This window comes from Erythrolamprus reginae, chromosome 1, assembly GCF_031021105.1.
Source record: "Erythrolamprus reginae isolate rEryReg1 chromosome 1, rEryReg1.hap1, whole genome shotgun sequence".
Classification (NCBI taxonomy): Eukaryota; Metazoa; Chordata; class Lepidosauria; order Squamata; family Dipsadidae; genus Erythrolamprus; species Erythrolamprus reginae.
The window spans coordinates 203,757,648-203,901,826 of NC_091950.1; the positions used below are offsets into that span (position 1 = coordinate 203,757,648).

At 39.9% G+C, this 144,179-nt stretch overlaps 1 protein-coding gene across 2 annotated transcripts; it reads left to right on the top strand.

The window, feature by feature from the left end:
• The first annotated feature begins 31,879 nt into the window (after positions 1-31,879).
• KLF7 (KLF transcription factor 7) lies at positions 31,880-116,218 on the top strand. Of its 2 annotated transcripts, none has more exons than XM_070731972.1 (5): positions 31,880-32,055; positions 32,460-32,670; positions 71,842-72,451; positions 101,604-101,727; positions 115,380-115,530. In XM_070731972.1, exons 2-5 carry the CDS (start codon positions 32,569-32,571, stop codon positions 115,429-115,431), a joined length of 888 nt encoding a protein of 295 aa, XP_070588073.1. In that variant the 5' UTR covers positions 31,880-32,055; positions 32,460-32,568; the 3' UTR covers positions 115,432-115,530. The 2 variants fall into 2 exon arrangements, with proteins under 2 accessions (XP_070588073.1, XP_070588072.1); XM_070731971.1 differs by having other exon boundaries at positions 31,900-32,059; positions 115,380-116,218.
• Positions 116,219-144,179: the final 27,961 nt, after the last annotated feature.

The following is a 144,179-nucleotide window of genomic DNA, read 5'->3' on the forward strand; positions in this document are numbered from 1 at the left end:
GGTAAGCATAGCCCCAGGAATATTCCAGAGCATTATGGAACGCCTATTGTCAGGGGTAAATGGGGCCATTCCATACTTTGATGACATCTTAATTGCAGGGGAGAACCAGGAACAAGTAAACAAAAGAATAAGGGAAGTACTTAAGAGGTTACAGAACAAAGGTTTAAGAATCAAGCCTGATAAATGTGTCTGGGGAACCAACAGTATAGAATTCCTAGGATATAAAATAGATAAGGAAGGAATCCACCCCACAACAGAGAAGTTGAGAGCAATTAGAGAAGCCCCAGAGCCACGAGATAAGAATGAGTTGCAGGCATTTTTGGGCCTCCTTAATTTTTATTCCGTTTTTTTAAAGCAGAAGGCAACAGTAGCAGAGCCTCTCCATCGTTTACTCCAGAAGGAAGCCCGCTGGACATGGGGGAAAACTGAACGTGAAGCTTTTTCTCAAATAAAAACTTTATTAACTTCTAAAAGTGTAGTAGTCCAATATAGTGCTTCACTACCCATTAGGCTCACGTGCGACGCTTCGCCGTACGGCATAGGAGGAGTCCTAGCTCACGTCCTACCTAATAAGACAGAGGCCCCAATAGCATTTTTTTCAAGAACCATGACCAGCACAGAAAGGAATTATAGCCAGTTAGACAAGGAGGCTCTAGCATTAGTGGCAGGGGTAAAGAAGTTTCACAATTACATTTTTGGAAGAAGCTTTGAGCTAGTCACTGACCACAAACCTCTACTAGGCCTGCTAGCCCCCAACAAGCCCACTCCACCTTTTATGTCTCCAAGACTAATCAGATGGGCCCTTTTCCTCTCAGGGTATCAGTATGAGCTCACCCACAAGGGGGGGAAGGAAATCAATCATGCAGACGGTCTCAGCAGATGCCCCATAACAGACTTAGTGGAAGACCCTGTTCCTTCCACAGATGTGCTAATGATAGAACTCGAGGAAAACCCACTAACCACAGCAAAAGAGGTAGCTGCACACACGCAGCAAGATCAAATCCTTAAACAAGTGGTGAACTGTGTTCTAAAGGGATGGCAAAATGATGTTGTGAAACCTGAATTGTGTGATTTTAAAAACAAGAGACTTGAGTTATCGTATGTAAAAGGTTGTTTGCTGTGGGGGGATAGAGTGATCATCCCCAAAAGCCTAAGGGGAAAGGTACTCAAAATGCTACATGTGGGTCATCCTGGGATTGTCAGGATGAAGAGCCTAGCAAGGGGGCATTTATGGTGGCCAGGGCTGGATGCTGATATTGAAAGCTGGGTTTCAAAGTGTGATCCGTGCCAAGAGTCACGGCCCAGTCCCCCCAAAACAACTCCGGCTGAGTGGGAACAGCCTGCTGGTCCTTGGTCTAGAATCCACATTGATTTTGCTGGCCCAGTGGGGTCTCAGTATTTTTTAATAGTGGTTGATGCCTTCTCCAAATGGTTGGAAATAATAGCAATGAACAACATAACCACAAGTGCCACTATCAAGGTATTGAGCAGACTGTTTGCATCCCATGGTTGCCCAGATCTCTTAGTGTCTGACAATGGGCCACAGCTAACAGCCAGGCAATTCGAATTGTTCCTAGATGGCCTAGGGGTCAGGCATGCCCTCATCTCGCCTTATTCGCCCTGGGCTAACGGATTGGCAGAACGTTACGTACGGGTGGCAAAGGAGGCATTGCGCAGGTCAGGCCCTGGGGATGTGCAACAGAACTTGGACCAATTCTTACTCACCCAACACATCACCCCTAACTCGCACACACATGTAAGCCCTGCAGAGTTATTGATGGGAAGGAAGTTGAGGTCACCACTAGACAGGTTAAACCCAAGGTTCTGTGTTAATAATAACCAAATGTGTACCAAACCTGAAAGAGAAATGTTTTTGGGACAAAATGTATATGTAAAAAGTTTTGATGGAAATGTAAACTGGATGAAGGGAATCATTGTTAAGCAAAATGCACCTAAGACCTATGTTGTTAAACTAGAGGATGGTCGTTTGTGGAAACGACACATAGACCACATTCGGAAGCGAACAGAAAATCAATTGCCACAAACCGCTGACATGGACTCTCCCCCTTCAACAGACTTTAGTACATTGCCCGAAATAAGAGACACGCAAAGAGACTTATCGGGCCAGGGGGAACCATCCAGCGACGCCGAACCATCCTCGTCCTCCGAAGCTTTCGTTGGGCCCGCCAGGCCAAGTCCGCCACACCGGGAGAACAGCGGCGAGCCATCCTCCACAGTCGGTGGCGAAGGAGAAATTGAACTGCGCAGGTCAGCGCGAGCTACTCAGAGGCCCCACCGATTGGACGACTTTGTCACATGGCTTTCTTGATGGATGTGTCCAACTATGAGGGGAGGGGTGTTGTATCCTGTAATGGCTACCTTGTAACTCTGTAAATAGTTTGTTCCTCTTTCAGCGCTGTCTGAGCCCAAGCAGGAAGTCGCTCCTGATTGGCTCAGACGCGGCCGGCTCTAGCTTTGGCGGGAACCGCAAATGTATAAAAGGAGCGGTTTCTCCAGGCAGAGTCAGTCGGTACTCGCTGAATTGTCACTTTACCTTGCTGAGCTGTCACTTGTTCTCTGAGCTGAATAAAAGTACCGATTGCTCAAAACCCTGTCTCTGGGTCTACTTCAAAACCTATAAATAATTCTTGGTTTGACATAGTAAAGCTTTCTATGAGACTAATAAGAGGCAATGCCAATGCATTGTTATCAAGCAGGTTACATAGCTCCATATACTATATAGGTCATCATAGCAAGATACAATTTCAAAAGGTTTCTCATACTAAAGCAACTTATTGAAAATATTCATATTGAAGTATGCAGAAATGGAACAAGGTTTACCAATTTCTGGATATAATTTTACTAATTTATAATCCCTGGGGTACATAATGACTTATGTGTTCCCCCTATTGTGCTGTTTTTATGCAAAATACTCATTATCTTCACAAGAGTGAGCTGTTAAATAATGTTGCAGTATGTTTGAGAGGGGTTTTTAAAAATTGATTCATTACAAAACAATATGTCTTCTTGGATAAGCTCTTTCTGGGGGACTTTTTTCATAATAATTAGAAACATTTACCAGAAAATCATATGGATCTGAAGCAGGGGTGGGTTCTGGATTCTTCTACTGCCAGTTCACTCAGAGACATGCTGCACAGGCGTGCATATACAGGAGCAAAAAACAAGATGGCGCTGCCTATGGAGGCGCCAAAAGAACCAGCTCAGAGGCATGGCAGGCCTGGGTCGCTGTCAGTTCCAGTGACCTAGGCCACCAAGTTACTAACAATTCTATAGAACTGATCTGAACCGGTAGAAACCCATCTCTGATCTGAAGAAAACAAATAAAAATCTTGCTTCATGCTAGAGATACTAAATATCATGCATAATCAATGCCATAAACATTTCTTATTTTACTTCTCTGGGGAACTAAAAGTAATGCCTCCTTCAACAGTTGTTGCTTTCAGGGTTGGCTACAACTTGCTTCTGGAGGCATACTTCTGTGGATTGATGTCCATTGTGAAGCAAAGAAAAACAGATTGAGGATATGATGACTTCTGTAGCCCACAGAAGTTCAGGGAACAAATTCACATCTTCTTTAACGGAGTGTTGGAATAAATCTAGCTATCAATAACCCGACAATTTGAGCTTTATTTGACTGGCACATATAGCTTAATGGGAGTCTTCAACTCTTGGGCTGTGGTCCACTACTAGGTGGTGACCTATAGGAACTGGCCGGTGTGAGTGGTGGGTTGGCATGCATGTGCATGCAGAACTCAACTTGTATGGGTGGCAGAGCAGCGTGTATGTGCGCAGCTCAGCTCACGTGAGTGGGCATGGGCAGCTCAACTTATGTAAGTCGAGCTTCACAGGTGCATGTACAAAATGATATGCTGCTTATGCAAGTTGAGCTGTGCTTGCATGCAAACGTGCCAGCCAACCACTTGCACACCTCGGTTCCCCTCTCACCCACCCCCAGACAGACTGCAGAGCCATAAATTTGGGGACCACCACTGCCTTACAATAATAACTAGATAAAGACTAGATAACATTCAACAAGACATTTGTGGGGGGTGGAGAGTCAGACCTTGCCCTCTTGTGTTTACATAATGAAAAAATACATTACTACAGTCTAATATATTAATGGAAAATACATTACTACACTGCAATTCCCTGCTTGATTGCTTCTCCCAACTGGTTGCTTTCCAACATCGGGCGATTTTGGGCATGTCCTTCTCTCTCAAACCAATGAACTTCATAGGTTTCATGGGCAAGAATTGGAGGAGAGAATTTGAGTTCCTGGAGGAAATGTAGTAATGCAAAGAGACAAACAAGCAATTAGAAGAAGTGCATCTAATCATTATGAGATTTTGCAAAGTATTAAGTACGACTGATTTCAGAAATTGTGCCATTTGTTTTGGTTTTCACTCTTTCCCACATAACAACAACAACAACAACAACAAAGCCCACATTACTTTGATTTGCTTTTGTTGGTGGCATTTCCAGGCTTTTTATATTATCTAGGAATTCAACAGATGTGCAAGAGAGAGACTGAGTGGGCATATTAGCACACTAACAAATGGAGCCATAGATTCAGAGTGGATTAATGCGCTACTCAAATTACAGCTGTCTCAAAAGGAAAAAGACGTATAAACGGGCAACATTAACTGAATATTAAGAGAACTTGTAAATAATGTAGCACATTTAAGTGGTTTCCCATACATGATCTCAGCAGGGAAAATGAATTTTGTAGGGCTAAGGGGCAAGATAGTACTTATTTTCTAATGAGGCATATTTTATTTATTTCTTCTTTCAATTATTTTTTACAGTTTTAAAGTAGTATTTTAAAGTCATTTCGATCTCCGTTCTGCTGTGAAGAAAAAACTAGCAAGAGGGAGCATATGACTGCAAAGGCAAAAATCCATAATGGTTTTCTGTATAAATTCAACACACATAATAAGTATAGATACACATTTACACATCAGCACTGACAAAGCAATCTCCAGGCTATGGCTTTACACTGAATATTACCTTTGACCCATAAGATCATCACAGCCACAAGATAGTAACCAGACCAGGAATATAGAAGAAGCAAGGTGGGGATGGGATGATATCATCACCTTTGACCGAAAGCACTCCACACAGAGAAATTGTGTAGGAAATGGGCAAATCTCCATTCCTTCCATAATATGCTACATATGCAAATATGTCTGGAATTAACCTTTTATGTTTAGAGTAAAACAGGGCTGATAGCACATACCCAAAGAGGGGGTTCCCAAGTGCTCCCTTCTGATTTGAGATCAAACATTTCAGTGCATGGGAGCTTAATCCCAAGAAGAGGGGGGGGGGCAAGGAGAGAGATTTCCCTGAACAAAACCAAAAGGAGTTTCCTCAGCTCCATCTTTTCTGTTTAAAAATGCCTTGTCATGGGTTGTATGGGAGAGACTGACAGGAATGGACAGAGAGCAACCATTAACAGATATAGCTTCAAAAGAGAGAGGAGAAAATGAAGTGGAGGGAGGGATTTTGAAAGAATAGAATAGAATAGAATTATTTATTGCCAAGTGATTGGACACACAAGGAATTTGTCTTTGGTGCATATGTTCTCAGTGTACATAAAGGAAAAGATGCATTCAATAAGAACATACAGCACTTAAATGATTGCCATAGGGTACAAATAAGCAATCAGAAAACAATATTAATATAAACTCTAAGGATACAAGCAACGAGTTACAGTCATACAATCATAAGTGGGAGGAGATGGGGGATAGGAACAATGAGAAGACTAATAGTGGTAGTAATGCAGCCTTAATGAATAGTTTGACAGTGGTGAGGGAATTATTTGTTTAGCACAGTGATGGCATTTTGTATCTAGTTGTCTTGGTGTGCAATGCTCTATAGCATCATTTTGAGGGTAGGAGTTGAAACAATTTACTGTATATCCAGGATGTGAGAGGTCTGTAAAGCCCTCTTTTTGACTCATGCAGTATACAGGTCCTCAATGGAAGGCACGTTGTGTCTGTCTTGTTGGGTTGCAGAACCGAACCAGACAGTTATAGAGGTGCAGATGACAGACTCAATAATTCCTCTGTAGAATTGTATCAGCAGCTCCTCGGGCAGTTTGAGCTTCCTGAGTTGGCACACGAAGACCTCAAAGGCTCGAGGAAGTGGAGAACAGCCCAGGTCTGAAGTGCAGAGTAAGACTTCAGATCAATGGAAAGGTAATGAAGTTGTCTGGAGTATGGTGATAAAGGAGAGGATGCCGAATTGAGACTCAGTGGCCTCCAGGGAAAAGATTAAGTTGCCTCTGAGATAGATTTTATTTATTTATTTATTAAATTTGTATCCCGCCCCTCTCCGTAGACTCGGGGCAGCTCACAGCAATAGTACAACACAATGTAAAATACAAATCTAATATTTAAAAACTAAAAAACCCATAATTTAAAAAACATACACACAACATACTATGCTAGAAAGGGGGTTGCTCATCTTTAAAATAAAATAAGCCTTTACTTTGTTAATTAGTTTTGCCTTATTATCATTGCAACAACACAAAGTTTGACTACTGCATGAGTGGCCGCTGGACTTGAGTCCCGAAGGAGATGGTACACAGAGAAATTATCTAGTCTTGCTAGAGATCTCTCTAGTACATGGAGAAGGTATGCTGATCTGATGTCCCTGTAGAACTTGCAGTACAAGAAGACATGTGAGATCTCTCCCCCCCCCCCACCCCATGACAACACTGTAACAAGTTAGTGAAAACTTGGGGAAGCTTTGACATTTGAGGATTTGGAAATATATAGTATTCCTATACCCTGTTTCTCCGTAAATAAGTCACTCCTGAAAGTAAGACATAGGAGAGGATTCATAGAATTGCCTAATATAAGGCAATCCCCGAAAGTAAGATGTAGGAGACATTTCATTTCGCAGCATTCTCGAACAGAACATATATAACATATATTTGAAGAAAGTATAACTGTTGTACATGAAAATAATGGTACGGTATTAGTAAGAAATTCTTGATAGGATTCACAGTTTGTGAATAGTTTGTCATAGTTTGTGATGACAACTACTGTACAGTATATAATAAATGTTCATTTTTTTTGTTCAGCAATAAATGTGAATTTTTCATTGAAAAAAAAAAAGACATCCTCTGAAAATAAGACGTAGCACATCTTTGGGAGCAAAAATTAATAAATAAGACACTGTATCATTTTGGGGGGAACACATTGGTTCAATCAGCTTTGCCCTATTCCACAAGAAGCCGACCCTTTTTGAATTTAAGCCCACCATTAAACCAAGATTATGCAGGTCCCAGATTGCCTTCTAATATCCCCAGCAGCAGCATGCAAGCCAGACTCCTTGTTGTTGCTCATTTCTTTTTGTTTATTATACCATCACATTTCACAAGGACTCATTTCTGTTAAAATAAAATAAAAAACCAAAACCAAAGTGATCATAGTAGAAAACAGAATAATACATACATACATACATACATACATACATACATACATACATACGTACATACATACATACAAGTAGGTCTTGGTGTATTCAGGCCTTTTCAAATGTAAGATTGATAGAATCTTGGCAACGTTTTGACGAGCTCCCATTCACCATCTTCAGGCTGGTGTTTTAAGCTTCGTACTAGGGCGAACAAAGTGTGGTCAGAGCAGCTGTCTTTGTATAAATATTGGTGGAGATGTACATCGCAGAATGCAAGACCTAAATACGCTAAGACCTACATACCTATACCCATGAAAATCTACAAAAACTGCGTATAAACATATAAATGTATGCTCCCTCCCATATTTGGGTATATCAGGGTGACTTGACAGAAAAAAAACATATAACTCTTCTCTGGTACAAACTGAGACAGAAGGAGAATCCTGTGGCCTAGAGGTTAAAGCTACTGCCTTACAGGAAGACTGCTCAGGTTCAAATCCCGGGAAGGGTATGGCTAGCTAATGAGAGCAAAATAGCAATAGCAATAGCATTTAGACTTATATACTGCTTCACAGTGCTTTACAGCACTCTCTAAGCGGCTTACAGAAAGTCAGCCTATTGCCCCCAACAATCTGGGTCCTCATTTTACCATCCCCGGGAGGATGGAAGGCTGAGTCAACCTTGTATAGCTTGAAATAGATCTTATACTAGTAGTCTTCCTTCATTTTCACTACCAGCAAAAATATGTTTTACACACACACACACACACACACACACACACACACACACACTCTTTTAAAACTGCTCAAGGTGATCCTGAAGGTCAGGAGTAATTTTCTTACTCTTTCTTCCTTATTTATCTCAAGCAAAATATCCTGCTTAGGAAGGGAAGGGCAGGTTGAGAGGATTCAGTATCCTCAGATTTTGAATTCAAATTTCCTATTCAACCATTGTGTGATTGGTTTTATTTGAGTGTGTGCTATTAACCCAACCTTTGGGCTTTTTCAACAAATACGATGAAAATGAGTATGGCTTTCTGTGATGTCTGAATCAAGTCATTATTTATTTTGAATTTTCCAGGTGAGCACTCAAACACTTTTTAAGAGGGTTTTTCCTACAATTATTTACAAATGTTCTATTTCCTTTTTAAAAGCATTACTGTCTCCAATTATTAATTCCTAATTAGCAGCATGCAGGGGGGGAAAAGCAGTTTTTGTCCCCTGGGAGCATTCAATTATATTATCACTATTCCAAAATTGCTTTCCTGTGTTTATTTAGGGAAAATATTTGCAATTTCCAAAGCCCTACTTCGGCAATCTCAGATTCAGTATGGAAAGGGATCTCTGGCATTCAAGTGTTCAAATATCTGTTTGGGGCTATTTTTAAAGGGCAGCACCTACATTATTCCTTCAAATCAATACCTAACAGCTGCTATGGGGATGGCTGTTGCTATGGGTTACGAAAAGGCACATGGCAACAACGGCCTTTAACGTCATATCCTCCCTTGAGATAGCAAATCTCTAGAGAACTTACCTTTTCCCTCTCCCCTGCCCCAATTATTCACGCGGATTTTGCCTGCTACCCTTCAGAATCACAAGTAGATGTTGCTGAGTTCTGGCACTATATGAAGAATGCCACCTTGCTCCTTGGCATGAAAAGCAGCACAATGATCATAAGCACTTTCTTAGTGGAGCATTTTAATGTGGATATTATGAGGGGTAGCCAGGGATACAGAATGCCCTGCTCTTGCTTCCTATTTCAAAAGATAAACTCCAGATTCTTTAGAAATTGTCTCATATGAATTTGTCAGATGGATTCTGCCTTTCTTGAGGAATTCAGAGCAATAAATATATTGATTATCTGATCAGATCTGACCTCCACAACAGCCCTGCAAAGTAGATGTGTCTACAGGAAGAAAACTGGTGAAGCAGAAGATGAATATCTGCTCCAGATTTCATCAATACATCTTTGATGCCATAATGGAACTGGATATGATGCAGCATGAATTGTGTGTGATATATGGTGGCTGTGAGTCATGTCAGTTGTCCTATTGAAATGGTAAGCGATGGGACAGCTGTTTCTGAGCAGGAGCCGGGAAAGAGAAGGCAAATAATTCCCGAAGCTCCACTGGGAACAAAAGTGCCTGAGCTGTGAGTTTTTATTGAAAAAATAAAGACAAAAACAGATGAGAAAATATATATTGGAAAGTGTATATTTAATGTGCCAGCCATCACCATCAAACGTTTAATTTATCCCATAGTAATAATACATCGGTAAATTCCTTTCACCAAGAGTCCTATGAATTCTCTTCTGCTTCCTCCAAGACTTTATTTATTGATACGATCAATAATTTAGAGAAATTCTATTTTAAAAAGCTGACAAGCAGAATTTTGCCCAGAGGTTTTCCCATTAGGAATCTCATGTTGTTTTGAAACACCTCCCAACCCTATCCACAAATGCATACAGATATGAATGAATATTAAAGTATCTAAATAGGATGTCTTTTAAAGGAGTAAATATTTTAGGTGGCAATCATATTGATCTACCTGCGAGTAAACCCCACTAATCTTAATGCAGCTTACTTCTGACTAGACATGTAGAGCTGCATTGTTAACTAGAATACTGCAGTGGTTATTCTTGAGGCAATGAATGACTGCAAGGCAATCTTGAATCATGAATCTTAATGTCAAAATCATTGAACTACCATTCTAGGCTGGTTCAAGTGTTTCACTCCGTAAACACATTCTCTTTGAAGACCATTCACATCCCACATCAGCCAGTTTCAACCAACAATGCCAGTGTAGACCAATGATCTTTGTCCACCAAGCTACATCCAAAAACAAGCAAGCTGCCTTTCACATTTACAATTCCTTTCCTCCTGGCATTTCCTATATATATTCATTGCTTTGCTTTTGGCTATAGAAAACAAATGTGTAAACAATATGGCAGCTGCACATAAAAAAGGTGCATTTAGAAAAAGTGGGATGCTTTCTGAGATGACTCCTGGCCTTTATTGTGTAATTTATTAAAAACGTGTCGGGTGAAATATATGTGTCTCAGGCATACTTGCTCTTTATGCTTAGTGGAGGATAAAGGCAGGATTCAGTAGACCCCTAAGGGAGTGGAACATGGAGTAAAATAGCAACATGCTATAATGAAGCAAATTAATCATTTTATTCTATTTGATTTAGACTTTTTTGTCGTTCCCCCCTCCCATCAATAATACAGCATCCTGCCTTCAGACAGAAGGTTCTCTTTCCAAAGGCAGCCAATGCAACAAAGTGCAATCTCTCCTGACAAGTCAAAACACAAAGAAATGAATGAATACCTATGGAAAGCTATGCAAACTGTTCCATAAGTGAAAGCAATATGTCAATCAGACATAATCTCAAATCCCTTTTCCTCCTTTTGTACTAAAATTGTCAAGCCTTAATGTATATATATGTATTCGTAGATTTTCACGGGTACAGGTATGACGGTCTTGGTATATTCGGGTTTCTTCCCGTGTAGGATTTAGAAATTTCTGGCGATGTTGCGACGAGGTCCCACTCGTCATCTTCAGGCTGGTGCTTCTGTCCAGCCTGAAGATGACAAGTGGGACCTCGTCGAAACGTCGCCAGAAATTTCTAAATCCTACACGGGAAGAAACCCGAATATACCAAGACCGTGTGTGTATGTGTGTGTGTGTGTGTATATATGTCACTTTTTTTTTTTGCTGAATTTGAAAATTAAGGGAGACTAGGATAGATCTATTTTGGCCTTATTTTGGCCTCATCAGCTAGCCATACCCACTGGGACTTGAACCTGCAACCTTTGCCTTGTAAGGCAGAGAATTATCCTCTAGGCTACAGTATCCAATCCCTTCAGCTCACACACTGTACATATATATATATATATATATATATATATATATAATGTCACATGTTTAAGCTGAATTTGAAAATTAAGGGAGACTAGGATAGATCTATTTCGGCCTTATTTTGGCCTCATCAGCTAGCCATACCCACTGGGACTTGAACCTGCAACCTTTGCCTTGTAAGGCAGAGAATTATCCTCTAGGCTACAGTATCCAATCCCTTCAGCTCTGTACCAGGGAAGGGTTACATTTTGTGTCGAATCACCCTGGTATATTGAAGGAACATCACAGCTCCTTTTTTGCCTCTCGGCCCAACCCAGGGCCATTTCCAAGGCAGTTAATTTTATTGATAGCCGACAATTCTATCTGTATGTGTATGTATATATATATGGCCCTGGGTTGGGCCGAGAGGCAAAAAAGGAGCTGTGATGTTCCTTCAATATACCAGGGTGATTCGACACAAAATGTAACCCTTCCCTGGTACAGAGCTGAAGGGATTGGATACTGTAGCCTAGAGGATAATTCTCTGCCTTACAAGGAAAAGGTTGCAGGTTCAAGTCCCAGTGGGTATGGCTAGCTGATGAGGCCAAAATAAGGCCGAAATAGATCTATCCTAGTCTCCCTTAATTTTCAAATTCAGCTTAAACATGTGACATATATATATATGTGTGTGTGTGTGTGTGTGTGTGTGTGTGTATGTGTGTGTATATATATATGTGTGTGTGTATATATATATATATATAATTTTATATATACAGTATATATATATATATATATATATATATATATATATATATATAATTTTGTATTGTATATTATTATTATTATTTGGTATCAAACACCAACATTGGTAGTCATGTATATGACTACCAATGTTGGTGTTTGATACCAAATAATAATAATAATATACAATATCAAATAATAAATGAAGATTCATCTAAAACTTCCTTGGAATATGGCTCTTAATAATAATTAATAAAAATTTATTAGATTTGTATGCCACCCCTCTCCGAGGACTTGGGGTGGCTTACAACAATAATAACAATACAATACAAATGCAAATCAAATGTTAAGGGAAAAAAACCAAGTTAAAACCCCACTATCATTACAAACAATCAAACTACACAATCACACCACACTCAAGTCCTACTACAGTGATCCCTCGATTTTCACGATCACGATCTTCGCGAAACGCTACACCACGATTTTTCAGAAAATATTAATTAAAAAATACTCCACGTTTTTTTTGCTATACCACGGTTTTTCCCACCCGATGACGTCATACGTCATCACCAAGAGTCACTTCTCTGTCTCTTTCTCTTTCTTTCCTGTCATTCTCTGCTTCAATCATTTTCTCATTTCTCTTTTTTTCTCCCCTTTTTTCTATCATTTCTCTCTCTCTTCCTTCCACTCTTCTCTCTCTCTCTTTCTTCCTCTCTCTCACTGTCTTCCTTCCTTTCTCATCTTTCTTTCTCTCTCTCTTTCTCTATCTTGCTTCTTCCTCTCTCACACTCTCTTCCTCCCCCTCTCATATCTTTCTTTCCTTCTCTCTCTTTCTCTATCTCTCCCCCTCTTGCTCTCGAGCGGCAAACGGCGGCCAGGCAGGCGGGTGAACAGGCGAGTGGCAAACGACGGACAGGCGAGCGGCAAACGGCGGACAGGCGAGCGGCAAACGGTGGCCGGGCGGGCGGGTGAACGGACGAACGAGCGGCGAGTGGGCGAAAGGACGAGCGGCGAACGGACGAACGAGCGGTGGGCGGGCGAAAGGACGAGCGGCGAACGGACGAACGAGCAGTGGGCGGGCGAAAGGACGAGCGGTGGGCGGCGGGCGGGCGGGCGAACGGACAAGCGGCGAGATGTTTACTGTATTTTATTTATTTAGATAGATGTTTATCTAATACAGTATTAGTTGCACTTATCTAATATTAGTCGCTCCCCGGCTCCACCATCTGCGCATGCGCGGCCATTGAAAAAAGGGTGCGTATGCACAGATGGTGTTTTTACTTTCGCACCACTATATCGCGAAAAATCGATTATCGCGAGAGGTCTTGGAACATAACCCTCGCCATACTCGAGGGATCACTGTAGTCAGAGGGGGGGCATTAATCCTCCCATACCTGGTGACATAAATGGGTCTTCAACATCTTGTGGAAGGCGAGGAGGGTGGAGGCAGTTTGAATCTCCGGGGGGAGTTGATTCCAGAGGGCCTGGGCTGCCACAGAGAAAGCTCTTCCTCTAGGTCCCGCCAGACGACATTGTTTAGTTGACAAGACCTGGAGAAGGCCAACTCTGCTGGGATTCGTGCGGCAGAAGGCAGTCCCATAGGTATTCTGGTCCGATGCCATGTAGGGCTTTATAGGTCATTACCAACACTTTGAATTGTGACCGGAAACTAATCGGCAACCAGTGCAGGCTTACTTGGGATATGCTCTGTTGTTTCCTGAGTAGCTGGTTCCAGCATGTGAAATGAAGAGGGAGAAAAGTAAAATCTTAGGGCATTCCAGTGCAGAATGCCTCAGGGTGTGACTCTCTCATCCCTTTTAACATTTACACCAAGCTGCTGAGAGAATATATTCGGAGGTTTGGAGCATGGTATCATGCTCCAAAGCTAACAATACTCAACTATGCATCTATGCTCCAGATCATCTCTTGGAAGACAAGGTACAATTCTTATCCTATGATTTGGTTAAGTGTCTGTTTGGAGAGGATCCAGCTGAAGCTTAACCCTAGAAGATGGAGACATTGCTGATACAGAAGCCAATTACATCTTGGACAGCTATGTTTTGTGTTCCCTAGGAAAGAGCCAGTATGCAATTTGAGAGTTATCCCAGATTCCCAGGTACTGCTGAAATAGCAGGTGAAAGCCATAATTGGAGGGTCATTGCCCAATTACGGCTGGTGTGATTATAGCGGTTCCTAGAACAGAAAACTCTGGTAACAGTAATTCATGGCCTCATAATTTCACATTTGAAGTGCTACAATGTGCTGTGTGTAACATTGCCTTTGTAGCACACCTTGAAACTGTAGCTATTACAGAATGCTCTTGAGCTGCATTGGCTACCATTTTGTTTACAGGCATAGTTCAAGGTGCTGATTAGCACTTTTAAGTCTATAGTTTGGAGCCTGATTACTGCAAGACCACTTACTCCAAATAGAATCATCCCATTCAAGACATACCTGCAAAAATTACTTCCTAGGAACCCTTACCCTTCATGAGGTATGTTGAAAGAGGATTTAGATATGAGTATTTTCTTCAGAAACTCCATTCTTGTAGACAATTCTGCCACCAGTTGTAAGATCATTTAGGAAGCTGGTTAAAAATGTGTCTGTGCTTGAAATAAATGAGAGAGGACACCACTAATATGGATTATTATTGGTTATAGTGATTTTAGATTTTTTTGGATGTTATTTTACTGATATTTCTAGTAGTACATTTATTGTATTATGATGTTGCAATATGCCACTTAGAATTGAATGGTTGAACTTTCATGAAAGCACTTGATAAAAATAAACATGTCTTAATATTATAGATGGGTGACTGTGATTGAAACTGAGTTGAAGATGGTTCCTTAGGACAAATCTGTTTTCTGTTAGATTTCCTGGCACACTAAGCTACTGAGTTATATCAAACTACACAAGAGTTCAGAAAAATAAACATTACTGAGACTCATCAAAACAACTCAAAACATGCTATTGTTAAGATGGTCACAAAGAAAGCACTCCAGAATAATTGTGGGTTGTTTGCCTGTCCCTTCTTTCATACCTGACATTAAGAGCAATGGGTGACTACATCCCATGGAGTCTCATTTCATAATATATCACATACATTTTGTCTGTAAAATTTGTGTAGCTTGCTTTTTTCCATCATGTGTATAGTGGGCCTTCCTGTTACATGTTGTTTTGTATTATCACCTTGATCAACAAACTAAACTGTTTTAAAACCCCTTCATTCTGTTTTGAATAGTTTAAGCATATGCTTAAACAATTATCTGAATTAAATGATAGTGCTTCAATGATGTAAAACAGGATTGGCTTTCACAGCCTCTTTGCACGCTTCCACTCAATAACTCTGCTGCTCAAAAACAACTATGGACCTTTGTGATCCCAGATGTTAGCTGAGACTATTTATTCAACATCAAATGCCCAAATTGCTGAACGAAAGTGTTCTATCTGCAGTACTGATGCTCTGCAGGACTTGTGTGAAGGGACGGAGGATTCAGTTCTCTACTGGAAACAGCCCTGGCTCTTGTGATTCCATTTTTTTTAGCTTCAGACACCCTATCAGGCACTCCAGGAAGAATGCTGGCTTAAATTAGCAATGGGGAAGGTGACGAGTGCCATGCAATATGCTAGCCTGGGTAGCCTTAAAGGTTCTTTTCTCTCCCTTCTGAATGGAGAGAGGGAGTGTTTAAGGAACATTGGTTATTCCAACTGGGTGAAAATGATGATAGAATAGAGAATAGAATTCTTAATTGGCCAAGTATTATTGGACACAAAAGGAATTTGTCTTTGGTGCAAATGCTCTCAATGTATATAAAAGAAAAGATACATTTGTCAAGACTCATGAGGTAAAACACTGAATGATTGTCATAAGGTACAAATAATGATGATACTGAAAAGGACATTATAATTAAATGATTTCATTCATTCATTCATTCATTCATTCATTCATTCATTCATTCATTCATTCATTCATTCCCTAGTAGTATTTGTGAAGAAAGGAAGAATGGCAAAAACAGCATTATCATGATGTAACCGCACTCTTTTTGTACATGTGTCATGATATTGTATTCACGTGTGAAAAGGGTCTAGCTTGCACTGTGACACTGCACTTTTCATTTGGCAAAAGTAGGAAGATCCTTATGTATCACTTAACCTTTATTTATTTTAATTTATTTATTTTATTTATTTTGTCAAGAACGTATTGGTAGTATTCAAAGATATAACAATGTTTATATACATGATACTAGTGTGAGAGAGACATCAGGACAGGGGACGGAAGGCACTCCGGTGCACTTATGCACGCCCCTTACTGATCTCTTAGGAATCGGGAGAGGTCAGGAGTGGATAGTCTAAGGGTAAAGTTTTGGGGGTTAGGTGATGATACTACAGAGTCAGGTAGTGAGTTCCATGCATTAACTACTCAGTTACTCATATTTCCTGCAGTCAAGGGTTGCTGTGGTCTGGGTTCTCCTGGCCCTCTTTGTCTGGCTGCCAGTCTATCTTGGTCCCTTTCTGATGCATCTCCACTTGCCAGGCTCACCTGATGGGGTGGTGGTCAGCAGTCAGGTCATGTGAGGGTATGGTATTCAGTTGGCTGGTTAGAGCTTCTTCTTCCTTCTCTCTCTTCACTCTCTTTTTAAACTGCCTGTTGGGCTCTTCTTCCACAGCCTCTGCTCCTTTGTTGTTTCCTCTGCTTGCCTCCTTTCACTCAAACTCTTCTCTTCCTCAGGCTTGCATCACATACGTCTCTGCTATCATATCCTTTACAGTATTTCTTTCAGTTTTGTCCCACAGAAACCTCTGCTACCCTATTCCCTTATTTCCCTCAAGCTTTCTCCATAGAAACCTCTGCTAACCTATCCCCTTATCTCCCTCAGTTTGTCTGAGTAGTCCTATTACCTAATCACTACCAAGAATGCTCCCACCAATGCGCACAGAGGAAGCCACTTCCATATAAACAGAGAGCAAAACTTCTGCCTTTCTAGCATTAATGATGTTACCAAACTGGGTAATGAAACATCTGCAAACAAACAAGGAAGCTCAGAGAACACCAAGGATACCATAGTCCAACCCGAACTACAAATTATTATGTGACATCTTCACAACTCTGAATGGGATTTTTTAATTTGAGACAAATCATGGCTCAGTCAGCAGTAGCTTCCTTCTAGTACAGAGATGTCAAACTCACATTGCCACGTCACCATCACTTGATGCATCAGGACTGTTCCCCCCTTTGCTAAAATGAGACTGGCATGGCCAGTGCATGATGCAAATCTGTCAAACAAAGGATAATAAGCATAGTTACAGTTTCACTTAATGACCACTTTGCTTAATGACTGAGTGGGTCGCTAAAGGAGGACTACTGTTTCTAATATTACACATTAATATTTTACTATTTACTAATTCATTTTTTCCCTGAAAAATATTAGCTTTCAGCTACAGCGCAAAATGTAAAATTTAGGTGATTTGTAAAATTTTATGGCAATTTAAATGCAAAATGTCACATCTATTGCATTTCCCTATATGATTTCATTGCAAATCACCATGCAGTTTTCTAAATTGTTCTGTTGCAAATCAAATGGGTTTTATGTTCCAAGCAGCATTTAATAATGCACTCTGTGAATGCTCTAAAGTTAACATTTTGTATTCAGAGTGATTAATGGTACCATATTGTATATCAATTACTATAAGATAGGTCTTGGTAATAAACTGTGGCAATAATATTCACATTAAGCCAATAAAAGGCATCTGCAATCTGTAACATATAAGAGCTACTATCACAACACAATGTGATGGCATGCAATGAATCATCAAGATGGTTACAGGAAAAATTCAGCATCAAGTGGAAAATTTTGGTCTTCATTACGAAATCAATATTTTTTTCACTTCACTAATTATATTCATGCATAGCAAAGGGATTATATATTGTAGTCTACTTTAGATATATAGATAAAAGAAACTATTCTCTATTCTGAAATCAACCAGTTTTTTCATATTAATTTTTAAAATCAGTTAATGTATTTGAATCCAGAATTTTCTAGCTTTTTACATACAGGGTGCGTTCCAAAATTAATGCAATTATTTTTTACACATTTTTTCCAGCAACTCTGATTGGATCTGATTGGATCTCTTCTATGGGTTCCTTTCAGGGCTGCCTTAATCCGAGAGAACAAAAAGAAGTCTGCTGGGGTGACGTCAGGATTATAGGGGCAGTGTTGGTACCTGGTGTTTGGTCAGGAACTCGCGGACTCGTAGCGCATTGTGGCAAGGTGCATTTTTCATCTATAGAAGAGATCCAATCAGTCGTGATGAAGACCTTGCGAGAGGTCCCCGAAGACACCTTCCAGGGCACGTACCGGTTATGGCAGAGTCGCTGGAAAAATGTGTAGAGGCCCAAGAACAGTACTTTGAAGAATTTTAAGTGTTTGTGCAAAACTGTTCAATAAATTACTTTAAAAAATAATAATTGCATTACTTTTGGAACACACCTTGTATCCACCAAACACAACAAAATATCCCTTCTTGTTTACTTTTCCCACAAAAATTGAAATGCCATTGTAAGATTCTAGATAATTTCACTGGTGACATATATCAGTGGTACATACTTTTATAAAAATATCTTTTGAAGATTACAGCATATTGAAATGTAAATGGTAATACTTTCAGCCATTTAATTTTCTCTGTTCCAACCGTATAACCAAAACATTTAGTACACTTTATCATATATTATTTCCCTTATTCTTCTGTTTCAAATTTCCATTAAAGTTTATACATTTTAACAATTACACATTTATCATTTGTATCAAAGGTGGGTTGCTACCGGTGCGATAGGCAAATGTGTACCGGTAGCGGCCACCAGAATGTGCAATTTGCGTGTGACCACTCCCGTGCCAGTCCTTCGGGAACTGCCATTTTTTTAAAAAAAAAATAATCAAATTTTATTGCTTCCTGCTCATGCACAGAAGCACAATCTCTCAAGGAGATGCTCATGTGTGTTAGATTTTGGCAATTTTTTGCTTCCGTGCCGAAATCTTACATGCCTGGTGATGGGCAGCCCTTCCCTGCTCCAAACTACTCAAAATTTCCACTCCCAGTTCTCAAGAACTGGTCAGAACCTGCTGAATCCCACCTCTGGTACCAGGGCTTTCTAACTGCCTCACTTCTCAGATTCTGGAAACTTTAGAATCTTATTGTTTTAACAAAAAAAGCTGTTGGAATTATGATTACAGGGAAGTAACTGATCTCCTCTCTGAAAATACCCACTGATTAGAAATAAGAGGTCTATTTACAGGCTGAGTAGTTCAGTATGTCTTCATATCTACAATTGTTTCTTAAATATTACATGGCTTTTCCTTTCTACAATATTTTCAATGGTATCCTACACATAAATCTGACTGACATTAGTCCTTGTTTCAGATTGCTGCCTTTATTAGTTTTTGTTTATTTTTGAAAACTCCCAGGCATGACTTTTGTGTATAGAACTGTAATGTAAAAAATGTAGCTTTTACCCCACAGAATTCTGTAATAGCATGTCTGTGGAACCCGTAGGCGAGGAAGCAAAGGAATGTATAAAATGTGGTCTTTCATTCCTCTAATTATTTGCATTTCTCCTAAGGAAAGTGTGTAGAGCAACAGCTGATGGAAAAAAGAACTCTATAAAAATAGTCTTGGTTACCTAGCAAAATGATGAGACAGAATTAGAGCATCTTATGATGCATTGTGCTAGTGTGGATATTGGCAATGGATACTGAATTTTGTCTCCAGAGTTGATCCAGAATGATAGATAAAAATTTCCAGAGTACAACAGACAAGCTAATAAATTAAAACTAAATAACATAAGGTGAAATATGTGGCTAATTGTCTTATAACATGAAAATTAATCTATCAAATTTTATTTACACAAGTTTATTTATAGCCATCATTGTTGGGGAAGATTTTGCAGTAGTTATTCAGATTTCTGCAGATTTATCTGCTAATAAGAACACATTTTCTTCTGTAGAACAGTTAAGAGCAATTTGTTAAATGAAGCTACTTCCATTTAAAATAATGTTGAATAAAGATGTATTTCTTTAATTTATGTCTCATTTCCATAAAAATAGTGTTCATAATGGCTAAAATTAAATACAGATAAAATCACTATTATAACTCCAAATCCACATTGACAATAAGAAAAAAAAACATAGTTAAGTATGCTTTTGAGTTTCCATTACATTTAAAACATCAAAGCCCATCAAATAAAAACACATAATTAGGAAATAAATAACTGCATGCACCAGAATAATACATGCTTCAGCAACAAGTCATTCTTAAAGTCAAAGGCCTGCCTGAGTAGAAATAATTTGCCTGCTAATGAAAGAACTCAAGAGGTGGCAGGAAATTCCAGAATCTCAGATCGGCCACTGAAAAGACTTGTTTTGTGTTTCTGTCTCTCCCAAGGACCCAAAAACCCAGGCAACCCCATAAGGCTTTGTTGCCTTTTGCTATGGCTAACAAAAGCAGAACAAATAATGTAAAGTAGCAGACAATTTAATTTATACATGCATAATGTATGCAGATTGTAGAGCCTGTGCAGAATTTGGATTACTTGCTGGTGCATCGAGTTTGATTATTTGATATTGTAGGATACAGAGTTTACATATTAAAAACTCCATAAGGAGGGTAAGGGAGACATTTGTCCCAAGAGTCAAAATTTTAAGTTCCCCCTTTTAAAACTAATCTTCTTTATTATTGCACACCTTCTGAGCTTCACACAGGTTCCCCCATGAGAAGTTGAGAGGCAGGGACCCCTGCATTCTGCTGTACTGAAGAAGACTAAAGAAGGGAGAATTTATTCAATGGCTGATGACAGGGCAGTTTCCCACATAATAAGAAAACACGGCATTGCTTCTGCAATAAGAAGCTTGCAAAAGGAGGTCCTTGAAATGGTTAGCAGCAAAGGCTAGGCTGATTTCTAGGCAGCAAAGAGCCAGATTGAGCCTTTTCTTGTCATTACAGGCTGCCTCTTTGGGGGGCTGGGTGGGGGGGGAGAGATCTAGGATGGGAAACTTCCTGCCTCCGTTGTTTTAAGAGCATTTTCTTTGCTTTAATTTCAGAATCAGCGCTTCAACAACTGATCACGAAGAAAGAAAAGAAGGGGGGAAATGCTGAAGGATATGGAGACAGATTGGTAGCAGTCTCTCACAGACTCCAGCAATAAGGCAATTGTAATGACAATAAAGAAGCAGACATCAATGCTGGGTGAAATGGTCCTTTAACTTTCATTTAAACACAGTAGCATGGGGTCAAAAAGAGTTTCTAAAACATGGGAGGTGGTGAGTTGAAAACAAGAAAGACAATTCCTTGTTCTGTGCATTTGGACATCCCCATCACCCAAGTCCCTTGGGCATCATATACACACTTGAGACTTGCATCTCAATCTTCCTGCACCACATGATTTTAAGGTTAGAAAGAGATGCTGTCTTTGAGTAACCTCCATAAATGTCCTGTCTTTCTCTAAAATGCTCTATTGTGGTTTTTTTTTTAAAAGCAGGACATTGTTGCCAAGGTGAGCCAGCAGATATCCTCTATGCTAGAATCACTAACAAGCCCAGGTATCCAACTGCATTGCATATTGCCTGCATAAGAAGTGAGAAAAATGCTTAACACACATCTTTTTGCCCAGAAAAGAATCCAGAGAATTAACGGCAGGAATTCTGAAATAGAAAAGGAATTCCAAGATGGTCACCAAGGTGAGACCATTGGCAAGGCAACTTGGTGAATGTTACATTTCCTCTGCCCCTTTCTGAAGCCCTTGTCAATATCAGTTCACTATCACCTCAACAGTTGATCAGGGGTCCCTATCATTCTAGCTGCAGTGGTTGTAGTCCACAAGGAAGAATAAACAATTTCTTCCAACTACTTCCTAAGGTGGCCACTGTCACTGCTTTAAGATATCAGTCAGCTGGCAAGGGATTCATAAACAATTATAGATAAGCAACCAAAGCTGTAGAAATGAAACAAAGGTGCAAAGGTGGCATAGAAATCAAATCAATGAATGAATGAATGAATAAATAAATAAATGTATTATTATTATTATTATTATTATTATTATTATTATTATTATTATTATTATTATTGAAATAACTTGGAACACGGTAGCTAAACTTCAAATCTTTATTTCAGAAGGAGCCTAACTATACGCTGATACAATTACACCCGTACGCGAGTTAGAGCAGAGCGCGTAACACCGGTGGCTCTCTCCTTTTATACTTTCCAGCCCGGCAACAGAAGATGCTTGACAGCGCTACAATTTTGGCGCCAAGCCGCGGCAGCCAATGAAGATCAGGTAAACAACTATTAATACATACAGCTTATTCTGCTTGACAACTCCATAGTTTAAGCTTTTCCCAAGTAACAGAATCTTCTGGACATAACAATTATTATTATTATTACTCACAACAGAGTAAAGGACATATGGCAGCAAGATAGCTACAGCAGGGTTAGTTACCTGCTATCAAAGACAGGCATATTTCGACCTAGTGCGGGATTACAAGCTTGGTGGGAGAGCCTCTACCTCTTTTCTTTCCTAGAACACATGGCTAAAGAAAGCTGTTTGTTCCTTGTTCCATGTTCGGTGCTAGGCAATTGTGAAGGCAGTCACCCTCTCAGCTTTAGGAAGAAGTCAATGGTAAGCCTTGCAGTTGGCAAGAAAATTACAGGGGCTCATTCAGGCCCGGAGTCAAGACTAACTCAAAGGTCGGGTGAGGGAGAGAGAAAGAGAGAGAGATTTTCATAACTTCATCATGTACTTGCATACCGAGATCCCAGAGCAACATGGGAACTGATCTTGGGAGAGTCAAAATCTGAGCAACACGGCCAGATGTCATTGCATTCCTATCCAATGATTGTTCCTGGGCTGTGCTCATAAAGAGATGGGGAAAAGAGATAATAAAATACCCAAGGAATCGAAATATAACGGGGCACAATTTCAGCAAAGATTGGAAGTCATAATAACTGGCCCAAGCCTGAATGATAAAAAAGAAAATAGCTCTTTTGTGTTATGTCAGTTCCAGTCATTCATCTTACTTAAGACTTTTGGAATATTCTCAAGCAGAACAAAGAAGCGAACTGTAACTTTTTAGTTAGCAGACCCTCCCTTGCTTATTAGCCCCTTTCAGAATGACGAACTTCTCACCCGGTAGATTGGTGCAAAGAGAGAAATGTTTACAGTGATGCAAACATGCATGAAAAGAAAAATACCCTAGAGATAAGCTTTCAATTAAAAACCAGGAAGTTAAAAATAGAGTCCAGTAAGGATTTTCTTGCCCTAGAAAATGAGGTCCTTTTCCCCTCCCCCATTTTTTACAACCCAGGTAATGAGATGGCAGAGCTTATTACTGTTTTTTCCCCTTCGTCTGCCTGTTAAGCTTTGTAGTGCATTTGCAGATATTACAAAGGGCTTTAGGAGTGTATTTTAAAGTACCTGACATAAAAGTGTGCTGTATTTCACAAAAATGTCAGTGTTAAGAGAAATAAAATACAGTGATACTTCTTCTTACGAACTTAATTGGTTCTGGGACAAGGTTTGTAAGGTGAAAAGTTTGTAAGATGAAACAATGCTTTCCATAGGAATCAATGGAAAAGTGACTAATGCGTGCAAGCCCAAAACTCACCCCTTTTGCCAGCCGAAGCACCCGTTTTTGTGCTGCTGGGATTCCCCTGAGGCTCCCCTCCATGGGAAACCCCACTTCCAGACTTCCGTGTTTTTGTGATGCTGTTATTTTGCTGAAGCTCCCCTCACTGGGAAACCCCCCCCTCTGGACTTCCGTTGCCAGCAAAGCGCCTGTTTTTGTGCTGCTGGGATTCCCCTGCAGCATCGCAAAAACACGGAAGTCTGGAGGTGGGGTTTCCCATGGAGGGGAGCCTCAGGGGAATCCCAGCAGCACAAAAATGGGTGCTGTGCTGGCAACAGAAGTCCGGAGGTGGGGCATCCCAGTGGCGGCGGCTTGGGTTTGTAAGGCGAAAATAGTTTGGAAGAAGAGGCAAAAAAATCTTAAACCCCGGGTTTGTATCTCAAAAAGTTTGTATGACGAGGGGTTTGTAAGATGAGGTATCACTGTACTTCACTTCAATAAGAATGTCATTTAGGGAAGAGAGGGAAGTTTGACAAGTAAGTGAAAAGTCGAAGAGGAAGCAATCAAAATATGCAAGGAAATTGGACTTTAAGAGCCTTTAAAAAAAAAAAAAAAGAGGGATTCCAGGAAAGGGTATTCTGTCTTTATTGCATAGTGTTTATTGAGATTTTAGTTTTCTACTCAAATACAAAGAGCTACACTAGTAAGTGCATAGAATACTCTCCTTGAATAAGGAAACAAATTAAAGGCAATTATTTATAAAGTCTGGCTCTCCGATTATTTTCTTGTAACAAAACAGGGGATAGTCTTAGCTAGGGGCTAGCAAAATTATTCTGCTGAATTTAAGCAGTATTTTTGTTTAATTACTTTTGTCATTTGTTTTGTCTTCAGACACCCTGTCAAGTTCTCTTCTTGTGAATTTCATACCAAATCTAGGGATATGAAATAAATGTATTTCTTAAGCATCATTAGGAAAATGCATGCTGTTTTATCCTGAACCTCTTTATTCTGCCACACTGACATTAAACGGTCACTCTGTTTGAACTAGAACACAGTTTGACTGTTCCAAAATTTCAAGAGAAGTTTCTTTTGAATACGCAAAGCCTCTGAAAACACACAACCACAATCTGAGCTGATTCAAGAGCTTTCATACAAAATTTCAGCACTATATGTTATTTTGATTTATAAAACTATCTAAATCATCCTTTGCCAACATAGCCCCTTTTAAATTGCTTGGTGTTAATGGAAATGGAAACCTAATCCGTATGGAGAGACTTAGGTTGGCAAAGCTTCACAGAAGGATGTTTTTCCTGCACTACTGGTAGTCCTTGACTTACAACAGTTCATTTAATGAATGTTCAAAGTTACAATGGCACTGACCTATGACCTTTTTCACCCTTATGACCTTTGCAACACCACCATGGTCAGATGATCATGAATTCAGATGCTTGAGAATTGACTCCTATTTTTTAAAGTTGCACTGTGCCGGGGTCATGCGATCAAATCCCCTTTTACGACTTTTTGGCCATAGTCTATGGACAAGCCAGATTCATTTAATGACCATTTGACTAATTTAACAACGACAGTGATTTATTTAACAACTATGACAAGAAACATTGTATAACAGGGTAAAACTCGTGTTAACAAATGTCTTGCTTAAGCAATATAAATTTTGGGCTCAGCTGTGGTTATAAGGTATGGTCTACCGGTTATTTCTTGGCTCTTTCTGGAGAATGCCAAAAACAATGCCAAAAAAATTGATTTAGAAGGGTGGCTAGGTCCATACCTCAAAACCCAAAATGGCTTATTTGAAATGTTTTATTAGCTTCAATTTTCAAATTCAAAGTAGTGAGCTATCAATTATTGAATCAGTTTTTGTCCTTAACCTTAATTCTGTACCCCTTACTTCCTTTAAAAATCTGATCAGATGCTAACCTATATTCTAGTCCTTTTTTTTTAAAGGCAAGGGGTGTCAAACTCAAGGCCCACAGGTCACATCAGGCCCGCAGGGTACTTAGATCTGGAGAGGCCTGGAAAGAGCAAAGGACTGGTCCTTGGTGCCTCTGGTAGTAAAAAGCAGAGCCTGGGGGACAGCGCAGCCCTCACACCCCATTTTCATCCTGGACAGTCTCTGGCAGCACTCCCCCCTCCCCCACCCGTGTCCTGTTTTGCCTGGCAGAGGGTGATCAGCACTAAAAACAAAAGGAGAATTGAGCATGCAAGAAGGGGCATGAAAGGGAAAAAGGAGAGATAAAAAGAAAAAGAAAAAAGAAGAAAAGATGGGAAGAGAACAAGGAAGGAAAAATAAGGAAAGAGGGAAAGAAAGAAGAAATTGGAAGGAAGAAGGAAGGAGAAAGAAGGGAGGGAGGGAAGGAAGGGGGAGAAGGAAGGAAGGAAGCAAGGGAGATTGTAATGAGAGGGAGGGAGGGTCTTGGGGAAGTCCTGCCTTAGCACTTGGACACAACAGGTGTCCCCCCCCAAAGCCAGTCCTGTGTCACGTCCACCATGGCCACGTCCACCTTAGCCATGCCCACCCCCAGCTCTCCGAGGTCAAACACAATGTGGACCTCAATGAAATTGAGTTTGACACCCTTGCTTTAAGGCATAAAAGATGGCAAAATACCAGACAAATCATAAGGTGGCACATTTAATGTTAAGAAAATTGCCACTTCAGGAGATGAAATTGTTGGATTTTCTTTTCATGATCAGATGCTTAACCCGGTTGAAGACTTCACAATATTCTGAAAACATTTTGGTTAAGTAGTTTTGCTTTCTCCTTGAATTACATGCCAGTGTTTACTTTATTATTATACTCTATTTGCTTTGTTAAATATTACTTCATCCAAAACATGTGCTTAATAAACAGTGTGCAGCATTGGAGAATGTTTTCTGTTTGCCCCCTTTATTTAGCATTCAGTTACATATAGTTTACAATGTATACAAGGGGCAGTATATACAAGATGCAGTAGCTTAAAAAACCCCATTCCAATAGTTAAGATACAGCATGGAGACTGTAATTCAGTGGGTAAGTAGCTTCCATGTTTTCCAACATATTCTTAATCTGGGCAGTTGTTGGTAGTTATTGTTGCTAATACAGGCCCTAGTTGTAGGCAGTAATTAACGACTTTTGCTACAACTCTTGATCTCTCCTGGATAATGTCAGCATTTCAAATAACATCCGAGAAATAAATCAGAGTCCAGACTTTGGCTTTCTTCCAAGTTCCAATTTATTGACAGAGTCATGTTGGTTATGAATATAGTCCCCAGACCATGATGACCCATGGATTCATAATCAGACTGAATTACAGTAATGCATTGTATGGATGAGAAACTGTTCTTTGTGAACTGCCACCAAGTATGGTAGCTATGTGCCATGGACATAAATCAAATGGATATATTAGCTGCCCTCCCTTTTGGGAAGGTGGTGCCTTCAAGTGTCATGGCAACTACATGGTCAAAAATATACTCACATTGGGGAATTTTCTGTGAACACTTTGCTTGCCAGTATTGTTAGCTGCCCATTGTAACTTACCAACATTTTATCATTATTTTTAAGTGATTGCTTTTATTCTATTTTGTCATCTTATTATAAACCATGTTGATATTTGCAGTTAAAAATTATAAATGATACAGAGATACAAGTTTTGACAGGAGAGTAACTACTCCAGCTCCTTAACAGCACTAATGCCAGTACATCATAATCATATAATTCTGGATGACTAAACGATAACCAAGATATATAAAAAACAGTAACTCTTTGCTAGTAAAAATTGTCTATTGGGTGGAATTATAATCTTGGAAAAGTTTTGGGGATGCATGTCACACACCTTAACACACTCACTCCCACACCAAAACCTTCCTTTCTTTACCTGGTTGGTAGTTACTTTCATGAATGGAAGCAAATATACTGGTCCTAGGATAATGTTGCAGAATCCAATCCGAATCAGGCCCTGGGATCACTGGTTTAATCTTCTGAGCTTTTGGACTCATGCTGGACCCCATCCTTATAGAACGTTTACCAGAATGTGTGCATTGGGCTATTCTAGGCATCATAATTTATGTGGTGCCTGGTTGTGTGTGGCTTCTTATAGGTTGATTGGCATGTTGATGGCTGGCTATTAAGTCATTGGCTGTTGTTTCCTTGTGCTGCCAAGTCCTTGGCTCCTAAGTACCTGACACCCTGATGATAAATCAGCACTCCTATTGGCAGTCAAGGAGCATGTTTCCCAGGCTTCAATAATTTCTCTGGCTATCTTTGTACTTGCTCGGCCAATGACCTTAGTTACTTAGTTGGTAGTTACAATTGCTTCTGGAATCAGACCCTCTTCAAATAGTCACTTATGACTTAGTCATCTTTATTGGACTATTGCAAGGTACAGGGGGAGATGTTTTGATAACCATATTTATTCCAGAATTCAGTAGCATAAGAAGTTATGGGTGCTTCCCAATTTGTTTGGATAACACCACCATATTGAGAGTTATGGTTTGCAAGTTACCTGCAGCTGACCTGGAACAATTCGAGATGGTGATAATCTTTAAAGCCTCCCATGGTTCAGAACCACAATTATCTTCTTCTTGATATCATTTTCTCTTGATATCATTTTCATGTTCAATAACATCCAGTTAGGGTGGACTCATTCTATGTCCTTTTGCTCAGGATTTCTCATCTTCAGAGATCCTGGAGACAAGCTTCCTCAGTCATTTCCTCCCTGAACATCCATATTGATTCCTCCCTCTGGCTATTTTAGAAGAACTTCAGAACTGAAATGGTATGAACTGTTTCTCTAGTAGTGGAAGTTTTCCTTTGCTTGGTGATGGTTGTTGACTATTCCTTGCACTGTTTATTGGCATACATTGTTATTTATTCAATGTGCATTATGTTTTTAGCTGCATTTGTTATGTTTTGAATATATATCAGTTCAGATCAGGTTCAACTAGAATAGCATATATATTTACAGACCCCTCACATCCTAGGCACAAACTGTTTTAACTCCTACCCTCCAAACGACGATATGGAGCACCACACACCAGGACAATTAAATCTGTCCATTGATCTGAAGTCCTACTCTGCTCTTCAGACGTGGGCTATTCTCCACTTCCTGGAGCCTTTGAGGTCTTCATGGGCCAACTCAGGAAGCTCAAACTGCCCAAGAGGTTGCTAATATAGTTCTACAGAGGAATTTTTAACTCTGTCATCTGCACCTTTATAGTTGTGGTTCAGTTCTGCAACTCAACTCAACTCAACAAGACAGAGACTTCAGAGGATAATCAGAACTGCAGAAAAAGCAATTACTGCCAACCCGCCTTCCATTGAGGACCTTTTTGCAAGAGTCAAAAAGAGGGCCATGAAAATATTTACAGATCTCTCACATCCTGGACATAAAGTGTTTCAACTCCTACCCTCAAAACGATGCTATAGAGCACCACACATCAGAATAACTAGACACAAGAACATTTTTCCCCAAATGCCATCATTTTGCCAAACAAATAATTCCCTCAAAACTGTCAAACTAAGTCTGCACTACTATTAATCTTCTCCTCATTCCTATCACCCATCTCCTCCCACTAATGACTCTGTGACTGTAACTTTATTGCTTCTATCCTTATAATTAATATTGAATGATTCCTAATATGATTTGATTACTTATTTGTACCTGGACTATCATTAAGTGCTGTACCTTATGATTCTCGACAAACCTTTCTTTCATGTACACTTATAGAAAGTATATGCACCAAGGCAAATTCATTGTGTGTCCAATCACACTTAGGCCATAAAAACTTCTATTCTAATTCTAATTCTATTCTAATTCTATTTTAATCTAATTTATGCTAATCTAATTTTATGCTAATCTAACCCTACGCTAATCTAATCCTACCCTATCGGTGAAAGGCTCCTAGGGAGACAGTCAGGTATGCAGAACCGGTAGAAAAAATTTAGTCAGGTATGTAGAACCGATAGAAAAATTTTGATTTCCCCCCTTTTTTTCCCTTCTGGGCTCTGGGTGTTTTTCCTATCACAGTAAATGAGGTTGAATGTGTATAATTTTAGAAGAGCTGTGCATGTGTGTGTGTGTGTGTACATACACAGTTTAAATAATACATAATGTATATTTTTGTGTGCCTGTGCGTATTATGTATGTACACAAAGGACATATATACATATCGTATATTTTGGATGTTCAGTAATAGTAAATTGATAGGGAAATTGTATCTCTTTAAGGCAAGGAGAGGCAGGCACCCTAACTCAAACCCTTGTAATGAGTGACATCAAGTTGGCCACCTTTTAAAAACCAAACCCTTGTAATGAGTGATGGCAAGTTGGCCACCTCACATGACCTTTATGCTACCCCACCTGGTCACATGGCTGGCAAATCACACCCACAAAATTAGCCACACCCACAGTGTGGTAGAATTTTTTTTTGCAGCCCTTCACTGTATCCTATCCTATTTAAATCCAGTAAAATATCCAACAGTACATCTACAGCAACTTCTATTGTGTGATATGCCAGCATCACCTCTATGTTGTAGCCAGGAGGAATGAATCCTTTGCTCCCCTCCAGTGGTTATTAGGTTGATCAGTTGATCACCATTTTGATAAATATACCCCAAATTTTATGGAGAACTGCTTTTTGAAACAGATAATGGCAGGAATACGATCTCTTGAAAGTGTGTTCACCCCTCGCTCTAACTTATGGTTACTGAACCATGACTTACTGAATTAATCAAATTGCCTGAGTTTGCATAACACACTGAACCATAAACTAACCACACGGGCTGAGCTTGCACAATTCACTGAACCACGAAACTAGACAGCTTCTTTCAGGTGAATGTATGTAAAGCCAGCGGCAGCATTACAGAGACAGTTGACCAGGCACTTGGCAACCTTTGAGTAAAAGTTTTTACTGTTGTTTTTCAAATTGGATAGGAGATTGTGTGCACAAAACGGCGTAGCATTGTAAAGTATGGAGAAGTAATTACATGGTACTTAAGTCTCTCTGTTATTCATTGGGCTTCCCTCACTTCCCGTCCCGCCCCCTTCCAGAAAAACTTTAGGAAAGTCGATGTCATCCAGGCTAACCATTTATGGGAAAACTGTTAAGATATTTATGTAAAATGAAAGACACAAAGAGGCCAGTTTTTTTAAAAAACGGTAGCAAATGGATTCAGGCGCTATATTGTAACATTTTCAAACCCCTTGATCGGGGATTTACGTTCCCACGGTTTTTGCTTTCCTTTTCGCTCCTCTCCCCTCCATCTCCGGGCTGTCCAATACTCGAAGCGCCTATTCTTAACTTGAAACCTTCGCTACACTTTTAGCGTTTCCCGTTATCCTCTTTCTTGGGAGCCGAGCCGACTCTGCAAGAGAGAGCGCGGAGCGGAGTCCGCCTACGCTCCCCTTCCTACGAGGCAGCGCGTCCCAACTCCCGAGCCGCGCTCCTCGGGGCGCTACAAGGTCAACCGCGCGCGGCAGGGGGATGCGGCTCCATCCCGGGTAGACTGGACTTAGAAGGAAAGTCCGGCGGAGTTCAGGGAATCTTGACCCCACGTAACGGGAAGGACGGCGCACTTCCCGCTTAGATTGCAAGTTTGTAGCCAGCAAGGGCGCCAAGCCGCGGGGGATGCTTAACTTCTTTCCCGGACTCGCTAAGTGTTCCTCCCTCTACTTCCCTCCCCCGATTGCTGCGTGAGCTCCGGCTGCCTTTTACAGCTGTACGGATCCAAAGGAGGACCCGCATTAAACAGTGAAATAAGTGAGCCCCGACCATCTAAGGAAATGGTGCTCATCATCATCATCCTCACTGTCCATCCCTAAGTCCGCAGCCCTTGTTTGCCGGCCAGAGGTCTCCTTGCTTTTATCCCCCTACTCCAGCTTGCGGCCGTTTATTCTCCTTGTCATGCAAAAGACAGGCTGGCTGCCCTGCGAAGCCATCCCTTGGAAATTTGCATGAGCCCGAACTCGGCTACCGCGCCACCTAGCCCTCTCCGACAGCCTGGGCGCGCAGCAGCGAGCCCTGCCCGCTTATATAGTTCTCTAAAAATAGCTCCCCTTACACTGCCTTATAAGGCGGCAGTCGGACGAAAGCCTCCGCCAATCCCTCCGGCCCTTCCGTGGTCTGGCCCCGCCCCTCTCCCTCCAGGAAGGCCGCGATTGGGCCTCAGTGACTTCATGAGCGGCCCTTACTTCCCTCCCCCTATTTACCTTACATGGTCACGCGCTGCCTTAATGGACGGTTTCCTCTGAAGAGCCCACGACTGCGCGGAAAAGGGACGCGGGAGGGGGAGAGTGGAGGGGGGGAGAGAGAGCGGGAGCGCGCCCGGGAAGCGCGCGCGCGCCCAGGAGAAAAATGCAACCCCCCACAATAAAGAGCAAAGATTGCATTCAGCAGCGAGCAGCAATGCAGAAATAGATGGCAGTCTCGTGTCAGTGAGTTTGCATTCTCACTCCCCCCCCCCCCCGCACTTCTCTGGTCCAAGCGCTGGAGTCAGCAACAGAGCCCTTGAAGGCAATTGCTTTTTACTACAAGTGGAGAAGTTCCTCCCTCTCGGTTGCCCGGCTGACGGCTCGCCTTGTACATGTTTGGGTGCATTTCCCCCCTTTCTTACTGGGTTGTTGATGGGGGGGTCTTTTCCTTTTTTTTTCTTCCTTCCTTCCTCCACTCTTGTTCCTGCCTTGATATTTTTCCCCCTCCCCTATCTTTGAAAGTGTGACTACAAATATTCTCTGGTCTCTCTCTCTCTCCGAAACAAAAGCAAAACGAGAGAAAAAGGACGTCTGGATTGATTACGCCTAAGACTTTTTCTCCCCCTCCTTTTTTAATGAACAGAACTAAAACCCCGTCACGAAATTTCAAACACAAATCTAAAAGGAAAAGGTTGTGGTTCGGTTTTTTGCTCAGCGGCGGCAGCGGCAGCGGCAGCAGCAGCAGCAACAACATGGATGTGTTGGCTAGTTATAGTATATTCCAGGAACTGCAGCTTGTCCACGACACCGGGTACTTCTCAGCTTTGCCATCCTTGGAGGAGAACTGGCAGCAGGTGAACCATTTACCTTACTCCTGTAAATCTCTTAAATGCGGGCGTTGGTGAATTCAAAGCCTCTCTTTTTGCTTTTCTTTCTCATTTTCTCATCTTGGTTACTCTCCCCTTCTTTTAAAATAAGCTACACTGTTACAGTTTCATTAACAAAGCGATGTAGTTGAAAGCTGCTTGCATTAAATCCGAGAGCAAAAAGAAGAAAAAGAAATAAGGGAACGTCCTGAGGTCTGGCGGAAGTTATTTGGAGGTCTTTTAGCATTATATTTCGAGTTCATTTTTAAAAAAGAAATAAAGTATTTCCCTCCCCCCCTTTTTTTCCTTTGTGAATAAGGAGCAATCACTTTTAACTGGTGCTGACAACTGACAACTGATAGAAATGGAATGATGTGTTCTCCCTCTTTTACAAAGTAATTGATGCATAAGTATAAGCCAGCTTTTAACCAAAAGTAGTCTGTAGGAACATGTTGTGTTAACAATAATCTGGGCTTCTGCTTATTTTTATTTATTTATTTTTAAAACTTGCGCGGGCGATACTGGTTTAAGAACAATGCCATCCAAGCTTATTTCTGCACATTCAACAGAGAGAACTCGGACACTGGAAGAGTTAAGAAATATTACCAAAAACGGAAATTGGGTAATGAGGTTAGAACTGTGCTGGTAGACAATACTGTCAGGAGAAGTGGGAATCTAGAGAGAAATCAGAGAGTTTAACAAACCTTTGATTAGCCCAACTATTGAGATGAGGAAAGGGAATGCTTAGCTGTCTAACTATCAGCTGGCAAAATGAAATGTAGCTGGAGAGACAGCCCTTCCAAGAGACTCCTCGTTAGGGGCAAGATGACATCTAAGGTGATAGTATGAGTTTTATGGCTGGGCTTGATTAATGATTTCTTGGTATTCTGAAAACTCCTGCCGTCAGAGAGAGAGTGTGTGAGGGATCAGAGGAAACCTGGCCTGTGAAGTTAACAAGACAAGGGACATGCGCCATGTGGTAGTCATGCAACTTCTATGTCCATGACTGATACAGCAAGTCATTATCTTGCTCACCCCATATTTTATTCTCCTGTGGTCTAAACTTCATTAACTCGGTTCTGGAAAGGGAGCATTGAAGTGCCTGGGATCTTACTGCTCTGGAATGGCTGAACATTAAAATTTAATGTATAGCCCCAGGTTTCTTTTCGAATGTATGCTTTAAAAAAAAACATGGTGGAAGCACTTCAAGTCCTCTTGGTTGTGAAAGGCAGAAGCCTCATGCACAATGGTGGAAGAGTCACATCTGGTTTTCTTTATGGTTCCCCTTTCGGCAGCTGATCCAGTTGAAGTGGCAAATAATTCTTGCCTTAACAATTCTTCCAGTTGCTTCCCAGCAGTGGCCTTGCTGTTGCATCAGTTGCATATTAATAACAATCTAGACCCTTCCAGGCAAGATAATCTGTTGGCACATCCCGCATGCCTAACATAGATTTTGTCTGTGGAGATTATTCTACTATAGAAAAAGGAAACTGCTTGCATTGTTTTTTTCAATATAAAAGCATTCTGCCTGCAAATCAAAGTGGGCACGGTTTTTTAAATACCAATTTAAGCTTTGGGGAGCATTTTGGGGGGAGGGGATTAAATCTTGGTTACCATGTGAACAAGTTACATTCAAGAAACTTGACATTTATGTAGTCAATGTGTAGAGCACTCTGTTCACATGTCCCTGTATTAAAAAAAAGTCCCTAAGATAATCAGTTTTACCTTCCTATTGTGTGTGTTGGAGGAGGAGCTGACTAGTAGCATCCTGCTCTTAAAGCTGCCTGATGAGGTGGCTGAGACTTAAATTGTTTTAATGGATATACTTTCTTGTATCTTTTTAGGCCACTTTATGTTTCTTAAGGTTGCTGCTTTAAGGTGGCTTATAAATCTTAAAAGCAAATGAATAAAAATTATCCCCAATATAGTGAATGTATATATGTCTCCTCATAAGAAATTCCAATTGCATCCCAATCCCATAGAGCCTTGTTCCAAGTATAAGGGTATAAACCTCAGTCAAGCTCTGCTTAAATGGGACAAGGAAGACAGTGAATGGAAAGTGTCTTGAAACAATGAGCATGAATTCACTTACATTAAATTGATTTTTCAAAGGATATATTTTGATTTTTCACTCTATTCCAATTCTAGACATTGTGATTTCTTGAAATACACTTATGATTACAAAGATGATTAAGTTTCAGTTATAATTTGTTGAAGCACTATTATAGAGTCAGTATTTGCTTCTAAAAATGGGTTTGCTAGCTTTGGGAAGCAGCAGAAAATAGCCCTAGGAATGTTAGACCCCCACTCATTTTTTTAAAAAAAATATGTGTTCAGTCCTATTGAAATGCCATCTAGCAAAATATTAGTAAAACATCTGGGAGACATTGCAAATGAAAGAAGAGCAAGAAGGCTCGATTTGCTTCTCCTTCCCCTTTGTCCGATCACAGCAACATTTGAGAAATCTGCTCCAGTGTCTGAGTAAGTAGCATTGGCAATGGATTCCAGATACATTTTGTTCAAAGCACAATTCTTTCTCTTTTCCCCATCCCCCATTCTGTCTGCTTCTCCTCTGAATTCCTAAACAAGGCAAAGATACAGCTCTGTTGAACAGACTACTTACATTGATGACTTCAGCAATTTGGAACTTCTCACTCAGATGAAATCCTTAAGATGGAATAGTATAATATCCTAAGGACGATCTACCAGGAAAACCACATTTACATGGATGTTACAAAATAACTGATATTACTCATATGCCAACATGCCTTTAGATTTCCAAGGAACCGCATTATGAAAGCACTAATGGCATACGCTTCAACCAAGTTGGGCATTTTAGTTACAGGATAAAGTTACTTAAACATCTCCACTGAATTCAGTGGGATTTCATGGTCCTTCACTTCCATTGGTACTATGTGAAACTAGGTTTTATTGCTTTCAATGGAAGACTTTTTGATGTTTCTGCATGTATTTTGGTGTGAGTGACAGCTGCAGAAAACTATTATAGTAACATGGTGTTGCTTTAGTAGCCTTCCTTCCTGCCTTTATCTTGGTCTATGGTTTTGTGACTGATGAATTCAGAACAGGAAAAGTTGCATGTAGTTGGCAAGTGTCATAAACGAAAAACCTACTGTACTGAGTGTAGCAGTAACTCATCCCAGTTGCTATTCACTTGCTGCCATTCATTGTCCTCGTTGTCCTCCTTCCCTGGTGCTGTAGGAAGAGGAAGTTGTTGAATTAGCTGCATGGAAAATTACAAAGAAGTTCCTACAGAGGTCAGAGTTTTTGGAGAAAAGACCATGTTGCTCTTAGGTCAAAGAAATATGGCAAGTACCGTTGCAGCATGTCTGCATCCTTTGGTATCAGTGTTAATAGGCATATGGCTAGAAATGCTCGATTAGAAAATTAAAGGGTCCTAGAAATGAAACGACATGGCCATTGTAGTGCAGCATTCTTAGCATTAAAATGAGCAAGGTGACTCTCGATATATGTGCCATTTTAAACTGCTTTGGTGATAGCCAAAGTGTCTGTTATTCCCCACCTTCCCATGCTTGAAATCTCATGGATACTCCTTGCCTTACAACCATTCATTTAGTGACTGTTTGAAATTACAGCGGCCCTGAAAAAGGTGACTTACGACCGTGACTGCATCTCCATTCAGAAGACTGGCATGTATTTATGACAGTTGCAGTGTCCCTGGGTCATGGGATCACCTTTTGTGACCCTCTCACAAGCTAAGTCAATGGGAAAGCCCGATTCACTTAACAGCTGGGTTACTGACTTGTCAACTGCAGTGGTTCATTAACAACTGTGGCAAGAAAGGTCATAAAATGGGGCAAAACTCAACAACTGCCTTGCTTAGCAATGGACATTTTGGGATTGTGGTTACATGTTGAGGACTACCTGTACCATCTAGACAAATCTCCCCATAGACATACATTTGATAGCCCAAGACAAATAATTCTGCCTCCATATATCACATATCCTGGGCTGCTGGAAAAGAGCTCTTCATACAGTTTTTCACAGTGTTATGTTATAGTACTGTGCAGAATTTCAGTATAGTTTTACAACAGGGACATAAGTGAGGCAGGGAAGGGAGTTATCACTGGTTGGAATATTCCACCCAGATGTTATTTGGATGGAGAGACTATTAGGATTTAAAATGAACCTGTATGGAAAAATAGTTAATAGACTGGAGAGGCTTTGGTTGGGGGTTTTTTTTGGGGGGGGCAACTGTTTGTTACATTACTTACTTTAGGCTTACCACACAGCTTGGCTATGTCCTTCATGACTAGAAAAATTAAGATCCAGACTAAGAATATACTTAAGCAAAAGCCGGAAATGACTAGAAATGATGACTGGAATCTGAAGTTATTGCTTGCAATGGCTTGAGACCTAGAAGAAATAAGTTATATCTTGTCCGTTTACATATATTTACCATCTGGACTCAGGGCAGATCTTATGAACCCCATATGGTAGTTTAGCTTAGAATGCTATTTATTGAACCTATATGTTTAGAGTTGAGCATATATAGTTATGCTGTCTGTCTCCTTTCACATATATTTTCCAGTCAAAATGCTGTCCCCTTCTCATGGATACTGGGTATTGTGAAACAGAAATTAATTTCCTTTGTACACATTGCTTACACTCTTGTCTGTGGATCTTGGAGAGGCTCTTGGAGATGACTTTGACCACCATGGTGTGTTTTGGTAAATGCTCACCAAGAGCTGTTAGAAGAAAACTTCACAAGTCATATAGGAAAGTATCTTGTTGAGAGGCAAACAATAATGCAGGAAGTATTCAGTACAATCATCCCAGATAGGGACAGTCAATTCTGATCTTTTTAAACTGGTGATCTCAGGCATTGGTTCTGACCTTCAGGCCTCTTGCTTGCAAAGCACGTGTTCTGGTAGCAAACAGCATCCATAATTGACTTCTCCTTGTCACCTGGATGTGTAAAAACAGAATAAGTTAAATAAAATTAGACAATACATTCAGATTTGCCTTTGCTTACTACACACACTTCCTTAACAGCTGCTGAATTTAGCACAGGGTTTAGGTAACCCTTAAAATATAATTAAGGGCTTTAACATTTTTGAATAAGTTGTCCTGAGTTAGTGAGATACATGCAGTTTTTCATGGTTTGAGATCTCATTGGGTGTTATAGTTGCCTATAGTGTTTCTTATAGTCACCTAATTGTTTATATTGTATGTTTTGTGTAATTTGCCCTGCATGAATATAATAAAGAAGATGCACAGCTAGTTATGCATCTCTGTAATATGTACACATAGCTAAACCCAGAAAAATTGAATATACTTTCTACGTTATGGGGAGAAACAGATATATCTAAAAATTCCTGTCGTATGTATGAAAAAACCTGTTGGATTTTGATCTGGCAAATAATCTAGCACACACTGATTTTTCTTTTTCTTTTCCAATTATGGAGCCCATGTTGTAACAAAGATTCTGATTAGCATTAAAGTATGAGCATAACTGCAGTTGCCTTTTTAAAGAATAACATATTTTTCTATGACAAAAATAACATATTTTTGTCATTTCTGGAAAGAAGAATGTGTTTTTGCTCATATTTAGATTCCCACCCTCCACTGGTAGACATTCTTAATTCTTCCATTTACTGAAAACATATTGAAAGCAATAATATGCAATTTTTTCTTATACTATGATATGTCTCTGTGATTCCCAAATAATTTGTTAAAAAAATTTATATTCAATTTTTATTGTTTATAAGCCCACCTTGCTGAATGAGTAGGCAGCTATATAACACATACAATTTAGGTAAGTAAATAAATAAACAAACAAACATAAATAAATACATACATACATACATACATACATACATACATACATACACACACACGTACATACATAAATAAGTGGGAAAACCTTTGGCCTGACCAGTATTTGTGAATGCAAATTAAATCCAACAGCTTGGCTGTTGTGTTATCTTGAATTAGGGTTGGATTGAACTATTGGGGGTGATGATAAAAATAAGACCACGTGAGAAGCCTGTATGTGGCAAAAAGAAAAGGAAGATCTAAATGAAGAAAAATTCTAGTGCACAATGTGTTTCTGTTAGAATGATGATGTAGAGAAAAGAGGGACATCTGTTGTATACTTCAGTTGCCAATCTTTTGTGATCACATTCTTTGTGATAATTGCATGCATGGACTCCCTTTGCTTGGCTGGCCCTGGGAAAAGCAGTCCCTACTTTCAACCATATTCCTTTCAGTGATAACTACTGTTTGCTCAGTTCATCGCATATATGAACTTAATTTTCATAAAATTTGGTCTTGTTCTCACATGTAGCTCAAAAGAAAATCTACCTAGAGCCTTGTTCTAGTTGTCTAAAAAGCTATATTTAGTTAAGTGTTGTTGAGTTAGGCCCAATCCCAGCCTATATATGGACAAATGTATGCTTCTAGTGCTGCCAAATTGACTTTGGAGCAATTCATAATGAATATCAAATCATCCAAGATACTGTTTGCTCACAGTTTCCTTTCCCAGAATATACTCCACTTACTTGCCTTCAAGAGTTTGATAGAAAGTAGAAGCAAATTTTGTTGTGGAGTCTCATGGAATTGCCCAGTAAGAACAAGGATTAAGGTCCTGGTTAATTTTAGTTTACCTAGTCTGACCTGTTTTCCTTAGTAAAGACCATGATATGTTTTATTTAAACTGCAACTGTCCCTTTCATTTGCTTTTAAGATTTATAAGCCGGGGATTTCAGGATGCATTCTGATTAGATATTGGACTTAATTTAGTTGTGTGGGTTTTTTTTGCCAATTATATGCAATTATTCTCCTGAGGCAGATATCTGGCCCTGTGTATTTCTTCAGTAGACAAAATGAAAACTCTAGAAGCAAAGCTCTGTCTTTTTGAAGGGCAACTCTTGAGCCTGGATTCTTCCTTATTTAAGTTGGGCTTATAAATCTCATGTGTGGTGGTAGTGTATGTGGTCACATTTCCTCAAAGGGGAGTTTACTGATGACTGCTTGGACACACATGCAATTCTTAATTTAGACTAAAATCTTAAGATTCTCTAGAAATCTATCCAAATAATAATGAAGTCTTCCCCTGTAGTTTTTCTTAAGATTAACCCAAGTTACCTGTTACAGCTTCTTCTGAAAAATATAGTACTATAAAGGCTTTGCAGGATTGGAGATGTAGATGCCTGCTCAGATTGTCACATTGGGATAAATTTGTTCTGCCAGGCTTTCTGATATGGAGCATTGATTTTGGAGGCATTCTTTATGTCTCAGATATACTATGAAAAAGATGATGGTGCCTATAAAGCATTCTGAAATCTTGGTGCTGCAGAAATATTACTGTGATACAACTAATCCAGCAATACACTGTTAACCTTTACCCAGACTTACTTTGGCTAATGGGGCTGTTTTGCTGGTCTGTCAGAAATGTTCTACTGCAATTGAGAAGGAATAAATCACACGGTAGGACATTGCTTTCTCTTTGCAATCGCCCATTGTTCTAGAATAATGGGATACTTGGCTCCTCCATAAATGAAACTCATCTCTTAGAATGTTGCTATTTCATCTTAGTTCCAGTCACAGCAAAACACATTTCTAAGTGCTCATTGTACATCATGCCTTGGTAGTAGATAGCTTCCAGGAAGAATCAACTTCCAGGAACTGCCATTTGTTAAAACAGTGAGAAAGAATGACTAACTAAATAAAAAAAGCTTTCTTTCATAACAGCACAAATGGTACAAAGTAGAAGTAACCCACTAAATCTTTAAATTACAGATACAGTGGTGCCTCTACTTAAGAACGCCTCTACTTAAGAATTTTTCTAGATAAGAAATGGGTGTTCAAGATTTTTTTGCCTCTACTTAAGAACCATTTTCTACTTAAGAATCCGAGCCGGGAAACTTTTCCTAGAAAATTTGAGAGCAGCACGAAGGCCCGGCCAGTTTCCTGCCATTCTCCCTTTAATCCCAGCCATCTGGGCTGCCAGAGGAGCCTTTTAATGATGCTTCAGGAGGCTTTGGCAGTTTAGAGTGAACAAAGCATTTTCCTTTCTCTGGGGGCTTGGAGAGGGAATAAACCTCTGCCAGTGCCCAAAGAAAAGAAACACTCCCTTCGCTTTGGGCAGCCAAGGAGTCACCACAGCGAAGGAAAGGCACCGGCTATAAAGTGAGTGAGCGAGAGGAGAGGGGAGCCCTTCAGCATGTGAAGGAAGAGGCAGCAGATAGCAGCCGCAGCCAGTGTATGGGAGGCAGCCTCCTGCCCGGGTGTATTGGAGGCGCATGCTCCTCCTTGCCGCCTCAGAGTCCGTCTTTTTTTTTAAGCCTTAAAGTTTTGGATTTTTTTGATTCCCCTCACCTCACCTTCTTCCTTCGGCAGCAACTCTTCTCCTCCTCCTCCCACCCAAATTCCGAGCTTTTATTTCTTTCCTAATGGGTTTGCACGCATTATTTGCTTTTACATTGATTCCTATGGGAAAAATTGCTTCTACTTAAGAATATTTCTACTTAAGAACCTGGTTACGGAATGAATTAAGTTCTTAAGTACTTTAATGCACTGTACTTTAGTGCAGTATATTTTTCAGCACTTCAGACATCTTTGCCATGTACAGTACAAGTAGGACTTATTTGCTGAAATTTTGGCTACTGCTGGGAAATCCAAAGGGGTGTGTGTCTCCACGCAAGCTTCCTCAAAGTAAGGGGGAAGGAAGGATCGCTCTGCTTCTGGTCTTTCAGTTTTGTGTATATTCAGCCAGAAATATCTTTCATATGACTTTTAAATAGGCATTTAAAATGATTTATGCGCACATACTCTTTTTTTCCTTCCCGTGTAATATTTATATGCATTTTTGAGCCAGAGTCTGGAGATATTTGAAATTTATAGAAACTGTTTCAATGAGCAGAGTGAGGGGTTGGATTCTTTTTACATTTTTATCCCTGCCTTGCCTTGAACCATGAACTATTTCCCCACTTCCCCAAAAGACAGCTGTTTTTAATGAAAAATGAAATCTGCTAATGCTCAGAGCAAATCTTGTCAGAAGTTCTACCAGAATTGTAAACCAGCAAAATATGTATTATTTTCTCAGATATATAGAGCTGAGAAATTAGTAACTACAGTGGTACCTCTACTTAAGAATTTAATTCATTCTGTGACCAGGTTCTTAAGTAGAAATTTTGTAAGTAGACACATTTTTTTCCATAGGAATCAATGTAAAAGCAAATAATGCATGCAAAACCATTAGGAAAGAAACAAAAGCTCAGAATTTGGGTGGGAAGAGGAGGAGGAAGAAGAGGAGGAGGACAGTAGCTGTTGAAGGAAGAAGGTGAGGTAAGGAGAATAAAAAAAAATCCAAAACATTAAGGCTTAAAAAAAAGAGAGAGACTCTGACGTGGCAAGGAGGAGCACGCGCCTCCCATACACATGGTGTGAGGCTGCCTCCCATACACTGCGCCAGAGAGAGAAACCCAGGGGGAATGGCAGGAAACTGGCCGGGCCTTCATGCCGCTCTCAAATTTCCTGGGAAATTTTTCTGGGCTCAGGTTCTTAAGTAGAAAATGGTTCTTAAGAAGAGGCAAAAAAAGTCTTGAACACCCAGTTCTTATCTAGAAAAGTTCTTAAGTAGAGGTATCACTGTAAATAATTGCTATATTTCATTTTTAGCTATGCTGCTTTAAAAAATTAAAATATTTTGATGAAACCTATTAAATATAACAATATCCTACATCATGCATTGGGTTGTTTTTTTTAGTTTGCAGCATCCTGAGATCACATGATCACCATTTGCAACCTTTCCAGCCTGCTTCCAACAAGTAAAGTCAATGAGGGAAGCTGGGTTCATTTAATAACTACATGATTCACTTAACTCTAGTGATTTGCTTAATAACCATGTCAAAAAAGATTGTAAAATTGGATGTGGCTTACTTAACAACTGCTTCGCTTAACCACATGATAGTCAATAGTTAACAACAATAGCAAATATAATGTAAATCATGTCAGAATAAAGAATACATTAAGATGGTCTAATTTAAGACATTATCTGATAAACAAAGCTTAGTTATGAAAGAAAACCCAACATTTGGACGTGGTGGAAGAATGTATGCAGTGTTATAACCCATAAATAGTTTTCAAGTTGAATTAAATTCTCTATCAAACTTGTTTTTCAAACCTGAGGATATTTTTGAGACTGATGCACACTCTAAAACCTAATTTGCTATTCCTTCATAGAAGGAATTATACTTGATTTCCAGTTTAAAACCACCACCACCACCACCCAATGGCTTTCTCCTAGCATTCAGTCCTCAGTTATTCTGACATTATGAAAATGTGCTTCTTTACCTCGGGCTCCAAAAGGACTGTTGAGAATTTGACAAGTGTAAGGATTATGGCACATTTGTACACCTTCACTTTTGCTCTTCAGATCATCACTTAAAATATAGAACATCTCTTTGTTCCTATTATTATAGAACACGGTTATATTCCCCTTCCAACCTTTCTCTGCTTACATTCCTGAAATTGAGGGACAGCTCCTGCCCAGCATTGGTAATCACTGCTAAAAGCTTTTACCTGAAACAGGAGGAAATTTCAGATGTACACATGCCATCTTTCTGACTCACTCCCCTTGTGTCTCACCCTAATGATTGCATGGTTAATAACAACTTCCTTATGGATTAAGACCAAATAACAATATATTTCAACAACAAAAAATCCATTAACAAAAATAAAGTATCTCAAAATGAAACAAAATAAAGACAAAACAAACAAAATGAAAAACTAGATAAACTAGGAAAGTAGCTTCTGATTAATGTTATCTGTAGCATGGGGAAAATAAGCATTTCAGATGTTTGCTTTATAATCATTTAAAAATCTAAACTCTTAGCCTCCTAACGACAATTGTGCTTGGCTACCTTGGATAGTTGGATGTTTCAGAAAACCATCAGCCAGAATTGAGTTGACTTCTCATTGAACCAGCCAGAACAATTTGACACTGGGGGACTATTAAGTCTGTGTGCCAAGCTGTATAAAAGAATGACAGTGCAATAAAATATGGGCAACAGACCCCATATTCCCTAGTTGGCAAGATCATAGTCAAATTTAGATTGAATATTCCAGCTCCCTTTTGGTGACACAAGAGTCAGGGAGTAAAACTTGGCTAAAGCTTTTTGGTGTGATACTGTCAGAACATTTGTTAGGTAATTTGCTGGAATAAAAGGCTTCTATACTGGCAGAGAGGGATAATAGTACCACCCTCACTATGAAGATGGATCAAAGGCATGATGCTTCAATTTCTGATGGGTTCCCCCAGGCCCTAGTGAAATCAGATACTGAAGTGAGAGGCCATGTTGTCTTATGTTCAATGTCCTTTTTTCAAACTGCATAAAAACCATTTGGGAGATTCACAGCAGCCAAAGATTCCTCTGTGAAAATCAGTTTAGTCTAGAGTTTAGGATGGTCAAACCCATATAAAACCTCTATAGGAGCTAGGCCTGATTCCAAATGTAGCAAAGATTTGAGTACATTCTGGGACGTAAAGAGACTTGTTAATATTTTTGATTAAATTTCTTCAGAGATCTTTATAGAGGTGAATCCAGGAGCCATATGGCAGAAAGCTAATGACTGCTCAAAAAATGCAGAAGTGCATTAACAGCCCTATGGTGCCGACTTTGTTCTCTCAAAAACGTAGAGGATTGAAAAGGATATTCATAAATACAAAACCTTGGTTTGTTCAGTGCTGCTGTTTGTTTTCCAACCGTGAATCCAGCTGGCAAATCTTTTACTGAAGACCGCTACTGGTTCACTTGCTTTGTTGTGAATGCAAATGCGTACAGAAATGAATCTAACTTAGAAGCCAAATGTAGCATAAAGGGGAGGCTATAAAGTTGTTAATGCCACTGGGCCAGCAATAAAATGTAAGATAAACTGTAATGCCATATACAGGCAGCTTCAATCAAAAAACTGCTATAGCAGATGATGTGGGGCAGGAGCAGTTGTGTCACAGTGGAAAGCAGGACCTTGTGCCTAGTCCCTTATCTTCTTCAGCACTGACTGCAGTGCAAGCTGTTGTGAGTGGCCTGTGTCATAGCAACACCCCCTTTCTTGAGCCTGTTTCCTTTGTATTTATGCTATTGGAAATCATTGCAAGAGATAAAATGTTCTGCTTTCTTGTTTCCTCTTTATCATCAAATAAAGGAAGTCCTGCAGCTGTGATTTCTTTTTGTTTGTTTGTTTTTGAACTGCCTGTCAAATCCCCAATAGAATATTTCCTGACTGTATGAGACTTCCTTACTTATTGTCCCACTGAAGATGGACATAGCCCTAACTCTGAAGATGGTAGAAGCTATGGTCTTACACATGGGAGGATTCTATGTTGGTGACGGCTGATTTCCATTTGGTAGCACTATATTATTCAGTGAAGATTTGTGTTGAAGATATGTTACTTCTAAAATGAAAACAAGGAGAGCACAAATACTTTGCCTTCTCAGTAGTGTTTCCACTTTTCATTTTAAAACCATGGTGATTAAATAACTGGAGAAAATCAGTCTCATCCTAGGGCTGTTTATCTGCATTTAAAACTCAGTTCAAGGTTTAACCCTTGCTTGGATAAAACTCCATGAAAAAGAATCCAGTTGGCAAATCTTTTACTGAAGGCCACTACATGAAATAGATAACGCCTTAAGATGAGACCATGCTGGAAATGGATAATGGAAGACTATCTTTTCAGACGCTTAGAAAATGAGAACACTACATACTGATATCTTCCCATTAAGTGTTCAGGTAACATAAGTAGCCATCTTTTAATTGTTATTCATAGGTTCATGAGAAGATGCTAGTGAGAATTGTTGAATTAGGTGTGATACAGAGAAGGTGGCATCACACCTCTTCTTCATAAGCTTGAAGAATCAGAGAATGGCTGATTTAGCCCGGTCATTAACACAAATGAAATCTACCCACTCTCTCACCCCACCCCCCACTAAGTGCCTTTTCTGTGGATATGCTTTAGGGAGCAAAACCTCCCCAGCACAACCCTTTGACCCAATCCGAGTAATTTTGTTCCCCCTCATCCAGTTTGCATTACATCCTGATGTTGCTATATTTCTATTGATATGTATTAAAAATGGGACATGATTTTTAGATTAAAATGTCTTATTTAAGTTCGCTTTATTTGATTGGAACACATGAGATTTTTGTAAGATTCTCCAGTTATCCTGAAAACATACTTGTCTCAGATTCAGTCTTACTTACGAAATAAGAATGGAAAGAAACAAAGTTTTGCAAATTAGGAATATATTTTAAAGCAATTAGGTATTGTCACCTTCCTGATGTATTGAACTATTTTCTTTGTTTTATATAACACAGATTTTAAGTAGATTAAAACACACCCACGCACACACCTGGAGAACAGTGTCTTACACATAGGACTATGTTCACCATGATTTATAGTCTTGTAATGATATCTAAAGTAAAGATATATTGAATGTTGAATGCCTTTATATAAATATAAATAAAACTTTTATTTTGTATATATATAATTTTTTTACAGAAAGGACTGCAAGGCTTAAAAGATTGGATTTTAAGTATCAATCATTCACAGTTTACTAGTTGTTCTAATGCACATACTTTATGAGTACAGTTTTGTTTATGATTCTAAATCTCACTTGTGTAATCGTCAAGAAAGATTTAATGTTCAGTATAGTGAATACAATGGTAAATATAGTGGTGTAGGGCCACTTTATTGTGAATTGTTGTCTCAGTGGGGTTTCCCTGGCTTTATAATCACAATAAAAGTATGATGCTTGCTATGCAGCAGCACAGCGGCTAGGGACAATTCTCTCTATATATACTGTATGTGGTGCAATCCATAAGCATTAGACTCAGTAGCAGATTAGAGTCACCAATTTCAGTAATACGGAAATTGGACCCCTGGAACATCTGGCAGCCTTAATGATAGAGCCATTTCTCCTGCCTTGCCTTTCTCATTATATTTGAAATCTGTTTTGTAGATAGTTGGCTCAGCCATGTTTTCCATGTGCACTTGTTCATCAAGACTACTTATGTCAAGATGGTTTGTGCTTGAGCTGTGATTGTATGGTGACATTCAAGCAGAGTCTATCTTGAAATATTTTAATCAAAGAATTACTTGGAAATAATATTTTGAAATCTGTGTTTATTGTCATGCACTGTTATAATTACTCTGGAAAAGAAAAAGCTGCCATGCTAAGGGCAAGAAGGAAAGAAAGAGAGCAGAGAAACATTGGATGCATTAAAAAGCATCCTCCAAATAATGTTTTATCTTTTATATATAGCTGATAGAAAAGTGGTACTGTCTAATGGAAACCTGGAGGAGTGCCACCTAGAACAAATTTTGCACGTTACGGAGCAGATCAATCTGGCAGTGAAAATCTGATGTAAATTCCTTTTGGGGGGGGGGGAATGCTGCATTTAAAAATAAAATAACTGCAAACACTGGGTGCATACACTCCCCTAAAATTATAATTTGTTTCAAGACAATAATCAAATGATTTTTCCAGGGCTGGGACAAAGTGGCTGAAACTATTTTTGACTATTTCTAAAATGTACCTGTGACTGGTGCTGAAAAAATGAAAATGTGAAATTTCCTAAGATGGAGCTGCCATGAGACACTGAAAGGAAAACTCTCTGAAATATGCAGGTAGTAGCTACTTGTAAATGTAGTATGGTTGGATTATTCATATAGCCAGAGTTAATGGGTGAGGGCTTAATAGTTCAACCAGCTGTGCTAGCTAGTGGCTACTTTCAAAACATTTTGGCTTGCTTTGGATATAGCTACTGTAGTTGTCATATTCTAAAAAGAGAGAGTAGAATGTGGGACAGAAACAATGGGCCTGAATAAAATACTGCAGGTCACATGGCTGATGGCTTGCAATTTTCATCCCGCATAGGTAGTTAGTGGCTATTTAAAGATCTATGGACCCGTTTCAGATCCTAGATTCAAACCTACAGTAAATCCACTTGAGTAAAATGGGACAGATAATATTAGCTATTATTTGAAACTTTTGTATTGTGCTCTTCAACTGGAAAGGCTCTCAAAGAATATCTATATAAATCCTGTATTCTAATTTTACAGTTTAAAAAGAGAAAAGCAGGAAAAAGGATTGGCATGGAAAGGGAAAATAAGCAAACTTGGTCACCAATTCTTAAATTTCTAAATATGTCTAGGGTTAGGTTATTAGCCTACAAGATGCCCTGGTAATAGTTTTAATCTGAGATCAAAATGGTGACTTATTCACAATAAGCATGTATCTCTGAATATAGGGAGTACAAATGTTCCACTTACCAGAGGCAGCATTGTGACTTCTGCATTTGATTATCTGCAGTGCTGGTTGTTACATTCTCTGCCAAAGTTACAGGCAATCTTGATATTGGGATGTGGGTGGGGGGTTGTTTTTTTAGGCCATACTATACCAGGCAAAATTGTTGTTCATAAGCAAAATATTGGAATTCCTAGTGACATAGTATAACTGGATTTCAGGTCAGTAGCTGCAATTGAACGTGTTCTGAAGGAAGTTGGATTATGGATTTTTTGTCTGCAGCTCAGGTCATATTTTAGCATGGTTGGGGCTCTGCATCTCAGGTGGTGACATGTAAGGGCAGACACACAAGACTCAGACAGCACAGCACAATTCATATTGGGAGTTTGGTCAGGTTGAGTGCAGTCCACAATGGGTGAGTGTTCAGTTTGGTTTCCCATTTTATTGCTTTGTTTGCTTTAATGTGCTGTGTTATTTTAAACTAATCATTCGGTTTCTCTCTCTCTCTCTCTCTTTCTTTCTCCCTCTGCCTCTTGTATGTTGCCCACATATTTTAAATTAAATGGCTGTATAAATATGTGCACGCAGGTATAAATAGTACAAACTGGCATTTTGAACACCTGTGAGCAGTGATTCCACTGTTGCTGGTATGGCATGTGGCTTTTTAATAGCTATTGTGCTGCTTAGATAAAGGGAAAATACTTTTGTGAGTCATTTGCAATTGACGCAGTGAACCCTTCTTAAGAAGGTGCATTTACCGACATTTAGTCCCATGTGCTTCAAAAGCCATCAGTAAATTATCTAGATTGATTTGTCTTGAATACATTTGAGGATGCTCTTGATACTTACTTTCTTTGAATTACACAGTCCTGTGAAAAAGCTGACAGCCCTAAAGATGTGTCTTTAAGGTGCCTTACTGTGTACATTGATAACTAAAAAACCTGAAAAGATAAGAATTTTGGGCTCCTAATTGCAAACTTTGTGAACAATGTAATCTTGGAAAGCTTCTAGCTATGTCAGATACAGAAATCACGTTTTAACCTTCAAAATGACATTGTAGAATGTTTTTATTTCACCAACATCCTTGATCTGCAAGATCATTTGCTGAGAATGTTGCTGGTTGAACTGCATTATCTTTTGAATGCATTTGGATTGTAAATCTGAAAACTGACTTTTCCAGAGATTTTAAAGCACCATCATCTTCAGATCATTGGGGTATCAGAGGCTAATATAATTATAAAACCATTATTTCCTATCCATTAGGTTTTTAGTCTTCCTAAATATTGGTGTTCTGCCTTTATGAAAGATACGCTGAATGACTCCCGTGCTACATAGGTCAGTGTTTGCCCAGAAGAGCTTAATGAAGTGAGCTTTAGAGGGCTGATATACGCACTTTTTACAGTGAAGCACAGTCAAGTTGAAAGCACTTCTGTCCCAGAAGCTAAATCATTTTAAATATGATTATTCACAACATGATAGCACTAACTTTGGCATAACGTGCCATAAATGAATTTTGCTTTTGTAGAATGTGTAAACTGGGTCAACTAATCAAAGAATAACTAATGTACAATTGATACATAACAACAATCTTCCTCTTACAAGGAAAGGACTTCTGGCAAAAGTAGTCTTATTTAAGTAACACATGTTGAAATTTCATGGCCATTACTGTAGTATATTGTTTTGCATTAAAGGTTAGAATTTGTTTTTGAATTTGAATTGTTGTATTTCTGAATTATGATTTTTTTTTAAATTGAAAAATGTCTTTGACTAAGTACCACACATTAACATTTTTACATTATTTGTCAGGAGATTTAAATACATCTGGCTTCTTGATTTTAAGGAATGCTCCCATCCACCAATGTGGACAACTCTTTAAATTATATGATGCATTCTGAAAGTAAATGATGGGGAAGAAACTCAAGCTAAAAAATCTATATTGTCTGCATTAGTTAATATTTGTAAGGCTGTTGGCTTAAAATTAAGGATATGCAGTTTTCATACTTACTCTTCCTTTGTTGCTTCTTTGTTTACTTTTCTTTGTTCTGAATTTCACTGTATAGGGGTTTCTGCTTATGTTAACAAGCATGCATACTAATGATTAGATGTGCTATAATTAATAATATAATAGGCAATGATATTTGGGAAACAAATTGCTGTGACAACAATCTAGGAGAACTCTGTTATAAAAATTGGTTTGTATCTTTCTTCCCTCTTTCCGTATCTGCTAAATTAAAAAATGACAGGCAAATATCTATTTAATGTCATCCAGATTCATTTGCAAAATATTGCTATTTAATTTATAAAGAAACCAGGTTGCAAATAAATGAAAAAGACTGTGTAAGGTAGATTGCCACTGTGTTACAAAAATACCAGGTTACAGTATAGCATACTTAAAAGTTGGGAACTATGTCCAAGATTTTGTTTATGTATTCTATTCATGTTGATTCATCATGCAAAGTGTTCTTTACCTGTTTTAATAACCAAGCTGTAATGAAAAACAGTAATAGGCTTAGAGTCCCACTTCAAATTTCATGACTGGTATTTGAATGGAAGTCTTTCTGGTCTTCACATAGCAAGATGTAGGTCTTAAAGACTTTGCTTGATCTGGTCATAGTGGGGAGCTAAGGAAAACAAACCTGAAGATATGACCTAGACAGCAAAGTAGAAAAATATTCTAGAACCAGACAGGGGCATATAACTGTTTTAAATGTATTCAGATTATTTATGATTTGTTTTTCTCTGCTGTGAGCCGCCCCGAGTCCTCGGAGAGGGGCGGCATACAAATCTAAATAATAAATAAATAAATAAATAAATAAATAAATAAATAAATAAATAAACTTCCAGATTACTGTGAAGAAAATGACACAGTCATGCCTATGTGATCTCTAGAACTTAAGCTGGAGTCTATGGGGATGTTTCTCTGGCTTTAATCCAGTAACTATTTTGAGACATTTTGAATAAGAGTCATAAGTGACTCTTATTCACTGACTCTTATTCACTTGGGTGGTCTTGGTTAAATTTGTGGATTTATGTTATAAAACCTAACCTGAGGAATATGGTTTACATGAATGCATGGGTTTTGTTGGGCTGTCATAATTTGGACCAATATTTTAATATGATCAGGAAATGAACTGCAATGAGATCTCTAGGCATTGTAACAAGGTAACTATAAAATGCTTTACAGTTTCTCTAGAAATAGCTGTTTTCCTAACCTCAGCAATTTCTATTGATCGTTCCTGGATGATTGCCAACCTGTCAAGATCTTTACTCTGCAATGAAGTGCACAATTCTGATTATAGTATTGCAGACAAGGACAAGTAAACAGCAAAAACATTTTTATACTGTTATTTTATGACTGTAATTAAATTATGATAGCTAAGAATGTACAGAGTATATCATTGTACAGTCTGGGCTTGCCCGGTAACAATAGAATTCATGCCTTTCTTTCTCTTTTAGAATATTTTTATATATTTTCATTCATTTGCAGAATTTTTGTATTATAATGGTAAAAATTAATTTGAACAATAATAGAAATAGATAAAGAAGAAATTTCCAACCTTCACCACAACTACTATAAACACATTTAGGAGATCTCTACCTCCTGTAAGATTACAAACAAAAATCTCTTCCCTTATCTACAGACAACTACATAAAGCAGCAACCTTTCAGTCAAGACATCAACAAAAAGTCCATAAAGATTTGTCAGATTTCTAACAACAAAATGTATCTTCTTCTAATCTTAATCATCTAAACCAACTTTATATTCCTTTCTTTTACTTCTAGTGGTCTTAATATTTCATTTATTCAGATATTGTCACAGTATTTGATTGGTTTCCAATTCTTGGTCTTTGGTCTATTCATGAAGAGTAGCATCTGAAACACTTATGAACTAGTTTACTCACTGTTTCCTTGGTCTTTACCATTACTTTCCATTTTGCTTTCTCAGAGCTGCCTTTAATTCACCATGCTTGCCATGGAAGTCCAGAATTCTGCATCTAAAGTTGTATATATAACTCAAAAGGATGGCTGGCTGAGTTTAGTGGGGCATGCTCCTAGATGAATAAGTACAGGATTGTGCCTAAATCCTAGAGGGGGAGCAAAACCTTTGTTTACATTTTATTTATCTTTTTTTTTATCCCCTCACCCAAGGAGAGATGAATAGAGAGGTGTTCTATTCCATAGAGTATGCAAATGCAAATAAAAGATCAGGGATGAGTATGGTGGATAATCTAGAACTGTCTTATCTAATGGTTCAGTGAATATTTAAAGGGTGCAGTACATCTCTCAAAAGTGCAGGGAGATAATTTTTGACATTGGAATTTATTCTAGATTCCCTTTGTTTTAATTATTGGTTGGTTTTAGACATGGTAAGCTCCAGATTTCTGCTTTGCAATTTTCACAAATAGTGTATTTCACATTAAATTATACTCTCAGTTTCTGTGTAAACAGATTAGGATTTGCATCAATGAGCCAAAAATAGAAACTTTATTTGTTAGCTATTAAAGGCAATGAAAAGAACATGATGATCTTAGTTTTCCATGCTGAAGTGTAAAAGTAGGAACTATCAGTGATCTGGCATTGTTTGGGCCAAGACATTATTGGGACCTAGTCTCCTTAAATATAGCTCATATAAATTATTTATTTACATTGTTTGGTGTTTTAAATTGCATATCCATATGAATTACTAGTTAGTGATGAAGATACTGTCAATGTCTAGCCCACTCATGCAAATTTAACTGTGAGACAAACAGTACTGCAGAATAGATAAATTGAGCAAGTGCAGAATGTACAAGAAAAGCATAGGGCTCTGCTCATGATAATGATAATGATAATGATATCCGTTCACTGTTACACATTGATTCTCATTTAATATCTAGCTGGAACAGTTTGAGAGCCCAAAGGGATTGTAAAGAACTGTAAAATCAGCTAACGGCTAATAATCAGAAAAGGATATCCAAGCATAATGTGAAATACAATTGTGAATAATTGTTTTTATAAATTTAACGGCATCATTTTCTGTTAAATTTCCACCTGCTGAGATGCCTAGCCCACCAGAAAAGGAAAGAGAGGTCTTCACTTTTAGCAGTTTTGAAATCTATCATATTTTTGGAGTATAAGACGCACCTAGATTTTAGAGATGAAAAACAAGGGAAAGGAGAGGGGTGGCATACAAATCTAATAAATAATAATAATAATAATAATAATAATAATAATAATAATAATTCTGAACTAAGTGGTATAGTAATATATTATTTAATAAAATATCAGTGTAGCAGAATACTTTTTACAAACATGTATACTTTTTACAATTATGTACATGTTTTACAAACTTCGAATCCCTAACCCAGGAGTCTTCAAACTTAACAGCTTTAAGACTAGTGGACTTCAACTCCCAGAATTCCTCCTCCAGTCATGCTAGCTCAGGAATGGGAGTTGAAGTCCACAAGTCTTAAACTTGGCAAATTTCAATACCCTTACTCTCCTAATCACTAACCCAGGGGTCTTCAAACTTGACAGTTTTAAGACTAATTCCTCCTCCAGTCATGCTAGATGGGGTAATTGGAAGGCAAAAACAGCCCAGTTTTGCGAAAAATGGGCCATTTTTTGCCAGTTATTTTCCACAAAAGGTCTGGGAAGCCTGCAGCGAATCCTGGATGCTGGGGGATGGCAATAATGCCCCCATTTTTGGAAAAAACAGGCCTTTTTTCACAAAAGTTGAGGCATTTTTGCCTTTCCCCAGTCCCAAGAGCTCTCTACAGGCTCTCCAGACCTTCTCTCCAAAAATGGGACATGAGGGTGGGGCTTTGGGACAGCCAAAATGACTGTATTGTCTCTATAAAACACACTGACATTTCTACTCTCTTTTATGAGGGAAAAAGATGCATCTTATACTCTGAAAAACACGGTATTTTAAGTAGAGGAAACTTTATGCTTCAAATTTGAAGGTTGAGCTTTGAACTGGGTGGGCTGCATATTGCTTTATGACAAAATACTAATTGTTATAGCAATATAATTAGTAGAATTAGCATAATAAATCCTGAAAAACGGTGGATGTTCAGAGATACACTTCATTTTAATTTGGAATCATACAGTTGTTAACTAAAGACGGACAGTGTCACTCTGTAGAATATCTGGCGATATATACAGAGTGACATTGTTTCTTCTTAGACTGACAACTGTATGATTCCAAATTAAAATAAAGTGTGTCTTTGAACATCCACCATTTTTCAGGATTTATTATGCTAATTCTGCTAATTATATTGCTATAATAATATCCAAGTTTGTTCAAGGTGTATCAGGCAAAATACTCTAAAGTGGTCCTCTCTGTTGTCGTCATGAGAAAATGTACAATAAATAATTCAAATAATTGAAAAATTATAGAAGTTTACCTATATTATTTTTGCTGGAAGTTGAGATTGTTTCAAGCAGCCAAAATAGTAAAAAAGATCATAGTGAATATTATTTAACTTATCCTAATAGAAATCTTTTATTTGTTGAAAGAGGTAGGAAAATAAATTTACCTAGTTTATCAAATAATTATCAGTTTATGTACACATTTAAAGTTACTAAAATAGTTTTAGCTACTGTATACATATTTTAACATAATTTTAATTGAAGTCTTCTACAGCTTACATAATTATATAGAAGTCAAAGGTATTCATAATGAAATACAGCATTAAATTGTGGCATAAATGGTAAAAAGTCCTAACATTTCCCATTTCACTATAGAAAATGACATAATACAGAAATGCAGACTGGATTTTATTCAAATTCATTATTTTTCCTTATTTATTTAATTTACTATCATGTCCACAAGCTGCATCTAATTATCTGGGCTTATATAATAACACCCTTCCTTCAACTTATGTCATAGCATTCATTTCATAATCAATGTGGCTTGAATGATGAAGGCCTCCTTGCAGTTTATCAAAGAATCCATATAGGAAAATTCTTCTTAGAATTGTTCTTTACATATAAAGTCATAGCCTATTAATAAAGACTACTCAAATAAAATCTACAAGATGGTTCTAAATACTAACCACACTCTGGCATTGCACCAAAAGATGTATGCACTTTCTCTAGTGCTTTCTACAAAATCAGCAGTATCAGCAGTAGGGAATAAGCTTTTGCTATAAAATTCTCTAATAAACTCTACAAATTACCTTTTTTGGGAGGGGAGGGAAAAGGTTTATCTTTTGCAATATGTGAGACTTTAGGGAAAAATATTAAGCATTGTGTTTCCTTTACTTTAGTATGCGCTGCTTTAGCACGGTGTATTTTATTATCTCCCAAAACAGTTCTAATCTTTGTTTCCTTTATTCATTGTATAATGTCTCAGATGGATTTCTGAGAAAGATACAAGAACTTTCTCTAATCAAAATATGCTTGGTATGATAGATACCACAATGGCATGTGGGCCAACATTTTTCTCTAGGATTGACCCTGCTGAAAGTATTACCACCAAAATTCTTTACATTATATATTCCCAATTATATCCCTTAGATATTACTGGCAATTGGATTTACAGCCTTCCAATTTGCAATGGCCCCCTTCTTTTAGAAAAAAGTAGGTGTAGTTTTCATTGTGCAATCCTGCTTATTTATTTAGAGTCATATGTCCTCCTATATCGCCATAGTGACTATGGATATTAACAAGTTATAACACCATTGAAAATGACAAACTAAAAGCAATATATACATAAACGTAATAAAGGTTTGTCCCACTAAATTGTAGGTAAGTAAATACAGGATTTCATTTTCAATCTATATATAGTGAAATTGGTATAGGTCACTGAAATAATCTTTAATACAGTATTTGCTATTTCTGTCTTTAGTGATCTGATTTGTCAACAGTTTCCCTTTGATTTTAGTGTAAGGTTAGACCAAGACTTCCCAGTCTTTTTGACCAATGCAGACATTTAAAATATTATGAAGACATTTAGCTGCTGTCACAGAATGGCTGCCATAGAGACCAAGGTTAATCACAAAATATCAATTTTTCATAAGTTGTCTTTGAGTTTTGAGTTTTCCTTTTTGAATATTTTGGACAAGCGGCTAAGACAACAAATGAAACATTGGGCTATCCTCTTTGAGTTCCGTGGATCCAGATAAATTCTTGAAAAAAGGGTATTGTTAAAACATATCCCTTTGTTTTGTTAATTTTCCATTTATTTTTTCTTTTGATGTAAAGGGTGCTTTAAAAAATGGAGTCTGAGGGTCAACAAAGCAGGTGTCTTGCAGGAGCTTCATAGGGAAGCTGAGCTATAAGAAATGGTTACTATGGAAGCTGCTGCCTTTTCTATGGGGGTTCTATCGATTGCTGCACACATTCCTAGAATCTAATTACCCATAACTAGCAGTACAGTATTTTCTCTATGGGGCACATGTTCTTTGGAGATTGCTGTCTTAGAGGCACCCATGTCTGATGGCATAAGAGGAATCTTGCTTTCATCTGGGGTTTATCTTTACTGCTACCTCATGCTTTTCTAATGAAAATGAAAACACTGATGATGTGAGAGGTTGGACTAATAGTGTCTGAAAGGATTCTTAACTGGCAGTTCCAGTTAGAAGCTTTGAGTTTGAAAAGATTATTTGACTGCATGGATTTTGGGAGAGCTGGGGTGCAAAATGACATGAATTAATACTTTTTCTGATATTCTTGATGCTGCTTCATAAAATCCCCTGGTTACTGATTTTTATTTTTATTTTTATTTTGCTTTGGACTAAATATTTTAGAAGCACCTCTATAAAAGCACAAAGGGAAAAGATATTTAGCAACTCTAGCATATATTAAGCAATTAATATGGGAGAGAACTCTATGCCTTTGTATGTTATATATAACTTATATACACTAAGGGCCAGTGTTCCCTCTAATATTTTTTGGGGGTGGGCGGAAAAGTATAGTGTCTGAGCAGCAGTCCCTTCGGGACTGGGCGGCACAGAAATATTAAATAAATAAACAAACAAACAAATAAAAAACCCACCCTGTTTTGCCTCAGAGAATTTCAAAATAAAATACTGTACTGTGTGTCTATAACAGTGAGCTCATAATAGGGCAACTCTATCAATATCAAAATGCCACTTAAATAGTTGAGTTAGTTTCAAACTAGATTTTGATTTTCTTTCTCTCTTCCTTACTCCCATTCTTTTTCTTTCTCCTTTCCTTCCTCTCTTTTTTCTATCTGTTTCTCTCTCTTCCTCTCTCTCTCCTTCCCTCTCACTCTTTCCCTCTCGGCTTCTGGGCAGGTTTGAAAAACTCTGAGTTGATGATGATTTTTAAGTGAGCGATTGCTCACTGCTCAGCTTAGAGGGAACTATGCTAAGGGCTACAATGAGTTAACATATTTGCTTCAATATTTAATCAATTTAAAAGAGGGCTGTCTAAACTGGCATGTATGTGCTGTTTGGTTTTTAATTATGATAGGGTTTTTAGTTATTTTTAATATTAGATTTGTGCCATTATAATATTATTTTTATCGTTGTTGTGAGCCACCCCGAGTCTTCGGAGAGGGGCGGCATACAAATCTAATAAATTGAATTGAATTGAACTTTAAGACTTGTGAATTTCAACTTCCAGGATTCCTCAGCCGGTGATGCTTCAAGTTGCCAAGTTTGGAGATCCCTGATTTAGAATATAAACCAGATAGAAGTTACTTGAAAGAGAAGTTATAAATTACATTTGAATCCTTTTTTTCTCCATAGTGAGTGGAGCTATCATCTATGCCTGGATTGACCTCATCCATTCAGCTTGTCTGAGTCTTTCAAAGTTAAAAGCTCTGCCTCAGTCGCTGGAACCCCCAGCTTCGATTCAGTCCTCAGACTGGATGGACGTGGCTACTTCTTCTCCCATGCAGATTTGCTAGCTCATGAACACCGTACAACCATTTTGCTTGTTAGTTTTCCCCCCAGCTGACTCGTTTCCCATCCAGAGTGGCTGGGTCGATCGCAGCGAAGAGCCTCAGCTCTCGCTGTGACAGCAATTGCTTCTGCACAGATCTGTGGCATTCTGACCACGTTGGGGCCTGGCCTCTTGGTCTGCAACTGGAGCCTTGCACTCTGCTGCCATTAAAATTTAAAGTGCAGAGTCTGCTGAAGGGGCTTCAGCTCCAAGCATAGAGACATTGCGGTGCTGGTCCAAGGAGCTCCTATTCTGGGACCATTGCGAGAACAACTATCTCTGGACAATCCAGATTTAACTATTGACAACCCAGACATCTGGGGTACCTCTGGGGCAATTCTGCCTATTGGGCCTTCCTCAGGCATTCCTATTACAGGGACTGAGGATTCTATTTTGCCCTCCAGGGCCGGGCCCTCTCCCTCTGTAGATGCGGTCTCTATGAACCCCACTAATATTCAGTCCATGATAGCTGAATCCATCTGGCAAGGCATTGCAGCAGGACTGCCACCATTTAGTTGGCCTTTCTCAGTGGTCTCAGAAATGTCACACAGATCATTACAATGCCCTGAGCAGGCTGCCCCAAGTTCCAGGTTCCAGATTCCGGAGTACTACTAGCCAAATTCATCCACTGTGAGTCAGTCACATCTATTGGAAGAAGATGACTGCAGAGATTTAGATCTCTCCCATGAAGAGAGCTTTGTGCCTGATCAGCCAGTGTACACAGGTCTGTTTCAAATGGGACTGTTCATGTCATTACTGTTCAAGGCCAAGAATTCAGCCTGTTGGCAGAGGGGACATGGCCAACATCACAGCACTATGGATGTCTCCCGTTCTCTGTGGGAAACCCTTAAATCCCAGTTGCTTGGGGACCTGGAACTGGACTAGAACCATGTCGGAACCGCCCTGGAGGAGTGGTGAAGAAGAGAGACACTGAGTGTTGGACTGGGGGGGACTTGCAACCCCCCTGGGGAGCCAACATCAGCTTCTTGACCAGCAGTCTATTGACATTAGCTGGGAGGACCTTGATAAGAACAATTGGAATAGAGAGATCCTAGATTGCCTAGGTGACAAATCTAAGATTGGTGCAGGAGACTCTCCAGAGCAGTGATGGCGAACCTCTGGCATGGGTGCCACAGATGGCTCAGGGAGCCATATCTGCTGGCATGTGAGCTGTTGTCCTAGCTCAGTTCCAATATGCATGTGTATGCAGGCCAGCTGATTTTTGACTTCCACAGAGGCTCTGGGAGGGTGTTTTTGGCTTCCAGAGTAGCTCGGGTGGGATGGGGGAGGGCGTTTCTACTCTCCCCTGGCTCCAGGGAAGCCTTTGAAGCCTGGGGAAGGCAAAACACGAGCCTACTGGGCCCAACAGAAGTTTGGAAACAGGCCATTTCTGGCCTCCAGAGGGCCTCCTGGGGACAGGGGAAGCTGGTTTTGCCCTCCCCAGTCATTGTATTATGGTTGTGGAGACTCACGCATGAGTGATAGCACGCGCCCATGCACTTTTGGCACCCGAGAGAAAAAAAAGTTTGCCACCACTGCTCTACAGTGTAGGGTCTCTTTATCCCAGGAAAGGCAAGATATTATTAGGGAAATGTCATCACTAGTCCAGAAACAGTGTAGGGTTCCTCTGACCCTACTATCCACCCTCCTGGGCAAAATGATATCCAGCATCGTCATCACTCCCTGGGCACAATTACACTCTAGGGATCTACAGTGGTTCCTTTTGCTGTTCCAGAGGGCAGGCCGCAGCAATTCTTCACCCAAGATCCTGATTCTGGGGGAGCTGCTGCCCTCTCTGAACTGGTGGCAGTCACCAGCCATCTCAAAAGGTTGTCTCTTCCTGGAGCCTCGCAGAGTGATAGTCACTATGGATGCCAGTCTATTCGGATGGAGAGCACACTCCCAGGTGAACATCGGCCAGGCCTTCTGGACCCCAGCAAAAACTTAAGTACAGCATCAATTGGTAAGAGCTGTGGACAATCTCTCTAGCCTCCGACACTTTCAACATCTGATTTCCAGCAAGTATGTTTTAGTGCTCATGGACAATGTGGCAGCGAAGGCCCACATAAACAGCATGGGGACCCACACAAACACATCTTTAGCTGTTGTGTGACTCTTTCTGAAGGAACATTGAGACATTGCCACATTGAATCTGTTTCTTTAGCTTTGTCGAAACTGGGCATTCTAGTGAAAGAGGCGGAGCTTTTAACTTCAACAAACTCAGTCCAACTGAGATAAGGTCAACCCATGCATGAATGGTAGTGCTACCCTTGGAGAAGGAGCATATCAGGTAAGACCAATGCCCCTTTACAGAATAAAATAACTAGATTGCTAGCTGGAACGAAACATTTCCATCCCATTCAGTTGAGTTCCAATGGACTGTCTCCAAGTTCAATTGAAGTACTGTTTGTGATCTTAAGCACCATTTATAATGTAAGGAATGGGGGGGGGGGGGTTTGTCACTTTTTTCTCAGTATATCCAATAGCTTAATATGTTCATTAGATGGCCTTCTGCAGATAAATTCCATCATATGAGAGAGAAGGCAGGAGAAAAGAAGGAGATGTTTAATAAGAATATATCCCAATTGGATAAAGTTTGCTGATGTAGTCTTTCTGGAACCCAGTCAGTTGTCCTGTTGGTGTCTGACAGGCATTTTTTTCATGTTGCCCAGACTTTTTAAGGGTTCATTTTAGTTAGCGCTTTTTTTGTGTGTATTTTTAAAAATCTTGCTGTTTCTTGTCATTGCTTTTATTACTAATTACTAATACTCATTGACTGATCAGTTTGCTTATGCCATTGGAGAGGAACTTGAGGATCTGGATGGAAGGACTGTAGAACAAAGACTCCCAATAAACTGTTTCTATTTCATTGGTGTTTATCTTCTAAAATGTATAAGATGATTTGCATTCTTATGAAGCTTCTCATGAAGGCACTTGCTGGGTGCTTTCTGATCCCAGAGTATAAATCAATATAGCCTTGCTTCTTACTGGGCTTCTTACAAAGACAAAGAAAAAAGAAAACCACCAGCCGCAAAACTGGGTAAGATAATGTTCAAGATACTTTTATTTTTATGTTGAGCACAACCTTGTTTAGCAGATAACTTTATCTGCAAGATTGAAGGGAAAAAGATTATGGGCAAATCTGTTAATACCATACTGTTCGTGTTGTAGGTTTGTTATATTTAAACCAATTTTGGAGCTTCTTTAGTTATAATTAAGGCCTGCTTCCTACAACAGATTAAGACATGGGTGCATTGGGACTTCAGATTTGCACTACCACTACACTACTACTCCTTTTAATGCCTCCAGAACACTCATATTTCAACAGTGCAGTAACCAAAATTTACTTTACTGTAAGCTCCAAAATGAGATTGCTTGGAATTTTAAAAAATCCCCAACTTCTCCTAAAATCAAAGGAGAAAAAGCTTTGGAAATCTCTGCCATACCCATTTAAATATCTTGGCTTCATCCATTAGTTGTAGCCTTCCTTCACCAAAAAAAAAGTAAATATGGCTACCAGCCACTAGGTTGCTGTGATAAGTTGTAACAGTTGTTACCATAGGTTGAATAAACAAGACTGGAGATGTGGATCACATGTAACAACAGCTGAATACAATTCATTAGAAATTAAAGCAGGTTTTTGTCATATTACTGCGCAGATGACCTGAGAATTTGCAGATAGAGATTCCATATACTCTACTTGCATAATTAATGTGCTCTGTAGCATTTCTCATAAGAACAAATGTTTGTGCCATTATTAATTGACAACAGCTATTGCCTTAAATGGACTATTAGGCTCTGAAATATAAAGCAGGAAAATGGGAGTAGTTGGGTAAATGGGTAAGAGAGCTGTTGAGAATGCTTGTTGATGTATTTTGTCTTTCACTTGTCTCCATGAAGACATATTTGGGTTTCTACATTATGGTAATGGTGTTTAAATAAAGAGAAGGAAAGTTGTTGAATATTTTATTGCCTCAAAAGCCATTTGGGTGGTTATGTTAAAGCAAAGCCACGTAATTACAGAACATTACTTTTATGGGAACTGGTTGGCTGGTTGGTTTAATTCACCCCACCACTAAATAACTAGATACTACTTTTTGGGGTGATGTAGACTTAATCAGCAACATGAACCTCAAATCAGAAAGCCTTCAATTTATTGAAAGAAATTTGATTTTCATTTTGGTTTTAGAAAGAGAAATATATTTGGATCAACTTTAGAAAGGAGTTCATTCCAACATGTTACATATGTTTCAATGAACATTTAAAAATTTACAAAATCCAAGGATTTTGTTTATTTTCTGAAACAATTTTTGGCCCGTGTGCACTTTTATATATTAAAAAAGAAAATGGCTAATCCTCCATTCTCTGCTGTTACAGAGTTTTAGGTGCATAACCATACTCCATGAATCCTTTAGAAACAATACAATTTCTATAACTTTCTAGAAGGAATTTCTATAACTTTCTAGAAGGAATTTTCAAAGGTGCAGAAATTAGGGCATGGGAACAGTCTTGAGATACAGTGGTACCTCGAGATACGAGTTTAATTCGTTCCGGACCTGGGCTCTTAAGTCGAGCAGCTCTTATCTCGAACGACTTTTCCCCATAGGAATTAATGTAAATAATTTTAATTGGTTCCAGCCCTCAAAAAACTCACAAAGTTAGTCTAAATTATGCAGAAAGACATGTTTTTAATGAAGAAATGTACATGTACATATAAATGAATAATGAAGTTTCTTTCACTTAACTTGTAAACTTTCTTAAACTTTTAAATTTACATATGTTCAACTTCTCTGCCACCCAATCCTGTAGGACAGAGGTCCCCAACCCTTTTTGCACCAGGGACCGGCTTTAAGCGATCAAGAGAGGAATGGGTGAATGAATGGACGGAGGGTGGGAAGGAAGGAAGGAAAGAGGGAAGGGACAGGAACAGAGGAAGGAAGCAAGGAAACTTATGAAAGGGGAGAGTAAGAGAGAAATGAGTGAAGGGAGGGAGGGAGGGAAGAAGGTGGGAAGGAGAAAGAAAAGAAATAGAGGAAGGGAAGGTAAAAGAGAGAAAGAAAAAGAGCAAGAAAGAAAGCAAGAAAGAAAGAAAGAAAGGGGGAAGGGACAGGAACAGAGGAAGGAAGCAAGGAAACTTATGAAAGGGGAGAGTAAGAGAGGAATGAGTGAAGGGATGGAGGGAGGGAAGAAGGTGGGAAGGAGAAAGAAAAGAAGAAATAGAGGAAGGGAAGGTAAAAGAGAGAAAGAAAAAGAGCAAGAAAGAAAGCTGCAAGCACCCCCCCGAGCCCCCCAGGCCGGCTGCAACCTTTTAAAACACGCGCACCGCTTCGCAGCTGTCTCCTGAAGCCGAACGCGGAAGTTAGCGTTTGGCTTCAGGAGACAGCTCCTTGGCGCTTGTATCTCGAATTTGGGCTTGTAAGTAGAACAAAAATATCTCTCCCCTCCCAGCTCTTATCTCGAGTTGCTCTTAAGTAGAGCAGCTCTTATGTCGGGGTTCCACTGTACATAAAATGCTTGACAAGCTGAGAATTTCTGGTTTTAAAATCTGTCTGCAGTACTTAGATAACTGCAATCTATTTTCTCCCTCTTAACATTTTTAAGCATTTGAAACCATGACACCTATCAGTGTTCCCTCTAAGCTGAGTTGTGTGCTGTAGCGCAAAAGATTTAAAAGCTCAGCCCAGAAGATTGCAATTCTAGTGCAGAAGACCGACCTCTGCGCTAGAATTGGCAAACTGTTGCTGAGATTTTAAATTCCCGCACTACAGCGCACAGTAAAGGCAGAAAGGTGGGAAAGAAAGGGGCCATTTGCAGGCCTGCTTTCCTTCCCACCCCTTTAACCCTTTCTCCTTCCGGCTAGGGTGGGTAAGCCCCTTACCATGGGGGGGGGGGGTGTTTGCGGATATGCTGGACCGCCACCAGCCCGATGTCTGTCCATGGGGTTGGGGGGGCTGTATCCGCCAGACCGACAATGTCCGTCCATGGGGGGAGGGCAGTTCCGCTGGCCCCGCTGGGCTGACGATGTCTGTCCGTGGAGGAGGGGTGGATCTGCTGGCCCCGCCAGCCCAATGTCTGTCCACGGGGGTGGGGGGCAGATCCGCCGGCCTCTGTGGAGGGGAGGGCAGATCTGCCAGCCCTGCCAGCCCGATGTCCGTCTGCAGCGGTGGGGGGCGGATCTGCCGGACCAAGTGGGCGATGACTGGGGGCTGCTGAAAGGCAAGCGGCTTAGCGGCGCATCCCAGTGCCAAGCTTCTTGCCGTCCATGGGGGGGACTGATGCCAATTGTGGTCCATCCATGGTGGGGGGTGTAGGGCAGTAACAGGCAGTCCCAGGAGAGAAAGAGGGAGGGAGAGAAAGGAAAGAGAGAGAAAGGGAGGGAGAGAAAGAGGGAGTGAAGGTGAGAGAGAAAGAAGGAATGAAGGAGGGAAAGAAAGAAAGAGATAGAAAGGATAGAGAAAGGGAGGGAGAGAAAGGGAGGGAGGGAAAGAAAGGGAATGGAGGGAGAGAAAGAAAGAGTGAGAGATAGAAATGATAGAGAGAAAGAGGGAGGGAGAGATAGGAAAGAGAAAGGGAGAGAGAGAAAGGAAAGAGAGATGAGCGAGGAAGAAGGGGGGAGCGAATTATGGATGTCAGAACTTGTGCATGCATTATAGCGCGCACCCACACTTTATTTATTTATTTAGAGTTCTATGCCGCCCAGTCCCGAAGTGACTGCCGCTCAGACACTATACTTTTCTGCCCACAGCCAAAAAAAAATTAGAGGGAACACTGACACCTATTGGTTACCCCAAAGGGGTAACAAGTAAGACAAGACGAAAGTAAGAATATAAAATTGCAGCTGTCCAAGGTGCTTAACATCTGCACCTCATGCTGGATATGACAGCAAAGGAGCCTTAGATTTTTTTCAGTTTTCTGTATCTGTTCCTCAATCACGCTGGCAAAAGTTGAACATGTGTTGAAGAAGAATATATGGCTACTTAAGAGAAAGATGACAATGCCATTTATTTCTTCCCACTTGTGGATCAAGTCATTCCCTGTGATTCATGGGGGAGGGGAGAGATGAATTTGGACTCTTTCTTTTTTAGTGCTGATTTTTGTTGCATTGTTTTTCTTTCTCAAGTTGTATTTAATGTTCTATATAATTTAATAGATACTGTTAGTTTCTGTAAATGTTGTAAAATCTGATTATATTCTGTTCAACATTAGTAGTTTTGGCATGTACTTTTCCTCTATTCTGAAGCCTAAGCTTTATCTTAAAAACCATCTCAGAAAGACTCTTCCCTTAATTGTGCATATTATCATTCTTTTCCCTTTTCAAGTACAAGTAGATCTCATTTAGTGACTACAGTTAGGACTGGCAACTTGATAAGTGAAACCATGACTGTACCTGCAATTTGACTTCAGCTGTCCTTTGCTTTTTGGACCAGCAAAGGTAATAAATTCAAGGATTGGTCACAAAGTTATTTTTCCATCACTACTCTAAATGCAAACAGTTGCTGTATGAGGCGGTAACCAGATGAGGACTACCTGTACTTTTAACACATTATATGAGATATTATTAGGCTTAGGCTTTGATCCACCAGCAACCATCTTTTAATGGCTCCACCCTCTACAGTTCAATACCAGTCAGGGTCCGAGAATAATTACAAAGAGCAACCATAGATTGGATTTCTTAAGAAAAAAAAAATGTAAACTATCTCTTTTAATAGCTGCTAGCTTAGTATACCAAACATCACACTTAGCTGATAAAGAACTATTCCTATTCCTATTCTATCCTACTCCTACTCTACAACATGACTTTCACTAAAATGTTCTCATTGGCATGCTGGTAAACTGTGTTAAAGTGGTTAGTAGTTACTGAAAGAATGCTAAAAGGTCACCTTCTAGCATTCCGAGTGGAACAGGAGCTCTGACCTAGGTTTAGTATTGTAGGGATAGGGAAAACTGTCATTAAATATCTTGGTGAACCAAACTGAACAGAAGGTTACTTTTAGAAAACAAGTGAGATTCAAGATTATCTTGATACTGAGAATTGGAAAAAGATTGGAAAACAAATTTCACAGAGATAATTCAGGTCTAGATTGATCTAGGAAAAATCAATGTGTCAATTATTTGACAGCGGTGTATACAAATCTGATCCAGAGTTTTAAAGAACTAAATATAAATTAATGGCTGATCCATCAGCTAAAAAGACTAAAGTATTCTATTCTACATCAAGTAGTATGGTGTTGAGAAGCTCTTACACTACTCAGCTGTAGGTATTTGCTCAGCTGGAGTATTATGTCTAATTCTATATATATAAACATAATACAACATATTCATCTAGGGGAGAAATACAAAGATGTGAAAGCCTAATGCTCTAATATAATCAAGAAAGCTTTAGAAGAGCCTCCTTGAAAGAGCTTGGATGAGAAATAATTAAGTGATTAAATAAGCACTATTTTAAAATATTTGAAAGGCTTCCGCATATAGAGTATAAATTAAAGTTTTTTTGAAAGCTAAAAGGAAGAAAGATTCAGTTGAAAGATTCAAATTAGAGTAAAAAGAATTGGAACCAAAATTTTTCTGATTGTCCACGTTTTTTTTAAATAGAGAAATACAATGTTATAGAAAGTGGTGGATTTTCCCTCATTAACAGTTTTTAAGTAGAGGTTGTATAGCTTACCTATTGAATACACTAAGAGTGGGTTTCCTACATCAGCAGAGGGTAGGAATAGATTATCCTTCCGATACTGCATCCCTGATGGAGAAGATGAATTGGATAGATTTGTAATATACTCCAGAATAGCTCAGAACCTTTTCTTTAACTAGGAAATTAAGAAGCCCAATTATAATTTCTGTTTATTGGACCATCTTCTCCATCCCTCCAAATAGTGACAGGCAATGAATAACATTTATCAATTTCTCTTTATACTGTAGCAGCTGTGCTGCATTATTTATCTTAAGGGATCTTTTGTTCAGTACCGGCTTTCATATTAATAACAGCTCTTCTTTTCCTTCTCCTTAGGTTTGTGTGCATGTCTGTTTCCTGCTGTGCTGTGTGCCTTTGTTGTGAGAATACAATAGCATTTAATACAAAGTTCTCTCCCCCCACTCTTTAAGAATCAACTTTGATTTAATAAGGTTCGGTTTAAAGCACTGAACCACTAAGCTGAGTAAAACCAATTCTCAAAAACAGAAGCATATTAATGATGTTTGATGCTGATATAAACCAAGTAAAGATAAGCTTGAAGACAGATTTTATGGAGAAAGTAACATAACCACCAGTTCATTTTAAATGCACTAGTATAATAATTAACCTATTTCAATCTCTGTATGGATACATAGGCAATTTTGCATCACATAATTTAGTGACAAGAATAATTTAGGCATTGCAACTCAGATATTGTTAAATTGCCAATCCCAATAGCCTCAGTTGGCCTAGTGAAGTATGTTAGAAAATGTAGGCTATTAACATTTGAAGAAACATAAATCGAGCAACTTGATCCATCAGCTGCAGTAAATAGATTTCTAATTGAATAGCTGAGATTCTGAATAGGCACAGTGGAACTCTTCAGTTAGATAATACTTTATAAAAGTTGTATCATAGTTTGTCGCACTGATTTAACACAGAGGAACATTTACTGTATATGATTACGTCGCATGTGCTCTATTTGGGGCTGCCCTTGAAGAACATTCTGAAATGTCAGCTGATCCAGAATTCAGGGGCACAAAATTTTATGGGAATGCTGTGGTATATTTGCAAAATATTTCTGCTTTGTAAACTGCCCAGCTACCAGTAGGTTCCAGATACAATTCAAAGTGCTGGTTAGGGGCCTTGTTATCTGAAGTATGGCCTATTTTCAGTAGTTTCTTCCCTACGTTCTGAGACAGTGGTCGTGCTCTGAATCAATTAAACAGTTTCATCTGATGGGACACAAAAAGTAGAGTTTTTCAGTTGTAGCCCCTGTCCTCTAAAACAATTTCCTTAAGATTAAAATAGCCCCAACTCTGTTTTCTTTTAAATAAATCTTGAAGACCTATTTCTTCCCTTAGTTTTTTGGTATGGACTGTCTTTATGAGGCTTTCTTACGTTTGTTCACTAGGATGGCCATCTTTGCTGTTTGTTTTGTTTCTTTGATTTTCAATTTATATTTTGCCCAGAATTATTGAGAAATTGGGTGACTTTAGAAGTGTGAAATTTTCTCATGCACATATCCTTCCACTTTTCTCCATTTCAGTTTGTTTTTCTTTGTTCTCATAATAACTACCTAGACTCAATTTCAGAATGTGCCAGTCTGCTTAGAGATATGGAGGACAGCTGGACAACTAATTCAGAATTGCTTTATCTCTCAATTGACTAGAATGAGTAATTTGCACAAGGTTCTACATGTTCTATGGACTTAAAAATTAATTTTTCACAGACTTTGGTTATGATCGGTTTGAAAAGAATCCTGTTTAATCATTCTAAAGTTGGTCAATTTAAGCTATCTCAGTGCCAAAGGAAGAAGGTGAGGTGAGGGGAATAAAAAAATTCCAAAACTTGAAGGCTTAAAAAAAAAAGAGGGACTCTGAGACAGTGAGAAGGAGCATGCGCCTCCCATACACTCAGCATGAGGCGGGCAAGAGGGGGGAACCTCCCGCTTTTTTGACTGAAAGGTGGCAGCTGCTGCTGCTACCTGCTTCCTCTTCCTTCCCATAAAGAAGGGCTCCCCTCTCCCTTTGCTCGCTCACTTTGTAGCCGGCACCTTTCCTTCACTGTGGTGACTTCTCGGTTTGGTTGAAGCCGAGTTGATCTGGCCGGGGTGAAGCACCCCCTTTTGCCAGACGCTCCGGGAGGCAATCTCATGCCAGGTATATGGGAGGCAGCGCAAGGGAGTCACCATAGCAAAGTGATTTATTCCCTCTCCAAGTGCCCAGAGAAAGGAAAATGCTTCATTTGCTCTGGATTGCCAAAGCCTCCTTAAGCACCACCAAAAGGCTCCTCTGGCAGCCCAGAAAAGCCCATGATGGCCGGGATTAAAGGTGGAATGGCAGGAAACTGGCTGGGCCTTTGTGCCGCTCTCAAATTTCCTGGGAAATTTCTCCAGGCTCGGATTCTAAATAGAAAATGGTTCTTGAGAAGAGGCAAAAAAATCTTGAACACCTAGAAAAGTTCTTAAGTAGAAGCGTTCTTAGGAAGAGGTACCATTGTATAGCTGAGTATCATCATGCCCTTGGATGATCTCACCCAGTGGTTTCATGTAGATATTAAACAGCAGGGGGGAAAGGACCGACCCCTGGGGAATCCCACAAGGGAGGGACCTAGGAGTTGACCTCTGACCCCCTGCAAACACTGACTGTGACCGACCAGAGAGGTAGGAGGAGAACCACCATAAAACAGTACCTCCCACTCCCAACCCCTCCAGTTGGCACAGAAGGATGCCATGGTCGATAGTATCAAAAGCCACTGAGAGGTCAAGAAGCACCAGGATAGAGGATGTACTTCTATCCCGGGCCCGCCAGAAATCATCCATCAGCGCGGCCAAAGCAGTTTCCATGCTGTAGCCGGGCCTGAATCCTGACTGTTGAGGGCCCAGATAATTGGCTTCGTTTCAGATCGTTGGAGCTGGAGTGATACCACCTTCTCAACAACCTTCCCCATAAAAGGAAGGTTGGAGACCGGACAATAGTGATTGAATACAGCTGGGTCCAGGGAAGGCTTCTTGAGGAGGGGGCTCATGAGTGCCTCTTTGTAGGGAGCTGGAAAGGACCTCTCCCTCAAGGAAGCCTTGACAATCTCCTGAGCCCAGCTCCGTGTCACCTCCATGCTGGCTGAGACCAGCCAGGAGAGACACTGGTCCAACAAACAGATCACAGCTCCCATAGCCTTATCCTCTGTAACTTTTAATTTATTATTTCTTTAAAAAAAACACTAGCATTCTTTGTATCCTGCCAGTAGCCAAGAGGCCAGTGGGAGCAATTTGTGGTTTGTTCAAGCTAGACATCATCACCCCTGTTGTTCAGATTGAAATCTTGCTAGTTTGGAATTGAGCTGGTGGGGGATGGGGGGCAGGGAAGGAAGTTTTTCTCTGTTGGAAGCTTGCTTGCTTACTTAAACTTTTTCATGATTGGGGTCCCTTTCCCTTTTAAGAGGAGGTGATTTTGATGAGGTGCCTTTCTATTTCTGAGGCAGAAGGCAAGCTTTGACCAGCTGGTATCTTGAACTGACACAGGTGCAGAGACTGCAGGGGGTGGGATCCAAGAATAATTGCATGTTTCTCAAAGCATCGGGCCTTGCCCAAAAGGGGGCTTGCGGAAATGGTTCTTTATGGAAAATTAATGACAAGGCTTAAAGCCTGTCAGGATCACTGTGGTCATCAGAGAAGGAGTAATGCCTTACAGGGACAGCTCCCTCCTGTCTTCTCCACAGGATATTAGCTGACCCAACACAGCCTTGTATCATCTGGAGACTTCACAAGGCCTGTGCTGGCTTTAATGTTCTTTGAAAATATTTTTTCCATCTAACTCTTGCTTGCCAAAGACTCATGAGCTTTGTATTTAAAATGTGAACCTCACAGTTTCTCTTCTAAAGAGCATAAATCAAGATACAGAGTGATTATTTCTATTGTGACAAGAAGAAATTCCTTGAAAGTATACTTAACCTCGGAGAAAACAATAACATTATGCTTATTATTTATTCACTGGCTGTTTAGGAGATGACAAATCCGATGATTTGACTGAATTTTCTATTACCGGTATATATATTTTGGTTTAACTAAACATGTGTGAAAGACTAATCTATGTAAATGGGTAGTTACAAGGTTTTAAATCTCCTGCTTGCCTGCGCTATTGTTAACATTTGCAGTCCTTTAGCCAGCAACTCAGACATCACTGAATTTTATTGTCTCCTGATTCTATCCCTTTGAAAGAATTGCAAGAAGCCTGTATTTCTCAGTGATATAGTTGCATAGATTATCTATGGTATGTGTGTGAGAAAATCAACAATACTGTTCTTTGGTACATTTGGAAATCTTTACATTTTATTTTTGCCTGCAATGCATATGATTAGTTATATAAAAGGTTTTTTATTTTCAATTTTATGAAATTTTATAATACGCACACGCATATACATACATATACACACATATACACACACACACATATATGTGCTAGCTTTTTTATGATTTAGCAACTGAGTCTTTTTTTTTGCAATATCATATTCATGCAGAAATATTTGAGTCATTTGTTTAAATGCATTTCATTCCATGTATATGTTAAGTCATTGCTGTATCATTTCCCTTGTATATGGAAGATAAGCTTGGGAGGACAACTTTGGGACCAGAAAAGGAAATGAGTGAATTACATCCTATTGTAAATTTTTATGTTACCGTGGATTTAAATGGCTGATGTCGTGTTTTGTATACATAGACTCAATCATAAATCTTACAGATTTTATCAGTGCCATGGTCATGTTTCAGTTTTGAGTTGCAGTCTGAATTAATATGTAAAGAAAGTGTATAAATGTTATTATATATTTGTTTTTCCATTTATATTTATTGATTCATTTGAAATATTAAATACATTAAGTAGTTAAGAAAAGAGAGTGGAGAATTTTTTCAGAACTGGTCAAGTAGTGCTTCTGTAATATTTGTGAATCACTTGATTTGCAAGTGAGTGATCCTATAGTTGCTAGGCAACTAGCAATCTGTGCTTTCAACTACCTTCCTTTTTTGCAATTTGAGTATTTTTGCACAATAGATATGTACCTGGATTTCTAGATTCTACACAGCAGAGCTGAATAACCATTGTATACTTATTCTATGGAAGAATTCATTTCTGTAATGTTTGCTGCAGATACTTTCTTCCTCTTTTGTCTTATGGTTTCTTTGATTTGCTTTTCTGTTATGTCTGACTCTGGCAGTTTGCTTTATTCAGATACTCTTTTCTCCTTGGCAGTGCTTGCAATTGGGTTTGACTGTCCAGTGATGACTTCTTTCTCCTTTTGTTTCTGTAGACATGCCTTGAGCTGGAACGCTACCTTCAGACAGAACCCAGGAAGAACTCAGAAAGCTTTGTGGAGGACCTGGACTGTTTTCTTCATGCATCTTCTGTTCAAGGCACAGAAGACAGCATTCAGCCATTGGACCCACTCTTATTATCTGTAGATATGAGTACCTGTGACAAAAATGCCAACATGGACATTATTCTCTCAAGGGACAAACTATTGTCTGAGACTTGTCTCAGCCTGCAACCTACCAGATCCTGTACAGAGGGCTATGGTGCTGTTAACCAGGCCCAACTCAACGCAGTGACCTCACTAACACCTCCTTCCTCTCCTGAACTCAGTCGCCATCTTGGAAAAACCTCACAAACTATCTCTGCAGTTGATGGCACAGTTACACTGAAATTAGTGACAAAGAAATCCACCCTCAGCTCAGTAAAGGTTGGTGTAATAGCACCAGCTAATACAACAAAGTGTGCAATCAGTGACAGTGAACAAGGAGGGTCAGGGGCTGACACATCCCCGGAAAACAAGAAGAGAGTTCATCGTTGTCAGTTTAATGGGTGCCGTAAAGTATATACAAAGAGCTCACACTTAAAAGCACACCAGAGGACTCACACAGGTACTTGTGTTAGATGCTTGGCTGTCTTTAATCAAACTTATGCCTTTTGTTTATTATTTGTCTTGTTTAGAGATGAAGCTTTAGAAGATAAGAGTTATAGGCTTGGTATAAAAAGTTGGGTTGGAACATTGCGTTCCATATGTCAATAAGTTTGAAAATTCGTTATCGCAGAATGAAAATGCTAATCAAATCTCTATATTAGTAACATTTTCTCGGAATTTTGCAGATTACTGAGAATACAAATAATCATACTGCATGCTTCATTTTATGGTTCTATTCTTTTACTTTCATTTAAACTTCCTTTTTATTTCTTCCGGTTTTCTATGGTTATGAGCTGCTTAAAGTAGCCTCATAGATAGGCATCAAATAAATTTAATAATAACAACAACAAAAAACAACAATAACAACAGCAACAATATTTGACATGGAAAGTTTTCATTAGGAGGATTGTGTGTTTGGCTATTTTAGACATAGAAGGCACCTATAGTATAATTCTTTTATACAGATTAATATTAGGTAATCTGTATTAAGAGCATTAAGATTAATGCTCCTAGATATCCTATCAATGAGGGGTGATGGTTTTTATGTCACAGCTGCTTTATAATTCTATTGGTTATTTTGTGGAATGCAATTATGTTTAGAAATGAAGACCAGATTTTTATTAGTTTTGTTGATTGATACCCAGCCAGCCTGTTCAAAGAATTATGATTCACTGTAGATCAAGCCACATTCATGAGAGTCTGTTTCTGGCGTTCAAATGGGTCATAATTTTAGCACATAACTATTTTAGATTTCCTTACTTGTGTATGTGTGTTGGGAGTGGGAGTGGAATTCTCTCACCTATATTTACTCATTCTAAAAGGTAAACGATTACTGCTAATTTTACATTATTATTACTGATTGTACTGATTATTACTGATCGTGACTTAGGGCCTGATTATAGTTAGGGTCACCCTATTTTTTTTCGGCCACCCATCCCATCAATTGAATATCATCTAGTGGAGCCAAGGAAGGAGCTGTAATGTCTTCTCCATTACAGCTCCTGCTCTCTGGAACAGTTCCCAGATGCTTATACTCCTGGGGTTCTGGAAGGCCCTTTTAAATCCTGGCTCTGTTCCCAGTCCTAGAGTTAATATGTTTGTGGGGGCTCTGTCTCATTTTATTGGTACTGTTACGGCTGTTTTTATTCTATCCTGTCAGCTTCATTTTATTCCACTGACAGTTTACTTGAGTGGGTGGCCATAACAAATATAAATAAATAAATAAATAAATAAATAAATAAATAAATAAACAAATAAATAAATAAATAAATAAATAAATAAATAAATATAATAAATATGTTTGAAACATATTCAGCTTCAATCAGTTTTATTTAGAGACAGCTTTGTAGGATAAATCACTGTTCTTGCTATTTTCATATATCACAGAGGAATATTTTAGCCACCCCGAGTCCTTGGGAGAGGGGCGGCATATAAATCCGATTAATAAATAAAATAAATAAATAAATTTTAGTTAAAGTTACTTCAGCTGAACAGATTTTTGAAACTAGGTATTCTAGTCCAAACTTAGCGTTCTTTCCACTGTATTCCCTTTACATTATATATGTATCACATATGAACCAATTTCTGATGTTCACATAAACTGGTAAGATCCTCAAGAAATCATTAGTAAGCACAAAGGTGCTGCCTGTTTGAAATATCTTCCTATATAGACATATCTAGACATTCAGAATCTTTCTATGTTCTTAACATAGTGATAGCGTTATGTTTAGATAAAACAAGATGTGATTAAGTCTAGTTAACATCAGTGAATCAACGTTAATTAACTATTACCTCATTTACAATCTGAATAGTCACCTGGTCACAAAAAACTATATCTGTGCTCTTCTGTGCTCTTGCCTTTCCTGAATATATAGAGCCATGCTGCGAAATACTTCTCTCTGAAAAATTATAATCTTGTAATTAGTTAATACCTATACTAAAATTTTTGTTATGACCTGTAACTGAGTGAACTCACAGGGCAACAGTTTTAGAATAGAGGTATCTCTATTTGGCTAACTTACCAAAAATATATTCAAAATCCAGGAGCATGACTCTTGAGGGAATGGACTTTGGGGAAGTTATGGCTTCTTCAGTGCTCCTGGATACTGCTAGGCTGCTAACTACAATTATGTGATCTTCATTTTCAGCATTCTATGACAGTTTTCTAGGCAATCTTGCAATATCCTCTTCTCCACCCAGTACAGACACTTACCTGCCGACAGGTAGGAAAGGGAAGGAGGGACAAGCAAATAGAAGGAACAAGGGAGGAAGGAACTTCATATATATTTTCTGCAGTGGTTATTTATTCTGTTTCTCTCTTTAGGTATGAAATATCTCCAAAACAATGGCCTAATGGCACATAGGCTATCTAGTCTCTTCTCTTTTTTCAGCTTCTCACTCAGATGATATGGCTTTTTGAATGCTATGCTATTTTTTGCTTCCATTAAAACTATGAGTCATTTTCCCAATTTTGCCATCATATTTCTTTACTCAAAAATTATGAATTGGCGGGTGTTCTTAGGAAACTGTTGCAGAAGAATTCATTATTGAAATGGAACTAAAAATGGTTATAAGGTCCATAGCCTATTTAAGAAAATATTGTGTGGGACCAAAGTTAGTAAACTTTAGGGTTATGAACTATAACTGTTGATTGGCCTTCTCTTTATTTTCCTTACCTCTCTACTTGTCTCATCTCTACTCTTTTGTTTTCTCATTTTTCCTTTTCTACTCTTTTTCCATTTCAGTGAATATACCCTGTTTCCCCGATAGTAAGGCACCCCCGATTGTAAGACGTATCGGGGGTTTCAGGGGGGTCGGCTAATATAAGCCGTACCCCGAAAGTAAGACATATGTCTTACTTTCGGGGAAACACGGGGGGTATTGCCGCCTCCCTCTCATCTAGCTGCGCGCCGCCTCTTGCCCACGTCTGCATCGTCCCCCTCTCCATACGTCGCCGTGCCGTCCCCTGCACTTGTCACTGCCGCCTCTGCAAATTTACTCGGGCATGTCCCTACTCCAAAGAAACCTCCCCCCCCCGTCACAGAAGGTAAAACATATGTCTTACTTTCGGGGAAACACGGGAGTATTGCCGCCTCCCTCTCATCTAGCTGCGCGCCGCCTCCTGCTCACGTCCCCCCCTCCATACGTCACCGCGTCTGCCGCCTCGATCTGATCCAAATGAGCGCCGCCTCCTGCCCACGTCCGCACCGTCCCCCTCTCCATACGTCACCGCGCCGTCCCCTGCACTTGTCACTGCCGCCTCTGCAAATTTACTCGGGCACGTCCCTACTCCAAAGAAACCTCCCCCCCCCGCCCATCACAGAAGGTAAAATGCATATACAGTGATCCCCCGATTATCACGAGGGTTCCGTTCCAAGACCCCTCGCGATAATCGATATTTCGGGATGTAGTGGTGCGGAAGTAAAAACACCATCTGCGCATGCGCGCCCCTTTTTCCATGGCCGCTCATGCGCAGATGGTGGAGTTTGCGTGTGGGCGGCGGGGAAGACCCAGGGAAGGTTCCTTCGGCCGCCCAACAGCTGATCTGCTCGGCAGCGCCCAGGCAACGGGGAAACCCCATCTTCGGCTCCTCGCTGCTGCCGCGCTGCCGAGCAGATCAGCTGGTGGGCGGCCGAAGGAACCTTCCCTGGGTCTTCCCACCGCCCAGGCAAAGGGGAAACCCCAAGATCGCTTGCCGCTTGCCCGTCACCCGCTCGCCCGGCCGCTCGCTTGCCGCTTGCCCATTCGCCCGCCCGCCCGGCTGCTCGCTTGCCGCTTGCCCGTTCGCCCGCCCACCCAGCTGCTCGCTTGCCGCTCGAGAGCAAGAGGGGGAGAGATAGAGAAAGAGAGAGAAGGAAAGAAAGAGATGAGAGAGGGAGGAAGAGAGTGTGAGAGAGGAAGAAGCAAGATAGAGAAAGAGAGAGAGAAAGAAAGATGAGAAAGGAAGGGAGTGACGTCATCGGGTGGAAAAATCGCGATATAGCGTTTCGCAATGATCGAGATCGCGAAACTCGGGGGATCACTGTACACTAAAAAAACACATTTTACACAGTTTTTTTAGCTGTCAGTGCCCCTTTAACAATATAAGACATACCCCGAAAGTAAGACATAGTGGGGCTTTTGGGGATAAAAAGAAAGTAAGACACTGTCTTACTTTCGGGGAAACACGGTACTACTTTGTGGCCAACCTTTTTTGCAGAATGGCATACACACATGCACATACTTCACATTGACACATTTTGGGGTAGTGGGCAGGGAAGGGCTATCAAAAAATTTACTACCACACCATGGGCGCAGCTTATGTAGGATGCCTTGCATTTTCTTTCAACATCTTTCAGTGCAAATTGGGTGCTCTGGGGTGGAGCTCCATTTTTGCTAAAAAAAAACACCCCCGCCCCCTATCCAGTCAGCAGCCCAACCCTAGGGGTGGGGAAATTTTTGTGATTCCCCCCATCCATGATTCCTCTGAGAAGAAGGGTATTATCTTTATTTCAGCTAACTGTATGAATGAATGCATTTTATAATACTTAAACTCAACCTTGAAAGACTCTTGGCAGCATACAATATCAAATAGAAACCAAACCAAAGAGTAATAACAAATAACTATATCAGAACAACATCAAATTAAACTGTTGAAGTCATGGTTTCTGATTTTTGTTTGGCTAACTAGTTGCAAAGTGATTTATTATTTCAAATATTAAAAGATAATATTAGGATTACTGAGTATATACAGTATAACCTGAGTCACATTAGGCCTACTAAACCCTAGAATTGTAAACAAAATGTTTACATTGCCCAAATTTCACAACTTCTTAAGGTTTCTTATTAATTTGATAATTATTCTGTTTGTCTTTTTAAAAATGGTTACTTATATTAGGAAGATATTAATAAATAAATAGGTTTTCTTATATTTATTTGTTATGGATTTCAAGGGAGGGTTCATCACTAACTAATAATTTCGGGTGATGCAGTTCTGAAATTGTGGTAACTTTAGCCTGAATTGCTCTATGAATGGATTGAGCTATGAGGACTCTTAAATTCAAGCCTAATTCAGATCAAATCTAGACTACTAATAATCAATTGACAATAGAATGCTGGGCATAAATATCTACTTTGTCTTTTGCTAGGAGCTTATGACCAACATCAAGTACCAGGGAAACTTTTAAAAGGAGACTCATCAAGTCTTTTCATATAAAATTATGCTGCCCATTAGAATATGCTTGGTATCTCCAAATGAGCTGTTATTTCGTTCTGCAGTTAAATCTGATCACTGTTGGAGACTAGATACTGAGTTGGGTGGATTCAGATTCTTACCCCAAACAGCTGCGCTCATGTTTACATAGCTTGCTTCTTTCAGTTCATGCTGCCTTATCTCTCTAAACAATAATGTTGCTTTATTTATGCAAGCAGACATTTGAACTGGCTCCAAAACCTCAAAAGGAAAAATATTAAAGGGGTGGGATTTTGAAGTTTTGGTGTGCATTGTAAGAGTCCCAAGGCCACGATTATAGGAATAAAGCAGTCATTTTGTTGGATCCTTTGTCTCTGAACACAGGCGTAGTTTTTTGGAACTGTCCCTGTAAGACACCATCAATTGTGAACAAGCTTTACAGTGCCAATGGCTACTAGCCATTTGGCTCTCTTGATTGCTGAGCTGAGGGTCTTAAAAGTTTCTGATGTTTAGTTTTTCCCATTAGCTGCTTGTAGCAAATGAAGAACTAGATGTAGTAATTCAAACGTGTGGTGACTCGATTAGATTTGACAAAAGCATGGGTTGACCACTAGGAATACTGTTTGCTGGTACGGTCCAGTACTGTTTTGCCAACACTTGTATTTCCATGCAAGACACTCTGTGGAAAAAAATGTTGGAAGAAGCCTGTGGAAAAATCTCAAAAGGCACAGAACTTCATAGGCAAAATTGAAAGAAGACACAATGATTTGGCCATCTCTGGAATGGCATAAAGTAAAAGGATGCATAGACTATTTGGGGAGGGGGCATGCATGCTGAAGGGTATATGTTTTGCATGTGGAAAGTATCAGCCTTAACCCAGAATGCCTCTCCATTTATGGTTGAAACTCTTTGAAACTCCAATAGCTTTTTATGATTAATGTGATTTTTGTGATATAAAAAATTGAAATTTAAATCCTTAAATTGAAATTTGTCTGGTAGAGTGAACCACTCAGTACAGAAAGGGATTTAACTCAGAAATAACAAGAAGCTAGTTTGCTTCTCCTTTAGCTGAAAGATTTTTTATAAAGAACTGGTGCTAATTGATGTTGCACCAAAGTCCTACTGCTAAAAACAAATGTGTAAAAAGATAGATTCAGATTTTGGCCTAAAGTAAAATGGAGAAGTCACTTGGTATGTGGAAAGATATGTGTGAAAGAGAGCACTAAGAAAAGGTGAGATGTGCAGTTGGGAGAAAGATTACCTATTCCATAAGTTATGTGAAGGATCTGTTATAAAATACAGTATATACTTAATGATGTGAGAAAATAAACTCAGCCTTAACATATTTGCATGGCAAATATTTCTGAAGGGATGACACTTTCACTTCTGGAAAGTGAAACAGGATTTTTTTTCCAGACCTATCTCAGCAAATGCCAGTGAGTTAAGTGACAGAAGGAGAATTAATTTAGATTGAGTAACGGGAGGAGGAAGTGTATAAATTTGTCATTATCCAAGATTGGAAGCAGATGCTTTAAAATAAAAAAATTATATTAGAAATTAAATCTGACTTTTCTGTGGAAGTATTAGTCTGGCTCCAATCTTAATGTAATCATTAAGCAAAAAACTTCCAGGGAGCAAATTTTTTTATTGCAGAATTTGATAGGGAAAACAAATCCTGATTAGGGTGTAGGCTTCTCTTATTCAGAATCAGCAAGTTGTTGCAGGAAATTCAAGAAACTGATATACTGTAATAACTAAGAGAAATTTCCAGACAGAACAATTAATCTGTGGAACGGGTTGCCTCAAGATGATGTGGGTGCTCCAACACTAGAGGTTTTATAAGAAGAGATTGGAGAACCATTTGTTTGAAATGGTACAGGGTTTCCTGCCTAACGGGTGGCTGGAGGATGTTGTTCTGTTATTCTATTAATGCATAGCTGGCTGGAGGATTCTGGGAGTTGAAGTCCACAAGTCTTAAAGTTGCCAAGTTTGAAAACCCCTATATTAATAGGTAGAAGTAGTGGGCTCTCCCTTTAACCAGTGATGGTTTGTTGCTGGTTTGGACTGGCTCTTTAGAACCAGTAGTGGAAATTTGCCACCGCTGACCGAATCAGCAGTGATGACCAGATGGTCCTCCAGTTGCCACAGCTTGCAAAAAAAAACCTTCTGCACACGCAAAAAGGCTTCTGCGCATGCACAGGGTGTCATTTCCATGAAGCGATGTAGGTGTGCATACGTTTGCACACACTTCTTTTGCAACGCGAACCGGTAAGGAAGGTAGGTGGAATCTATCCCTGCCTTTGACCATCTGGAAGGAGTGCTGGTCATCTGAGAGGGAAGATGGGGAGAGCAAAGAAAGCAGTGAGGACTCTCATGCAACTATGGGACATCGACAGCTGTTATCAGGAAATATGTGGAAATTCACAAAACGATAGGCTGGTCCCTAACATCTCTAATAATGTTCTAAAGCTCTTCAACTGAACATGGGAATGGGAGGAAATTGCATTAAGTGATAACATGTGGAGCTATTCCACAGTTTTAACTTGGCTTTTTACTATCTAGATAAAAAGCATGTTTTTGAAGCACATTTTCTAATGGGAAGAGTAGTTCTCTTTCAGTTTTATTCACACAGAATAAAATGCCATTTTGCCTCATGAAAGAAGAAAGTATATTTTATTTCTTCTCAACTCTACTTTGTAAGAGCATTAATGAGGTGAGAAAAATATAATTGACTACAGTAGTATCAAAGTAAGTGTATCTGATCTAGTGCTGAATTATTCCCTGGAACCCATATTTTCCATTAAAGCTGTAAACACGGTTTTGAATGCTAAAGAAACCAAGCATTGATACATTTTGCACTTTAAAGTGTAGATAATTGATGATGAAGTACAACTGTATTGATTGTATGTTAAAAAATAAAGAGATTTGTGGTAGTACATAATGTATGTTTTAATACCAAGACCATGTTATCTGTTCCCTTAAGATGTGGAAATGTTATACATTGCTTTCAGTCATATGAACGCTAATCTACCACTGCTGAAGTAAATAGTGTTAAACAAGGTGGAATATAATCTCCTCAAGAATAATTTATTAGGTAAATAAGCAAGAATTTTGGATCTAACTTAAAGCATTCATATGACTGAAATGAATCCATAGCAAAGGGGCAGTCTGTGTTAAGCATATATAGTATTACCATCAAGAGGCTGAAGGGTGAACCATATAATACATACGTGACTGACATTTTGGCTTGCCTGGGCTGCATTGAGTGAAAAGGAATTGTCTTGGGCCACATATAAAATATATAATATAATGTATATAAATCACATATTAATGTAAAAAGATCTTATGGTATTACATGGACAGGCCCAATCTAATGAATGGATAAGATGTGTACGAATATCACCTTCAATTGTAAGAACATGCTGTAGCCACAGGTTTTTTTATGCTGTTGATGCGTTCTAGTAAGCAGTAGTTAGGTTGTTTTTGTTATCCAGAGAAATAGTAATATGGCTTTAGTTTTGATATGCAAGAATAGATAATAGCATTTTTTTAGATGCAAATGCACAAAATGTTGATGTTTTATTTTATGCTTAGCAATTAGAATTAGAAAAATAATGCTTTCTACATACACAAATGAAATGCAATAATGTTCTCGTAACTTAAGAAAATCCTTTTGAACTCAAATTGTGGTATCATCATACTCCTCAGTGGTTTTTGCACTTGTTATCATGTCATACATATGGAGTTCTTAATGCTAAGTGAACTGGATGCTAAATACTCTACAGATTTTTAACTTTCCTGATCTCTCCTGGGACCAAAAAAAAGAGTCATTGAGTCAAAAGGGGGACAAGTAATGGTTTGAATGCTGGTGGGGGAGGGATGTGAAGAGAGAGTATGTGGCAGGCAGACTTGTGTATCCTGTTGCTAGGAAACATCAGCATTAAATACAGTGTGCTAATTGGCTAGCTTGTCAGTGCCTGGGTACCAGCTCGGGCCTGCTACACAGCTGTTTCTGCTGCCTGGTTGCTAAGCAACTACATCCTCTACCCCCTCTTTCCCTCCCTCTCTTTGCTTCTGGCACCTAATTGTCTACTTTTGCTGCTGGTGTTGCTGCTGGGTACCAGTCTGGGCCTGCCGCTCTGCTGTTCTCCCTAGGGGTCGGAGATGGAAGTAGGGGGTGGTAGAGGATATGTCAGCAATTAATGGAGCAGAAGTGCACATTCTACAGAAGGCTGGCACCTGTGTCCCCTAATCTCTCCCCACCCTCAAAAATCCTTCTGTTCTGAGCATACATCAGGTGCCTCCAGCTTTAGTTTTTGCTAAGCCCACAAGGATGTATATGTACAATTGAAGGATAATATGCCTTTTCTCAGGACACTTTTTGTCACTTGTATTCATATTGTTTTTCATAGTTTTCTGCATGCCTGGTTCACACGGATGGGAAAAAAAATAATGTTTTAAAATACAACTCTGCGAAAAAATATTGAAAGTATAACTAATTGGACTATTAAGACAGGCTGAAAAACAAAAACAAAATTCAAGCACAGATGTAAGATAAACCAAAGTCATCTTGACAATGCTTCTCCTCAGGATGTATAGTCCTACATTGTTCTTTATATTGTCAATGTTCAAAATAGTGAAGAGTGTCATAATACCGGTAGTTGTGAGATGTGACCATTGGATTAATGGCAGTTCAAGCCATGAGAATTTCCCATTGCAATAAGAAATGCTACCAGTACTGTTGAAATGTTGTTATGATTAGCAAAGGAGGATAATGTTGTTATAACTCATCCGACTTTTTAAAAAGTAATTTGTCACTCATCCCAAACAGAAAAATGGAAAGAGGCTTATCTTTTAATGTGAACAACTAAATGTGCACTCAAACTCCAGTGACACTGCATTTGAGGTAGTATAATGTGATAAGAAAAAAACCTGTCTGCCTTTTAATTGCTTGTTTACAACATGCAAATTAGAGCTTGAGCCTGGGTGAAGATTGACATGTATTGAAGTCAGTCATCTCCTTGTGTACATTCTGTTTGCCTACTCCTCAAAAGCTTTCAAAGGACAAAAGAAACTGTTATAAATTTATTTTATCATTTGAGTGTCAAATTCGGAATTATTTTCTTACTTAGATGTCTATGACAATGATTGCTTTTTTGTTGTTGTTGCTTAGAACAAAAATATAAAAGACAATAAAAAGAAAAAAATTGTATCAATAAAGAACATTTTTTTTAAAAAAAAGTAGACTGTTTCAAGCAATAACGTTAAAATTATCTTGTAGTTAGAAAATAAGAGTTGTGCAATAACTCATTACTATGCATCTGTTATTCTCCATCATGGGTGGAATAATAATTTGGGATGGGATGTCCTCATCTACTCAGAATGAGGACTGAGTCTGTTACTTTTTGTTGGATCTGCCCTCCCAGGACCTAGTTTTGACTTGGTCCTCAGACTGGACGGACATGGTACCATTTCTCCCTTCCTGAATCCACCCTTTACCGGCTAAGGTATCTTAGAATCCACAATAAATCCCAAAAATTCCACCCTAGGGACCCCTATCCGGCATTTGCTTTTCTTTAGTTTCAGGCCTGCCTGGCAAAATTTTAGGATAACTTTTTTAAGGTGATGCAACAGTTCCGAATTCAAAGAGGCTGAAATAAGGATGTCATCAAAATATGGGACTACACAAGGCAGGCCCAAGAACAACCGCTCCATAATACTCTGAAAGATACCAGGGGCCATGCTTATACCAAATAGGAGACACCGACAGCGAAATGCCCCTCGATGGGTAACCAATGTAAGAGCTTCAGCAGTAAAATCATCTACAGGTAACTGCTGGTATGCTTGGGCCATGTCCAATTTGGCATATACTGACCCCTGGCCTAATGAATGTAGCAGATGGTGCACAACCAGCACCGGATAGGAGTATGCTTGTAAAGCCTTGTTTAACGTGCACTTAAAGTCCCCACAAATTCTGCTTGACCCATCAGGCTTTATTGGAACCATGATTGGAGTTTCCCATCAGGCATGGTCAGTAGCTTCTAGAATTCCTTGAGCAATAGGTTTATCTAGCTCCGCTTCCACCTTTTGTTTTAAAACGAAGGGCACTCTTCTAGGTTTCAGGCGAATAGGGGCAACCCAAGGGTCCAGATTCAGGGATATGGGCTTACCCTTGTAGCATCTCAATCTCTCTGAAAATACATCCACTCCCTGCCACTTGCTCCATTAATCCAATAACAACTGCAGTGGCTGCCATCTGCAAAGCTCTTCAGGCCCAGGGATGGTAATCCCTCAAATCTGGAGCTTGTATTCGTGTCTGCCACCCAATTCTCCCTACGTCAGCCTCTGTCTACCTGGAGAGTGACCCAAGCCCTAAGCAACTCACAGAATGCCTGGACATTCAACGGTTGGCAGTTGCGGCCCCAGAATCTCCTGCTAGCCACCATTTTCCATCGTATTCTTCAGCAGCCATTTTTAAATGATCCATCGAGGCCTCAAAATGGCAGACAGAGCCGGGCTTAGGGAGAAACCGTGGGGCAAGCAGCTTCACAAATCATATTGCCATGCTCCAGAGGTGGAAGATATCGCTTCCTCTAATCCCCCATAAAATTTGCGACCAGCCTCTCAGGCAGTTCACTCTCAGCCTCGGGTACCAGCAGCTTCCTCTAAGATCCCTGTGGAGGGTTCTTCCAATCCCTCTCCCACAGAATAGCTGGCTCTTGATAGCCTTGTTCTTGCCAGAGGAACTGCAGATGTCTAGGGTCCATCTGGTTTCACTTGACCTCCTCCCATGCCAGCTCAGGAGGCAGCACAATACATGGGGGTTCCTCTATTATATTGGATCAAGCTACACTGTAGATTTTGCTGTCCTCTGCAGTTCAACAGCAATGCTTGCAATCCCTAGGCTGGCCTTCTTTGGTGGACTCTGACTGGCCTCCTCCCAGCTCTGACCCCATTTCCAGGCTTCACAACATTGACTACTAATCTGATGTCTCTGACGAGGAGGTTGCAGAGCTTCTAGTGGACTTGGAGCAAGATGATTATGAGCTGTCAGAAGATAAGGGGATTCCCCATGACCAACATGTTACCAACACTCTTTTTCCTCTGGAACTATTCAGGTCCCTACTTTATAAGGCTCGCGCTATAGCAGGATTGGATTCTGCTCCTGCTCCCAGGCCCTCAGGCTGTCAACCTCTTCACCTGCTCTTCACAGAATTACACTTGAGGTGGATGTGGTTTTGACCCAACAGATGTTCCTTTACAATGGCCAATGCCAATAGTCAGCTCTGGCTGCAGGACCCATGCCATCTTCACTTGACCATAAACACTTCCACATGGGTCTGGAGTTGGTTTCCTTCTCACTGTTCCTTCAGTGAATACTCCAATAGTGGGTCTTTTTTTCCTGATCACTATGCTGGGTGACTCAGAAGAGCTGTTAAGACCAGAAGACAAGAAGACTGAACAAGTCCTTATTAAGTCCCATCAAGAGACTGTTTGCATGGCATCTTCGTCGGCCTCATTCTTCACATGCCCTTCTTTAATATGGTTGCATCTCATCCAGGAGCACTTTCCAGCATCTAATACAAGGGCACAACAAGACCTAAATAAGGTCTTCCTGGCCACCCAGTTTACAGCAGATACTACTCTTTGTGCCTCGAGGTTCACCTCCAAGGTATTAGCTGTCTCAGTGGTTGCAAGGTGAATGCACTGACTTTGTCAGTGGTCCATACATAACTGCCACAAGTGGCACTTGATCCCCTCCCTGTTCCAAGATCAACATCTGTTTGGCGATGTCTGGGACCCATTTCTCATTGTGACTCAAGATAGCAGGAAGGTGCTGCCCTCACTATCCCAGGGCCTCCACGGAGAAGATTTATGCCACAACGTCGAAAACATTATGCTCTTGGTGTGCATTGGAAGGGCTTTCACCCACCCACATACTGCTTCCAAAGGTGCTCAAATTTCTAATTCTGCCTTCTATAGGGCTGAGGAGCTGATCCTGCCCAAGTTTTGCTTGGACCCAGCTCATCTGACAGAGAGATTTTGGTGCATGCTGGATATCCATAGGGCCTTACATTGATAGAACATGCCAGTTTCGTAAGACTGAGGCGCTTCTGGTGGCCTTCTTGCCTCATTTGTTGTGTCAGAAGGTCTCTTCCCTGTCCATCAGCCATTGGATTTGTGGCACCATTGCCAGAACTCTCAGCTCTGCCACGGCTTTTGGGTATCATGGCCCACTCCACACTTAAAGCAGCAAGATTAGCCACCTGGGTGACCCATTGTTCCTGGCAGAGGTCTGTCGAGCAGTGATGTGGAGTTCTCCTTCTCAGTACATCCACCACTACAAGATTATCAGTTGATGCGGCTGAGTTCTATATAGGGTACACAAGGAGTCTCACTGAATTGGACTTGGACTTGACCCATCCAGGGGACTTTGGGGGTTTTGGTACATCCCATCCTGAATGATGGCTCCATCCATGATAGAGAATATTGTTGGTCTTATCTGATATGCCTCTTCTCATTAGGTGGAGCCATCATTCAGTCCCCGCCTGGAAAGGTCCATTTCTACATATCCCTTGTTTATTTGTTTGTTTGTTTGTTTGTTCATTTATTATTTATTAGATTTGTATGCCACCCCTCTCCGGAAACTCGGAGTGGCTCACAACAACAGAATAGTACAAATCCAATGATGATTGTTTATTAGATTGGTGGTAATAACAACAACAACAACAACAGAGTTGGAAGGGACCTTGGAGGTCTTCTAGTCCAACTGCCTCCTTAGGCAGGAAAACCTACACTACTTCAGACAAATGGTTGTCCATTCCAATGTTGGAGCATTCATAACTTCTGTGGCAAGCTGTTGGCATTGTTACTCTTGAGGTTTTGCATTTTCCTTGGATTGACTTTTTGCTTGCCAGCATCTGCTTCTTTTTTTGGTGGTTTCAGGAAGGGAGGCCTTCACCTATTTGGACTGTATTCTGTTGGTAGCCACATATATATTTATTTATTTTATTTTATTTTATTTGACTTCTATGCCGCCCAATCCCAATGAGACTCAGAGTGGCTACGCAGAGTCTGCTTCTTTAGTCTCATCGAATCTGAGTCCTAGGAGGGTGGATTCAGCAAAAAATAACAGACTCAGTCCTCATTTGAATGGACGAAGACATTTTATCTTGATTGATGTCTCCACATGATGGGAAGGGACATATCAGGTAAGACCAACACCCCTTTTATTAAGACATCCCAGGATTTTTTTAAAAATTGAAATGAATTGAAGTCCATCTAGAAATGAAAGAATCTTAAAAGAAAATTGAAGTAGATTTTTCTAAATGAATTTCTGTATAATTGGTTCAATAATCATATTTTCTGATGCTGAGGCTCTGTTTTTGATTTTTTTTTTTTAGTGTGCTGTGTATTTATCAGTTGTGCCTTTTCCCTCTCTCCCCCTACTATGTGGCTGTTTCTTTGCAGGAATCAATAGGTGTGCAGAATATGAATTGGACTTACATAGAGGTAGTCCTCAACTTGCAACCATTTGTTTAATGGCCATTAGAAGTTACAATGAAAAAAAGTGACTTATGGCCACTTTTCACACATACGACTCTTGCAGCATTCCCGTGGTCATGTGATCAATTTTTGTGACCTTCTGACAAACAAAGTCTGTCAGATCTGGCACAGATGTTGCAAGGAAGGTCATAAAATGTGGCAAAACTCACTTAACATCTGTCAATGGAAACGTCGGGCTCCCATGTGTAGGATGGGATTAATGGTGGATGTCTCTTACTAAAATTCTTGAGGTGTTGATTTCACAAGTATTCCTTCAAATGAAAGCATTCATAAATTATAAACAATATTGTTTATGCAAATTGATTTTGAAGGTGGCTTGTCTTTTTCAAGCTTTCTAGTTTTGTAGTATGAGCTAGTAAACTTTGAAACAACCTGGTACAGCCTTAGAAAAACAGATGTACAGAGAAACTAGATAAATAAAGACAAAATGTTCCATTCCATTGCCGCAAGAAATCCTGCGACATTCATACTTACTTAGTTTTGTACTGCTTTCAATGGTAACAGGTTTTTCTTTCTTTTCCTCTTTTCTTGGTTTCCTCTTTTCTTTTATCTTTCCTCATCTTTTCCTCTTTTCTTGGTTTCCTCTTTTCTTTTATCTTCCCTTATCTTTTTCTTTTCTTGGTTTCCTCTTTTCTTTTATCTTTCCTTATCTTTTCCTCTTTTCTTGGTTTCCTCTTTTCTTTTATCTTTCCTTATCTTTTCCTCTTTTCTTGGTTTCCTCTTTTCTTTTATATTTCCTTATCTTTTCCTCTTTTCTTGGTTTTCTCTTTTCTTTTATCTTCCCTTATCTTTTTCTTTTCTTGGTTTCCTCTTTTCTTTTATCTTTCCTTATCTTTTCCTCTTTTCTTGGTTTCCTCTTTTCTTTTATCTTTCCTTATCTTTTCCTCTTTTCTTGGTTTCCTCTTTTCTTTTATCTTTCCTTATCTTTTCCTCTTTTCTTGGTTTCCTCTTTTCTTTTATCTTTCCTTATCTTTTCCTCTTTTCTTGGTTTCCTCTTTTCTTTTATATTTCCTTATCTTTTCCTCTTTTCTTGGTTTCCTCTTTTCTTTTATCTTTCCTTATCTTTTCCTCTTTTCTTGGTTTCCTCTTTTCTTTTATCTTTCCTTATCTTTTCCTCTTTTCTTGGTTTCCTCTTTTCTTTTATCTTCCCTTCTTTTTCTTTTCTTGGTTTCCTCTTTTCTTTTATCTTTCCTTATCTTTTCCTCTTTTCTTGGTTTCCTCTTTTCTTTTATCTTTCCTTATCTTTTCCTCTTTTCTTGGTTTCCTTGTTTGTGTTTTATCACTAGCATTAGCTTCCCAGACTAAGGTGCTACAAAATGAGTGACCCTATAAATATATATGGACAACCTAACTTTAAATAAATAAATAAATAAATCTCATGACTATATAAAAATAATTTACTAAAGCAATGTACAAACCATTTCTGATTTGATCCTTGTTGCTTAAATGCTTAAGGCTTCTGCTTCTTCCCTGTCAAACTTTAAATAAATAAATAAATAAATCTCATGACTATATAAAAATAATTTACTAAAGCAATGTACAAACCATTTCTGATTTGATCCTTGTTGCTTAAATGCTTAAGGCTTCTGCTTCTTCCCTGTCAAACATGGCCTAACAATCCATAATGTTAAATGTCTGTCTATCAATTACACCTATATATCTAGTATTATTTATCACCTATCTCTTTTGTATAGTCATCTCGCCATTGTGATTCTGGTCAGTATATATAATAAAACAGAATAAAGGCCACAGCTTAAATTAAAAGAAAAACAAAATAAAACGATAAAATGGCAGCAAAGCATATAGAAAGTGCATCAGTTAACTATCATACAACTAGTGATCCCCAAAACCATGCTTTGAAGACCTTCTGAAAGGCCAATAGGATTGTCCCATCTTACATCATGAGGACTGAAGATCTGCAGGGTGGGGCTAGAGCAGAAAAGGCTTCCTTTCCATCTGATGAAACTTTAATTGACAAGCATGCCTCTCCTTCTCAATCTGATGGGATCAGGTGTAGCTGGGGAGCTGGTGGTCCCTCAAATAACCTGGTCCTGTACCATGTAGGACTTTAAAAAATCATAATCTTGAAGTGGACCTGGAAGCACACTGGTAACCAATGCAGTTTGCAAAGTAGAGCTGTGATGTGTGCAGCTTTTGAAGCATACATAACAGCACATGCATTTTGGATTAGCTGAAGCTTCTGGATGCTTTTCAAGGGCAGTCCGATGTACACGGTACATTGAGAAGTCCATCCAGGATGCGCCTAGACATGAGTGACAGAATGGAATGGGCACGAGTGGCACACAGCATGAAGCTCTGCAAAGGTCCTTATGGCTACAACTGTCACCTGCTCTTCAAGCAGGAATCATGACTCCCCAAGAATCCCCGCCTCCACCCCCAGAATGTGCACTGGGCCTGTTTAGGGCCAGGTGACCCATCCAGCACCAGATGTTAAAGCCCAGATACAGAAAACTCTAAATCAGGGGTGGGTTCTGCTTTTCTTCACTGCCGTTTTCCTCGTTGATGTGGCTCATGTGCATGTTGCATACCCCATGCATAGTGCTAAAAAAACAGCATAAAAACAGAAACAAAAAACAAGATGGCAGCACTAATGGCGCCACTGAGAGAGCCAGTTCAGGGGCGTGGCAGGCCTGGGTCACTGCTGGTTTTACACAGGGGGCCACAGTTCACTGTCCCTCGGACTGTTGGAGGGCCAGACTATAAAAAAACCTGTGAACAGATTCCAATGCGCACTGCACATACCTTATTTCTTTCTCTCTCACTCACTCTTTCTCTCTCTCTCTCTTGCTTTCTTTCTCTCTCTCTTGCTTTCTTTCTGTCTCTTGCTCTGTCTTTCTCACTCTCTCTCTTGCTATCTCTCTTCCTCCCTCCCTCCCTTTCTCTCTCCCTCTTCTTCTCCCCCTTCCTTCCCTCCCTCCTTCCTCTCCACTTCTTTCCCTTGCTCTTTTCCCCTTCTCTTTCCCTTTTCTTTCTTTCTCTCCACTTCTCTCTCTCTCTTTTCCCTCTTTCACCCTCCCTCTTCTCTCCCCGCGGATGACTCACCTGACAAGCCTCCACTCTCTGACCCCGGACTCCCATTCAATCCCCATTCAGAAAACGGGAGCTAGCAACTCAAAGAGGAGGAGGAGACAGGGGTGTGCGTGTATGTGTGTGTGTTGTGCCCAGCTCGGCTTTCGGCAAGCCTTACTTTACCTCGGGTGAGATGAGATTGAGGGGGACGTTCTCACTGCTTTTCCAGTGCGGCCTTGGAAAAGACCCGCGGGCCAGATAAATAGCCTCAGCGGGCCGCATGTGGCCCGTGGGCCGTAGTTTGGGGACCGCTGGCCTAGGGGAATCAATTTCCCCATGCCTGATGGCAGAGGTGGATTTTAAGGAGTTTGCGAAAGGCAAGGAGGGTGGGGGCAATCCTGATCTCTGGGGCGAGTTGATTCCAGAGGGTCAGGGTCTCCACAGAGAAGGCTCTTCCCCCTAGGTCCCGCCAGATGATATTGTTTCATCGACGGGACCCGGAGAAGGCCAACTCTATGGGACCTAACTGATCACTGGGATTTGTGCAGCAGAAGGCGGTCCCAGAGATATTCTGGTCTGATGCCTTGAAGGGCTTTATAGGCCATAACCATCACTTTGAATTGTGACCGGAAACTGATCGGCCACCAATGCAGACTGTGGAGTGTTGGTGTAACATTGGCATACCTGGGAAAGCCCATGATTGAATTAAATTAAAATACCCCTGGGCTTATATTGTTTATGTATGATATGATTGTGTTGCATGGTTTTAATAATGGGTTTTTAGATGTCTTTTAATATATTGGATTTGTCACGTTGTTTTTGTTGTGAGACGCTCCGAGTCTCCAGAGAGTGGCGGCATACAAATCTAATAAATAATAATAATAATAATAATAATAATAATAATAATAATAATAGGTACAACTGGATATATCATCATTATACTGATGATACCTCACCTCATGGCGATTGATGTCATAACTTCATGTAGTAGATACTAAACCGACATGGAGGTATTTGTTCTGATGAAGGGGGAAAATGTATTTTTTCTAAATCAGATAGAGATATACCTAATAGGAATTATGTGCTGTGCAGAATATCAATCCTTCTTAGTATTTCCCATATTTAGTCTTATATCTGGATTCCTTTCTCCTCTTTCCTTTTCCTTGGAATGACTTGCACCCATTATAGTAGTTCTTCCAAACTGATGACCTCTAGATACATCGAATTTCAATTTCATAACATGCAGTTGGCACAGCCACAAGATTGGAGAGTTGGTAGGAATGGAATCATTTAAACACATCAAAGAAAGATAATGCATTATTTATTAGATTTCTTTTATCCTGCCTTTATTTCATGAGTTACTCAAGGCAATGAACATAATATTCCCTCCTCCTCCTCCTATTTCCTCATAACAATAATCCTATGAGATGAGTTGGCTCAAAGTCATCTCTCTGGCTTTCGTGCCTAAGGTGGGACTGGAACTCACCACCAGCAGCACTTTAATCAATTACATCAAATTGGCTCTTAGCAATGCTCTAAATACTCATCTCCCCATTTCTTTTGAGATATTCTATCTCTTCATTTTGTTTTGTTGTTATGACAGCTCTGATGGGGGTAAATTAGCCTTTACTGAAATCTGTGGGTCAAGGATTGTTTTAAATGCCTTTTAAAGGACACATTTCCCCTTGTCTTTGTATTTTTGTCTCTTTACAATATCCTGTAAGCAAGCCCGGAACACGGAGACATTTTCTGACATTTGGCAGCTAGCAGCTCACGTTAACAAAGGGAAGGACTGAACAGGAAACTAGTCTCTACGCTTGGCAAAGTCATTTTGCCCCTGGAGCTCAGATATCATAGATGTTAAAGGTATACTAGAAACTGAGAAAAGAAAACGTATTTATTGTTGGTTACTATGCAGTATATCAAATCATGAGTGATTTAAAAAAAAATGGGTTAGCAAAATTGAAATCCTTCTAATTAGTTCATTCATGTTATTGAGTGTATTGGCTAGAATTGGGCATCAAGGGAATGTATTACTACCATGACAACCAGAATGAAAAATTTCCCCATCCCATATCTATTAATACAGTGTTAAAAAAAATACAGTTGCTGTAGGGAACAAAGAATTTTCTCTCACAGGAAGATCTATAGCTGCAGGGCTATGAGGTGGGGAGGGCATTTCTCACCATAATCAATGGTTGCTGGGAACTGTAGTTGAGCAATGGCTCGAGGGGGATGGTCTCTTCACTTTTGGACTAGAATTTTAGAAACAACTTTCTCATACAAAATCAATTTACAGTGCACTTATTTGTGTCTCAGGAAACAGGTTTGGCCTAGTTACATTCAAATCAAATGTGGGGTATGTGTGAAGATGCAATTCAAAAAGACAAAATAGTGCAGGAGGAATGCTGACCTCTTTCCAACAAACCCTTACCCAATAATGTATCTGCTTAGATAATAACTACGTGCTGTGTTTATTGTAGCACTGAGAACTAAATCGCCTGCTTTCTGAATGTTGCTTTTTATGTCCATCAATATGAGCACATGTACATATTTAATCATTTATATAGATGGCAAGCTCAGTCCTTTCCTAGCATCCATCCTTCTAGGGCAATCTCTTCTCCTACCAGTTTACAGCTGAATGTTATATAATGGTTGGTTTCTACATTTGTTTCCTACCCAAAAACATGTACATTATGAATACAGTGGTACCTCTACTTACAAATTTAATTTGTTACATGACCAGGTTCTTAAGTAGAAATTTTTGTAAGAAGAAGCAATTTTCCCCATAGGAATCAATGTAAAAGCAAATAATGTGTGCGATTGGGGAAACCATGGGGGTGGGGTCGGGTGGAGGCCCGGTTTCCTCCCAGGAGATTCCTAGAGATGCCCCATGGAGGCTTCTCCCTGCCTTTTCCGGCCCTGTTAACTCCCAGGAGATTCTTAGAGAGGCCCCATGGAGGCTTCTCCCTGCCTTTTCATGCCCTGTTTCCTCCCAGGAGATAGAAACATAGAAGACTGACGGCAGAAAAAGACCTCATGGTCCATCTAGTCTGCCCTTATACTATTTCCTGTATTTTATCTTACAATGGATATATGTTTATCCCAGGCATGTTTAAATTCGGTTACTGTGGATTTACCAACCACGTCTGCTGGAAGTTTGTTCCAAGGATCTACTACTCTTTCAGTAAAATAATATTTTCTCATGTTTCCTTTGATCTTTCCCCCAACTAACTTCAGATTGTGTCCCCTTGTTCTTGTGTTCACTTTCCTATTAAAAACACTTCCCTCCTGAACCCTATTTAACCCTTTAACATATTTAGAGATTCCTAGAGAGGCCCCACAGAGGCTACTCCCTGCCTTTTCCGGCTACAGTTTTGGAGTTTGTAAGTAGAAAATGGTTCTTGAGAAGAAGCAAAAAAATCTTGAACACCTGGTTCTCATCTAGAAAAGTTCATAAGTAGAGGCGTTCTTTATAACTTTATACACTATAGCTACTCCGTCATATACAGTTTTACATAGCTATCCAAGGGAGGGAGAATGAGTTGAAGCATGTGTTGCTTATGTTTTCTTTGAACACGTTTATGGCATTAAGGGGTTCTTTGTGTATCAGTCAAAACTGTAACAACAAGCTGCATTCTTCAAATGGACATTCTTTATATCATTTTGTCATGGGGAAGGACATGTAGTGAAATCATACTTTCACTGTCAAATTTTTCCTTAAAAGACTTTCTATAATATATCTTTTTGTAACAGTTCTTCACCAGAACTGTTCATTGGTAATACTGGGTCCTGTTGAAGCTAAGTACTATTTTCAACATTCAAAAAACAGCCAAATTTGCTTTCCTCTCAGTCTTTCATTCTGTTGAACCTGGCACATAATCTGATATTGCATCTTCCATCTTGTGTGTCTGAAAGCCTTCTGCTTCCATTTCAAGCTCTGTGACACACAGTGTCAAACAAACAAGATAAAAAACAATAGCCAACATGGGTTGTCAGGAAGAAATCATGCCAAACCAATCTCATATCATTTTTCAACACTGTGACCAAATCAATAGACCAGCGTAATGCATTTGATCTAATATACTTGGACTTTAGTAAAGTTTTTGATAAAGTGGACCACAACCTACTAGTTAGAGCGCAGCACTGCAGGCTGCTTCAGCTAACTGCTAGCTGGAGTTCAGCAGTTCAAATCTCACCACCGGCTCAAAGTTGACTGAACCTTCTATCTTTCTGAGGTGAGTAAAATGATGACCCAGATTGTCGGGGGCTGTATGCTGATTCTGTAAACCATTTAGAGAGGCCTGTAAAAGCACTTTGAAATGGTATGTAAGTTCAAATGCTATTGCTATTGCTACTCAACAAATGAGAAAAATGTGAGATAGACTACAGCACAAGCAGATGGATTAACAGTTGGCTGACCAATCGCACCCAATGAGTAGTCCTCAATAGATTCAAATCCACATGGAAGGAGATAGGCAGCGAGGCAGCATAGGGTTCAGTCCTGGGCCCAGTGTTCTTCAATATATGCATCAACAACCTAGATGAGGGAATAGAGGGGAAACTTATCAAATTTGCAGATGACACCAAACTAGCGGTTGTAGCCAATACCACAGTTGATGGGCTCAAAATACAGAAAGATCTCAATAGACTAGTAGTGTGGGCTCAAACTAACAAAATGAAGTTCAATGTTGAGAAAAGCAAAATCTTACACCTAGGCAAGAAAAACCCAAGACACACATACACACTGGGAGAAATCACACTTAACAGTAGCAACTGTGTGAGAGATCTCGGAGTCTTGATGGATAAGCAAATAATTATGAGCCAGCAATGTGCAGCAGTGGCTAGAAAAGCCATCACAATTTTAAACTGCATCAACAGAGGGATACACTCTAAATCCAGGGAGATACTAATACCACTAGTATAATGCCCTAGTCAGACCACACCTAGAGTACTGCATTCAATTTTGGTCACCTCACTATAAAAAGGACATTGAAACTCTAGAGAAAGTAAAGAAGAGAGCAACCAGAATGATAAAGGGACTTGAAACCAAGACATACAAAGCGAGATTGCAGGAACTGGGCATGGACAGTCCAGCAAAAAAGAGGGCTGGGGGCACATGATAGCACCATACAGGTACTTGAGGGATTACCATGGAGAGGAGGGATCACACTATTTTCCAGGGCACCAGAGGGCCAGACCAGGAGCAATGGATGGAAACTGACCAAGGAGAGATTCAACCTGGAAATAAGGAAGAACTTTCTGATGATGAGAGCGATCAACCAGTGAAATGACTTGCCAGTGGAAGTTATCAACGCCCCAACACATTCAAAAAGAGATTGGACTGCCATCTGACTGAGGTGGTGTAGGGTCTCTTACTTGAGCAGGGGATTGGACTAGATGACCTGCAAGGTCCTTTTCAACTTTAATAATTCATATGTATGTACGTACATACATACTTAGATTTGGAGGAGGGGGGAACTAATACAATGTTGATTTCTGCACAGCCTCCCTTGAGTGCTTCCTTCTTTTATATCAAAGATTCATCTGTTCTACCAATCTTGATTCTGTGGCTTCTGCTTATCTTGCTAACCTCTCAATTCTAACTTTTGAGGTCTGTTCCCAGAGGGGCACTCAGTGGTCTCTGTCTCAAAAGCAAAGATGGTGGGACCAAGCTCCATCCTAAGCTAACACCACTTGCGCTTTCACTCTCCCATTCTTTGATGAACAAGTGATTATGATCATAGCACCAGTCTTCCATACTTTTTAAAACAACTATCTGCTTTTTACAGGATCTTATGTGTTCCACATTTTAGAGATAAAATCTGATGTTCTGTCCAGGTGTATCCTGATATATTTCCACTGCAGTGGCAACTATTTATAGCCCGGTACAAACTGGGCATGGTTCCCACATAGCATTTAGATCACCTTTGAGATGGAGATTCCTATAATAACTCTGATTCTTGATCAAAATAATCGACACACTCATTTGCTGATCTCAGTTGAGAGGATTTCAGAGAATTTTTCAGAGAAAAATTAAACTTGCACCAAACCAGTCTTACCTATAGCATGTTCCCTCATATTAGAAGTAAACCAACCTATCTTTTTCTATGTTATCCTGCCTTTATGCCTGTGCCTGCTCAGAAATTTGCACTTCCAGCTCTTTTTTCAGAAAGTTGGGGACTCTTGAATGAAACCACTTTTCTACAACATTGCAGCATTTTGATAATTTATATAGAACCCAAGACAAAGGTTGTTCCTTCTTGTTTCAACATCCACAACCTAATGCTGCCAGCGTGAAAGCATCTCAGTCTATGTGAAACACCATCAGTATTCTGTCTCCCTGTATAGAGAGCAGTTTGTAAATGCAACACAATGGGGCAGAAGCTTAATTCTTCTGGAGACTTGGACTAGGATAGCCAATTACCAGCCCTGTCTGACTAATATCAGCAATTTCTTATGGGTGAAAGCTTTGCCCCATTTCAGCAATCTGACAGATGACAAGTAAGAGGTCATCAATGTGTTTTGTAATGAGGCCATTCATATTGCTAAGCAGCAAATTAATACAGTCAGGCATGCGGGTGTCAGGGCTTCTAAATTCATGGCAGAATCTGTCAGTCAATAAACCTTATGCAAAAGTGTGAACAATGTCTGCCTTTTTTTTAAAAAAAAGGTTATTTAATTCCAGTTCCAGGTACTACCCTAGAACAGATATTTATATATGGTTCTATGCCATATTTACTTTTGGAATTGGTTTATATTTTGCAAGTACTGTATTCCTTTATATTGAGCCACCTGATAGGTTGGAATAATATTTTGTCAGTATTTTAAGCCACATTTTGGGTGGCAAAATGAGAGTCGGTGCTTTACTACGCTTATTTTTTTTTTTTTTTTGCCATTGCCATATTTGTCTTTTTTCCCCCCACTTATCCACCAGATTGGATCTTTCTCCTGTTTTATTACCACCACCTAGCGTATTAACATTGCTGTTAATAAGTTTCAGCAATATGAGATGTTTGTTCATTGTATTTCTCCCACTCTATTTGTAGGTAGGTTTTGAAAGGAAACTTCTAATTCCTTTCTTCCCAGGTAATTAGCTACTTCAACATGGGGTTTGTCACTAGTTATTAATATTTAAGCCTTAGTTCTTTCTCCTCTCTACTGACTCGAAAAACAACACATCCTATTGCCAATGTCAGTCCATGGAATATGCATCTTTCATTTGGACATTTTCATTCAGATATTTGATATTTCACAAGGTTAGGATGGTTTCATAAATGAGTATTTCTGTTCCAAGGTTGCACCAGAGTTTCTTCTGCAGCAAGAGTTTATCTTACCTGTAGTTTTTCCAGGCCTGGCTTTGCCAGTGACATGTTCTCTCATTATGATTGATATTCATTGATATTCACTTGCAAAGGAGTCCTTGGTTGCCTCCCAGTAATTCCCACCATTAAGCAACATTGCCTGTTAATTTCCCATATGCACGAATAAAAAATATCACAGTACAGAAAAGCCATCCCTCCCCCCAAACTGTGACTTTTTGAGTAGTGATTTCTGACTACCCAATCCAGGAATCTTCCCCGTTTGGATTGGACATACTGTACTGTATTTCAGTCAGTCCAAATAGTCTTATTTCAGTACCAGGACAGAAATTGCAATCATTTCAACTGCTGGGTTGGAGTGCTGCATAAAAGGTGAGACTCCTTTCCAGAATCTTTGCTGTGGAACATTTCAAATAGATGCAGACACCCTATGAGGAATTCACAATGGCATGTAAAAAAAATATTTTCTGCAGGAATAAATGACTACAAATCTCACTTTTGGGAAGTTGAAGCAAAGGAGGTTCTGCCTTTTCACTGTGGTGCCAACCTTGTGGAAGAACATCCTTAGGGATCAGGCAGGCTCTCTCTGAGCATCTATTGCAAGCTCTTTGACACTGGAAAGCCTTCCCTTGGTTTGAATTCTGGTTGCTTTCTTTTTATCTGTCTTGTTGTAATGCTGCTATGTTTTAGTTTTGTAGGGGGTGCTTTTAATTGCACTTCGGTACTGTATTTGAGCTGCCAAGGAAGTTAATTGTGCTGTAATAGAAAAAGTATATTGCATAGTTGCATTAAATTACACTATCATTGGCTGATCAAACACACAGTGAATATGGGGAAAATATGAAAGAGGGGATTAAATAAAATTCTCTCTACAATTTTACTTTTGGTTTCCTAAACACAGAATTATAGGATTCTGTGAATTACGTCATGTAATGAAAGAGGATATAGTGGAATAATGGAGGAATGAAACATTGTAATAAAGGTGCAGATAAACAATAGGAAGGTAAGAGCATTTAGGAATGAGCAGTTTGTTTTATGACTGATCCATGCCATTTTTATCCCTGGACAATGCCATTCAAATATAAGCATTAGTCTGGCTCACAAACATGACTCAGCAGGCCCATCAATATGGCACACCCAGATACTTTCTAAAAGAAAAAATATAAATATAAAGACATATTAAAAGCAAAATAAAGTTTGCAAAGAATGTCAAGGATGTCCCTAGATAAAATATATCCAGCTCACCAAGTAAATCATGGGAGAAAGCCTTTCAGAACTCTTAACAACTTTTGCATTAGCGACAGCATTTCATACTCATTTGATTATTAGATTACAGATTATTTTTTGTGTTAACCATTTTATTGAGCATGTTCCACTTTGAGATATGTTGATCTATAGTAGCTTAGAAATACTTTATCAATAAACATAAATTCCTTTGTGCCATCCTGTAACTTTTTATCCTCTTGAAGTCATGCAGTTAAAATGCGTGTTTCTTGTTTATTATGCAGTACTCCACTCACTGAATGAAGAAACCTGTAAATGAGCAGGAAGATATTTTCAGATTTTCAGTCAGTTTGCTTTAATTGTGAGGAAAAGGCAGGTGGTTCACATAACATTTGGTTAAGTACTGGAATAGCCTTCTCCAGTGGCTGATTAGGGAATGGTTGGTAATAGCTAGGGAGGAGAAAACACATTTGTTCAGGCTTTATATGTAAATACCAACAACCTGAATTGGAACAAGGGGAAACTTAATAACTCCTTGGTCCGGCCACTAAATGAGATGAATGGGTTTTAACTGGTTTTAGATAATTTTATTTGGTTTTTTTATATGTTGTACTCTGCCCAGAGCTCAAAAAGGAGTTGGGCGGCCTATAAATTAAATAAATAAATAAATAAATAAATAAATAAATAAATAAATAAACAAACAAACCTTATAAAACTTGCAAAATATACTCTCATTATACAACTATATTCAGCACTCTGGCTGCATCCTTTTTGGACCAAATGTTTTAGGCTGTTTTCAAGGGCAATTCTCATTTTCTCTCTCTCTCTCTCTCTCTCTCTCTCTCTCTCTCTCTCTCTCTCTCTCTCTCTCTCCCTCCCTCCCTCCCTCCCTCCCTCTCCCTCTCTCTCTCTCTCTCTGTAGCATTAATTTATAGAAAAGTTTATCAGGACATATATTATTAGGGTGAGACTTATTCACACAGAGCAATATAACCTAAAATGTGTATTATTCTACAGAGGATGTGTGTATCTAATGATAAAAATAGAATTAGGAGCTACGAAATTGATCACCCCTAAAATGAAAATACAATCATAGCACTTCTGTCTTGCCTAGATTCAGATTCAGTTTCTTGGCTTTTATCCAAACCTTCAGTGCAGTCAGGTGCTGGTTCAGCACTTCCACCTCCTTACCTGAAATTCCTGAGAAAAGAGTAAGAACATCTGCGTGCAGAAGACACTTTACTCTGCATCACCAAATGATCTCCTTCAATTTCTATGGGTGTTCTATAACATGGGAAACTTGGCGAATTCTCCCTCATTGTGAATGTCAATGGGTTGAGTAGAAATCCTCCAACACCACCTTTGGAGTTAGCCATGTCAACCAGTACAAAGCAGTGCATCCTGACCTATGTAAAGAAATTTCTCAGAAGGATACCTGAATGCACTAGAGAAGTCTAAGAGAATGGACAGGGTGCATTTCACTTATATCTTTCCTAACAAAGATAATCAGAACAGTATAACAGATTTGGAAGGGACCTTGAAGATGTTCAAGTCCAACCCCTTGCTTAAGCAGGAGACATTATGTCATTTCAGACAAATATTGAAGGCAAGCCATTGTTAATTGTTCTAACCGGCAGGAGATTTATCCTTATTTCTCCTCGATTAGTTTCCATCCATTGTCTATGAAGATTCACAAACATCTAGATCATGGTTGTCCCAAAGGTACTTTTTCAAGAGGCAACTGGACTTTTCTTCAGCTCTCATGGCAAGGAGCGAAATGGAAGGATGTCAGGGCTACTGGGCTACTGGGATATTTTCAGGGCCAAAACCAGATCTAAAAATTATAAAAGTGGATTTAAAATTGCTTAAAAGCGATCTAAAAAAATTAATTTCTTAAAATATCTGAAAAAAAATAACCTATAAAAGAATGGGAATCAATGTACAAAAGTCACTGACTGGACCAGTTCCAATAAAAGTCACTACCTTCTGTTGACTACTTACTTATGATTAAAAGGCCAGTAAAAGAGTCACAGTTTCAAGGGAAGAAAAGATTGCCTTTTGGGCATTGCACAATTTGTATTTTAACCATTATTTGAATATTTACCAATTCCCATGAATTAATATTGTTTTCTTCATAGTAAATCATTTGTTCAGAACTGTACAGAAACTGCGAAGGAAAAAAAATGCTTAGTAGGTTTCTGAGCAGTGATGCTGGTCTGTCCAAATTCAGAAGTCTAATAAGCTAAATGCCATGAAAATTATGTTTAAATGCATATGTTTACTGCCTTTGCCTTTTGAGTCCACTGGAGTTGGATAGTCAATAAATTTAATCAATGCAAATAATAATGATGATGACAACAACAATATATTACTTGTAGAGGCTTTAGGAATGGACAGTGAAGAATGCCAATTTGACCTTCAAACTCCTTTCTTAGGACTTTGCTGCTATGTGATGTGCTACCAGTTCTCCAGTCCCAAAAATTGTAACTTACAAAATGTTGTATGCACAGACATATGTAAACACAAATACAAGATGGCCATGACAATGAGAATTAAGTGCTCTGAATATCTGGTTTAGAATATAGCATTGCAAGTTCAATTCACTTTTGCACAGAACGTGATTATAATCATTTGCAGGTTCAAGACAGAATCATGTCAGATGTTCCTATTCAGACAGTAATCATTACATGCGACAACCACTTTTAATGACTTATGGAATGTATGTATGAATGGGAAATGTGCCTTTTATGTAAATTTTGCTTTCAACGTTAACAAGACTTCCGTAATCTCCTCTGCAGGTGAGAAGCCTTACAAATGTTCATGGGAAGGGTGTGAGTGGCGTTTTGCACGAAGTGATGAACTGACACGGCATTACAGGAAGCACACGGGAGCAAAGCCCTTTAAGTGCAGCCATTGTGACAGGTAACAGTTACTATTTTCTCTCACATTTTATCCCACTTCTTAATTCAAGAAGGGCTCCCAAAGCAATGTAGATGTAATGATGATGGTTGGTCTCACAGTCAGCCAAATGATTAGACTGGAGTTGGCATTTTTATCCACCCTTTGAATTCTTTCTAAAGACCTCGGAAAGGCAGATGTTATTTGATAGTGTTTTAAAGATATTGCGGTAGCTTATAAACTGATCCAAGTATGGCTGCCTTTTGCAATTGACTGATGGTAAATTTGTCAAACCTGATCGTGTTCAAGTGCTGTTCCAGATGTTTTGGGATTGCACCCAAGGTACCTTTTACCGTTAGTACTATGTTTGTTTTCTTTAGCCACAGTTGTTCTACTTCTCAATCGCAGGTTTTTGTGTTTTGTTATTTTCTCCAGTTATTTTTCTTTTATTGCTGTTTCTGTATTTTTATATTATTATTATTTAAATACAGCACTTGTCCTATTTTTGTGAAAACATATTGACTTTTTCTTTCAAATGTATGGTTAGTTCGTATTTTAATGCACTTCTCTGTACAGATTCTAAAGAATAAAATAATATGTACTGCAAATCCTGGCAGCTACAGTGATCCCCCGGTTATTGCGTCCCCGACCATTGCGAACAGGGTAATTTGCGATTTTTGAACCCGGAAGTCAAAACACCATCTGCGCATGCGTGCCCTTTTTTCTATGGGCACGCATGCGTAGATGGCGCCGGGCAGATCAGCTGCTGGGCGGCTTCCCTGGGTCTTCCCCCTCTTGCTGGCGGGAGGGCGAAGCCCCCCCCAGCACCCGCTCGCCCGCCCTTCGCCCGGGAAGTTCGCCAGGAGTAAGCGGAGAACGGCGCGCCTGTTTTAAAACGATCAGAGCCGGCCGGCTCCGATCGTTTTAAAACAGGCGCGCCGTTCTCCGCTGACTCCTAAAGCGGGGAAGTTCGCCAGGAGTCAGCGGAGAACGGCGCGCCTGTTTTAAAACGATCGGAGCTTTCCAATGAGTCCCGAAGACAAACGTCAAACTTCCGCATTTGTCTTCGGGACTCATTGGAAAGCCGCGCGGGTGTTTTAAAACGTCGCCGCCGACATGGGGGGCTTGCTAGCACCCCCCCAAACCCGGGTTGGGGGTTCGGGGGGGTGCTAGCGAGCCCCCCATGTCGGCGGCGATGTTTTAAAACAGCCGCGCCGCCCCGCCCCCAATCTTCGGCTCCTCGCTAGCGCTGCGGAAGTTAAAAACACCATCTGCACATGCGCAGATGGTGTTTTTACTTCCGCAGCGCTACTTCGCGAAAACCCGCTCGTTGCGGGGGGTCCTGGAACGGAACCCTCGCAACGAGCGGGGGATCACTGTATACCCAGGAGGCGTTTGCTCAGGTTCATCTGGGACACGAGTTGCACCCTTTCTTCAGTGGGGAGATCTTCAGTCTGTAACTCATACTCTAATCACCTCCCAACTGGTTATTGCAATACATCATAGGTCAGTGAGGGCAAACCTTTTTTTCCTCCGGTGCTGAAAGAGTGTGGGTGGGTGCTATTGTGGATACGTGAGTGCCCATACCTATAATTTAATGCCCGGGGAGGATGAAAACAGCTTCCCCAAAGGCCCTCCGGAGGCCAGAAATGGCCTTTTTCCCAACTTCTGGTGGGCTCAGTAAGCTCATGTTTTGCCCTCCCCAGGCTCCAAATGCTTTCCTGGAGCCAGGGAAGGTAAAAATGCCCTCCCCGATCCACTGGAGGCTCCCTGGAAGCCATAAACACCCTCCCAGAGCCTCTGTGTGAGCCAAAAATCTGCTGAGCAGCACACACCTGCATGTTGGAGCTGAACTAGGGCAATGGCTTGCATGCCAGCAGAAATGGCTCAGCGTGCCATCTGTCGCACCCGTGCCATCGGTTCGCCATCACTGTCATAGGTGGAGCTGCCTTTGACGACCAGCTGGAAGCTATAGCTGGTTTAAACTGCAATAGCATAAACAGTAATAGGCATCTGCCAACATGCGCATGGATCATCAGTGCTATGCAAACTGTATTGGTTGTCATTCAGCTTCCAGATCTAATTCAAGATGTTGTTTATTACCAACAAAGCATTGTACGGTATAGTGCCTGGATACCTGAAGGCCAATTCATCTCCTATCCTTCCTTCCTGTCTAGTACATTTGGGATGTCCCCAAATGTTGTGGAACTAAGGAAGCATGCCCCAATCTTGTGGAAAGAGCATTGCCCAAGAGATAAGAACTGTGCCATCTCTCCTGGGGTTCTGGAAAGCACTTAACACCTAGCTTTGCTGTAGGCTTGGGATGGGTTCGTTATTGTTGTTTACTGGGGCTGGGCTTAGCGGGGAGGGGACTGTTTTTCTTTTGACTTGTATTGCTTTTGGATCATTTTACTCTAGATTGCTTATGTGGTTTTATGTTTTATCTGTTTGGGGGAGGGGTTGTATACCACCCAGAATTCCTTAGAGTTGGACGGTATAATAAATAACTAGTTTTCTTGGTCCAATCTCTCTTTTTTTATAGGCATTATAGCAATAGTTTCAAATCTTTCTTTTACCACAGATACCTTTTAAATATGTTTTGTGGCCACCAACCCCCGAGATTTAATTCAAGATTTAAATCCTAACATTTCTTCAAGCCCCCCCCCTCAGAGTCCATGGAATACAGGTTGAGAACCACTACACTATAAGATTAGTAACAGGATTAAAACAAAACGTGAATACCTCCTTCATTCCTCCAGGAAGGAATATAGGGAAGACATTAACATTAACATCCCAAACATGCATATGGTGAGAAAAATTAAACATCATATAGTTGGCTTCCACTATAAAAAGCAGTCTGCCAAAGTATTGCAGTGCTTCTCTGAAGCAGCAAAGTGTGTAGGGAAGAGCCAAATGTGGAGAATATGCTACTTCATTTATCCCTATAATGCCTTTGTTATAAAAATTGGTTCAAGCATAGTTATATATGTAGAGAGATCAGATTTTTGAACAACAAACAGTTAGATTATGTTCATTATAGCCTATAAGATGAGACAGAAAGGAGGATAGAAAAAAAATTAGAACTGGGAAGAATTTAAAATATATAGTATGTACACTTCTGGCATCAGAATGTGAAGTATGCACAGTTGTCTTTTAACATTTGTCTCAGATTTATGTAATGCCAAATTTTCTGAACAAACAACTTTATTGTCTGTCTGTCTATCCATCCTATTTCTAAACCTCCCATTTCCCCCAGTTATACAAATATACAGCAGAATTAATAAAATAGGGAGTGTATATAAAATGTACATTTATGGGAAAAATTCTATCAATAAAGAACAGCAACTTGAATGTATTAGGAAAAATACAGTCATTGAAAAAATTGGGGAAATGTTCAGAGAAATCCTTATTGTATTTATAGAAACATTGAAAATGTTGCAAATAGATGGATATGCAAACTGGAATGGAATGAATTTAAGCAAGAATAGGCAGTGCAGTATCCAGGGATGTTGCATCAGATTCTACCTCCTCCCCCTGCCGTCTTTTCAAATTTCCTTAATTATCTGAACAGAAAAACATGAATAGCAAAACAAAATGCTAGCTTCCTGAGAGTGACCTGTGACTAGAGATGGCGCTTAAAACAAACTTCCACAATACTATTACTGAGGGGGAAATGGATGTTTTTATCCCTGTGTGTCTTTGTGAATGCTGCCTAATGTCAGCCATTTTATATTCATATAATAAGGTTCGTATGAAGTGTCTATAACGTGCTTTCAAAATATGTCCATTAGTCCCAAAGATTGCCTATTTTTTGCTACGGATTGCAAAAGTGAAAAATAGAAAACGTATTAACAAATTCATTTATCCCTAATCAAAGATGAAGCCAAATTGCAAACCAGTCTTAAAGTAAATAATCAACCTCCAAATCAGATACATAAAATGGCAAATGTTTTGGTTTGTATTTTTAATGAAAGGCACTGAAAGAAATAAAAAAAACATATTTAAAATTGCTGCATGTTGAAATGTTAAGAATTCAAATTATAAATCAGCCTTATCCAGCTCTGCCTTGCAGTTACATATTATGAAACTGTTCATTGTAAAACTAAAAAAAAAATTCTACACCTGTGCAAATGTCCATCTGTCATTGTAGTAAAAAACTACAGATTCAATGAGAAACTATTTTGCATATACTGAAATCTTGTTTTGGTGTACCCATTGTGGATATGCAGAGCTTCAAAGGATTAACTAACAACTGCTAACAAAGATGCAGATTTTGATCAAAGCAGTAATAGGAAATAAATGTAATAAATAAAAGGGAAAGTGTAAAATGTTCCCAATTTAACAATTAACTCCAGTATGAAGTATGAATCAAAACTAGAAAGAAATAAAATAATAAAATACAAAGGCAAAACCCAAACTTGTATTCATTACCTGTGGGAGGAAGATAATTATGAATTTTTCTCCATCTTACACACACACACACACACACACACACACACACACACACACACAATGTATTTATGAGAGCAGTGAAGCAAAGATGCTTAGAGGATGACTTTGGGTCAGTTACTCCTTCATAGCCCAAATTGTTTCTTAGGGGTATTTCTTCTAGGAAAAAGAGGTAAGAAAGCTATATAATAGCTGAACGAAAGGCAGGATATAAATCTCACACATTAATATTATAGGAACTGTATACTTATTATTTGGTTTTATGAACTCACAGATGTATATAAGAGGTTATGAATAGGATAGGATAGGATAGGATAGAATTTTTTATTGACCAAGTGTGATTGGACACACAAAGAATTTGTCTTGGTGCATATGTTCTTAGTGTACATAAAAAAAATGTTTGTCAGGTTCTATGCTAGGCCTTATTAAAGTCCTTGATGTTGTAGAAATGTAATTTAGAAATCTAACATTGAAGAGTTACTTCATTCTTTACTTTGGTTATTTTATTTTATTTTAATTTCTAGGCCGCCCTTCTCCAGCAGACTCGGAGCGGCTTACAAGATAAAATCAATACAAAATACAAAATTTATGAAGCCCAAGCATAAAACCTAAGTCCAAAGCCCCAAACAATTAAAACCATTCAACCAAATTCATCCAATCACAATCATACTATCAGCCGGAGCACAATGTTAGCGCTCAAGGGCCCCTGGTCTGCTGGCAAAGGTGTGTTTTTAAAACCTTTTGAAAGGCCAGGAGGGTGGGGGCAGTGCAAATCTCTGGGGGGAGTTGATTCCAAAGGACCCCATCATGCAACATTGCTTGGCTGATGGGACTTCATGGGATCTGACCGGCCACTGAGATGCATGAGGCAGGAGATGGTCCCGTAAGTAATCTGGTCCTAAGCCATGTAGGACTTTATAGGTAATAACCAACACTTTAAATTGCATTCGGAGACCAATCAATAGCCAGTGCAACTTGTGGAGGGATGGTGTTGTATGGGTATATCTCAGTAGACCCCTAACAACTCGCACAGCTGCATTTTGGACTAGCTGCAGTCTCTGAACATTCTTTAAAGGTAGCTCCATGTAGAGAGCATTGCAGTAATCAATCCGCAAGGTGATGAGAATGTGACTGACTGGGAGAAGAGACTCCTGGTCCAAGTAGGACCGCAACTGGTACACCAGGCGAACCTGTGCAAACATCCCCTTACCAGAGCGGAAAGATATTGCTCTAGCCTCAGGTGTCGATCAAGGAGGACTCCCAAGTTGTGGACCTCTCTGAAGGGGTCAAAAGTTTCTCCCCAGGGTAATGGAAGGACAGATGGAATTGTCCCTGGGAAGCAAAACCCACAGCCATTCTGTCCATCCAGATCCTCACAGCCTCCAGGCACCGGTACATCACCTCTACTGCTTCACTGAATTGACATGGGGTGGAAATGTACAGCTGGGTACACCAGGGTACTGTTGGTAACTCACCCCATGTTATTGGATGATCTCAGCTATTGGTTTCATATATATGTTATACAGCAGGGGAGAGAGAACCAACCCCTGAGGCGCCTCACAAAGGGGGGGCCTAGGAGTTGACCTCTGACCCACATCAACACCGACTGCGACTGACTGGAGAGGTAGGTGAAGAGCCACCATAATACAGTGCCTCCCATCCCCAACTCCTCCAATCAGTGCAGAAGGATACCATGGTCGATGGTATTGAAAGCCACTGAGAAGTCAAGAAGCACCTATCCTGGGTCCACCAGAGATAATCTATCAGCACAACCAAAAGAGTTTCAGTGCTGGGACTGAAACCGGACTGATGAGGGTTAAGATAATTGGTTTCATCCAAGGACCGTAGGAGCTGGAGTGCCACCACCTTCTCAACAACCTTACCTAGCCAGATCCAGGGAAAGCTTCTTGAGGAGGGGATGCACCATCACCTCCTTTAACAGGAACAGGAAGGGCCCCTCCATCAACGAAGCGTTACCGCCTGAATCTAGCTTCATGTCACCTTCCTGGTGATTGAGACCAGATAGGGGGGAAACAGGTCCAATAAACAGGTGGAGGAGTTCACAGCTCTCATGGCCTTGTCCACTTCATCAGGTGTCACCAGTTCAAACTCTTCCCACACAACCAGACTAAGACAGGTCCCTGTCACCTGTGTGAAAACTGCCTGCTAGTCCAGATCCTTCCAGATCTGAGCGACTTTATCTGCAAAAAACTTATTAAAATTCTCAGCTCTGCCCTGCAAGATTCTTCCACCATCATCCTGTCTCAAGGAGTGAGCGAGTCACCCTAAACAGGGCGGCTGGACGGGATTCTGTGGATGCAATCAAGACAGAAAGATGCAAACATTTTGCTGCCTTGATCACCACTAGATAAGTATTAATAAAAGATCTTAATAGTGTCAGGTCAGATCTAGATTTACTGGCCCTCCAACACTCCTCTAAATGTCTCTTATGGCATTTCATCTCCCTGAATTCCTCATGAACCAAGGAGATCTCCTGGCATAGAGAGGTAGCACACGAAGCCATCTGTTCGGGAAGCATGGTGGGGTCACATGTGCATGCACGGAGGGCAGGGCAGCACAGGCACACTTTCATGCATAGAATATGGGGCACATGGGGGCATTACATTAATGGTGTGTGCTATCGGGTGTGTGCTTTTGGTATCCAAGGAAAAAAAGATTAGCCATCATGGGACTAGGCTAGTTCCCAAAATATATGGTAAGAGACGGACTTTATATTCTTATCTCTTCAGTTGCTTTAGAATGAGCTAGGAAATTTCTCAAGATTTCTTCATCCCATCTTTTTCTCCCTTTTTCATTTCCCTTTCTGGATCAGAATTTTCCTTCTTTTTTTTTTAGTGGAGTATAGTGATGTTAATTAAATTTAACATGATTTCTGGGGAATCCTAGCTCGAAGCATGGCACACATTCTTCTTGAATGCTGCTTCCTCTAATGGGGGTGTGTAACCACGATGCTACTTTGTCCTTTCATATTCATGTACTTGTTTTCAACGATGGTGATTTTTTCATTGTGCAATGGTTTCCCATTGCCTTCTAAACCACTGCTGCTTTACTGTGGTGGTATATTTCATCTCTGCTATTGTATAAACCACAAACAGCTGTTGCAGACTGCATACATTAACTTGTAATTGCTACTGATAGTTGCTGTAGTTGTCCTTTATCAGGGATTTGCTTATTTATTTGTGGTATTACTTGCTAGATCATAACACATGTTAGATACTATACATGCAACATATTTGTCAAGTCAATTGCTTATCTAAAATGTTACCACTACAACTGCTAGTGCTATTGTTAACTTTCACAACTGTTTTTGCAGCTCACCATATCTGCTATCTCTTATGCCATCCAAACCCCAGTGAAGGCCTAGATGAAGGAATTGAAGGGGAACTAATCAAATCTACAGATGGTGGGAGTAGCCAATACCACAGAAAATAGGTTCAGGATCCAGATGGATCTTGACAGACTTATTCACTGGGCCCAAACAAATAAAATGATATTAAATGCAGAGAAAAGTAAAGTCCTACACCTAGGTAAGAGAAACCAAAGCCATACATATAAACTGAGTGAAACTACACTCAATAGCAGCGATTGCGAGAGGGATCTTGGAGTCTTGGTAGACAACCAACTAAATATGACCCAGCAATGTGCAGTGGCAGCTAAAAAGTCCAATACAGCCCTGTGTTGCATTAACAGAGGGATGCAATCTAGTACTAGGGAGGTACTAATAATACTCTATGAAGCCTTAGTTAAACCACACCTAGAGTAATGCATCCAGTTTTGGTCACCACACTACAAAAAATACATTAAAACTCTAGAGAAAGTGCAGAAGAGAGCAACCAGGATGATAAGGGGACTGAAAACTAAAACATACAAAGAGGGGTTGCAGGAACTGGGCATGGTTAGTCTAGCAAAGAGAAGGACCAGGGGAGATATGATGGCAGTGTTCTAGCACCTGAGGTGGTTGCCACAGAGAAGAGAGGGTCAGGCTGTTTTTCAAAGCACCAGAAGGCCAGGCTAGGAATAATGGATGGAAGCTGACCAAAGAGTGATTCAACCTGGAAATAAGGAGAAACTTTCTAACAGTGAGCACAATCAAACAGTGGAACAGCTTGCCTGCGGAGATTGTGAGCGCTCCAACACTTGAGAGGTTGGACTGCCATTTGTCTGAAATGGTATAGGGACTCCTGCTTGAGCAGGGGGTTGGACCAGATGACCTACAAGGTCCCCCCCAACTCTAATAAATAATAATAATAATAATAATAATAATAATAATAATAATAATAATAATAATAAAATGGCATGTGTTCAAGCAGTGTGTGGAAAATAAGGAAGCTGACTCCATATTCCTTACAATTCTCGCCTTGTCTGTTCCTTGTCTGTCACTAGCTTTATGAACGCTATCCTAAAGGCATGGGTATAAGGTGTTTCTCCGTACACATACCCCTCATAAAATAGGGGAAAGGCAAACAGGGTTGGATATATTTCAGGATGAAGTGGAAGGGTGATTGATAGCAAGTCCCAGTTATTGCTGCAAGGGAGCATGAGTCAGTTATGACCTGGCTTGGTAACATCTGAAAGTAGCCACTAAAGAGCCAAGGAGAACAAGTGTTTTAGAGCAGACATGCAGACCTATTCAACTATATTTTGCCAGATAATAACAACAGCCATCACTATGACACAAGGAGATGCCAAAGCCAAAATGGCACAAACAAAATCACATTCATGAAATCATTGGAATGTTATAAGAGATGTATAATTATCATTTTAAAGGTCTTTATATAAGATTATATAATTTATAAATTGGATTTTTGTTGAAGAGATTTTAGATAATATTATTTTTTCTTTATTATTGTATATTGGGAAGTTGGTAATGTTATTAACCAATGGATGGAAGTGTACAGATAAGATTAGAGTTTGTTTAAATATGGAAATGAGTTAAATTTTAAAAAAATGAATAATAAAGTTGAAAGGGAGATGTGACATGGGAAAAGAGATCAGAAATTTAGGGCATTTAGAAATGACAGAATGAAAAAAAAATGAGTAAAGATATAAATTGAAGAAAGGGAGGCGTGCAGCCTAAAATTAAGAGGTACACAAGAGAGAATGAATATGTCTGGAAGATAAGATATAGTGATTAATTTGGAAGAAAATTGAAAATTAAAGATGGTAGACCCGTGCAACAAAAATAGGAACCAAGGAGAGGCAGCATTAGAATAACAGTAGATATATCTAGAACAATATTTATTTATTTATTATTATTTATTTATTTGTTTGTTTGTTTGTTTATTTAGACTTGTATGCCGCCCCTCTCCGCAGACTCGGGGCGGCTCACAACAAAGTGAAAAAACAATTCACAACAAATCTAAATTTCTACTAAAAACATTTAAAAACCCCATTTTCTAAACACACATACATACACACATACCATTCATAAATTGTATATGCCCGGGGGAGATGTCTCAGTTTCCCCATGCCTGATGACACAGGTGGGTCTTAAGGAGCTTACGAAAGGCAAGGAGAGTAGGGGCAGTTCTAATCTCCGGGGGGAGTTGGTTCCAGAGGGTCGGGGCCGCCACAGAGAAGGCTCTTCCCCTGGGGCCCACCAACCGACATTGTTTAGTTGACGGGACCCGGAGAAGGCCCACTCTGTGGGACCTAATCGGTCGCTGGGATTCGTGCGGCAGCAGGCGGTCTCGGAGATATTCTGGTCCAGTGCCATGAAGGGCTTTAAAGGTCATAACCAACACTTTGAATTGTGACCGGAAGTTGATCGGCAACCAATGCAGACTGCGGAGTGTTGGTGAAACATGGGCATACCTAGGTAGGCCCATGACTGCTCTCGCAGCTGCATTCTGCACGATGTGCAGTTTCCGAACACTTTTCAAAGGTAGCCCCATGTAGAGAGCATTACAGTAGTCGAGCCTCGAGGTGATGAGGGCATGAGTGACTGTGAGCAGAGATTCCCGGTCCAAATAGGGCCACAACTGGTGCACCAGGCGAACCTGGGCAAACGCCCCCCTCACCACAGCTAAAAGATGCTTCTCTAATGTGAGCTGTGGATCGAGGAGGATGCCCAAGTTGTGTACCCTCTCCGAGGGGATCAATAATTCCCCCCCCAGGGTGATGGACAAACAGATGGAATTGTCCTTGGGAGGCAAAACCCACAGCCACTCCGTCTTATCAGGGTTGAGTTTGAGTCTGTTGACACCCATCCAGGCCCCAACAGCCTCCAGACACCGGCACATCACTTCCACTGCTTCGTTGACTGGACATGGGGTGGAGATGTAAAGCTGGGTATCATCAGCGTACTGATGATACCTCACCCCATGCCCTTGGATGATCTCACCCAGCAGTTTCATGTAGATATTAAATAGCAGGGGGGAGAGGACCGACCCCTGAGGCACCCACAAGGGAGAGACCTAGAGGTCGACCTCTGACCCCCCACTAACACCGACTGCGACTGACCGGAGAGGTAGGAGGAGAACCACTGAAGAACAGTGCCTCCCACTTCCAACCCCTCCAGCCGGCGCAGAAGGATACCATGGTCAATGGTATCGAAAGCCGCTGAGAGGTCAAGGAGCACCAGGACAGAGGATAAACCCCTGTCCCGGGCCCGCCAGAGATCATCCATCAACGCGACCAAAGCAGTTTCTGTGCTGTAACCGGGCCTGAAACCCGACTGTTGGGGACCTAGATAATCAGCTTCTTCCAAGGACCGCTGGAGCGCCACCACCTTCTCAACAACCTTCCCCATAAAGGGAAGGTTGGAGACTGGATGATAGTTATTAAGTACGGCTGAGTCCAGGGAAGTCTTCTTGAGGAGGGGGCGCACAAGCGCCTCCTTATAGGGTGCTGTAAAGGACCCACTCCCCAAGGAAGCATTGACAATCTCCTGGACCCAGCTCTGTGTCACCTCCCTGCTGGCCGAAACCAGCCAGGAGGGACACGGATCCAGTAAGCAGGTGGCAGAACTCACAGTTCCAATGGCCTTGTCCACTATCAGGTGTCACCAGATCAAATTCTTCCCAGACAGGTGGACAAGTACATGCCCCAGTCACCTCGACTGACTCATTGTCAGTCAACTCTGCTTTTCAATCGGAGTCAAGGTCCGCCCGGATCCGAGCAATTTTATCAACGAAAAATGTATTAAAATCCTCAGCACTACTCTGCAAGGGCTCCCCAACTCCCCCCTTGGTTAAGAATGGAGCGGGTCACCCTAAACAGAGCGGCCAGCCGAGATTCCGCTGCTGCAATCAAGGAAGCATGGTATGCGCATCTTGCTGCCTTGAGCACCACTTTGTAAGTCTTAATATGAGCTCTTACAAGTGTTCGGTCGGATTCAGACTTACTCTTCCTCCATCGCTTCTCTAGACGTCTCTTCTGGCGTTTCAACTCCCGGAGATCCTCGTTGAACCATGGTGCTCTACGGGGTCTAGTGCCGCGGAGAGATCGCAACAGCGCAATCCGGTCAAGAGCCTCTGCTGCAGCCTTGTTCCAGGCCTTAGCAAGAGACTCTGCCGAACTGTGGACTAGTGTATCTGGAATATGGTTTCTGATTGGATGTACTCAGGGAAGGACAAGAAGTAGTAGAAAGGAAGGGGAGAAAAGGAGGACAGAAGTAGGAAAGGGGGAGAAAGGGAGAAAGAAGGTAGAGGGACAAGAGGGAGAGGAGTAGTATGAAATATAGAAGGAAAACAGATGGGAGATAAAAGTACAAAAGGTGCAAATTTAGGATATTTGTTTATGGCATTTGTGGACAGAAATGTATAATTATGTTTGTTTTGATATTATGGTATATGTATGGATGTTTATGTAAAATTGGTGAAAAAAATACAAAATTCTTTAAAATAAAATCACATTCCCACTAAATTAAAGGTGAAATGACAAAAAAGTACCTAGTACTCTTTCCTATCTTCTGTGCAATAAAGGGCTGGCACTCTTTCAGAACAATATGAAATATGTGTTTAAAAATAAGTTTGGTGCTCTTTTCAGAATAAGCATGGAACAAGTTTGTAAAAGGAGTCCACCTAAGATCTGATGGGCACTATTGGAAAGCACAAGCTAAGTATTAACAAAGTGGAAGTCAGATGTCCCATCTGTCCTGAAGTTAAACCACAGTGCCAAGAAACCAGAATGGAGGATTGTGACCACCAAAGTTTAAAGTGGCTAAAAGGGTCAGGGTTGATCCCAGCTCCTGACCATGTCAAATGATCAGTGAAGTGTGCCAGATTGTACTTGCAAAAATCTATTGAGAGGAGAGAGAAAACATTCTTTTAAAGCTGGAACAACTGAGGATGACTTTAAGTCACTTCAGATATGGATTATGACTTAAACAATGCCAAGGGGACATGGAAGGAAAAAAGCAGTCATTGGGGCAAAGTTTGTGTGGTGGTTAGAGGCAAGTGAGGAAGAGCACATAAATCAGAACAGTGCTTTTGTGTAGGGCTACCATAGATAGACTGCCAAAATCCAGATGATTGCTAAATGACAACAAAGAGTCATAGTTTTCCATATCTCTCTTTTCTATTTAGTGACCATATGGATTTCTGCAGCCCAAATATGGCCATCCTTGGTGACATGAAGCTCTTAAGAGTAATATAATCTTGAACTATGAATACATATGCATATTTCTGAATGCTTTCCTTTTGTTAGAAGACTGTTTAAAATATTTCAGTGGGCTCAATTTTTTGGAGTAGGAGCTATCTCTAAATCAGTATATGCAATGGTCTTTTAAAATGCTGTATATTGTTTGAGAATGGCTTCTCTATCTGGGATCAAGTTTGTGTCTTTATTTCTCAATAATTATCTTGCTTCCTGCCTGGCTGGACCACATTAGATGGGCATTTCTTTCCAGCCATCCTTTTCCGTTATAAGCCACTGACTAAAGTTATCATGGAGCATTCCAAAATTATGAGATTGTCTCACCCATTTTTCTTCTAAAAGGATTCTTCCACGACCATGGCAACTGAAAAGATAGATTCTGAAATGGATGTAGTAGAATTGAAATTGCCAGCTAAATTTATATTCATTTATTACTCATATCTTGTTTAGTACATATCAGGTACTAAAATTTACAATTTCTGCAATTTTATTATGCAGGAGTAAGCAGAAACCTTTCCAGCTGGTTAAAAACTGTACACAGTGAGAAATGAAATCCAAAAGAGATAATTGTCTTTGATACTGATTTTATTTTTGTATTTATTTTGCAGGTGTTTTTCAAGGTCTGATCACCTTGCCCTCCATATGAAGAGGCACATCTAAATAATAGGGAACATACAGTGTGACACGGATGCTGTCAGACCATAGCGTCATGGGAAGAAGGGTGGAACTCAATTGCCTGTCTCTTGCTACCTTCCAAAAGAAGAGAATTTGATCACATGTATACTTCTATATACACAATATGCACTAAATGCTGTCATGCTCTCAGCAGTACATTAATCTGTTTCGGATGCCTTGCCCATCTGAAAGGCAGAAGACATGTGATTAGGAAAAGGGATGCAGGGGAAGTCTTTAAGACACAGTTGCTTACAGCACTTCAGAACTTGAAAATCTTTGCTCCTGTTTATTGCCAGTGGAAATCAAAGCAGATGAAAGAGGATTCCTTGCAGGTGAACAAGATAGAAGCAGCATATATATGTAACTCGCTTCTTGGTGCAACTTGACTGGGGATAGGGGGGTGGAAACCTATTTTGGACTTGCATATTTGTAGCACTAACTTTTCTTTTGAGATAATTTTGGAAGGAAAACTAGTGACCTAGAAAAGCCAAATTACAGTTTGGTAGCCAAAACGTTACTGTCTTGGTTCCTTTTGCCGATTTTGTTTTAAGGCACCCTTGCATACAACAATTCATCAAGATTCCTCAAGAACTTCTTGATCTGCTCCGTTTTCTTTTTTCATAGAACTGAGCTGTCAAGATCTGTTCAAGTCAATACCAATGGCCTTAATTGGCAGTGCACTCTGCAGCGATCCTAGGATACACCTACCACTTTTCTTGCTTCGCCAATTGTGGATTTATCAAGGAGATACAGATAGATAAATAGATAAAAAGAGAGAGAGAGAGATACTGTTTTGTTTCTTTAATTTTTCTATTTCGTTATTGTACATCACGTGCACAGAGGAACTGTGAAAACTGATGATATGATTGCATAATGGTTGACAAGCGAAATCCATGAGCAAGATCACAGTATATCTTTGGAGGCATCACCATATTGCCATAGTTCAACTTCCTATTTAATTACCTACTGAAAACTTGAACGAAAGCTTATTTGAAGCTTTGAACCTTTTCTCCAAGTTTCTGAGAACTCATTTACACACCTGGATATCTGTCTTGGATTCTCTCACTCAGGCATGACTTCAGGTTTTCCTTCTGCACCCTGGGGAGCATGCTTGTGGCAACCCACAAAAAATGGTTAGCAATTCTGGTTATTTGTTGTTGCTAGCCCTTTTACCTGGTGAAATACGTGGTAACATATGTGTATCTGGCACCGCAAAAGAAATATTTTGGGTTAAGCAGATCCATAGAATACTTGCAATCATGTAAGTTATGAGTGGAAAAGTGAGAATCTCTTACTTTTAATATTGGTCTCTTACATGTTTTCTTCTAAAAAATGAAAATGTCTACCTAGATTCTCCTTTCCCATTTTATTAAGGTGGTGAAATTCCCACTTGTCCAACACAATGCAGTTGAATGAAAGGATTGGCTTTTTGGTAAGCACGGACGTCTTCGCAAACAACTAATTTAGACAAAAAAAATAGATGCATGGGTCTACTTCAAGCACTGGTTGTACTATTTAATGAACAATGGAGGCATCAGGCTCATGCTTGGATCTTGTAGATAGTTTGATGGTTGTGGTCAAATTACATATTTTTTTCTGTACTTACACACACACACACACACACACACACACAAAAACACACCTTCCTCTATATATGCATAATGTTTATTTTTAGCTAGTTGGAGCTGGCACTATTCCAAAGACTGCCTTTTCAAACTATCTCTCATGCAGGTAAAGAGATAGTAATTCAGAATGGCTGTGTATAGTTAATTTGGGACCATCCCTGCAAGATGTGCTGAGAAACGGAATGGCCTGTAACTCTCTTGGTTGCTACTCTTCCACTCACTAAACTAGCTCACTGCCCTACTTTGGACTGTTTTTGACTTGTTGACTGTTCACTAATTTCCTAATTCATGTTTAGGGTGTAGAGACATTAAAATAACTTTTTTATATCTTCAAATATATAATGGAAGTACAGACACAGATTCATAATACTTAGCCCTTGGGATTTTCTTTCCATCTATAATTTCATTCAGCTTTGAGGTTCCAAACAATACCCTCTTCGGGCTCAGAATCCCTGCATATACTGTGACTATCAGCAATCATTGATATTGCAAATAACAAAGCCTAGCCCTTAATGATGGAATGAGATATGGACCAAAAGCTTAACATTCTTTACAGAGGCAATTAACATTAGAATTTAAGAATAAGGATAAGATCTAAGTTTTATTCCAAAGATATTTGTGGTGAAGAAATCTTGGAGCATTGTTTACGGACAATCTTGTAGTTCTCTTTAACTCTGCATCTTTTCTGTTCTGTGGAGGTGTTCACTGGGAATTTGAGAACTAGGTAAGTTGGTATTGGAATATTATGTGACAGTTTTAAAATATCAGAGAAGAGAAGAGTGAACATCTAGACAATATTAGCTGGAAAATCTCTACTGTCAATTTTTTTTGTTTTCTTGTAGAGTTTTACATAATGTGCATGCATGTATCTTGGTGTGTTTGTGTGTGTGTGTGTGTGTGTAGATATGTGTATGTATGTATGTATGTATGTATGTATGTATATGCTCTCTCTCACTCACACACACACACACAAATATGTATATATATTTATATATATATGTATCTGTCATGACATAGTCCTTACATAATATCCATAGCCTGAAATATTCAGTTCTGTTGTATCTAGAATGGAATTTGAGATTATAAAGGTCAGAGGCTTTCTTAAATAATCTGAAGATATGTGAATGGGGAATCAGAGAAGCCAAAAGGAACTGTGTTCATTTATCTCTTACTGCTGTTAGAAATCTTAGAAATTTGTTTGTTAAAAGGACAGGACTTGAAATAATCTGGGGAGCAAAAAGCTTGTTCCTTTTCTCCTTGTTCCTCTTCAAAATAGATTAGAAGTACTGTATAGGGGACTTGGGAGTAAGCCAACTATATCTTCCTTAGTAAATGTGAAAAGGATCTCTCAGCCTGTGAGATGATGAACCAGGAAGAGATGTTGATCCATAGTGGATGCATAACTTGGTACAGCTAATCAATCATAATTTAACAATCTGCATCTGCCCCTAGTTTGCAATGTTTGTCTGTAAGGCTGTTAGCACTTGTCAATGGAAGCCTCTTATTTCCCAGTGAACCACCTCATCCACTAGCAGTGATAGGATCTGTCTGCAATCCTAATCATACTGACGGTCTCAAACAGGCATGGGAGGCAGGAAGGAGGAGGCACAATTCTGCACTATGAGCCTTGGGAAATGCAAACACAAATGATAATTTGTTCTTGAGATTTTATTTTGACTACTTTACCAGAAGGAAAACATTTGTGATAGTTGTGCCACACCAAAAATGATTTTAGTGGGTTCTGTATTTCTATTACAAATTCAACAGAAATTGAGGGAGTAGGTGTGTATATATTTCAAGGATCTAATTACATCATTTATCAGATAGAATCTTGGCTTTTACCATCCTATAAAAGGATTTTATAACATAGCAATGATGGCCAGGTTCTACCACCCAGTCTTTATTAATGCTCTCAAGGACAGGAAATGGCAAGGCAAGAGAGAGTAAGTAATTTCCTAGCCTAATATAAGGAAGCTTAGATAGAAAATAGTGGCAAAAATCCATGCAATATGAGTCATTTTATTCAGGCAGCCCTGCCTTTGAGCAGTGTCCTTGTTGCTTCAGCAGCAGCAGTAGTGTGCTGCATCCTGTTTTCAGTATGCCATTTTACAATATGCTCTTGAAAATTTGGAATCGGTTAATTGTGTGGTATACTCTACGTTTGCTAATTTGTACTACACATTTTTGGTAGACCCCATGATAATTGAGTTCAAAAGAAAACTCTGGTTTTCTTTTAAACATTTAACAGAGGGCCATCTCTCTGTGTGTGTGTGTGTGTGTGTGTGTGTGTGTGTGTGTGTGAATGTATGTGTATATATGTGTTAAGGATTTTGCCTTTCCTTGCTAAAATAAGATAGGGTCTTTCTTCAGAGAAATTGCAAGAGTTGACCCCCCCCCCCCAAAAAAAACCCCTTTCAGCAACAGAGATCTCTCTCAGTGAGGATACAGCAAATGCTTCATTTTTCTTAAAAGCCCTTAAACAGTAGGGGAGAAGTATGAAGAATGTATTAACCTGCTGTAATTTGAAAAGCACACTAAAATATTCTTGGATTTGAAAGTTAAAGTTGGTATACTCATATTTTTAAATTGAACTATGCTTATATATTTTTAAAATTTGTTGATTGGGCATAAGGCTGAATTGCAAGCGTACAGTCCCGGGTTTTGTGTATCTATACATGTGCTAAAATATCTGAATATATCTAAAATATAAGCCAATTTAGATGAAGTGAAATCCAACTGCCTAATGTAGTAACCAACAGTCTCTACTTCTGTCCTATTTGGTGAGCCCTTACTACTGAAAGTGAATTTCAAAATAATGCTGGTTTATTTGGAACAATTTTGCTTGTTGTATCTTTATTGTACCATGAGAAAACAAAATGAAAACTGGGGAAGAAAAGTGTTTACAAAAGTACCCTGAGTTTAAAGCCACATGGAGGGAAGTGGCATTAAATCAATCTGTCTGTCTGTCTATCTATCTATCTGTCTGTCTATCTGTCTGTCTATCTCTGCATACCTCTCTCTTTCTCATCTCTCATTTATCTATCGGCTGCAGTGTGCAAAAATCACCTATCAATATAACATACAATTTATAACATACATGGACATCTTTTTTAAAAAAAATCTTGTGTGACAGATATTACCTGGATAAATAAATCAGCATGGTTGATAGATCCATTTGGGAAGCCATTCCTGAAAGTAATATTTTTACAAGCCTGTCACTTAATATTTTCATTTATTGTATTACTATTCCCTTGGCTAGTAAATGGTTCCCTGGAAGGCCATATGGTCAGACAAGAATATATATCTGGTCCAGTATATCCAGTATATTGTTATTTGTTGTTATTTGTATTTTATGCATTTTTGAACATTGTATCTGCTAATCCCTGATCACCAAAATTGTAACACTGCTTTTAAGCACTTCATTTGTTATTGATCCTTCACTACCTGAAATACATTGTATTGTTTATTTAATTTTTTTTAGTTTCACAGATATAGTGAAATTTGTATGAAGTTGCTCTGTTCTAAGAAAAAACTAAACAGCACTTCAGTTATGCTAGCATATATCATCAGCAAATGAACACTAAGTAAATACATGGTAAAGATCTCTTCAACAAATTGAGCATACTATAATGGTATTGAGAACAGTATTTTGTCCCAAAATTAGCACTGTGTAAAGAGAATATTTGAGGGATTTTTTTGAAACATGATAGAATACCACAAATATTGGTTAAATAGAGAGACATGGGGGGAAAATCAAACAAGGTAACAGTAGAGTTGTTTTCAGCCCACTCCATCCTTGCCTCGAATGGCTTTCTCTGCACCTTCTCTCTTAGAGTTGTGCTTCCAGTGGGAATACAGTAAGGTTCCGCTCATGTCTGGTTCCTTCAAGAGCCATCTGCACTTGGAGGAATTCTGCATTGGAACTGGGATTTTGCCTTTTACATGGCTACTAATTCCACGGATGCCACACACTTGGAGCGAAATAAGACAAGGCTAGAAGCCATACAAATGCTTGTATGAAATGGTTATAACAAGTAAATAACTTCTGAGGATAGAATGGACAAGTTAATATTTCATTGCTGGTGAGGAGAAATATTACATTGCTGGTGAGGAGAATCCTGCCCCAAATCCAGAATCATGGACATGCCCGGGTATGTCTCTTGTTCACATGACCCTTATCGGATGCATAAGCTCTTCTGCTGATTATTGTGCACAAACTTGATAAACTAAACAGAACATGTTTAAATGTCTTGAGCAGCTGGTCAAGCAGTTGCCCTTTTTTCCATCCTGCCATGGGGTATGTGAGTCAATCAATTTAAATTGTGAATCTCACCCCAATTTGAGGTTAGCCAAAGCTGAGCTTTATTGCCAGTCTTCACAATCAAATCATTTGCTGCTTCTACAGCAAGGTTATTCTTGTGAAGTTCAGTATATACTTTTGACAGTGAGGAAATATGCAGACCTGATGCATTGAATTAGGAGGCACTGAACCTGGGATCCCAGCAAAATATAAAATTTGAGAACATTTTTAAGAGGTCTCTCCTTCTAGGCGAGATGGGCTGCATACATGTCAAACAAAGAGGTTAGGTCTTTCTCACATATATACTTTCCAGAAGTATTTTTCGGGGCCAACTCCTTCCTAAATTTGAATGGGGACGGGATAGAATTAGCAAGCAGCATTGCATTGAATCCATGTCCTTCCTACTCCACAGTTCTGACAAACAAAATTAATTTGGATTCTAAGAAAATTCAGGGGGGAAAATGCCAAGGAATAATAAAGCAGGTAAGCCTGCCTTTGCCTCTTATTAGCTACAATGCTGGTAAGATTGCCTCGTGATCAAAATTAGCTTCTGTTGCAACAGCCCAAATATTCAGAGCCCCCATTTCCAGTTAGTTTTCCTGCTGTAGTTTATACTATAAGGAGGTACTTTCATGGATTAATGGTGGTTCTTCCTTCACATGCAATGTGCTCGTTCTGCTGAGACACACATTCATCATACAATTAGATCCTCCAAGCAGCTGATTCTACAGTGATTCTGGTCTTGACTTAAATGACTGGTAATATATATGAACAGCATTAATTAGCTCCAGAATTGGAATCCTTGCCAAGAGGTTCCAAGAGCATGGTGGGAGAAATTACTCCCTTGAAACAACCGCTGTTAATCTTTCTAAAATTATATCAAGGGAAAAGCATGTCAAAATTTAGGCAATGGGTACAATGAATATTGCTTAGGGAAATAAAGGAGATATAACCACCAACAACTCTTGAAGGACTTTCTTTTTGCACTACAACTTTTCTTTCACCAGATGTTTCTGCCAAGTGCATTTGGAGGAACCTTCAGCCTCGTTCTCTCAGGTATTTCTAGCACGGTGTTTCTCAATCCTGCTAACTTTAAGAAGGGTGGACTTCAACTCCCGGATTTCCTCTTTGCTGTCTAGGGAATTCTGGGAGTTAAAGTCCACACATCTTAAAGTTAGCAAGGTTGAGAAACATGGCTCTAGTATATCGCAGAAGTACCCAAAATGGTAGTCCTCCATTCTCCCTTTTTTGGTTGGCATTTTATTTTTTTTAAGCTTTTTATATATATAAATATATATATATGAATATAAATATATGAATATATTACTTTGTCCATTTTTTTGGCTGTACAAAAGTCTTAAAATTTAAAAATATTATTTGTATTATATGATGGTGGTATGTTAATGTTACAAGATTATTAATGAAAAAAAGATTTATTTTTGTTACTGGTCTGTTTCATAATTCTTTTTTAAATTGGTATATTGTAAGATATCTATGCAAAAAAAGTTATGTGACGCATTTTTATTTAAGAATGTAATATGTGTAATAAAAAGTAGAATGTGGTTTGGCCTGAAAATGATTCAAGGCATCTCGCTATTTTTGTTGAAGCATAGGGAAAACTGTTCTTAATATAAAGACAAAAAAAAGGTTTGTATGTCTGTACCAACTCATAACTATGGGGAAGCAAAATTTTCTGGGTTTCATCCAATAGTTACCACCACAAGTAAAAAGTCTCTCTGTTTACAGCAGAGGAACCTCAGATTAATACATGCTCCTCCATTCAAGCACATACTGTGGTGAAACGCCCTTAGAAAGACCCTCCATTTTCATAATCTGTACTGGAGAATATAGAATGCTGTAGCATTTGTTTTTTTGCCAGAGCAAAACTCCTATTCTTCTTTGTACTGATGGACTTATAGAAGGAAAGGGAATAAACCTATAAAAACCATAAATAAAGTTACAAGCATGAAATAGATTAGATTAGATTAGATTTATTGGATTTATATGCCGCCCCTCTCCGCAAACTTGGGGCGGCTCACCACAATAATAAAAAACAGCACAGTACATAATACCAAATCCAATGCCCACCAATCTAATTACAATTTAAAACTAGTAATCTCATAAAAACGGTATATATAAAAAACAGGCACACAGTCAATCAATCAACAAAACAACATGGGCAAGGGGGAGGTGTTTTAGTTCCCCCATGCCTGACGGCAGAGGTGGGTCTTAAGGAGTTTACGAAAGGCAGGGAGGGTGGGGGCAATCCTAATCTCAGGGGGGAGCTGGTTCCAGAGGGTCGGGGCCCCCACAGAGAAGGCTCTTCCCCTGGGTCCCGCCAGACGACATTGTTTAGTCGACGGGACCCGGAGAAGGCCAACTCTGTGGGACCTAACCGGTCGCTGGGATTCGGGCGGCAGGAGGCGGTCCCGAAGATATTCTGGTCCGGTGCCATGAAGGGCTTTATAGGTCATAACCAACACTTTGAATTGTGACCGGAAACTGATCGGCAACCAATGCAGACTGCGGAGTGTTGCAGTGATATGGGCATACTTGGAGAAGCCCATAATTGCTCTCGCAGCTGCATTCTGCACGATCTGAAGTTTCCGAACACTTTTCAAAGGTAGCCCCATGTAGAGAGCGTTACAGTAGTCGAGCCTCGAGGTGATGAGGGCATGAGTGACTGTGAGCAATGACTCCCGGTCCAAATAGGGCCGCAACTGGCGCACCAGGCAAACCTGGGCAAACGCCCCCCTCGCCACAGCTGAAAGGTGTTTTTCTAATGTGAGCTGTGGATTGAGGAGGACGCCCAAGTTGCGGACCCTCTCTGAGGGGGTCAATAATTCCCCCCCAGGGTAATGGACGGACAGATAGAATTGTCCTTGGGAGGCAAAACCCACAGCCACTCCGTCTTGTCTGGGTTGAGTTTGAGTTTGTTGACACCCATCCAGGCCCCAACAGCCTCCAGGCACCAGCACATCACTTCCACTGCTTCATTGACTGGACATGGGGTGGAGATGTACAACTGGGTATCATCGGCATATTGATGATACCTCACCCCATGCCCTTGGATGATCTCGCCCAGCGGTTTCATGTAGATATTAAATAGCAGGGGGGAGAGGACCGACCCCTGAGGCACCCCACAAGGGAGAAATCTCGGGGTCAACCTCTGACCCCCCACTAACACCGACTGCGACCGACCGGAGAGGTAGGAGGAGAACCACTGAAGAACAGTGCCTCCCACTCCCAACCCCTCCAGCCGGCGCAGAAGGATACCATGGTCAATGGTATCGAAAGCCGCTGAGAGGTCAAGGAGCACCAGGACAGAGGACAGGCCCCTGTCCCGGGCCCGCCAGAGATCATCCATCAACGCAACCAAAGCAGTTTCTGTGCTGTAGCCGGGCCTGAATCCAGACTGCTGAGGACCTAGATAATCGGCTTCTTCCAAGGACCGTTGGAGTTGAAGTGCCACCACCTTCTCAACAACCTTCCTCATGAAGGGAAGGTTGGAGACTGGACGGTAGTTATTAAGCATGGCTGGGTCCAGGCAGGGCTTCTTGAGGAGGGGGCGCACAACCGCCTCCTTATAAAGGGGCGGAAAGGACCCCCTCCCCAAGGAGGCATTGACAATCTCCTGGACCCAGCTCCATGTCACCCCTCGACTGGCCGAAACCAGCCAAGAGGGACACGGATCCAGTAGACAGGTGGCGGAACTCACAGCTCCAATGGCCTTGTCCACTTCATCAGGTGTCACCAAGTCAAACTCCTCCCAGACAGATGGACAAAGACGTTTAGCCCCAGTCACCTCGACTGACTCATTGTCAGTCGACTCTGTTTCACAATTGGAGTCGAGGTCCGCTCGGATCCGGGCGATTTTATCAGCGAAAAACGTGTTAAAATCCTCGGCACTACTCTGCAAGGGCTCCCCAACTCCCCTCTGATTAAGAAGGGAGCGGGTTACCCTAAACAGAGCGGCCGGGCGGGATTCCGCTGATGCAATCAAGGCGGCATGATACGCGCATCTTGCCGCCTTGAGCGCCACTTTGTAAGTCTTAATATGAGCTCTTACAAGTGTTCGGTCGGATTCGGACTTACTCTTCCTCCATCGCTTCTCCAGACGTCTCTTCTGGCGCTTCAACACCCGGAGCTCCTCGTTGAACCATGGAGCTCTATGGGGTCTAGTGCCGCGGAGAGGTCGCAACGGTGCAATCCGGTCAAGAGCCTCCCCTGCAGCCTTGTTCCAGGCCTCAGCAAGAGACTCTGCCGAACTGTGGACAAGTGTATCTGGAATAACCCCAAGCGCCATCTGGAAGCCTTCTGGATCCATCAGGCGTCTGGGGCGGAACCTCCTAATGGGTTCCGCCTCCCTGCGGGGAAGGATTGGAGCCAGGAAGTTAAGACGCAGTAGGAAATGATCTGACCACGACAAAGGCAACACTTCTAAGCCCCTTAATCTCAGATCATTACTCAATTGCTCAGAGAGGAATATCATATCGGGTGCGTGCCCACCCTCATGAGTCGAACCCTGAACTACTTGAGTCAGGTCCATGGCTGTCATGGTGGCCATGAACTCCTGTGCCAGTCCACAGGAACCGCCGAGCGACTGCAGATTGAAGTCCCCCAGGACGATAAGTCCGGGGAACTCCACCGCCAGCCCGGCCACCTCCTCGAGTAGCACAGGCAGGGCTGTTGACACGCAGCTGGGAGGCAGGTACGTGAGTAACAAGCCCACCTGAACCCCTAAGTCCAACTTCACCAGGAGGGACTCGCAACCCGCAACCTCTGGAGCAATGCGCCTACGCAGGCCAAGACTCTCCCTGGCTATAATAGCCACTCCTCCCCCCCTTCCCTGGAGTCGAGGTTGGTGCCATACCCGAAACCCAGCTGGGCAAATTTCAGAGAGAGGAACTCCTCCCTCCGGGCCCAGCCAGGTTTCGGTCACACAAGCCAGGTCGGCCTCCTCATCCAGGATCAGATCCCGGATGAGGAGAGCTTTATTTACCACCGACCTGGCATTGAGTAGCAACAACTTGAGCCCAGGGCCAGAATTACACTCATCACCAGTGCCTTGAGTTAAGCTCATGGAGCCTGAAGAAGGGATCACTACTAAGCAGCGATCCCTCCTTCCCCTGGAACGGCTAGCTCCATGGCTTCTGCCATACCTGCCTCTCCCCAGCAAGACCGGGATATTTTGACCCTCTGCCACCCCAGAGATAAGTGTCCCCTCCCCTCCTGCCCTTCCAGCGTCAGGTGTGCCAAAAATTCCATTCATGTCATATTCATTCATTTCATACATATTATATTCCCCCCCACCCACTCCATTCCATCTATCACCCCCCTCCCATTCATTTTCATTCACAGTATTCCATTCATTCCAATAATTACTAAAATAGTCCCATTCATTCATGCCATCACTACCATCCTCCCATCCACTTAAAAATCCCCACAATAATTTAATTAAAAAGAGTTAATATAAAACTAACAGTTCATATTATTAAAAATATTAATTATTTAAAAATATAGATAAATATAAGTAATAAAAATAAAAATATAGGTAGAAGATATTTCAACTGGTTAGTTAATTAATCAATTAAGCCAAGTTCATATAGATATCATCCAGTCTAAAAAGGTGAGTCCAAGGGATGTATGATGTTATTAGTAGGACAAACAGTCCTGAGTATAAACTCTGTCCTCTGTCCTCCCAGGCTTTCTCTTTACTACTGTCGTTGTTATCAGCTTTCTCACCTCCACAGCACCCCCGGTCTCTCATGGGTCGCCCCAAATGTCTACCAGTACCTCTGCTGTTATTTGGGAGGTATCTCTGTAGATTGATTTACCAAAACCTTCTGAAAAATTTTAATGGTTTACAATAAGCCATGTTTAGCGTCTCTCAGAATTTTTGGATTCCTTCTTTGAGGAACATAACAAATTTACTTCAAATACCAATTTAATTGGAAGTATCCATGAATGTACAACACTTTTTCTCACACTTCTTTGAAATTTTATTGATAAATGGATGATGTAAAACAAAATCTCATTCTTGTATAGAAGATTTGCGGAGTTTAATTTGGACAGCACCTATAGCTATACAAAGGCACATATTATACACATACAGTACATGAAAGGAATAGTTTCAGGATTTTTCTTAGCCCTTTCTGTAATCGGGCATGTTTCTTGGCAGACCAAAATAGCTTGACAAAGCTTTGGCAAAGAGAGTTCCCCAAATCAAGAAATACAACCACCTTGGATGGTACAGTGTCCTCTGTAATGTGCAATAGTTGATCAATGTGCTGTCTGCTATCTAACTAGACTTTTCCTGTGCTTCCTATGAGTTTCTACTGTTCAGTTTTAAGGGAAAAGTTTCTGTGGCATGTATTCAATGACATAGAGATCTGCTATTTCCCAGGGTTCATCCCACTCTTGGGAGAGATGAGCTGCACAACTTAACCCCTGAAAGCCCACCACACTGCATACTTTACAAGGCCACTCACTCACTGTTTTTAGAGCCAATTTTAGGAACGTGTTTTTCCAGCAATGTACTTAATGCATCTTGCTTTCAGATTGGTGTTGGAGAAGACGTCCCTCGAGAGTCCCTAGGACTGCAAGGAGATCAAATCGGTCAATCAATCCTAAAAGGAAATCAACCTTGACTGTTCTTTAGAAGGACGGATACTGAAGCTGAAGCTCAAATAGTTTGGACACCAAATGAGGACTTCTGAGGTTGGGAAAGATTGAAGGCAAAAAGAGAAGGGGATGACAGAGATGAGATGGTTGGATAGTGTCATTGACATAGTGGTCATGAGTTTGAGCAGGCTCCGGGAGACAGTAGGGAGGCTTGGTGTGTTGCAAAGAACCAAACACAACTTTGCAACTGAATGCATCTAATTTGAGTTAGAGTTTATAGTAGCTCTAGGCCTATTGACCATTGAAAAGTTACACATATGATAGAACTATAAATATTTATTAAATCCAGTATACCCCCCTCCTCTAGCTGCTAGACTGCTTCTCTTAGTGGAATCTTATTCTAACTATGTTGGGGGGAGGGGATAAGGCATGATTCAGAGAGCGGTATAGCTGTGCATAAAAAGAAATAGCTTACTCTGGTGAAAGAATAGTAGTTAATGCAGAGAAAACAAGTCTGACACTTCATCCTGTAGTGTAGTTTAACAGCAATACTTGCTCTATTCCATGTTATTGTTGCTTGAGAAGCTTTTTTCCTTGCCATGTTAAGTAAAGCCTCTTCATTGGCTAGAATATTCACTTTAGAATATTCAATTTAGATGTTGGCATTTACATTATTATTGCCACTTTTTCTGTGGTCTTTGGTAAATTTTCAAATCATAAAGACAAGTGCCAACTTTCTGTGCAGAATATTTTCAAGAAACAGCAGACAGAGTAGGAAAACTAAAGAGAAATTTGGAATGGGGGTCAAAACTGCAGCCATAATTCTGCAATGTCCTCTTTTTTAATTTGTGATTTGCATAGTTGCAGCTGCCATCTTGACCTTGTTTGATCCACTTCTCCACACAGATGTCCAGAGCAACCAGCTAGTAGCTGAAGGGCTACAGAACCACAAACCTTGGTTGATCTTTCAATACACACCAGATTAAGAAACAGCTACAGCAAGAAAGAATTGCTCCATTTTATTGATATGATCGATAAAGAGAATCTTGATGGTCTGACAAGAGTTTATCTTTTCTTACACTAAAAAAGTGTAAGCTCGCTTGCCTTGGATTTCTTCCTTACTCCTTCCTGTGTTCTGAACTATGTTCATATTTTCCTAATGACTGTCACATGCCTTGATGATTTCTCCGTACCTCTACACCTTTAGATGTTTAGACAATTTCCATAAATAATCAATTGTGATTATGGCATTTTTTGGACTTTTAAAAATTTAAAAGTGATTGGCATAGCCTGAACTGTGGGGGGGGGGGGGGAATAGAAGTGGTTGAACATGGGCATGGAGTAAGGCTCACTCCTCATGTAGTAGATGGTTGAAGTGATTGAATAAGCTTTTTAAAAAGCAACTTAGTGCAAAATCCCTCACATAGGATTTTTAAAAAGAGAACCTTGTGTTTCTATTCCTTTACTATATACCCCATCACAATGATGTTCACTTTGTCTCATCTTAAAACATCTATTTTACTTTATTTTTCTTGAATAAAACAACTAGAATTATCAGTGTGGGAATCAGATGTTTCTGCTGTGAGAACTGTTAACTAAAATAATCTCATTTGTCATTTTCTCAGCAACACTAAGTGTTCCCTCTCCAGGGTGGAGATGTTTACACCTTATTCAGTAAGTGTAGTGGGGTTTCTTTTTCTTCTTTCCACAGTAGAGGCTTAATTTCCTGCAATTCTTGGAGAGCACCAGCAGGAAGAGATCTCAGGAAGCTCACCACTAAGTCAGGCAGTGATTAAAAGTACACTCATTTCCTTCCCTTCCATTGGAAAGATTGTTATGTTCTCAGGTTTGGAATTCCTAAACAGCTCCCCCTCACATACCACACAATTAATGATGTTATTATTATTATTTTTAACCAAAGGCCCAGTTCTACTTTGTTTTGCTTTGTTTTTGCAGATGGAAGCTAGCTTTAGCTTAAAGAAGCTCTTTCAGGCACTTCACGAGGGAGGCAAGTCTATATTTATTTATTTATTTATTTGTCAAGTACATATTGGTAATATACATAGATGTAACATTGTTTATATCTATAAGATGGGTACTGATAAGATGGAACATTAGGACAGGGGCGATAGGCACTCTGGTGCACTTATGCACGCCTCTTACTGACCTCTTAGGAATTGGGTGAGGTCAAAAGTGGACAGGCTAAGGATAAAGTTTTGAGGGTTAGGTGACAAAACCACAGAGTCAGGTAGTGAGTTCCAGGCATTAACCACTCTGTTACTAAAGTTGTATTTTCTACAGTCAAGTTTCGAGTGGTTCACTCTGAATTTGTATCTGTTGTGTGCTTGTGTATTGTTATTTTTTTTAAAAATTTATTTGTATGCTGCCCCTCTCTGTAGACTCAGAGTTGGTTGAAGCTGAAATAATTGTTGACAGGAATGATGTTATAGCAGATAATTTTATGAGCTATGCTTAGGTCATGCCAAAGGTGACATACCGGTAGTTCTAAGCTTTCTAAGTCCAAGATTTCAAGTCTGGTTGTGTAAGGTATTCTGTTGTGAGTAGAGGAGTGGAGGGCTCTTCTAGTAAAGTATCTCTGGACACTTTCTAATGTATTTATGTCTGAAAGGCAGTGTGGGTTCCAGACGGATGAGCTGTATTTAAGGATTGGTCTGGCAAATGTTTTGTATGCTCTGGTTAGTAGTGTGATATTACCAGAGAAGAAGCTATGTACGATTAAGTTAACAACTCTTGGAGACTTGTTGGCGATGTTGTTGCAGTGGGCTTTGGCACTTAGGTCATTTGATATGAGTATTCCAAGATCTTTGACAGAGTGAGGGTTGTCTGCAAGGTCTTGTCTATTCAGCTTGTATTTGGTGTTCTAATTCTATTAAAATTAATCTAATGATGAAATTTATGTCGGTCTACAGAAGGTTCCCTAATGCCATATGTCTTTTTCTAAAACACTTTGGTGGCGGTCTCTTTCTCCCACTTACAAGATGGCCCTTTTTGAAAGAAGCTTTTCCCAACTGTGCCTTCTTTCCAAGCACCCTTATTTTTCCAAAGCATATTTTATTATTTAGATTTGTATGCCGCCCCTCTCCGCTACTGTCTTTGGAGACAGTAGCAGCTATGGCCCATATCTTTATTTTGCAACAACAACAACAACAATAATAACAGAATTACCCAGCATTGACTTCCTTATGTTAGTTCAAGGGTCTCCAGCCTTGGCAACTTTGTGGACTTCAACTCCATTTCAGTTTTGCTGGCTGAGGAATTCAGAGAGTTGAAGTCCACAAGTCTTAAAGTTGCCAAGGTTGGAGACCCCTGTCTTAGTTGTTTTTCATTTACAATCAAGCTGAAAGGGTAGCTTTTTGGAGAATTTCTTCAAGCAGCAGGCAATCCCTCGAGGGATCAAGTGAGCTTTAGCAGCCAAAGTGATACTCTAACGGAAATTTACTCCATGTGTTAGGTCCGGCCTTTCACAGCCTATGAAGATGAGGCAATTCCCTCTCTCATGTGCTTCAGTGACCTCTCTGAGCTTTAGTGCCTTTTTTTTCTTTTCCTTTGCCATGTCCCTATTTCCTTTTTCTCAGAGATTGGTTACTAAACAATTATTTACAGTGTTGTATTCTGAAAAGTTATTTTTAGCTGGAATGGCTATTAACCTTTTCACTACTGCTCTCTTTGAGACAAGGAAACAGTGATGGTATCTCTAATTAAAACTTGCTACATTCCCTTCCAAAGCCATTTCTTCAAAGGTCTACTTATTTGATTTGTAGAAGTCATGTTCACAGTATGAACTGTTCCCCAGCTGCTATTGGCTTTGTAGCAAGGAGGGATACAATATTAAACAGTCTTATCCAAAGCAGTGCTTCATTAATCAAATGAGCATCCTGTTTCCCTCATTGGCTCTTTGAAGATAGAAAACAAAAGATGCTGATGATGGATATATATGTTTTTGCCCATGCACTGTTTGCCAATGAGAATTCCTTTGCATGTTTTTTTCTCTGTACTGCACAGGTGATCATAGGTCTTAAAATATACATTGTTTTCTATGATCATTTGTACCTGTCTCATCCTCAGGAGAGATAAGTCTTATAAATCATAGAATTAAAGTCTCTATATTGCAGCATAGCTCAAGATTAAAGACAATCCAGGCAAGTATCTGGAGTTCTGTAATTGAGGCAGAAGCCACCAGTATTAGGTCAAATGTCTACTAAATGGCTGGTGCTAGGGATGCTGTTTAGAATCTGGCAACTTTGGTTTGTGTGTCCCACAATGTGTTGTTACTATGATCGTCATGTAGATTTCATTATGAATAGGATGTTATTAATTAAAACTATCCAAAAGGTACAAAACTATACACTAAATAGAGAAAGACAATGTAGTCAACATTAAGACACACCAGGAGTTGTGATTTAACAATATTTGCAGACCACTGTTTCCATAAACCAACCTATAATCATAATTGTCAAAGTGATTATTGGTTTGCCTCTTGGTTTGGGCAATTAGTACAATTTTATCTCAGTGCTATAGGCTGAACATCTGCTTTCTTCTTGGTTTTGATGTTATTTGGGGTCATTTCATGCAGAAGCCAAAATAAATTGCTGCAATTGCTGTTTGGCTTAACTTCAAGGCCAACACCAGTAGGTTTTCCCTCTACAGAGTCTTCCAAGGCAATCTACTGATAATAGAAAATGAAATGTCAGCCTGTAACAAAATGTTGCAGATTATTTTCATCTCTTGTTCAGGATTATAACAAACCACTAGTGGCTGTGCAAAGGCACAAACAGGCATTTGACTTGGATAACAGCTTTAGCCAAAATATATCTTTCAGATTGCTTTGCAAAACAATGGGCAGCTACCTCACAGCCCGCCCACTCATTTGAGGGCATGGAGGTCAGTACTTCCTGCTTGGGGATTCAAGCACATTCTCAAAACGCATTGCTCCAGTGGTCAGAGCTGAGCAATTCTGTGAAATGCCATCACTTTGTAAATCACATCCAAAATATTCTACTCCATCCCATTCTCTCCCTCTGGAGTTATCTGTTGGATCTGTGAGCTGAATGATTATTGTAAAGAAGAAAAGGAGTATTTAATCAGGAGCTGAGTTGTCTGGTGGAGAGAAAAGAGGAACCAGCAGGCATATTCTCTGCATAAATTCAAATAAGAAATCTAGGAATCTTTGCAGGAATACTTGGTCATTGAGTGTCTAGATCAGGGGTGTCAAATTCATGGCCCGGATGCGTCATGTGCTGGCCACACCTTCCTACAGTTTAGCGAAGGGGGGGAAGTTGTGATACATCACATGACAACAACGTGTCATCACGGGTTTGACACCCCTGGTCTACATAGCTATAGTTAATCTCTCCTTCCCTTTTTTTTTTTGCTTGGTGTTTAGACATTGAAATGGATATAGAGACCCCAACAGAACAGAGAAGGTAACGGGCTACAACCAGGGGTGGGTGCTGCCCAGATGGGGTGGAATGCAGTGGGGTAGCGAAAATGGAGCTCCACCCCAGAGCACCCAATTTGCACTGAAAGATGTTGAAAGAAAATGCATAATCCACGCCCACAGCGTGGTAGTAAAAAAATTGGTAGCCCTTCACTAGCTACAGTCTCTGAAAGTCCTTAATATACGGCAATTTCCCCACAGTTGATCTCCTTCTCTCCCACAGCTAACTTGCTGGAAATTATGTGACTTGCACACTATCACATCTCTGAGCACATATGTTTGGAAAGGCTGGTCCAGAGGAAGTGCTCTTCAAGGGAAATGGCCAGCTGCTGCTTATGGGATCCTTGACAAAGAGAGATTGTCTGTTTCTAGTCCTCTGACTATTTGTGACATATTTTTTTTCCATTATAGAAACTGAGAGGCAGCTCTTTGAAGTAAAAACAAAATAGAGGACATACTAGCCCAGGAAAGAGCTGGTTTATCCCTTTTCTGTGGACTTCTTCTTAAAAGGCATGATAGGACAAACAGTAACCAGTGAATTAGAATGAAGGATATTTAAGTTTCCTTACATCAAATAGAACAAGAATGTTTTTCTCTCAGTTTATCTGGATTTATTTGTTACAGATATATTTTTTCTTCCCAACAAAATAAGCTACCGAGAGTGAATTTATTAAATTGGGGAAAAATAATATTATATCTAAATATATCAATTACAATATATTTATCTTCTAAATTATTTTCCTGGAAGATAAGATTCTCTTTTTCATTAGATGAACTAAAACAATTTTAGGAAACTGGTCTGTAAATGGTTATTGAGAGGAATTGTAATAAAATATTTTCTTTCAATATGCATGGCACACATGGTACATGACTAACGAAATTGGCATATATAATTAGAAATAAATTTATAAATTCCCGGAATAACGCAAAAGGGAAGCCATATCTTTCCATTTGTGTCGGATGTGCTCAAGGACCCCTTGGTAGATGCAGAAAAATATGAGTCAGGATATTCAAATGGAGACCCCATTATTCAAAACATTAAATGAAGACAACAAGAATATTAAAATCTAAAAAGTTGTTAGTTTCTACATATAGATAGAAGCAAAAATAGTAATAAGAAAAATGGAGAAAGGAATATTATCTTCAAAAGTACGACAAAGTCTGATTTAGGGATAGTATGAAGAAATCGATCCACCTGCAGAATCCTTGAACAGACAGTCAGGGGTCTCTCGTTGCCCCATCCTCTCCTTCCCAAGCTCCGAGAAAGAAAATAAACACAGCTTCACTCATTCAAAAAGCCCAGATGCTTGGAGAGACAGAAAGAGAGAGGAAAGGAGGAATAAATGAAGGGTGGCATTTTTAACGGAATGAAAAAAAAGAAAAAAGTCGCTAAGAAGAAGCGGCGATCCCAACAGTGGTGAAAACAAATTTGGAGGAACCTTTTCCTGCTGGGACACAAGCCACCTTGGCATTGCACCCTGGGCATTGTCTAGCGCTTCCTGTCCAGAAGGGACTTTCTCCTTCCATCTTCACCTGCAGGGACATCATTGCTGCCTTTTCTTGCAAGGCAATTTCAGGACTGGGAAGATGGGCAAACGAGCTCCTTGGGAGTCAGGAAATCAGACTTTGCTTGCCGCCCAGGGAATCTTTGACAGGCAAAAAACCCACAAAGGAAGAAGGGATTACGGACTGCGATCTTGGGAAGCCAGAGCGTGGCGGTGGTGGCACATTTCCTGCCATAGCGCCGGTTTCTTACCATGGGCCGGCGAAAACCCCAATGGAGGGTTATTCGGTCCGAGTCCTTCTCCCCAGAAGGGAGCACCCGTCCTTGGCTTTTGTGTACCAGTAGCCAAAACCTGGAGACCTCCATGACTGAGTGCTCCCCAAAAGACTGCAGCCTGGGGAGAGCAGCTGGCCAAGCGGAGAACCTCCCTTTACAGAGTCAACTCCAATGCTCACTTTGCGGCCTGGCCTTTGGGAGCAAGGGCTGGGCGTCACCTTCCCACAACTTTGGGGATAAACTTTGCCTTACACCCTCCTCCTCCTCTGCCTGGCTTTCCCCACCCTGCCCCATGGGTGTCCTCCTAGTTCCTCACATGGGCCCTTCTGCCATCCCTCACAACTTTTCCGCTCTCTTCTTCTTCTTCGGCAGTTGGCAGGGAGGCATCGGGAAGGGTCCATAGAGATGGAAGGTAGGAGGAATTAAAGCCCTCTGCTTTAGGTGCCTTGAAGGAACTCCCCCGGAGGAAGTGGATGCCAGGCATGGAGTGAAAGCCAGGGAGCCTTGTCTGAGGCCGAAGCGCCGGTCCTTGCCACGGCCAGGATTCCCTGCCTCCGGACTGCTGCCGCAAGCAAAGGGGAAATCCCAGGCACTTTGGCTGGCAACAGTCAGCATTGGCAGTCCGGAGACAGGGAATCCCAGTGAGGGCAGCAAGCAAAGTGGAAATCCCAGCAGGGGAATCCTTGCGGCAGTAAGAGAGCGTATGCACAGTAAGAGAGCGCATGCACCCGGGCTCAGGTTTGTAAGTGGAAAATGGTTTGAAAGTAGAGGCAAAAATGTCTTAAACACTGGGTTCGTATCTCGAAAAGTTCGTAAGTAGAGGCGTTCGTAAGTAGAGGTACCACTGTATCTGCTACTTCTTAGGAAATTTCAACCTTTCAAGTGACATTTGATCATCTTCACCATCAGGCCACCAAGTCGCTATTGTTTACTCCCTCCCTTTCTCTCTCTCTATCATCTATCATCTATCAATCTATCACCCATCCAGCCAGCCACCATTAACTATCTATCCATCATCTATCAATCCATCACCCCCCTCTCTAACTATCTATCTCTAACATACATACATGCATGCATGCATGCATGCATACATACATACATACATACATACATACATACATAATATAATTTTATTCAAGGAAATTATAATAAGAATTAGTTTACATTCTTACACAGGAAGATTTGTATTATTTGTAAAATGTCTAGAATCCAGAAGTGTAACATTATGTACAAGTATAATGTTAGGAAGCTGTGGATAGGAAACGAAAGTGATGAACATTTATGTACTTCATTAAATCATACTATACAATAATATTTTAATCAAATATTTTTTTTTCAAAAGTGGCAAAGATCTTCTAATTCCAAATAATCAAGCTTCATCTCTTAAGGTTCCCCCCATCTCCAATGCAATTTACTACCAAATATAGCATATTAACTTGTCTTTACTAGCAACTGCCCTGTAAGACAACTAATGGAGCAAAATTTAACTATGCTGCTTGGATACTGATCCAATAATAAATAGCATACAAAAATTAGTCTTCATAGCAGTGGGGCAGTCAAAGACACATACTTGTTAAGGGATAATGTAAAGGAATTTGAGTGACAAAGTCCATATCCATATGTGGAGGTCCAATAGTATTTCAGTATTATAATAAATTGAAAAGTTAGAGACACAGGTAAATTTATTTTTTGAGAGCCCCTAACATAGGAATGACAGAAAAGCAGTCATGAATATTTTGAAATTATATTTCTTGCTTAATAACTCATCTAGCATTTTTAGGGCCAAATGAAATAAGAAATTCAGATGAAAAGCTGTTAGTTTGAAACTACTTTTTCCCTGCGTTCACTAGATGGATCAATTTGCTGAAAACAAAAGGAAAATATTAATATAGATCACGGATGTCAACTTACAGCATCATGTTGCTGTCACGTGATATTTCATGATGTTTTTTCCCTCCACAGAGCTAGGTTGGATGTAACTTGCACGTGATGCATCCAGCCCATGGCCTGCCAGTTTGACACCTCTGCTTATAGATCAATGTAAAAAAAGAAATGGATTACCATAGATCTGGACTTGTTTTTTTAATCCAGATTTCAGAGTCAACTGTAACAAAGATAAGTTTCAACCAAAACTAATGAAAAGGAGTAAAGCTCATTTTTCCAGAAACAGGTTTACCATTTCAGTAAGAAGTGACATAATGTTGAATCTTTGTTCCAAATCAAAGCAATAGTTGCAAATTATGCATTTTATCTCTTGTAAAAGGCAACAAAATACATATATTTTCTACACAGAAAATGATCAGAATGTAGTGAAATATACTGCTAAGCAAATATGCAAAATAAATCTGAAATCAAATTAATTTTCAGTGAACCATATTTAATTGAAGAAATAATTAAACTGCCAAATTGGCATCAGGGTAAAAATAAATAAGATTTCTGAAGTGTGATGTCTTGACTTCCTTTTGAACATTCATAAGTGCATCATGCAAACTTGCTGTCTGGAATTATAGTTGTGTCCTACGGTATCTACAGTATGAGTAAGCATGTGTAAAAATGGCATTTTTAAAATTATTCTGCCTTTTTAGCTGGTTATGTTTTAGATAAATAAGCCAAATAAATCTGTACGGACTGATTAAATTAGCATGATCTATGAAGCTAGATAATTACACCATGCAAGGTAAAACACCATAGTCCTAGAAGCTGTGGAAGGTCTGGTCCTCAGCCTTTCTTACTGCATAGCATTTGCCAGACATTTTCAATATTTTTTTCCCCTTTTCCAACAAAGGAATCATCTCACTGTACAGTTGGAATGGCTCCTAGAGGACAAAAGAGGGCTTTGTAGCCATTACTTTAGCCCTGGATGATCCACAGGCCAAATTCAGCCTTAGATCATTTCCCCAAAACTGTACTGTACCAATTTTCAGCAATCCTGTATTTTTTTTTTGTTCTAATTGTATGAAGAGTAGTTGAAGACTACTGAGAGGTAAACTGCTTCCACGTCCACCTTCCATTTCCATTTATTTCTTTGCTTCCATAATTAAGCCATTCTATCCCCAAATTTCAGCACAATAATTTTAAGACATTTTCTGGGTTCTGGGTTGCATTAAGAATGGAATTGGAAGCAATTTGTGTTGCAAAAGCTTCCTGCTTACTGTCCTACCCTTAAAAATACAAACAAAACAAAACAAAAGAATTGTGTACATTCTTAGTTAAATAACCCAAAACTGAAAATTCTCTAAAACAAGGGTGTCAAACTGGCAGTCCACAGGCTGGATATGTCACACACAGGCCATACTCACCCCAGCTCTGCAAAATGAGAAAAAAATTGTGAAATGTCACGTGACAGCAGTATGACGCCGTGGGTTTAACACCTGTGCGCTAAATCCTTATTCAATCTGCTCTACTATAGAATAGTTACTATTACTACAAAATGTCTTCTAATGTTTGATCAAAATGCGTTTCATTAGCATTTCTATTAATTCCAGTTTTGTCTCTTAGAGCAGCATAGAACATCTGCTCCATCTTATGCGTGACATCCCTTCAAATACTTGAAAGCAACAATCATATCTCACCTTTAATTTTACTTTATACATATCTCATCTTTAATTTTACTTTTTACTTTAATTTTACTTTATGCTGTATACAAAGTACATCCAACCAAATTATATTGTTCAAAATTATGGGATTTGCCTGAAATATCTGAAGAACAAGTTGAGAAATGATTATTCGTAGTATTTGGACCATAATTTTCCCTCAAGACAACCATGGGTTCCTTCCAGTTCAGACCGGATCTCCCGAACCGATAGTGACCTGCTGGTGATGTCACTGAACTGGATTGGCTGGTGCTGGTCCTTGGGCACTGCCATCTTTTTTTCAGATTTTTTTCCTCTTTTTTTTTTTTACTGTTGTGAAGGTTTTTCCTGTTGTGTTCCTTGAAAAAGGGCCCTCTCACCCTCCCCTGGGTTTAAACTGACCTTAAACTGGTGTGCATGTAATGTGTACATGTCTATATAGTAATATATTTTTAAAATCTGTTTTTTTTTCTGCTCTGGAAAATATATGTTCGTTTCCATCACTGTGATTTTTTCATCTTCTCTTTCTGTGACACAATTCACAAAGATGTACAAAGAGTATCCTACTGAAAGTTTCTGACAATCTAGCCTTCTGCCAATCTAGCCTTGGACTAATTAGTAAACATGTTGCACTTAGCCATAATACATAATACTGTTTTGGAATAAAAAACAAGTTGGCCACTGCTGCAAGAAACGGGAGGATATGATCTGTAAAAAATTGTTCTGAATACTTGTTGTTTTAGGGATATATTTCTGGCTTCACATAAGTGCTATAAAAAATTGAAGTGCTTCTACACTCACTGGAAACATACATCAAAGACCAACATATACCGTTAGTTTTCTGATAAGAAAGAGGTAGACTGAACGTAATGAGAAGTGTGAGAATATCAAAACCTATGAGTTGCTTGTCTACAAAGAATGCTTTGAGAAATGGATATACTATTGTAAAATATAATTTTAAAGTTTTTTTAAAATTAAAAATTAGTCCTTTTTTTCAAAAACAGCACACACTATGCTCAATTTTAATTTTATTGCATGCTGATCTGATATCATAATGAGTCGTAGCAGTATGACATATTAACAGTGGCACTGTTTAACTAACCACAGAGTTGATATTCAGAAGGTATAAACATAGTATCTTACCTTATAGTTAATGGAAGAAAAGGAACTATAATTGAAATTGGATTTTTAAGTGGAAGGACTGTGTGTGATAGCAAATATTACCTATTCAAAAAAGATGCATATGCCAAACTCCCAAACGAACAATTTGACTGTGAAAAGGGATGTTGCCAGTGAAGGGCTACCAAAATTTTTACTATCACACTCTGGGCATGGCTTATGCATTTTCTTTCAACATCTTTCAGCGCAAATTGGGTGCTCTGAAGTGGAGCTCTATTTTTGCTACCCCACTACGTCCTACCCCCAGGCGGGCAGTAGCCCACCCCTGGATGTTGCACTTGCACTAACAGTGCACTTGCTAGACAGCACACAATGAATAGAATAGGAACCACTTCGTATGTATAATACCATTTCAAGAACAGCGTTTGTTCTTTATGTAGATTTAAAGTATACAATAAAATAGGTTGGCATCTCCAGTGTACACAGGAGAACAAATCTAAAGCCATATAGCTCTTTACTACCACCTTCCCATAGGTAACAAACTTTTATAGCTCTTTTGAGTGTTTTGTGCTATGTAGACACAAAAATCTGACTACATCTTGGCCATTTCAAAAAACATAATTTTGAACATCCCAAGCATACAAAATGGCCAAAAATGACTTGTTCTAATCTCAACACAGATTGTTCCACTTATTCCTTATACTGTATATCAGAATAAAACATTTAAGCTTTGTGGAATTTTCTTCCTATACAACCAAATTGGAATACTTAGATGGAGGGTTTCTAAGTAGGGCTGTTATGCAATCAGGCAATGCTCTCGATTCTTTTCAGAACAAGGAGTCAGGACATTTGCTACAGAGAGGAGGCGTCTTCTGCTTGTAGCTCCTTGTTGCATAATAACTTCATGTAGGAAAGTTAGCAAGGCAGGTCAATCTTGGCTCTTAGAAGAATATAGAAAGTAGATATGCTATTTCTGCTGTCTGATGAGCGTGTCTGAAACTGGGGAGTAGATCATAAACAAAATTTAGTTGAAACTCAGATTGTAAAATGCAGTGGGCCCATTTCAGATAGATATTCATTCCCCTCCCAAGCAATTCTGCTCCAGGTTTTAGTAAAGCTCCTCTTTGATTTCTTTGTCTAGAAGAACAGCAAAAAGCAGAACCACAACAATTAACAAAAAATAAATAAATCAGAGATCCAGACAACCCTCACCCTGATAATGTTCATTCAGGAAGTTAATGAAGATCTGGCTATTCTCCCAGGCCTTGGATGACAGAGCCCACCATGGATCATTTTGTGAGCCTTTTTCTTTTCGGATATTGTTCTTGTTTTTCTAACTGTAGAGCTGTTAGGAGTCAGGGAGCTCTAAATTGTTTAAATACACACAAATATTCATTTATGGGGAAATACATATACACATGTGATGGGGAAAGTGGGAGTATTCAAACTTATCCTGCAATCAGGCTTCTAGAGAATGACTAGTAAAAGGCGTCCTGCATTCATTGGCAAATAAAGGATTTAGAAAAGCAAAAGAACCGTTCATCCTGTGCAATGGGACTGTGGGGATATCACTGGAGAGACTGAGATTCTAGGCTTCCCTCAGTCACAGAAGCCCAGGAGATTTTGAGTCTCTCTTTCTTTCTTTCTCTCTCCCTCCCTCCCGTATAGGGGTCTCTGTCTCTCTCTGTCTCTGTGTGTGTGTGTGTGTGTGAGTGAGTGAGAGAGAGAGAGAGAAATCTACCTCATAGTTTGTTCTCTGCAGAATAATTGAGAGTGAGAGAGCTATGAGTAACCCTTTGACTCCTGAAGAAGGATGACATATAAACCTAATAGGTAAGGATGAACTGTTCTTTTGCTTTTATAAATCTATTATTTGCCAATGAATGCAGGAGACATTTTCTACATCACATACTGTATATACAAAGCGACACGTATTACTGGGAGGTTTTTTTCTTGACTGATTCAGGTTTTCTAGAAAATGAAAGAATTATCCACCCAGATTAGGAGCTTAAATTAGGAGCTAACTCTTTCTATTTTAAATCAAACAAAAGAGAAAGCATTATTCCAAGTGAAGAATATTTCAGTACTTGTTTCTCCTTCTCTTTTAATAACAACTCTTCCCTGATCTCTCCCCACCTCCCGGTTCAGCCAGTTATAACTCTGGAGTCAGGTATTTATAGATTACTTTTGATTACATATAAATTTGATAATTATATAATATAATAAAACATAAATAGCTTGTGTTAGTAGTTGGTAATGCTTGGTATCTATCGATAAACATAACCATGTTTATCTATTTCACGTTTTATCTGCCAAAGAACAGAATAGTTATAACCATTAGCATTTTCCATCTGTTAACCAGTGGCAATTTATTATTTGCCTTCTGCATCCAGGCAATGAGATTCTGCTTAGATTATTCTCAAGACATCTGAAGATCATCAGGCTTTTTCTAGGGCTCCAGTTAGGTGGTGTTTGCATACTGCCACTGGGAGCCCTTTTTACTGGAGCTCTTGAATTGTTTGTTGGGGTGTGAAAAATGGGATTGTCCCCAGGGGTTGGCTCCTGGGGATTCTCTGTGCAGTTCAGAGAATCTCCAAATCTCACTCCTGACTGGTCCCATCCACCCTACCCCTCCAAGGAATCCTCGTGCTGCCTGTTTGGATGTAGGTAAGTGCAGGGTATGTGCAGAGTCTCGTGGAGGGTGAAAAATAGGCCTATTGGAAGTTCAGGAAGGCTGGAAATGGGCCCGTTTCTGGCCTCTGGAGGGCCTCCGGAGCCCAGGAAGAGCAAACCATCCCCACCATGATGCAGGAGGCTGATTAGGCCATGCCAACCATGGCCACACTCAACTAGCAACCAGTCAGAGAACCCCTTGCTAAAACCTTTGAAGCCCACCCCTGAATTTGTCCCTGATAGGTAGCTACCCAGTTCCATTTGAAAGGTTCCAGCAAGGGAGAATCCACTTTCTTGTACTCTAGGCAAGCCCTTTCATACCTTAACAACAGAAGGGGAGGAGGAGGAGAGGAAGAAGAATGAAGCAGGAGCAGGAGGAGGAGGAGGAGGAGGAGGAGGAGGAGGAGGAGGAAGAAGAAGAAGAAGAAGAAGAAGAAGAAGAAGAAGAAGAAGAAGAAGAAGAAGAAGAAAGTTTGTATTTTAAGAATTAGCTTGTCTTGCAAAGAAGCTATTACTGGTTATATTCCAACAGCACATTAATTTTTTATTACTTCTATATATTTTTTAATTTACAAGGATTTTAAATACATATGCTAAATTTCCTTATCTTAAATCAGAAGTTGCTAGCTTTTGCATCTTTGGAACCCACTTCTTTAGACTGACCAGAGTACCCAAAATGAATTTTTGTATACAGCTAAAACAAATAGTAGTAGCAAAAACAATAATATGTAAACTGGCTTCTTCAGAAATGGCCTGAGTATTGAATACATCCAGGAAAGTGCTGTGTTGCTACCAGTTTGCACTGGTTCGGGCGAACTGATAATGCCAGCAGGCTCTACACACCCACCCAGACGTCATCAAAAATGCTCTGCATATGTGCAGAAGTGTTCCACATATGTCCGCACGCTCCCATTCCCGAACTGATAGCAAAGATAAGTGGCACCCACCAGTGATCCAGTACCTCTTCAAAGTGAGCTAGTATTGAGAAGAGGGGCAAGAATGGAATGGACTGAAAAAGAAAGCATAGCTAATCTGTGTCTACATTTCCATCACTTATTGAAAGCAGTCTCTGATGTGGGGAACCAATTTGAACGCACCACCCTTAAAGCACACCTACATCCTATAATATAAACTTGGCACTCCATATGTCAATTTTTAGGTAATCACAAACAATATAAAAACATAAGAATGGCCTGTCTGGATCAACCCTTTGTCCACCTGCACCTAATTTCAATCAAAACATCTACAGTCCTGGCAATGTAATTTATCTACCTTCTTCTTGATTTTGCCTTCACCTCAATTGACTGGGACCAAGTCAATCTTAAGCTTTTCTTAATGTTACTTCCTCAAGCCAACACCATGACCTAAAGTGAATCTGAGCAGCACTATTTGGTCATTTCAGCTGATGCATGCTAGTCCCCTTCCTTCAGATCCAAATCAATTGTATTAGTTGCCATTCCATTGTTCCACTGTTGCTGGAAATAGTGCCAGGGACCAGTCGGAATTGTATCACAACCTAGGATTGCAAAATGGGCAGTACTGTGAATTTTTATTCACAGTAAACATTAGTATTTTAGCACAA

Bases quoted from the DNA above. Each gene is read 5' to 3' on its own strand.
- KLF7 (XM_070731971.1), top strand. The intron at 72,452-101,603 runs GTACTTGTGTTA...TCTCCTCTGCAG, and splicing joins ACACCAGAGGACTCACACAG to GTGAGAAGCCTTACAAATGT. The intron at 101,728-115,379 runs GTAACAGTTACT...TTTATTTTGCAG, and splicing joins AAGTGCAGCCATTGTGACAG to GTGTTTTTCAAGGTCTGATC.